At 48.0% G+C, this 144,179-nt stretch overlaps 1 protein-coding gene across 1 annotated transcript; it reads left to right on the top strand.

Annotated features, from left to right (window-relative positions):
• Positions 1-7,205: 7,205 nt before the first annotated feature.
• Positions 7,206-108,126, top strand: LOC144108718 (cholinesterase-like). The gene is made up of 6 exons (XM_077641887.1): positions 7,206-7,321; positions 39,888-40,254; positions 69,943-70,232; positions 92,228-92,500; positions 95,234-95,511; positions 108,003-108,126. Exons 1-6 carry the CDS (start codon positions 7,208-7,210, stop codon positions 108,124-108,126), a joined length of 1,446 nt encoding a protein of 481 aa, XP_077498013.1. The 5' UTR covers positions 7,206-7,207.
• The last annotated feature ends 36,053 nt before the right edge of the window (positions 108,127-144,179 follow it).

The raw sequence follows: 144,179 nt of genomic DNA on the forward strand, positions 1-144,179 counted from the left end.
GAAGACTCCGAAGGTTTTTTGGGCGTTTATTCCAGAAAACAAACATTTTTTTGGGGGGGAGAATAGTTTTTTGACGCAAAAATTATCGTTTTTCTGGTGAAATATTGGGTCAAAGGTGACTTATTGTGCCTTGGCCTTCAATTCTACGACGAAAAGTTAATGTAGCATTAATTGACAGATTAATATTAGTATTTAGAGCAATTGTTGCAGAAGGAAATCGTGCAATCAGAGCGAAAAGCAAAAATGTCAAAGTTGAATAATCTGGTCGTGAGTCAAAAACGAAACAAACAGGAAGTTTAGTTCGAAAACATTGCCTTAACTGGGCGACGACACAGTTAAAAGGGACCCTGAGGAGAACGCTATCAATTTTTTTGTTAGCAAAATCTGATAGTTCAGCATTTCATGGCTTTGTTGCCGCTTGCCCGGGGGCGAAAGATGGATTTATTTCAAAGAAATTTGGATTCGAAGTTGAAAAAGTTTTTCCCGCCGCTCTTATTCAAACTCAGGAAACTCTTATGACGTCACGGCAACTCTTATGACGTCACAGAACGGAGTGACGTGAAACGTGACGTAAACGCAGACTCCATGATTTCTGACGGCTAGCGGTGCGGTGCGCAACCTTCCTTTTCCAGCCTCAGAGATTCGTGGCTTCCATGAAGTAAGGAAATTCCTCCAAGGTGGCGCCTCTTGTCCTAGGAAGTCATCACGCTTGTACTTGCGAGATTGGCCTGTGGCGCCGATACCTGTATTTTGGTTCTTGCTATTTTCTACATTACAAGAGCTTTGTTTTCAGGAAAAGTGGCGTTTTTGTGATGAGGGGCTGCTATTCTATCGATACAAGCCAACTTCCGGCGCCGCTCTGGCTGCACTGCTGACACAGGCTTCTCGCCCGGAGGCCGGCACAACTGAGTTGTGTTAACGGCGAGGCCGGCGAGCATGACCGCGACGAGTCTTCCTATTTATGTCGTATAGAATCTAAGCCCGGCCAAGCTCTGCTGCCCCCGGGTTCCCTCTAGCATTTATATATTTTGTATCCTTACCTTGAGAGGATTAATAAAGGGGAATAAAGTGGCAGCTGATGCGACAGCCGCGCACAGTGGTTTTTGGGGTTCGCTATTTTATCTCTCTGGCCTCCCGCAGTTGCAGTCCTGCCTGCGCCCCTCTCACCGAGCACTTCACTTCCGAGATGCAGCCTCATGTAGCGGGAGAGAGAAACACATAACCGCATAGATGCTTACCCGGCCGATGACCTTCGCGGCTCTGATGGCGAGCGCTGGTCGGCATCGCTGCGCTTATTTCTCTTTAAGATGTGTTTGTCGGCAACAGTGTCCCTCCATATTCACCCCCTACTTCTTCCCTTCTTTCTCCCATCGTCATCACTACATTCGTTATCTCGTCTTTCTCTCCTGGCCTCTTTGGTCAGTGAGCTTGTGCGGTCTTCATGACCCGTAAGAAGTATAGGAATACACTGTCGCTTGTATGGAAATCTACAAAAAATGCTTTTACCAAGTGCAACTAGTACAAGCAAGTAGCAACTCAAGAACGGAATGGAATATTTTGAACCAATTTCTATGCAGAATCCCGGGCAGGGAAACAATAACTGAACTTCAGCATGATGGAATCACTTTAACCAGCCTCACTTACGAGTTACGAGTCCCGGTCCCGATAAAATTCATGCCGTGTACATTAAAGTCATTGCTGGTGTTATTATGAGTTTTCATATATCTTAAACGTAATATTCAGTTCAGGCATCTTTCCAAGGAATAAAACAATGTCGAAAAATTCCTGCCTTAAAAAAAATGACCAAACCTGCAGACCCATACTTATAATTCACCTTTTCTCAAGGTTGTTCAAAAAATCTAATCGAAATTGCCATCGGAAATCTTTAGGCAAGTACGATTTACTATCACGGCGATGGTTCGGTGTCCGGTGCGGCTGTTCGACTAACTTTGTCCTCATTGCGCTCATAGATGAAGTAAAGAATCAAATCGATAAGGAAAAACTGGTAGGCTCATTATTCATTGACTTCATGGAAGCATTTTACTCCCTTCTGATGGAAATAATCGGGAACTATTGCAGTTGTTTCGTGGTTACTTAATCGCCAACAAGCAGTTTGCGCATCAGGCATATTTTCCGATACTAAAACAGTTAAAATAGGCGTCCCTCGGGGTTGCATTCTCGGGCCACTGCTATTTTTAACATATATTCATGGCCTCGCATTTTGTCTTCCACAGATTACAGTGCTTTACGCTGACGGCGCAACAATCTCCATGTCTCATGAGCTGACATGTGAATTAGTCACATAACTGAACCATGGTCTATAAAATATAAACGAGTGGTATCGTTGTGAACAGATTGCTTATCACTACATCCAAAACTAAATTTATGATCTATAGTTCACCAACCAAACACCGCTCAATTGGTCCTTCTTTATACCTCTATTTCAAGTCCATTCTGTTAACAGAGAGTTGCACGTTTTTCGGTATTGAGCACGACCCTTTTCTTAAATTTAACTACCATATACAAACTATGAAAAAGAAATCGGCCTTCGGCGTCAGAGCGCTTTTGAAAGCCCGCAATTATTTGCAACCATCCATACTTAACACGTTTTACTGTTCTTTAATTCACAGACATGTATCCTACAGAAACAACTAATTAGACCTATAACAAATAGTGCATACAACGCTCACACGATCCCACTCTATCGTTCCCTAAATATCATGCCCATGAATATGTTCATAATACAGCATTGGCATACCAGCGTACCGACTCGTCAACAACCCTAGTCTTCTCTTCATTAACTTAGGATACCATCTAAGCAACTGAAATATAATATGATTTTGCAGTGCAAATAATGTTTCACTTCTTACTATTCATACCAATTTTGGTGGACTATCAGTTTCATGATGATTAAAATATGAAACGAACTTCCTTTCTGCATTAAATCACCGCGCTCTCTGCCATTATTCTGTATATCTTTCAGCAATACATTTTCAGTCATCCCATAATGGTATAGTAACGTATAATAGCATTGTTTAATGCATGTTTTTGTGTATAGTCCTCCTGCGAAAACTTCCCCCGTTCCCTCCTTTACTCGTATATTGCGTGCTTGAACCTTGTCGTCAATATTTGTCTCCTGTAGCTTAAAGAATATATATATATACACACACACACACACACACACACACACACACACACACACACACACACACACACACACACACACACACACACATATATATATATATATATATATATATATATATATATATATATATATATATATATATATATATATATATATATATATATATATATATATATATATATGAAGGGAGCCAACAGTCACCGAAACCAAGGTGCATAGGGGAACGTTATTTTTATTTTTTTATTTTTTTAAATGTGTTACTCTTATCAGTTGGATAATAATACTTAGGTTAATAAATCGCTTAAAGAAAATTACTTATAAAGCAGCAGAAAAAACAACCATGCCGCCGGTGGGACCCGAACCCACGACCTCCGAATATCGCGTCCGGTGCTCTTACCAACTGAGCTACGGCGACGGCTGTCCAATCTGCTGCTCTCGTGGGTATTTATGTTTACTGGGTGTACGCGAGCCTTGAGAGTGTTCACCAGTGCCACCCTCGACCATAGCGGCGGACGTAGCACGTCCTGTAATACCGCGAGCGTGACGTAGAACGTCATCTAACGGCGAGGGCGGAAACTGTGCGAGAGCCCTCTTATGCTACCTATGGCATCAAGACTGCCAGAACCGAGACCCTCGTTAAGCTATTAGCAGACAAGTTAAAGGAAATGAGGGGCCCGTTTGACAAATTTATGAAGGGAGCCAACAGTCACCGAAACCAAGGTGCATAGGGGAACGTTATTATTATTTTTTTATTTTTTTTAATGTGTTACTCTTATCAGTTGGATAATAATACTTAGGTTAATAAATCGCTTAAAGAAAATTACTTATAAAGCAGCAGAAAAAAACAACCATGCCGCCGGAGGGATCCGAACCCACGACCTCCGAATATCGCGTCCGGTGCTCTTACCAACTGAGCTACGGCGACGGCTGTCCAATCTGCTGCTCTCGTGGGTATTTATGTTTACTGGGTGTACGCGAGCCTTGAGAGTGTTCATCAGCGCCACCCTCGACCATAGCGGCGGACGTAGCACGTCCTGTAATACCGCGAGCGTGACGTAGAACGTCATCTAACGGCGAGGGCGGAAACTGTGCGAGAGCCCTCTTATGCTACCTATGGCATCAAGACTGCCAGAACCGAGACCCTCGTTAAGCTATTAGCAGACAAGTTAAAGGAAATGAGGGGCCCGTTTGACAGATTTATGAAGGGAGCCAACAGTCACCGAAACCAAGGTGCATAGGGGAACGTTATTTTTATTTTTTTTATTATTTTTTTAATGTGTTACTCTTATCAGTTGGATAATAATACTTAGGTTAATAAATCGCTTAAAGAAAATTACTTATAAAGCAGCAGAAAAAACAACCATGCCGCCGGTGGGATCCGAACCCACGACCTCCGAATATCGCGTCCGGTGCTCTTACCAACTGAGCTACGGCGACGGCTGTCCAATCTGCTGCTCTCGTGGGTATTTATGTTTACTGGGTGTACGCGAGCCTTGAGAGTGTTCACCAGCGCCACCCTCGACCATAGTGGCGGACGTAGCACGTCCTGTAATACCGCGAGCGTGACGTAGAACGTCATCTAACGGCGAGGGCGGAAACTGTGCGAGAGCCCTCTTATGCTACCTATGGCATCAAGACTGCCAGAACCGAGACCCTCGTTAAGCTATTAGCAAACAAGTTAAAGGAAATGAGGGGCCCGTTTGACAAATTTATGAAGGGAGCCAACAGTCACCGAAACCAAGGTGCATAGGGGAACGTTATTTTTATTTTTTTTTAATGTGTTACTCTTATCAGTTGGATAATAATACTTAGGTTAATAAATCGCTTAAAGAAAATTACTTATAAAGCAGCAGAAAAAACAACTTGTCTGCTAATAGCTTAACGAGGGTCTCGGTTCTGGCAGTCTTGATGCCATAGGTAGCATAAGAGGGCTCTCGCACAGTTTCCGCCCTCGCCGTTAGATGACGTTCTACGTCACGCTCGCGGTATTACAGGACGTGCTACGTCCGCCGCTATGGTCGAGGGTGGCGCTGGTGAACACTCTCAAGGCTCGCGTACACCCAGTAAACATAAATACCCACGAGAGCAGCAGATTGGACAGCCGTCGCCGTAGCTCAGTTGGTAAGAGCACCGGACGCGATATTCGGAGGTCGTGGGTTCGGATCCCACCGGCGGCATGGTTGTTTTTTCTGCTGCTTTATAAGTAATTTTCTTTAAGCGATTTATTAACCTATGTATTATTATCCAACTGATAAGAGTAACACATTAAAAAAAAAATAAAAAAAATAAAAATAACGTTCCCCTATGCACCTTGGTTTCGGTGACTGTTGGCTCCCTTCATAAATTTGTCAAACGGGCCCCTCATTTCCTTTAACTTGTCTGCTAATAGCTTAACGAGGGTCTCGGTTCTGGCAGTCTTGATGCCATAGGTAGCATAAGAGGGCTCTCGCACAGTTTCCGCCCTCGCCGTTAGATGACGTTCTACGTCACGCTCGCGGTATTACAGGACGTGCTACGTCCGCCGCTATGGTCGAGGGTGGCGCTGGTGAACACTCTCAAGGCTCGCGTACACCCAGTAAACATAAATACCCACGAGAGCAGCAGATTGGACAGCCGTCGCCGTAGCTCAGTTGGTAAGAGCACCGGACGCGATATTCGGAGGTCGTGGGTTCGGATCCCACCGGCGGCATGGTTGTTTTTTCTGCTGCTTTATAAGTAATTTTCTTTAAGCGATTTATTAACCTAAGTATTATTATCCAACTGATAAGAGTAACACATTAAAAAAAATAAAAATAACGTTCCCCTATGCACCTTGGTTTCGGTGACTGTTGGCTCCCTTCATAAATTTGTCAAACGGGCCCCTCATTTCCTTTAACTTGTCTGCTTATATATATATATATATATATATATATATATATATATATTTGTTACGATACTTTTCCCTCGTCCTTATAAATGGTTTTTTCCTTGTTGACATTGAGTTAGAGTTATTTTTATGCTTGTTTACTGGGAAATCCTTTTGCTTCCATTTTACTTTTCCTATGCATTAGTGGTAAGAGGTCCTTACACAGTATTGACTTCGGGACCTCTTTGTGTGTAATATTGCTTCATTCTCTGTACGACCATGAGTGATAAGCTTCAACCTTACCCTCAACTTCAGCCACGTGGCGGCTATGGGTGGACTCAAAATAACGGCGCACGCTCGAAGACTTGGTTGTCACGTTCTGGTTGCGCACTGCGCTGAACTAAAGGATCACATATCTCGTGTTCCGCCTGCTGTACGCAGCAGTGGAGTTGCCGCTTAACCATCGGCGCACCCAGAACCCGACAATTTAGTGCCGTTTGTGAGTGGTTTCGAGTTGATGGTTGCTTGTTACGGTTCCAAAAGTTGTCAGTGTCTTCATATGCAGTGGAGAGATCTACTTACACAAGAGAAAGCCTTAAGCCGGTGATAAGCTGAGCACATGGCGCTATCTCTTGCCGTCAACGCATAGCTTGGAGGTGAAGCCTACCTATTTGCAACGTGCAACGGTTGTGGATCAATGCTTCAAATTCGTAAGTACGGTAGTAAATTTCAGATTCCATTTTCTCACCGCGTAACAACGGAGATATTTAGTTGTGAGTCATCCGTGTATCTCTCTGTTCCCTGCGGCCTGTCTCAGGAGCTCATTTCTTTTAACTGTTCAACATGTACCAACTAGCTCAAGAAAGTACCCTTCTGCGATACACTGCTCTTTCCACGACAAAGGCGCAAAACCTGGCATGCAGCTATCTCGAAGATATAGTGACACCGAATGGGTTTCTTTAGATGGACTTCATGCACAGCCAAGGCTGTGACCGGTAGAATCGCTCCAAAGTTATGGTGAACATGTCGAAATATACGCACGATTTTAGTGCGGGTTTATTGTGAACACGAATAAAGCTCCATTGCGGAACATAAAGGTAAGGACGACAGCTGAGTGATTCACTAGAAAATGCATTATTCGTAGCAGTCATTAAGATGCATGGTCCTCTCTCATGCGCAGCGTCCTGCTCGTGTCCATCGCGGCCTGCATTGTCATGGTGATGGGCATGGCACTGGCGATTGCGGGCATCATCATGGGACTGCTGCTGCCTGGACCAAAGGGGGGCTGCCCGCCCCTGGACAAACCGCTCCAGGATGGCACAGTCATGGTGCGCGCCGCCTTTTACACATGGCGCGAGCGCTTTGGCTACGCTCTGCCTGCGAGCCGGAAGGTCGAAGTGTACAGCCCTTGTAAAGAACCCAAAAGGCCCTATAAGGCTAAGCCGTCTTATAGGGCTGCTGTAGCATCTGAGGAAGTACTGTCTTTTGGAAGCTTGAGCGCGATACTTCCTCTACGATGAAGAGATATACTATAACTCGAGCATTGCATGACAAGCTACAGAACATGATCCAGAAGAAAACCTCTTGGGCACTTTTCATAAAGGCTGCGTACTGCCTGCATCAACCTCGTGACGAGCTCTCGAGCAACACTTGAGTAGGCGATGCAAAGAAAGCTACATCTGGCCGCAGCTGCTGCGTTCCCGGAACAAACCCCGTAAGACCAGCAAGCTGTGCGAGCAAAAACAAAAAAATGCGAGATGCTCTATAATTTCAGTGTCCATTTTGTCTTGACCCACTGGTCCGGCGCTCTGGAAAAAGGGTTGTAGAATGAATGCTCTTATATGCAGAATCAGGGACACCCTGTGGAGGTGCCGGCTTCTGCTGCCGGTACATGTGAAGCTGTTGCTCAGACTCGTTGCGAGGAAAGCACGGCAGGCAAGGCAACACGTTTAGGAGAAAAAAACTCGGCCGACGTCCTTGTACTCGTGAAGCCACCTCCAGAGGCGACGAGTATACATGTTACTACTGCGCATGGCTTGGCGGCGTGGTGGAGTTGGCAGCCGCCATCGGCATGTGATGCGGTCATATAATGGCAGAAATTTGGTTCCATTTGTGTGATCAGTCGAATTGTTGTCGTCGAAGTGAACGGTATAATTAAGCCTGCGTCTTTTATTTTTAACTAACAGCGCCAAGGATGGCATAAGCAAGCCGTTTTGACCGCAAACCTAGGAAAGCTGTCGGGGTTATGCCTGAAAACCGGCACCGCTGACGTCTACATAGAAATGTTCACTTGTTAATAATAATAATAATTGGTTTTTTGAGGGGGAAAGGAAATGGGGCAGTATCTTTCTCATATATCGTTGGACACCTGAACCGCGCCGTAAGGGAAGGGATAAAGGAGGGAGTGAATGAAGAAAGGAAGAAGAGGTGCCGTAGTGGAGGGCTCCGGAAGAATTTCGACCACATGGGGATCTTTAACGTGCACTGACATCGCACAGCACACGGGCGCCATAGCGTTTTTCCTCCATAAAAACGCAGCCGCCGCGGTCGGGTTCGAACCCGGGTACTCCGGATCAGTAGTCGAGCGCCGTAACCACTGAGCCACCGCGGCGGATTCACTTGTTTGCTGCAGAAAGTGGAAAAGCAGGAAGAAGGGGTCAGTCTTTCTAATTGCCCAAGGACAGCCGACCTACCGGACGCTACGTAGTTTGCTCTCGTCGAAGAAGTCCGCCGAAACGAACTACGAAGATGCCGCGAAACCACTGCGACAACAGTACGCTCCGACATGGTCATTGGTAACTGAGCGACGCCGGTTGTACCGATGCAGCCAGGGGAGAAATGAAATCATAAATGAGTTCAACGTCGAACTCAAAATTCTGGCGGCGACATGTTTTGAAAGCCTACAAGAAAAAGCTCTGCTAGACCCGTTTATTGTGGCTTTATGAACGGACTCCATTCGCTACCGCCTTCTTGAACTACCAGACGGCGAGGTCATTGGGGAAAAGTTTGAAAAATCGCATGTTCCAGTGAAACGGTGCAGAGGGACACGATAAACGTGCTAACCAGCAACACCAATGCTGCCTTCACGGACATGCGCTGGCAATATAGATCCGTCAAGCGGACGACGGAATGGACTGCTAAGACAAAGCCATCCAAAAGCTAGAGCACACCTTCAGGGAAGGCACCGTCTATGAACTGCGAACAAAGGATCTCTGCACGTGTCACATATGCGACGGAGAGCATAATCCTCTGGTATGTCAATTTTTAAAAAGCAGTTGCTGCAGGCCAGGACATGTCGCAGAACTGTGCAGGATAAAGGGCGTACACAGCATTGAAGAGCAAATAGCAGAACAAGATTTGCTGAAGATTTTGCCGAATGAGCAAATCAAGAGCAGGGAGCCAGCCATTCATTGTGCATGGCCATAAGGATGCTAAATGGCAAATGAGCACCCATTGTATTGGACACAAGGGCCGTACTTACAACTTCATCTGAAAAAGACTTCGGTGTAAACTTCTCCAGCTTGACTAAGGGTATTCAGAAGCTGCTGGCAATGAGTATAACGGAGATACCATTTGTTCAAAGGGGTTGCGCATGCACGTGTGAATCATGGAAATCAAAGATATAACTTTCCGCTAGTCATTGCCAAACAGGAGAAAGGTGCGCGCATGCTGATGCTTTTTCGGCGGGATAAGCTCGATAGGATTAAAGTCAATAAGCATGATCATCATCAACACCCACTACAGGGCAAAGGCCTCTCCCATGTCTATCAAATTAACCGTCCTTTGCCAGCTCCGCCCCCCCTATGCCTGCGAAATTCTTTATCTCATCCATCCACCTATCCTTCGGCCGGCGAATGTTACGCTTGCCTTCTCTTGGAACCCACACCGTTACCCTTATGGACCAGTGCTTATCTTGTCTTTCCATCACATGCCCTTCCCAAGCCCATTTCTTACTCTTTATTTCGACTAGGAGGCCATTAACCCGCGTTTGTTGCCTCACCCACTCTGCCTGTTTCCGGTCTCTCAACGTCAAACCTATCACTTTTCTTTCCATGGCTCGCTGCACTGTCCTTAAACTAAGCTGAACCCTTTTCGTCAGCCTCCACGTTTCCGCACCGTAGGTGAGTACCGGTAAGATACAGCTGTTGTACACATTTCTCTTGAGGGAGATTGGTAAACTGCCATTCATGATCTGAGGAACCTGCCATATGCGCTCCGCCCATTCTTATCCTTCTAGTTATTTCCCTCCCATGATCAGAATCAGCAGTCACTACCTGCCCTAAGTAGACCTTACCACATCTAGGGCCTCACTGCCAATTGTTAACTGCTGTTCCCTTGCTAGACTGTTGAACATTACCTTCGTTTTCTGAATGTCAATTTTTAGACCCACCGTTCTGCTCTTCCTTTCTAACTCATTGATCATGCTTTGCAATTCATCTCCTGAGTGACTCAGCAAGGCAATGTCATCAGCGATTGCACTTATTTAGGTATTCCCTAGTAACTCTTATCCCCAACTGTTTCCAATTCAGCCTCGGAATACCTCCTGTAAACAGGCGGTGAATAGCTTTCGCGAGATCGTATCTCGCAGCTTGACGCCCTTTCTTAATGAAATTTCATTTGTGACTTTATGGAGGACTATGGTAGCTTTGAAGTTGCTATCTATATCTTCCAGTATTTTGACATAAGGCTCTTTAACACCCTGATTCCGCAATGCCTGTATGACTGCTGAGGTTTCCACTGAGTCGAGTGATTTCTCGTAATCAGTGAAGGTTATATATAGGGGTTGGTTATATTGTGCGCATTTCTCTATCGCCTGATTGATAGTGTGAATGTGATCTATTGTGGAATATCCTTCACAAAACCCTGCCTGATCATTTGGTTGATTAAGGCTGCCCTGACTCTATTAGTGATTACCTTAGTAAATACCTTCTAGGAAACGGACAGTAAGCTGATCGGTCTGTAATCTTTTAAGTTCTTGCCGCCTCCTTTCTTATGAATTAAGAGAATGTTAGCGTTATTTTAAGCTTTGGTGCGGTCGAGGTCATAAGGCATTGCGTATGCAGGGTGGCTAGTTGTTCTCGCAAAATTTCCCCTCCGTCCTTCATTAGATCTGCTGTTACCTGATCCTCACCAGCTGCTTTTCCCTTTTGCATTGCTCCTAAGAATTTCTTTACTTCTTTTTTCGTTACCGGCGGGATGACGTATTGCTGTGCGCTACTGTCTCTTTCATTAACGCTCTGATTAATTGGCTACTGTATAGATTTGTGTAGAACTCTTCGGCAACTTTAAATATCATTTCTATATTGCTAATTACATTTCCCTCCTTGTCTCTCTGGTTTTTGCCTAGTTTCCTCTTCACCGCTTTCAGGCTACTTCCGTTCTTTAGAACATGCTAGATTCTCTCCATACTGAACTCCCCTATATCGGCTACCTTGTGCTTATTTATTAACTTTAATAGCTCTGTTTGTGCTATCCGGTTTTAAGGGTTAGACGCCCTCATGCTTTGGCGTTTATTAATCAGATCTTTCGTCTCCTTAGATAGCTTGCCGGTATCCTGTCGAACAGTCCTGCCGCCTGCTTCTACTGCGGACTCTGTAATGATAGCGGGCAGATTGTAGTTCATTATATGGACATTAAACTCGTCTTCCTCAAGTAAGGCTCTCTTTTCTGCAGCGATATCCTGATTTCCTCTATTTTCCCTCTTATCGCTAACTCGTTCATGGACTTCCTCTTCACTAGCTTCTTCCGTTCCCTCTTCAAGTTTTAGCTAATTCAAGAACTTACCATTCTGTGGTCGCTACAGCGCACCTTTCCGAGGACATCCACATCCTAAGCGATGCCAGGTTAAGAGCATAGTATTAAGTCAATTTCATTTTCAGTCTCACCATTGGGGCTCTTCTAGGTCCACTTCCTGTTCTCTCGTTTGCAGAAGAAGGTATTCATGATCCGTAAATTATTTCTATCTGCGAACTCGACAAATAACTCTTCCCTGCTATTCCTAGAACCTACCCCATAGTCGCCTACCGCCTGGTCGCCAGCCTGCTTCTTGCCCACCTTCGCATTGAAGTCTCCCATCAGTACAGTGTACTGTGATTTTACCTCTTTCATTACTGATTCCACGTCTTCATAGAGGCTTTCAACGGTCTGGTCATCATGGCTGGATGTGGGCGCGTAGGCCTGCACCACCTTCAGCTTGTACCTCCTATTGAGCCTAAGTACGATAGCTGCCACCCCTTCGGTAATACTATAGAACTCCTCTACGTTCCCAGCTATATCCTGATGAATGAGGAATCCCACGCCTAGTTCTCCTCTATCCGCTAATCTTCGACAGCACAGTTTGTGCCCATCCTTTAGTACTGTATACGGCTCACCTGTGCTCCTAACTTCACTGAGCCCTATGACAAATCATTTAATGCCCGCTAGTTCCTCGAACAGCACTGCTAGCCTAGCCTCACTAGATAAGGTTCTAGCTTTGAACGTTGCCAGGTTAAGATTCCAATGGCGGCCTGTCCGGAGCCAGAGATTCTTAGCACCATCCGCTGCGTCACAGGTCTGACCGCCGCCTTGGTGAGTTGCTCCGCAACCGCTGGAGACTGAGGCTTGGGACTGACCTGGGGACTGGGGACTGAGGGCCGAGGGATAATTGGTTTGTTCATTGAAGGTTGTGGTAAAGTGCTGCACCAGGGTGGCCAAATCTTGTTCTGGTGAGGGAGAGTGTTGCCGGTTCTGGTCACCGAGTTCAGGCAGCACCCCAGGTCTGGCTGTGCAATTGCATCGACACAAGGAGTTTTTTCCTTTTTTTTCAAACCTGGTGGAGAATTGTGCAGCCTGGGATTCTAGCCCTGGTACTCTTGTACGTGAGGTGGATGCTCTACCTCTACACCATCGCTGCTGTACAATGTGGATGACACAATGTGCTGCCAATGTGCATGGCGCGGCAGCAAATTTGCCTGAAGCGGTGCTGAACATCCCAGGCATGGCGCTGCCATAAAAGGCGCTACACGCTACAAAAAAAGTTGAAAGAACCGCACAGTGAGGTTTCCGCGCCCGAGTACGGAGCCATCAAAGGATTCTTAAGAAGCATCTGTATGAAAGAGAACACCGTGTTTTCTGCAGTGCGAGACCGGTACCATACGCCTTCCGCGAGCAAGAGAGAAACATGTAACTGAACCAGGGAAAGCTTATATACCTGTCTAGACATCGCACATGGGCCACGCTGCTCGTCATCGTAAAGAAAAATGCACAAAAAATAAGGATACATGGCGACTCCAGAGTTACTGTCAATAGATGCGTTCAAGTGCGCCGCTATTGTTTACCTCTTCTTGAGTACATATTGCGAATTTTCTAAGCGGAACACTGTCCATCGTTGTTCTGTACCTTTCTAAGACTTACCTCCGGCTTGGGGAGGAAGAGCATTGTGAAGAGCTGCTCACAGCGAACACGCATTAGAGCCCATTTGGGTTCCGGAGGTTACCATATAGCGGAGGAATCGCAGCAGCCAAATTCCAGGCCGTAATGGATCAAGCGTTCCAGGGAATTACTGGTGCCGGCTGTTGCTTAGACGATGTGCTAATTGCTGGCAAAGACAAAGCAGAATGCGACATCCGTTCAGAGCAAGTGCTAGGCGCACGAAGACGACACCGTTATCCTAGTAAATGAAGTAAAGTGGGTCTGAAAGCGGAATGACAAACGGCAGGGGCCTATTGGTTTACATTCTTTTTCTGGCTGCCCCACCATACTTTTTGTCAACCTATAGATGGCAATGCATCCACAGCCTCATCTCCCGTCGATCTCGCCTGACTCAACCGCGCATGGCACAACACCGGAACGTCATCGACACGGACCCGACGGGACATAAGTGCGACGCACCGGCCAATCCTCTTCAGTGGGTCTGGCAGCGGCATGGCAAATGGTTCTTGGAAACATGTGTCCTTCATTTTGTAGGTAGGCCACAATTACGCTTTTAAATGTTATAGGAGCGAAAACCGTTTCTTAATGCTGCTGCCAGACCCTCAGCACTTTGTGTGTATTTTTTCTTGTTTACTGCATTCCTAAAGAATTTTGTTGCAACTGTCCGGCGATGTCGAGACTAATCCAGGCCCAATGTAAGAGGAAATGCTAACGGAACTGTTAGCCGGACAAGCACGAATCAGCGCAGAGCTTACCGCGCTTCACTCTAGAATGGCTTCTTTTGAACAGGGTATTACGCACATAGAGGTGTTGGCTTCAACTGCATTCGACGCTCTTTAGCGCGTTCATGATCTTGAGAAAACTGTTGAGAACCTTAAAGATGTCATCACCAAATGACCGCAAAAACGATGACCTGGAAAACCGATCCCGTAGGAATAATTTAATCATCTACAGCTTGAAGGAGCAGTAGAATTTCAAAGGTCGCTTGTTTCTTCGAGGAAGGTTTACGAACCCTTCCTCTAGTGTCGTTCGGCTTGGAAGATGGAGAAAGGAGGCGATCTTGTAGATGATGACAGCAGAGCATATATTTACAGCATACAAATACACAGAGTTAAACTGGAAGAAGCAGAACTGAATTTACAAAAGAACAAACTTTGCGCTACTTTACTCATCGACCCGGCAGGTTAGAGCCTAAGTAGCATCACGTTACATGCTAAGCATGGAGCCCCAGCACAGACTGGACTGGTCTGCATCCGTTAATGATTGTTTTTTTTTTTGGGGGGGGGGGGGAAGGAAATGGCGCAGTATCTGTCTCATATATATTTGGACACCTGAACCGCGCCGTAAGGAAAGGGATAAAGGAGAGAGGGAAAGAAGAAAGGAAGAAGAGGTGCCGTAGTGAAGGGCTCCGGACACATGCGCTTTTAAGCACTTAACAAAGGACTAAGGGCGGTCATTTTCAGTGGCCCGCCCTAAGCATCAATTCTCCAATCAACAATAACATGCGAGGTAGGGACTACCCCGTGGGTTGGGCTTAGCCTCGAACCCTGGGCCTAGTTAACAACACAAACCAAATCAAAAACAAATACGCCATTACTCTCTCTCAAGTAAGAGTATCCACACGCTCTCCCTTCGGAGCTAATCCGACTTGCCTCAGGCACACCGCCACGCATCATCGGCCCGCGTCGCCCGTCAGCAACAGAAGAGGGAGCGAAAGCGCCACGAAGCTGCCACCCTACCTACGGCGGGACACAACTAATAAGCATGAAGGGGCTTGTCTGCCGCTTCGGGAAACCAGATAAGGATCGTCCCTGTTTTCCAACGGTTCGGTTGAGTACGGTGTGGCCGTCAAGACTGGTGCCTGTCACTGCCCTCCTGGAAATACTCTTTTGTTCACGAAGCACGGCGAGACGCTGCGGGTGCCTTTCTGATGCTAGCCTACGTCGTTAGGGGGGCGGGGGGGGTCTGTGCGTCAAGCGACCATTTTCGTTCCCCGTATGCACTCGGGGGTTCTCGCTTGTATTGTACTGGGGAGCGGCTTCTGTGTGTGCCGGCGTCCTGCTTCCTGCAAAGGTACGCAGCTGTAAAAGAGCGGCGGCCTTACACGCCCCCCCCCCCCCCCTCTCCTAAGAGTATAAACCGAGCTTGCTATCTGCTCGTTAATGCTTGCTAACAACGAGGTCGCAACACTTTCACTTATGTCAGCCCTCCCGGGGAACAGTTTCTCCTGGGTACTCGACACTTCGAGAACCAATCAAAGCAACAATCAATAAAAAAAACTAAAGCACAACATTGGGGCATGGTGCTGTACAGTTCACTGAACAATCAGCAACATCATGCACTGCGCAGAGTCCACATTCGAAGCACACACGAAGCCGCATTGTTCATCACTGTTCACAGGTCTGCGCACAACACTCACGGGCACCGGCTCCATGCAGACGCCATGCAGAAGTCTCTTCGTAAGTGCCCGACTTCAACACACGGGATCCCGCTCACCGAGCGACGGTTGAGTGGGAACATTCACGCCTTGTTTGGGCTGGCATGGTTGCGCCACTTGACCTGCCACAAAAGCTTACCGTTAGGCTCTCGCTGCAACGACATCGGGCCATGGAAGAGTAACTTCCATGCCGGCTTAGGAGGCGGAGATGGCACAAAGGCTATTCGATCCAGCTTGGCGGTGATTGGCAGACTGCCCTCTTTGATCCGCAAGTGATCCTGATTACCTCCGAAAAACGCGCCACGACTGCAGGATTTCTGCGTGCCGCATTTCAGCATTTGTGCTGATACACTGTGTTACAAACCCTGTCGCCGAATCGGCCCACTCTTCAAGGTCATTGCGTCAGACTGTGGAATCGCTACCACTGTACATCGGAACAAACGCCCCATTGGCGGGCAATAAGTGACCCAAGCTCTCTATTAGGGCATCTTCAGCACACCTGGTCTCACTCGTTTGGTGAACATTTTCTGTCCACAGTACCAGCTCAAAATTCGCTTTGTCCGGAAAAAACTGCTGCGACTGTGTTTTTGGCCGCTCTGAAAGTGCGCTACATGTACCCTTCGTGTTTTCGCAACTTTTCTCTCTCATTTTACTCTCAGTACCCTTCAATAGATCAATCTCGAGCGCTGCTTTCCCTGTATGTTGTTTTCCAATCTGAATTGACAGAGCCTCTGAGGCTTCTGCTATCTTGATCTCAGTGATCTCTTTGTCATTCTGGCCTAGTGCCTCTTTCACACTTTCAGGGAAATCGTTGCGAACCTCTCCAGTGCTCTGAGCATCAGGGCCTAGGTCTGCATGGTCTCTTGTCCTTTAACTCGGACGTAGTGCCATCCTGCCCGCCGCCCATATACCTCAGCTCATGATTTCTTAGCTCTTCTTTTTCATTCCACTCAATCTGTTGCATTCGGTCCCGAAAATAACTTCAAGACGACGAATAGTATCCCGCCCTGCATCTGATACGGTAACACCTCGAAGAGTTTTCCATTCGGGGACAAATTCATTACGTCCGTTCAAAGCAGATGGTATTTCCTGCGCCTGTGAATCCGTTCCTTTTCCTTCTTTCTGGCTCTCTGCTTCCGCCAAATTTTTAGGCGGCTCGCTATTAACCGCACCAACACTCTGAGCTTCAGCGCCTAGGTCTGCATGGTCTCTGAGCTTTCCAGCGGACGCATTGCCATGCCGCCCGCCGCCCGCATAAATCAGCTCGAGCATTTTTAGCTGTTCCTGCTCCTCCCTTTCTATCTGTCTCATCCGCTCCTGAAATTTCAACTCAAGGCGGCGAATAGTCGTTTGTCCTGCCTCTGAGAGAACACCTTGAGGCGTTTTAAATTCTAGGCCGAATTTAGAACTGAAGGAGTTCTCAAGACTGAATTTTTTCTCCATGCTGGTCACATGTTCCACACCTGTACCCTAAGCCTTCAGAGTAGCAACCATGCAAACCTTGACAAAACGCTAGAAATCCCACTCACCCGGCGCAGGTCTTCTGATGTCTGGCACCCAGAGCCCGGATGATGCGTCTGCTCTACCAGCTTCGGTAGCAGCCGAGGTGGAGTCGTCCCTTGACAGCTCCTCGCTGCTCCGTGTCGGATGGCCTGTGGTTGTCACCGCTATACCTGCCCTTGGTGATGAGACGTGCCGAAGCCTGTCGTGCTGCGCCAGTAGAATTTAAAAGGTCGTTCGTTTCTTCGAGGAAGGTTTACGAACCCTTCCTCTAGTGTCGTTCGGCTTGGAAGATGGACAGGAGGCGAGCTTGTAGATGATTACAGCAGAGCATATATTTACAGCATACACATACAGAAAGTTAAACTGGAAAAAGCAGAACTGAATGTACAAAAGAACAAACTTTGCGCTACTTTACTCATCGCCCCGGCAGGTTAGAGCCTAACTAGCATGACGTTATATGCTAAGCATGGAGCCTCAGCTCAGGCTGGACTGGACTGCATCCGTTCACATGCGCTTTTAAACAGTTAACAAAGGACTAAGGGCGGTCATTTTCAGTGGCCCGCCCTAAGCATCAATTCTCCAATCAACAATAACATGCGAGATAGGGACTACCCCGTGGGTTAGGCTTAGCCTCGAACCCAGGGTCTCGTTAACAACACAAACCAAATCAAGAACAAATACGCCATCACTCTCTCTCAAGTGAGAGTATCTACACGCTCTCCCTTCGGAGCTAATCCTACTTGCCTCAGGCACACCGCCACCCATCATGGGTCCGCGTCGCCGGTCAGCAACAGAAGAGGGAGCGAAAGGGCCACGAAGCTGCCGCTCTACCGACGGCGGGACACATCTAATAAGCATGAAGTGGTTTTTTGGTTTTAATAACGCGCTACACACAGTGTGTAGCGCGTTATTCAAACCAAAATGTACAACCAACTAGCCCACATTGCTGCCTTGCTTATGAAGTGGTTTGTCTGCCACTCCGGGAAACCAGATAAGGATTGTCCCTGTTTTCCCCTCGTTTGGCTGAGTACGGCGTGGCCGTTGCCTGTCACTGCCCTCCTGGAAATACGCTTTTGTTCACGAGGCACGGCGGGACGCTGCGGGTGCCTTTCTGATGCTAGCCTACGTCGTTAGGGGGCTGGGGGGGTCTGTGCGTCAAGCGACCATTTCGTTTCCCGTATGCACTCGGGGGCTCTCGCTTGTACTGGGGAGCGGCTTCCGCGTGTGTGGGCGTCCTGCTTCCTGCAAAGGTACACAGCTGGAAAAGAGCGGCGGCCTTACAGGAGCCATTAACAGAAACTTCTGAGGAGCTATTAGCTTCTGTATCGGAGTTGCTGTCTTCCGAACATGGAATCCAATGTGGAGTTATTGAACGCTGTCATAGGTGTGGCACGCAAAGAAATGAAAAGACGAGACCTGTAATTTTTAAAATACTGTAGTCTTTAGAACCAAGCTTTCCATCCTTAAAAACGCCAGAAAACTAAAAGGGTCTGATACGTATATTAGTGAAGACTTTTCTGCGCGTGTACGGCAAATTCGAAAGACTCTCTGGGACAATTCGGTTGATATCCGCAAAGAAGCAGATACGTATAGATTTCAGTACGATTCTCTGATAGTTGACAATGCTCGTTACACTTGGGATGATGCTTGCAAAAGGCTTGTTAAGGCTCCACGAGCCTTAACATTTCCGGCAGTGCGTCGAACCTTGCTGTGCACTGCCGGAAGTGTAAAGATTGTTTCCCTCATTTTGACAGGACAAATGTTTTGTTTAGTCACCCAGATCAGACCTGCAGGGAGCTAGTTGAGGCGTTTCTGATAAGACAGGAGTCAGAAACATGTCACTTCGCTTTCTATCAATCTCGTGGAAAAAGAGATTCACGCTCTTGAGGAATGTGTGGCGACAGGTTGATAGCAGGTGCATGTCATTTGTTAAGATTGCTGGTGTGCTTTGTTAAAATGAGGCGATTAACCTCCTGTTTTACGGACTATCGCGATTTTATGATTTTGGTTTTTGTGTTTTTTCCGTTATTGCTTTTGGTGCCTTTATAACTAATCCTTCTAGGAATAGAAGTTCAGTTGTTAGATAACACTCGTTTCGTCTCGTGTTTCTTCCACTACGTCATGTGTTTCGCGCTGCTTAAGATGAACACATATAGATTGCTTTAATTTTTTTTCCCGCTAACTGTTGAAATTTGAAATCGATTGGACGGCTTACTTCACGCATTGCCAATTGAATAGTTCGTTGTTCAGTTGCGTAAGAATTTGACCTGTTTATCTGTTTTTAATACTTCTGTGTTATCTATTCTATGCTACCCATGTTATTTGTACTTACTAATGTATGTACCCACTCCTGCTATGTCTCCCCGCCGAGACAGCAGTATTTGTAAATGAATAAATAATAAAAAGCATTTTTTGAAGAAAAAGTGCCGTACCTAGGACACGAAGCAGACAGGCATGGTCTGCATCCAAATGCTGACAAAGTGAAGATGACTCGTGGAGCGCCGAGGCTAAGCTGAAGTCATTTTTGGGCCTAGTACATTTTTGTGAGAAATTTTTACACAGCGTAGCAAACTTACTAGCACCGCTACGCCACTTCTTCGCAAGAGCTCGGTATGGAAATGCTCGCGTCAGTGTTACTACTTTTTTGCAGAACAAGCAGCTACGAAATCAAGATAGCGTCTTGGAGCTATATGACCTAAGAAAAGAAATCGAAATGACTTGCGACGCTTCTGGGTATGCCTCAGGTTGCGCTGTTAGAGCATATGATTGACTGCGAGGAGAGTAAGTTTGCGTTTGCGTCTAGGTCAATGACCCCAGCTTGGGAAACTACGCGCACATCGAGAAGGAAGCGCTAGCCATTAAGAAGTTTCATAGGTACCGGAACGGGCGTAGTTTCAATATTTTGATAGACCATCATTCAGTCATGATGATCTAAAACAGCATGCAAATCCTGTAGCTGCAGCTCGAATTCGTTTATGGGGCATTTTTCTTGCCAATTACCGCCTTCTTGTTGTGCACAAGTGAGGCGCAAATATAGGTGACGCTGAATGCCTGCCACGTACGCCTGCCTCTTTCTGAAGCAACTGACTTCGATGAGGAAATTTTAAATGGGAAAGCATTGCTAGTACCACTGCGAGAAGAGCCGGTGGCGTGTATGCACTCGCAGATAAGGCAGAAAATCCCAGCGATGGCAAGCAAAAAGGGTGACGTCATCAAGCGGCCGTATGACGCACACAGCAAGCCGAGAAAAACCACTTGATACTTTCGTTTCGTTTCCATTTCGTTTTATTGCCTTAAAGATTCCTTTTGCGGTATTACATAAGGGGTGGGTAACATATTATATGTGAAGATTACAATTTTTGAATGTGAGGAGGAACACGCGTCGCAAACGTCGATGGGCAGGTGATAGCAGCAATGACGTGGCCAAGGCAGTTCCAGATGATAGCTATTCGTGGAAAAAATGAGCCAGCAAACGTGGCGGTTATAATGAGTGGTCGAGCTACATGAAATGGATGCAAAGTGCGGTGGGATATGCGTGATGGTGATGCTAGGTATGGGGGATGATTAAGCGAACTGTGAAATATCTTGCAATCCTATGCATGTCTCTAGTCTCTATATACTCGTCACTGGCCGACCTCCATGTGGCGCCAGTTTTCCAGACATTCATAACCAAATTGTGACGCCTTTGTCGTACAGCGTTCCGGGTGGCGCGATACGATTTCCTGTTACATATAGTTCACATGTGCTAGTCAATGTGGAAGATAGCATGGAAGAGGGATTTGAACCAACCACATATACACCATCAATTACATGCCTTCCCATACTTTGTTATCAAAACTCTGTTGCAACCGCTCGACGCACAGCGTTCCGGGTGGTGTCATGCGCTGGTATGTGTTTGGGCACTGTGTTTCAGGGTGGATGTCATTGCACCCAGGGACAGTAATACTTTTGCATTAACACATGAGAGCAGCTTTAGGTTTCTCAAATTTTTTTACATCTCTACTGCCAAGGACATGTCAATAAACGCAAAAGATATCGAGCGCAAAACATAAAAAAATATAGTCCTGTGCGCAGCACATGAAATGATCTAAGAGAACCTTGGTGTGGGCTAGTTAGTTCATACTGCTACGACACAGACTGCCAAAGCGCAACGGAACTAGAACGAGTAGAAGAAACACGAAACACAGGACAGGCGATACTACCAACTTTTATTGCGTCATAAAAAACCAGCACAATTTATACCATTCACATGGACCACGTGATACACTGTCAGCCAGTGGAAATTGCGAAGGAAAACGCCTCCCAACGCTGGCGATCATTACGTAGTGAAAAAGCACTCAAGACACGTGCAATCAGTAACACGCAAAGACACTACTAATCTAAAGATGACCGGATAACAGAGACATTAGAGTTGCGCTTCTGCCCCTGCCATACACATCGGTGGTGCCAGGAGCAGTAACGAGTAGAAGAAGCGCGGCGAAGGAAATAACAAGGGACAGGCGATGAAAGGGATGTGTACAATCAGCTGGAGTATGAATAAAAATGATGACAACTTGCTATGCAAAAAGGCACCGTCAGCAAAATAAAAGTTACACTAAAACGTAACCGTCAGCATAATAAAAGTTACAATAAAAGTAAAATAAAAAGAGAAAAGATCCGCTTAAAGCCAACAGTCAACACGGCAAAAAAAAATAAGATAAAAAATAAAAACACAAACAAACAGGTAAGGTGCGAGGGAAAACCTTTTGTCAGGATGCCTAGATGTGGTTAACATGCAGGAACCGCGCCCGTTCTAAGAAGGACCTTTCTTCCTCCAGTAGACAGACAGACGGGCTGCTGATGCACTTGTCCCCAGCCTTTTCAATCAAAAATCCCTCAATAACTTCCCTTTCTATTTTACTCCTTGCTGTCGCCAGAAACATAGTGGCTGATAACATGGGCCGACATTCGTGGCAGGGTTGATTGCAATGAACTGCCATGTGGCTCCCAGACTTGTTTTTTACGTTGAGGAGGTGTTCGCTTGCTCTGTCATTGAAACAGCGTCCGGTCTGGCCGATGTATATTTTGCAACACGTGAGGGGAATCTGATAAACCACTCCGGAGCAACATTAGGCGTACTGATTCGAGTGGTTAACTGTGCAGGTCGCTTGTTTTTTCCGGTTCACCATCGGGCATATATTAGCCGACTTACACGGGGCAGAAAAAACAACGTTAACATCATACCTGGCTGCCACCTTTTTGACATTGTGCGAGAGTTTGTGGATGTATGGAATGACAGCCAAACGTTTCTTTCCCTTGGGCTACTTCCCTGTTTCGCCTAGCTTCACTTTCTGGAGTAAGGCTTCGCACAGGCCTGATAAAAGGAAAGGTGAGTAGCCAGCCGAAAGAAGGCGTTGAACCTGGTTGTCGAAGCTATAATCAGTCATGTGTTCACAACTCTTTGTTAGTGACACATTAAGTGCACCAGTTACGACTGCCCGCTTAACAAGTTTAGAATGCACACTGTCGAAGGGGAGCAAACATTTCTTCGACCTAACGTTACATGACCAACACACCCGCTCGTCGGTAAAAACCAGCATCAGATCTAAAAATTGGATCCTGTTCTCTTTTGGCATTTACCACGTAAAGTTCATTCCACCAGACGAGGCCTTGAACACCCCGACGATGTCCTTTACTGCTTCAAGCATGTCGATGGCCGCTTCACTGTCTAACACAATTAGGAAATCATCCACATAACGGTATATCTTGACGATGTGCTTGTCATGCAGATGTTCTTGAACTCTCCTAGACATGGCGGACAAGTAAATGTCTGAGAGCACTGGGGTGACGGACGAACCAATACAGATTCCCGATTTTTGTATTAAAAATTGCTCATTGTAGGACACTAGTGTTGACTGCAGGTAAAACTCAAGTAGGCTGATGAACCTGTCTTGGTTTAGTCCGGTTGCATTCTGAAAGTAGTGTCCTACAATGAGCAATTTTTAATACAAAAATCAGGAATCTGTATTGGTTCGTCCGTCGCCCCAGTGCTCTCAGACATTTACTTGTCCGCCATAGATAGGAGAGATCAAGAACATCTGCAAGATATACCGTTATGTGGATGATTTCCTAATTGTGTTAGACAGTGAAGCGGCCATCGACATGTTTGAAGCAGTAAAGGACATCGTCGGGGTGTTCAAGGCCTCGTCTGGTGGAATGAACTTTACGTGGGAAATGCCAAAAGAGAACAGGATCCAATTTTTAGATCTGATGCTGGTTTTTACCGACGAGCGGGTGTTTTGGTCATATAACGTTAGGTGGAAGAAAGGTTTGCTCCCCTTCGACAGTGCACATTCTAAACTTGTTAAGCGGGCAGTCGTAACTGGTGCACTTAATGCGTCACTAACAAAGAGTTGTGAACACATGACTGATTATAGCTTCGACAACCAGGTTCAACGCTTTCTTTCGGCTGGCTACTCATCTTTCCTTTTATCAGGCCTGTGCGAAGCCTTACTCCAGAAAGTGAAGCTAGGCCAAACAGGGAAGGAGCCCAAGGAAAAGAAACGTTTGGCTGTCATTCCACACATCCACAAACTCTCGCACAATGTCAAAAAGGTGGCAGCCAGGTATGATGTTAACGTTGTTTTTTCGGAAATAACGTTCCAGTGGCTTCCAAGTCACTGCGGGATTATCGGCAATTAACGGGCGGATCACGCTGCCCGCTCAGCCCATACTGAGTAGCGCCACGCGCCAAATCTTCTTTCTAGAACTGACGCGGCACGGAAGCTCCGCCTACTTGCTCGGCAGTGCACCGAGTCACAATGGAATGAGCCACATTTAAGAAATACGCGACTGTACTCACTTGATTCAATATTAAGTCTTCGAGCGCCATCACAGCTTCGCCGTAGAGACGCCACGCTTTTATATCGGCTTTGGTTCGGTGTTGCTTTTACTAAAGCCTATGCCTTCCGCATAGGGATGACCGACACCCCAACCTGTGACCACTGTGGCCATGAAGAATCAATTGGCCATATATTGTGCTCCTGCCAGCAGTACAGTCCACAGAGGGCATGCCTTAGCCACGAACTTGACCAACTGGACGACCAACCGCTATCCGAAAAAAGAATTCTACAACATCGAAAGGACCTACCGTCGCAGAAGAAGGCCGTGCAAGCGCTTTTGCGCTTCTTACAATCTACCGGCCTGTGTGAAAGACTAACTGGAACGCCTTGTGTGTGTGTGTGTGTGTGTGTGTGTCTCCATGTGTACACGTTCCTTTTTTTTTTGCGTTTTCCTCTCTGTCATATTTCTAACCCCTATCCCCCATCCCCAGTGTAGGGTAGCAAACCGGAGACTCACATCTGGTTAACCTCCCTGCGTTTACTTTTCATTCTCTCTCTCTCTCTGCCCGTGTAAGTTGGCTAATATATGCCCGATGGTGAACCGGAAAAAACAGGCGACCTGCACAGTTAACCACCCGAATCAGTACACCGAATGTCGCTCCGGAGTGGTTTATCAGATTCTCCTCACGTGTGGCAAAATATACAACGGCCAGACCGGACGCTGTTTCAATGACAGAGCAAGCGAACACCTCCTCAACGTAAAAAACAAGTCTGGGAGCCACATGGCAGTTCATTGTAATCAACCCTGCCACGAATGTCGGCCCATGTTATCAGCCACTAAGTTTCTGGCGTCAGCAAGGAGTAAAATAGAGAGGGAAGTTATTGAGGGATTTTTGATTGAAAAGGCTGGGGACAAGTGCATCAGCAGCCCGTCTGTCTGTCTACTGGAGGAAGAAAGGTCCTTCTTAGAACGGGCGCGGTTCCTGCATGTTAACCACATCTAGGCATCCTGACAAAAGGTTTTCCCTCGCACCTTACCTGTTTGTTTGTGTTTTTATTTTTTGATCTTAGTTTTTTTTTGCCGTGTTGACTGTTGGCCTTAAGCGGATCTTTTCTCTTTTTATTTTACTTTTATTGTAACTTTTATTTTGCTGACGGTTACTTTTTATTGTAACTTTTATTTTGCTGACGGTGCCTTTTGGCATAGCAAGTTGTCATCCTTTATATTCATACTCCAGCTGATTGTACACATCCCTTTCATCGCCTGTCCCTTGTTATTTGCTTCGCCGCGCTTCTTCTACTCGTTACTGCTCCTGGCACCACCGATGTGTATGGCAGAGGCACAAGCGCAACTCTAATGTCTCTGTTATCCGGTCATCTTTAGATTAGTAGTGTCTTTGCGTCTTACTGATTGCACGTGTCTTGAGTGCTTTTTCACTACGTAATGATCGCCAGCGTTGGGAGGCGTTTTCCTTCGCAATTTCCACTGGCTGACAGTGTATCACGTGGTTCATGTGAATGGTATAAATTGTGCTGGTTTTTTATGACGCAATAAAAGTTGGTAGTATCGCCTGTCCTGTGTTTCGTGTTTCTTCTACTCGTCCTAGTTCCGTTGCGCTTTGTCAGTCTGTGATGTGAAACGAAAAGGCATGGTTACCCAAGAATGGTAGGTGACAAATTTCTTCCATTCTTTCTACGGCGTTATGAACTTTCAGTGGACAATGGCTGTTTGTTTTGTGGAAAAAATAATAATATTGAGCTTCATTTCTCCGGAGAAACACGGAGGAGGCCGTGAGTAAAATCTGCAAGAAAGCTTGACCAGAGCCCACAGTCCCCTCAGCGAGGCGATAAAATAGCATATATGAGCATCCTGAAATTTGCAGAAAAAGTCAACGCAAAACTCGTTTTTTTGCAGTACAAATGAGTAAGAAAGAAAACCTCAAAATTATTTACATTTATTTATTTATTTATTTATTTACCCTAATCACCCAGTAGAGGGCATTACATAGGGGGGAATGATGAAAAGAAAGCACACATAACAAATCAACTCATAACAAATGATGGTAAATATACAGAGGGCAGAGTTTGGGTAACATTTGGTTAAGTGCAGTATAACATATTGAAACCACAAAATTCAACACGTTCAAACAAGTGAGTAATAATTAGGGCAAAATAAGTAACTAAAGATACAATGGCACATAAAAGAGGCTATGGAGCTGTTCAGCACACAAGAAATGGCAAAGCAAGAAAGGACCGCCAAAAAGTCACGGACACGGTAAATCATTCAGCACTCTATGACGCATTTTCCGTGTTCAGAAATGTTAGTAAAGCTGTTTGAAAAGATGATAATTCAGTATGGCCGACAATGCTGGGTGGCAATGAGTTCCATTCTTTTATTGACAAAACCAGCGGTGTCTTCTGATATTTTAGTGTGCGAGCGAAAATCGGACGTACCTTATGCGCATGATCCAGGCGAGCTGAACAATGAGGTGCAGGAAAGATATGATTTCGGGAGAATGGCGTATCGCTATAGTATAAGGTGCGAAATAATGACAACCGGGCGAACTTTCTACGTGTAGCAAGAGGTTGAAGATTCATGGCTTGCTTCATTGCTGATACGCTTTGATGACGTGAGTAGGATGACAGTATGAATCTGACGGCTTTATTTTGTACTGCTTCTAGAGCATTTGTAAGAATCGCATGGGAGGGTTTTCATATAACAGAAGCGTATTCAACAGATGATCTGAGAAGCGTTGTATAAGCGCTGTGCCGTGTTTCAGCGTTCGCAAGGGGTGAACGGCGTTTCAAGAGACCAATTTTATTGAAGGCTTTATTAGTTATGTATTCAATGTGAGCATCCCAGGTTAAGTTCTGACTGAAAAACACTCCCAGATATTTTATACACGACACGGAGTCAATACCACTTTTATTTAACCGGTAATTATTCTGTGATGTTTCTGCTACGCTAGAGAATCTTACATGCTTAGTTTTACTGACATTATATCCATCTGCCACGTTGAACACCATTCAGTTAGTTCTGTTAGATATGATTGGAGAGCTAGTGCATCAGTCGGGGTGGTTATCTGCCTGTATATTACGCAGTCGTCTGCGAAAAGCCGTATTGATGAAGTAATATTAGAGGCTATGTCGTTTATATAAATTAGAAAAAGTAGTGGCCCTAATACTGAGCCCTGTGGGACACCGGATAATACGCGAGTGGGTTTAGAAATGAGGTTCTCAATTTTGACCGACTGGTAACGATCGGTTAGGAATTGCTCGATCCATGTAGTTGTTTTGTCGTCGAGCTGTAAATTTCGGGTCTTTAGCAGTAAGCGTTTGTGGGCAACACGGTCAAAAGCTTTTGTAAAGTCAATGAAAATGGCGTCTGTGAGATGAGACATGTGTAGGGATTGATGAAGGTCAGTTGCGACTGGCATGATCGGTTTTGCCGGAATCCGTGCTGGTTCTCGAGAAGTAAGTTATTTAGGTTCAGATGGTTCATGATGTGGGAAAAGAAGATATGCTCTAGTAGTTTGCAGCAGATACAAGTAAGTGAGATAGGCCTGAAGTTGTTTGGATCGGTGTTACTTCCTGATTTGTGTACGGGAATGATGTGTGCTTGTTTCCAGTCGTCCGGGAGCTGTCCTGTATCCAGAGATTGTTGAAATATCAGCGCGAGCAAACCAGATGATTCGTGACATGTTAGTTTCAGAATCTTTGTACTGATCCCATCGGGTCCTGGGGCCTTTTTTAGTTCTAGCTTGTCGATTGCGCGTGCGACGCCATTTGTTGTGATAGTAATAGGTGCAAATTGAAACCGTATGTATGTTGGAAAAATGGGCGGTAAATTATCAGTGGGGAGTTCATTTCTGAACATGTCACTAAAAGATTTGTTGAAGACTTCGGCGCACTCGTCTAACGGTAAGGGCGAGCCCTCTCCTGTAGTTAGTGCTAGTAAAATGTTGCTGCTTTTAGGATTTACAGTGCGCCAGAACTTTTTGGGATCACTTTTTAATAGTTTCGGAAGTGTGTCGTTATAGTATTTTTGTTTCTCTTCTTCGAGTTTTCTTTCAGTAAGCGCAGCAATTTCCTTATATTTCATCCAGTCGAGTGGTGCATTGGTTCTTGAAGCTCTTCTGTATACCCTCTTTTTTCTGTTTAAGTACCTTTTGCATTCGTTAGTGAACCAGGGATCATTTATTCGGTTTGAGATTGTGAATTTGGGAACGCATATCTTCTCAAGTTCTTTTAATTTATCACGAAATAAGCACCAGTTTTCATTCGTAGTACGTGTAGTGAAGTCGTGGCGGAAATCAGCTGCAAAGCTCGTTAGAATGCTATTCATTTTAGGTATATCTGCACGTGCGTAATCCAGTATCTCTTTGCTGATCCTTGCGTTATCAGGGTGAGGCAAGCTGAAGCGGCAATGAATAATCTTGTGGTCGCTGATTTCCTCCAGCACAGAAGCAGACGCATGGTCAGGATGGTTGGTGAAAACTAGATCTAAGGTATTATCGCCGCGTGTGGGTTCACGAACCAGCTGAGTTAGTTGATAAAGTTGCAACAGATTGAGAAAGCAAATACATTCGGCTCGGTTATTATAATGGCTGACAGAATAATCCAACCAGTTGATAGAAGGATAGTTGAAATCTCCGCACAGGACAAGAATTGATTTGGGATGTTTAAGTGTTATATGCTCTAAGGCTTCATTCAGGGAATCAGTAAAATCAGATGCAGAGTCAGGAGGTCTGTAAAGAACTCCTAAGATAATTTTTCTAGTTCCAACATGTGCCGAGACCCAAATTATTTCCAGTCCTGTGTCAATAGGTACAACGGTCGGGCGGAATTCCTTTTTTATTGTTATGATTACTCCTCCCCCTCGAGAACCGATCCTATCTTTACGAAAAATTTGAAACGAACGCGGAAATGACAATTCAGAGTCGGGGATGTCGTCCGAAAGCAAGGTTTCAGTGCCGACAATGACATCCGCGGAACATGTGTAGATGAATGAATTGAGAACATGAAGTTTCGGTAGTATACTGCGGAAGTTTGCCAAGAGAACCGAAACGTTATTGGTGTCCATGTGTTTGCTATAGCCGGGCGGGGGAAGTCAGTCTGAAATTTTGTTTGGTTGTTCTTCGCTTGGCTGAGAGTTGGTTTGGCTGGTTTCGGCCGAGGCTAGTTCGTCTCGTTCTGTGCTCGGCCTATTTTGGCGTATTTCTACGACACTGCTAGTAGCTGCATCATACATAAAGGTGCTCCCCCTAAAATGCAATTTGTTGAAGCGTATGCGGAAACGTTCCTTTTCGTCCCGATTTGCCTTGACGAAGTCTCGCAACTTCTTGCGCGCTAGCTGAATCTTGGGAGAGAAATCCTCCTCCAGCCATACTGTCATTGATTCCAAGTCCTTCAGTTTGTGAGCGTTGCTCAAAGCCTCTGTTTTTGTTTTAAAGTTGAGAAATTTCACAATTAATGGCCTGTTAATTCCTGAGCGGCGCTGTCCTATACGATGAGCCCGTTCGATGTCAGTGACGTTTAAATCGAGGTGGGCGGAGAAGAAATTCTTCACAATACGTTTAGATTCGGCAAAACCCTCCTGTTCTTTTTCGGGGAGGCCTTTGATGAGCATATTGTGTCGTCTCATGCGGTTATTCATGTCGTCTACTACATCTGCCAGCTTTTCCTTTGTTTTTGCAATGCCCAACTTCACCGCCTCGACATTTTTCCCAATTTCGGGGACACTTCCGATGTTCTGTTCAATGTTTTTAACCCGCGTTTTTATGCTGATTGTGTCTTTTTTGATTGCAGCTAGGGTGGCTGTGGTTTCACTATGGCATTCACTGATGAGAGCTAAAACGTCGTCCATCTTTGGACCAGGGTTTGCCTCGACATCCCCAGAACAAAGCAGTAACAGTGAAAAAAGAGTCAGCAGCACCACAGACGGTCTTGGGCAAAGCACGCGGATTAGTCCGGGTGCCCCTCTCCAGCCATAATCATGAGTGTGATCACGACGCTGGTGAGCGAAAAAGATGCCAATGCGCGCTCGGTACGTACACACATCGATCACCATTAAATAAAAAAGCAGGGAACCAAGGGAAAGCAAATCACAGAATCACGAGTCAGATGGGGATCAATGGCCACAAACTTATAGAGCAAAAAGACGGAATGAATAGGGAAAATTCCTACCTACGACAGCAAAAAGCACGTCTTAGTTGGTGAACAGCGTGGCCACGATTCCCGAGGCGGCGAAGGCGATCATCCCTTTTTGTAGTAGAGTGGCGTTGTCTTCGATGTTACGTCACAGCTTTTATCATGCATGCGTTGTCGTTGCGTGATGTGTCGAGGGCCGGGCGGCTGCTCCTTCGACGACCAGGGTCAATCAGCAGATGGGCAGCACGGCGCGAAGCGATCCTACGGCAGCAAAAAGCACGTCTTAGTTGGTGAACAGCGTGGCCACGATTCGTGCAGTACAAAAGTGGCGTAGTATACGCACCGTAGTGCGACCTAACTAAATTCCACATGTATTTAGTTTATTAAAAAACGTAAGAAATACAGTGCTTCTATGCAGTAATTGTCACGAGGAGTGACCACCTTCCAGGATTCAGTGTGGCCTGTGGTATGAGATGTTGCTTTTGGTTCCAGGCCAGCTAGTTGTGAAAAAAGTTGCGGTTCTCTTTTATATTCACGCTTAAATGCGACACTTAATTTATAGCTGTTGAATTTCCAGACCGATAGCATGCGTTCTTGAAAGAACACATCATGAGTATGAGAACGGTAATGGACCTCAAAAAGAAGAATAATAATAATAATAATAATAATAATAATAATAATAATAATAATAATAATAATAATAATAATAATAATAATAATAATAATAATAATAATAATAATAATAATAATAATAATAATAATTGGTTTTGGGGGAAAAGAAATGGCGCAGTATCTGTCTCATATATCGTTGGACACCTGAACCGCGCCGTAAGGGAAGGGATAAAGGAGGGAGTGAAAGAAGAAAGGAAGAAGAGGTGCCGTAGTGGAGGACTCCGGAATAATTTTCGACCACCTGGGGATCTTTAACGTGCACTGACATCGCACAGCATACGGGCGCCTTAGCGTTTTTCCTCCATAAAAACGCAGGCGCCGCGGTCGGGTTCGAACTCGGGAACTCCGGATCAGTAGTCGAGCGCCCTAACCACTGAGCCACCGCGGCGGGGCCTCAAAAAGAAGCCGAACCATCTTTTTCTGCACTAGTAACATATCTTTTCGAAGTTCGTTAATTTTCTAGAGCTCCATGCTAAAGAAGAATAACACAGATAAGAGCAAAAGAGAAATACAAGCTTTTTTTTTTGCGGTAAATGGCAGTATTGTTTTGCATCGCTATAGCCCCAACACTCGACATTTTAGAGCAAACAGAGTCAATATGAATATCCCATAGCATATTTTGCCAAAAGTAACCCCCATACTTACTGCCTCTAGTTTTCTACTGCCGTAAATAAGACCTACGTTTAAATAAGACCTAAGCCATCGCCCTAGCCCTTGCACTTTCGGACGCCCAATACATCTTCAGCGACTCCAAAATCCCAATACTTACTGCCTCTAGTTTCCTACTGCCGTAAATAAGACCTACGTTTAAATAAGACCTACGCCATCGCCCTAGCCCTTGCACATTCGCACGCCCAATACATCTTCAGCGACTCCAAAACGGCTCTGTCCAACTTTGCCAGGGGCAGGATTCACGCCCCTGCCTGGCAATTGTTGAACACCCCTACCCAAAATTTACCGCGCAGGGTAGAGCTTCAGTGGGTGCCGGCTCACTCTGGGAACCCTGGAAACGGGGCTGCCGATAAATTGGCCCGAGGTCTGATTTGCCGGGCTCAGGACAGTCTCGATCCAGGATTCTCGAGGGAGCGGGCGCACACCTTTGCGGAGCTCACGCAAATACCCCGTTTGGACCGCCGGACTTACCCCCCTCCCCACCCCTCTCTTACGCACTCCCATCAGATCCTCTTCAGACGCCTCCAGACCCGCTCTCTGTCATACCCTCAGCTTTTATCCCACTATTGCGGCACATCCCCTGCATGCTCCCTATGTGGTGACCCCCACGCCACACTCTCCCATATCCTTTTCGGCTGCCCTGCTGACCCTCCCCCGCGGGGACAGCACGCCATCTCGAGCTGGGAGGACTGGGAGGTCCTGCTTATGTCTGCAGACCCGACATCGCAGCTTGCTGCGGTGACTCGGGCTGCCGACGTCATGTCCCGGCATGACGTACTTGATGCAGTGCGGGACCGCGCAGTGGCCCAGGGACCCAGCTGGGTCTAAAACTCACATGCTGAATGAAGTTTTTCTGTCTGTCTACGTTTAAACTGACGTGTTATGATCTCGGTCTAAACTGTACAACTTAAGCTTTATTGTTTTATTGGTGTTTAGTCCTAAGTGATTTGCAGTGAATCATTCCCCAAGTTTTTTGAGAGAGAAGTTAGCTAAGTTGCACTTCTGGTTGCAGTCTGATGCAGAAATAAACATGCTACCATCATCGGCGAATAATATATATCTGGTACGCGGATAGGTACGCGAATGCTGCCTTGAGGTAGATCCTTTGCAATCGGTTTCGGGTGGCAGCTGTGCTCACCTATTTAGAGATCTGCTGTCATGATAGAGAACGATTTTATCAGGTTCAAGCAGTGACCACGTACCTCATACATTTAAAAAATTTTAGCAAAATAGAATGCTCAATACAGTGAAAAGCTTTTGTGAATTCAACATACGGGACACGTACAAGCATTTTACTTGCAAACTGTAATAAGCTCTTTTTGTTCCATTGAAGCTAGTTCTGTACATCTGTGTTGTATAAATCGAAATTGAGCTGAAGTGAGAAGGGAATGCTTGTCAACAAAATCTGAAAGGCGGTCATGAGTAATTTTTTGTAAACACTTATAAAATGTAGGTAACGCTGAAATTGTACAATAGTTCTTGATGTCATTTGGATCACCTTTCTTGTTCCACAGACGGCGACATATTACTAGCGTTAAAATACAAAGGGCAAAGAGCAGAAACACACAGGACAGGCGCTTGACTTCAACAGTTGTTGAAGTCTAGCGTCTGTCCTGTGTTGTCGTTTGTATTTTAACGCTAGTAATATGTCGCAGTCTCTGGATCAAAAGCACAAACTAGCCCAACTTAATTCTTTAACCTTTCTTGTATAACACTAACATTAGCAACCTGCAATCTTTCTAGGAAAATGGCACTACTAAGAAATTAAGAAACGATGTGAATAACATATTTAAAGGGTCTAATTGGCATACGATCAACATCACGACTAGAGCTGCCTCGAAGCGACAAAAAGACAGACCGAACTTGGTTTTCGCTTACTGCTTCATGAAAACAAGCCTATTGATTACCGGGCGGCATAAACCTTAAAAATTGAGAAACGGATAAATGATCCCAACTTTGCACAAAATATTTATTGAACACACTATCAAGGGGACGTCTGATGCTTTTACACCACTTACTTTTTTTCTCTTGTCCGGGAGAATTTTCCGCGATTGAAAACGGTGTTCAGCTTATCCCACAAAAGAAGAAGTTTACGACAGCAGCCGTCAATTTCAGCACAATAGTTCTCTTCGGAGTTTCATTTGTTCATTTAATTTCATTCTGGACGTCATAAACGGCTTTAATTTTTCGGAATCTAGTTGATATGAATTGGTGGTCGTTCCTTTTTCAGATTAATTTTTAAGCTGCTCAGACGTGGTACATGGCATACGTATTTTCCTACCAGGTTTCCTAAGTGGAAAGTGGCGTTTGTATAGTTAAGAAATGTGATCCTGGAACGCATTATACGACTCATCGTAGTTTTATATCGCAAGGAGATATTTCAGGTCGGAATTAAGCACAAGATTCCTGGAGGCATTCAGGCGAGTATAATTAATTACTTGAGCTGTAATGAATTGCTATTCTCATGTTAATTATGTTTATTTAATACTGTGAAGATAGGAAGGTGGTGACTCTGGTCACATGATATCACACGTGCAGTATTGTTTCCACCCAAATAATTAGCAATAATTAAGTGTAACGATATTTATCTATGCTCTGATTTGAACACCTGTAGAGGCGCTCGTATTGCCAGCGGTGCTGATGACGAAGATGAAGTTGGGAGCTCAACGTGCCTCGCGCAGTACAGAACGCTTTCGGCAGCCAGCCTGGCCAGTAACAACAGACAGCTCCGCCGGCCACCAGCCGCGGCTACTGGGATCTGCAACATATGTGGAAGCTAATCCACATTTATTAGATGTCCCGGTAGCCGCGGCTGGTGAGCCGGCGTATCGGGCAGTCGATGTTGCTGGCCAGGCCGGTTGCCAAAAGCGTTCTGTATTGCGCGAGGCAGATTGAGCTCCCAACTTCATTTTCGTCATCAGCACCGATGGCGATACCAGCGCCGCTACATACCCATCTGAAGTAATGGCTTTATTCATAGTGGTGTTTGCTGCAGATTGTCCTAGGAGATCAATATTGAGGTAATCTGCTGAAAAAAAAGTGGACATCATAAGAAATGAATGTTAAAAGCCTTCGTAAAACGAAAAAAAAATGTTTCAAGATTCGGATCTGATGGCTGATAACAGACGGAGAAGACTGAATTATTTACTTTCTCGGTCCACACTTCGTAATCACTGCAGAAAACAAAGAAAGGAGAAAGGAGTTTACATTTTATCCATTTAATAAATAGTAGCATTATGACAGCCGCACGCGGATTTGAGCTATCCAGGGAGAAAGCCTGATAAGAAGTACTATTTGATGAAATAATGAATTACAAGTCAACCTGACGTGATCACGGTCATTTTCTCCTTTCTGCTTAGTCGCTTTGCAGCAGGGACATATCCACTTTTGCTTGGAAGATGCACTCCGATATTTGTATTGTTTTTCTGTGAAACCAGCACAGTTTCCAAAATGGTAAGTACCGGCACATTCAACAAAAGACAGAGGCCTCCTGAGGGTCAACAGCCCCATTACAGGAAAGGCAAATGTTGCTTCCCACCACTACACGGACAGTATTTCAAGAACCAGTAACAACAACGAAATGCACAGAACTCGCAATCAGCAGCAGGGTAAAGCCGGCTAAAGCAGCGACCCGAAGAGCGTAGAAAAAACAAACGAGCTGCGAAAAGATGTGTTGCTTTTAGCGACGGGTCCGCATGCTGCTACTGCCGCCAGATGTTGGGTGATTGACCGAAAAAATGAAAACGAAATGAAAATTGACCCACCGTGGTGCCTCAGGGGTTAAAGCACTCGTCTACTGATCCAGAGTACCCGGGTTCGAACCCGACCGAGGCGGCCGCGTTTGGTTAGAGGCGAGACGCAAAGGGCGCACGTGTGCTGTGCGATGTGAGAGCATGTTTAAGATCTCCAGGGAGTCGAGAATATTGCGGTGACCTCCACTATGGCACCTCTTTCTTATTTTCTTATTTCACTCCCTCCTTCATCCCTTCCCTTACGGCGGGGTTCGGGTGTCCACCAAGACAAATGAGACAGTTACTGCGTCATTTACCAGTGTTTTATCTTTGCAGCCGGATGCTTGCAGCGCCGCGCGTACTTGAAATTCGCCTGTAGATTACGCAAACACATGCCCACTGCTAGGATGACTGGAGCCCACGTAGTCGAATGGTAGGCCAGGCAGCAAGATTGCGAGAAACACGAAGCTGTAGAAAGCAGTGTTGCGTTCAGCGACGCGTCCGCATGCTGCCACTGTCGCCAACAGTGGTGCTTCAGAAAGAAGAGCTGTCGTTGTTGCTTGAAGAGCACTGAGAATAAGAAAAAGGAAATCTGTGGCAACGTCACTGATATATCGAGACAAATGTGACCGTCCAGTTGAAATAAATAATTCTTTTTTTGGGGAAAGGAAATGGCGCAGTATCTGTCTCATATATCGTTGGACACCTGAACCGCGCCGTAAGGGAAGGAATAAAGGAGGTACTGAAAGAAGAAAGGAATAGGTGCCGTAGTGGAGGGTAGGTAGGTAAACTCTTTTATTGCGCCCAAAAACAGGGGACCAGTCAAAGGACCGGTTGCGCTGACTTAGAGGAGGTCGGCGGGGATCCTTTGGGATGCCGCGGCCTCCACCGCGCGCTGGATAAGCCAGCGTTGGTCTGCTGGCTTGGAAGTACACAGGAGAGACTCCCAAGTCTCTGGGGTGTTTGCGTTGTCTGTGTTGTAATGTGTACAAGTCCACACCATGTGTATGAGTGTGGCCGGAGTTGAGCAGTGTTTACACATGGGGGCTATCTGTTCCGGAAAGATCCTGCTGTATAAGAGGGGGTGTGGGAAGCTGCCAGTTTGTAGTTTGCGCCATTGGACGGCCTCGCGTTTTGTTAGATCGCGGTGTGCGGGAGGATATGTGCATCACCTGCATCACAGCATTTATGCTGACGACCTCACACTTTGGATCACGCGCGGCAGTGACGGCCAGATTGAAGAGACTTTACAGACCGCGATCGAACGGATCGGAGATTATCTAAGTACAGTTGGCCTCACGTGCTCGGCGACAAAGTCCGAGTATATCATCATTCCTTCCCCGGGACGACGCCCTTCAAAGATACTTCCGGACATCAACCTCCAGGTGCAAGGAAACCCGATTCCTCGAACAGACAACATCAGGATCCTGGGCTTGCATCTACAGGCCAACGGCAGCAACATCACGATCCAACGCATCGACCAGTCGGTTGTGCAGATCGGACGCCTCCTTAAGCGAATCTCCAACAAGCATCATGGCATGCGAGAGTCCAACCTCCTGCGCCTCGTTCAAGCTTTCGTCTGCTCCCGCATCACCTACTCTGGACCCTACTTACGTCTCACTCGTGCCGAAAGCGAACGGCTAGACGCGTCACTTCGAAAAGCATACAAGACGGCCCTAGGTCTTCCCATGTCCACAGCTACCCATAAGCTCATGGCTCTCGGAATCTCCAATACCGTGAGCGAACTGATCGAAGCAACCCTCATCGCCCAGTATGAGCGGCTCTCACTCACACACGCTGGCCGAGCGGTACTGCAGCAAGTTGGGATCTCCCCGCCGAGATCGGCCCCAAGTTACGCTGAACTTACATCGGAATATCGCCTAAATCTCCGCATTCCTCCCATTCCCACACGGATGCACCCGGAACACCACGCCGAGAGACGGGCCGACCGGGCTCGTCAGTTCGAGAAACGCTTCAGCGGACGCCCGGACGTCACGTATACGGACGCCTCTTACCATCCATCGAGGCCAGCGATGGTGGCGGTAACTCTCGACCCTCACCGCAGCTGGTACACAGCCTGCAGCATTCGCAATGCAGAAACAGTCACCGCAGCTGAGGAGGTTGCCATTGCGCTCGCGCTAGCCGACCCTAATACCAAAGTCGTCATCAGTGACTCTCAACAGGCTATTCGCAATTACGATGCTGGCCGTATCTCTTGCCAGGCGTTACACATTCTACGTTCTACAGCACCCTCTTCCACATCTCGCTTACTTCTTTGGGCTCCAGCCCACGAGTCGCTCAGCGGAAACGCCCAGGCACACTCGCTCGAGATCTCAGCTGCCGAGCCGAGAGTATGATCAGCCACCCTGCTTCCGCTGACACTAATATCCCACGCGCTTCTCTACTCACCACTTACACGGACATACTCCAGCACTACCGTAGTGGAGGGCTCCGGAATAATTTCGACCACCTGGGGATCTTTAACGTGCACTGACATCGCACAGCACACGGGCAGTTCAGAGCGTAATTTTATTCGCGGTCTCTAATCTCTCTTGGTTTTGAGGAAAGAAAAGGCGCATAACTGGCTCACTTTGCAGTGGCTTACTTTGCAGATGGACACCTGGACCGCACAGTCATGAAACAGCTGGCAGCTCAAGCTTTTAACCAGCGTTTGAGTTTGTTTTAAGAGCGTTAGCTCTTGCTACTAACATTTGTCAAGGACTCGTCTGTCTGCAATGAAGGTCAAATTGACCAAAAGTTACCACGCTGACCCCACTATATCACATAGCAATAGTGGGAGCAAAGCGACTCAACTAATACCTATAGTTTCGATCTGTTATATATGTGTCATAATAGCGGCCATCGAAGTCCCACCAGGACTACCATTTTCATAAAATTTGAGGCCACCCGTTTGACGCAGAATGCTCAAATGGTGTCAAATGACTTGGCATGTTTCTGAGGGTAAATTACTAATAGAGATGAAGCCCAAGATATGTGTGGGATTCGCAACGGCGACCTTTCTGCTCCCAAACTGCCCATTCCGAGTGCCTTCAGACTGCCATTACAGCCGAACCATTCGTCGCAGGGGGCACCGGATGGTGTCAAACGATTCGTTATGCTGTGGTGCTTACGTTTATAAAATTTTTTGAGTGATATAACGAGAAAATATACCGGATACAGCGAAGGGGGGCCTTAAGCCACGGTAGTAGTGCAAAACGCATGGGGTATATGGCGCTGCTTGTGCCTTTGAAGAGATGTTTCCGGAAAGTAAACATCCGCGGACGTTTGGATTTGGTCTTCTCTAGGTTTGCTGAGCACACCGATGTAAACACTTGAAGCTCCTGTAGCTGACGCTCTTAAGCCGAACACTGAGGCAGTGTTGGCGGAGAATTTTATACGACAGATCCGCTCGAGGTGCCCACCGATAAAGTGATCCAGAATATACGCCTTACTTTTTGTGAAGAACTAAAGGGGTGGCTAAGTGATTATCGCGCCCGGGTACTGAGGCGGAGTTCTCTTGTTCGAACCCTGCCGCGGCGGCCGCGTTTGAATGTAGGCGAAACGCAAAAGGTGCCCGTGTGCTGTGCGACGTCAGGGCAGGTTAGAGATGTCCAGGTGGGCGAATTTATTCCGGAGCCCTCCACTACGGCACCTCTTTCTCTCTTTCTTTTATCACTTTCCTCCCTTCCCTTACGGCTTGGTTGTGGTGTTCACCGAGATGTGAGACATTTACAGCGGCATTTCCTTTCCTCAAAAACCAATTTCAATTTGAATTTCAATCTTGACGGCGCATAAGTTTGGGACTGGGAACTAGAATGTCTTATGTGCTTTGTGCAAATTGGCCGAGGTATAAGTCCTGTGCTTATATGTAGTGAGGTATACGCCGTGTGGTCTACACTAAGGCTTGAGTGTAGAGCCGTATCTGCCTTTTGCCTTCCAGTTGTGTTCCGTCTAAATGTGGCACTGCAAAACCATGACGCGGTATCTACTAGACAAAATTTCCGCACTCTAAGACTTCAGTCCCAAGCACAGCCGATTTGAGGCCGTGTATGCAGGGGTGACCTGTTAGCCATTACATCATTCAGGCATTGATAAACGCTATGCCTGAATAGTAGGCATAGGTAGGCAGGTAAACTAAATTATTAAAATCAGAGGAATGTTTCTCGAGGATGGTGGTTGGGGTCCTCATTCCAGTGCTCCACTGGCTTTGAGCTGCGCCTGCTTAGTACAGTGCAAGACAGAGCAATAACCTTTGCAAAAAACTGGACCATGATTTGTGTCGACAAAACAAAGCGCGGCAGTAACAGCTCAACCTTTGATTCGTTGAGTGATACCTATGCACGCTTAGTTTTTCTCCGGTGCCTGAGTACGCGACGAGTACCGGGCTGTGTTCACTACCCGGCCAGTGAGTTCTGTGGCTCATTCAGTCGAGGGGGTTAGAATGAGGAAGAAAGTTTTTGCGAATTGCGTCGATGGTCAGAAACGGGTGGCGGCGCAGGTGGCCACCGGTGCGGGCCGTCTCATTGGGCGCACGATAACCGTGGACGGCGCGAGGCTGTCGCGTTTCCTGGGCGTGTCGTTCGCCGAGAGCACGGCCGGGGAACGCCGCTTCGCGTTGCCCGTGCCTTTGGCGGTCAGCAGCCCGTGTCATCTGCGAGACTGCCTCGAGCCCCGGGATCCGTGCGCCCAGATGGGGCCCAACGACAGCTTGGTGGGCTCCGAGGACTGCCTGCACGCCAACGTGTGGGCGCCCGAAGCACCGCCTTCTGCGGCCTCATCCCGCGCACTGGTGGTGGCTCTGGATGGCGACATGTTCCAAACCGGCTCCAACGACCATCCGGACTGGCCGCAGCTGGCCGCCAAGGGTGAGCTTCTTTTTTTTTTATTGGTTTTTTGGGGGAAAGGAAATGGCGCAGTATCTGTCTCATATATCGTTGGACACCTGAACCGCGCCGTAAGAGAAGGGATAAGGAAGGGAGTGAAAGAAGAAAGGAAGAAGGAGGTGCCGTAGTGGAGGGCTCCGGAATAATTTCGAGCACCTGGGGATCTTTAACGTGCACTGACATCGCGCAGCACACGGGCGCCTTAGCGTTTTTCCTCCATAAAAACGCAGCCGCCGCGGTCGGGTTCGAACCCGGGAACTCCGGATCAGTAGTCGAGCGCCCTAACCACTGAGGCACTGCGGCGGGGCTGAGCTTCTTGCGCTGGTCTCGTTCTCAGGACCGGCCATCTCGCCATCATTGTGCTCACCAGCGATAAAATATGTGGGAAAACTGCACGAGTAAGGCCACTTTGAAATAAAGACCCTTAAATAAATAAATAAATAAATAAATAAATAAATAAATAAATAAAAATAAAATGAAAAAGTAAACTAATAGAAAATATTAATAAATAATAAAAGAACCGTTAACTTCGAAATACATAAATAAACTAGAAATGAATAATAAATAGATAAATAAAATATATAAAGTGCCTAGAATAAAGAAACAGAAAAGGCACGCAGCTTTCTACTCTATCTAGGGCGGTGCGAATAGATTAGAGGAAGTGGAGTGAAATCGACACGCCGAAAATTGCGCCTAGATGCAGTGGTTGTGTTATCAAAGTACAACTTCACTGATTCACTGACGACACTCATGAAGATGGATTAATTGAGTGGATCAGATTAGTTTTCTTATTCTTTTTAGCATGTCAGCACCTATGTTATGTTAATTTTGCGCGCAAAGTACAGCGCACACGAAGCTGCACAATAAAGGGCCCATGACAGCCTATTTTCACGCTTACCCTGCTTATCGCCTTTAATTCCCAACAGGTTAAATTACAATTCCCCCAATTTTAAGCTGACTCGGCGCGGTAAAAAATTTTAAAACGTATTTTTTTCGTTTCTTTTGCGAACTGCTTGCTGGTCTGGCAACCTCTCATCGCTGACGTCACGAGTGCATACACGCCACGCGTCGTCTGCTGCGAGCTGTTGAGATGCTTGCATGCACACCGTAGACGGCGGTCACTCGAAAAGTTTCTTTCTTATAGCCTAGCGAAATAAAACGCATTTTCCGTGTTCTTTTTTGGGAAGCCCTCAACTTAGTACGCGAGCTGAGTGATCCTTGGGAAAGCGGACTTGCTCGTGGCGCCCACTTTCCCGTTGCAGAGGAAACAGAAATCGTTGCACCCCTGCTTCATTATTTACGCTTAGAAGCAAGCTGTTCGTATGTTATGAGTGCGGACTCTTTTGAGCCGTCAAGTGCTCCCGTATGCGAAAAGCGGCACGTGCCGTGCATGCCTTCTGCCATGCAAGCCGCAGCATTTTGTAGCAAGCTACCAAATTCTTGTACCAAGCTCGATAATGAAACTCAAATGATCAAAAGGTGCACTACAGTAACCTTGAGGCACGAAAGGAGCAGAGAAATGTGCCGAGTGCGATGACTTCCGCGCTGCGCATGTAAACGTTGGTAAGTCGAAAATACATTTCCTTCGACTCATAGAGCCTTTTTGCAGAAACCAAGCCGCTTGCAAAACCCTACGTGACTCGAATGCTTTCACTGTCCGCACCGATGAATTGTCTCCGCCGTCTAATGAGTGCTTCGAAATAATAGTACAGCATTTTGCTGTGCGTGCGCATTGTTCCCCAGAAGTGCGACGATTAGGACAACTGCAGCCCCGCGCTGAGGTTGTTTACATGGCTGTGCGCAAACAGTACTGCTCGTTTGCATGGCATAAAACGCCAGGTGGGTTATCCTTATCTTAAATATTACGTACTATTGCTCACAAATTGCAGTTTTACTCATCTACACACCATAATAACACTTCCATAAGCGCCGATGATGCTATATCGCCTGCTTGGGAAACGCTTCGCGTAAGATACCGGCACTTTCCGCTTATTGTATCTGCTCTCTCTTATGTTACCAAAACTTAATTTTAAAACGCTTTAGCTAAAAACACGTTCGGGCATTACTTGAATTAATGAAAACAACCATATTTGCTGTCCACAGTAGACGCCGACGGCTGCTGCGCCGGCTGCCTTCTGCACATGCTATGTAGGCCGGGGCACATATATCGGCACTTCCCCCTTATTGTACTCGCGTCCTGCGATATAAGCAGTCGTCGCTTTAAGGACACTGTAGCCAAAACTACGCTCGAAAGCTATTTGCAGGCGCTAAAACTGGCGAATTCGCTTTGCGGAATCGCCGAAATCGCACACACGAATCCTGCGTACTCTCTAAGCCTCGTCACGAAAGGGGCCGGCGGTCCACCGTCTCCGAAATTCAAGAATATGGCAAAAGTTCCTCACTGATTAGTAACAAAGTGTGAAGATATGATATGTAGCCGCTTGTTTCGCTTTTTTCGATACGGATAAGGTACACAAGCGCAGTTTTTTCCGGTCGTCGCCTCACCGGGCGTGAAGCTTTCGCTCGGCCGCACAAGACAAGGCGACGGCGGCGAGCAGCACCATCGTGCGGCATTTCTGCCCGTGTCGCTTGCCTCGCTGATCGGTTCTATGCGCAGGCACCAACTGAAAGCACATCTTCGCTGGTGCACGCACATCGTGTATGTCGCCGCGGAATTATATCAAGGGGTTCAATAAGTTTTAAAATTCTTACGTTTAGTCAGGCAGCAAGCCAGTCAGTTTTTATCACACTATATAATCACTATATCACTACATAGAATGTCATCCCAGCTAGTCTCCTACCACTCTCTTCTGGTTCCCACTAAGCTGACTCTTTAACATTACTACGATACGAGATCGTTCATCGTGCTGGCGTCGTCGTCGGTCTAGCGTGACAGACCAGTGCGTCAGCGATGGCATTTGCGTACCGATCAGCCCACCGACCGTCGATCGCCGTCGCATCGGCCTATAGTGTGACCGGACCCTACCTATACCGAAGGAAAACTGCGTCACTGTTATTATCGCTCTTGCGGTACCAGTCGTTCATATATGGGGGACGACTGCTACTTCGATCGCCTCCGAAAGTACGGGGGGCAATGAGACCTCGCTGCGCATATTGCAGCAATGAGAGCAGACGACGTTGCTCCGTGCATGTGCTAGTGATGCCACGACAGCTTTCTATATGGCGGTTGCTGCAGGGTGGAGGAGTCTCCAGGTCTCAATTTCGATCGTATTTTTTGGAAAATACAGCGCGTCCAGGGCAGCCAAATTTCGGAGATTGAATCATGAGCTCTTTCATTAGTTACTGAAGCAGAAAACTGCAATATGAAGAGCGACCATGTCATGGCCCCTTTAAGCCAAACATGCAGCAACACCTATCGACAACATTCCGAAAAATTCCGCTCCGGTAGTATTCAGCAGAAAAGAAAACTTCCCCATAGGACAGAGCAGAGTGGGGTTCTAACAAGTGCCGGAGAGAACGCATATTTTTTTCCCGGTACCTTAGAATACACTGGCATCGCCGCCGCCTATCGTACTGTGTGTTGCTATAGTGTAGACACTGACACGTTTTGTCATTTAATTTTAAAGGCCTTCATATTTGTCACCACTTCGAGCACTTTTGCGTGCACTCCCAGACACCCTTGGAGCGTGTGGAGATAGCGGTCTCGGTCACTACGGAGATGACCTCGACTCGGCGTGGCAAGCTCAGCCGGAGACCAGCTACCAAGTGACAAGGGGGGTGGTCGTTTGGTGCCCAGCTTTCGGCGGTCGCAAGCCAGAGAATGGGCCGGAGCCAAAGGTTCACAAACAAAATAAAATTTACACAGCAAAGAGACGATACAGATGACTTCACAATCACCCGTACGAGCACATACAAAGTGATTTGCAAATACAATGCAACTCGTGCAAAGTAACAATCGAGAGAGATTACAATTCAACAGAGTCTTTGCACCTAAAGTGCACTGACACAGAGGGAGACAAACACACACAAATTGTTCACTGGGCACTGCGACAGTCCGACGACCTGAGGAGCACGACGGGGCCGATCCGCAAACTGGCGCATGTTGCCTCGCTGGTCCGTGGCTGGGCGGTAGTGTTCTCCCTGGAATCGAGCGGGCGCGCTTTTCTGAAGCTTAAACGGCGGCTCGGGCTGACAGACAGCGGTTGAAGCCCTCATTTATACGCGGACAACCTTCTACCTTCTGGTACGCCTTTGGACCCCGACCCTGCCTACCACTCTGGGGTTGCCCTCTCGCTGAAGCCACCGGTGGTTCTGGAGTCGCGGAAAGCCACCCGCTTAGAGTTGGGCACGGACGCCGACGCCATGAAAGTTCATGAGGAGATTGTCACTGCGATTTTGGACAAGGAGAACTAGATAGGTCCTGCAGCCCGGGGTGTTCTTCTGCCTCTCGTCTGTGACTTACACCGCCAAACAGCACATTTCTTTGCTTGTGCGGTTGCCGAGACAAACTATTCACGGACGCTCCGGACCTCTTTGGACGCGCGAGAACGCGAACTGCAAATCCTGAGAACACAGCTCACAGAGATGTCTGCCAAAGTCACTGTGTTTGAGGCGGAACATCGCCATGTGAGGCAGGAGGCACTGGTCCCGCAGACTTTTGCTGGCGCTCTGCGTGGTGCTCCGGCTGTTCTACAGAGTGATGACTCAAATGCAGCCTTGGATGTGTCCTCTGGTCCTCCAGGGACTTCTCCTGGGGGAGGCTCTCGACCGGATCAACTGCCGCATAAGTTGTTCTAACGTCTGTCGTGGCCTCGGCGGACGTCGGCCGTGAGTTGGCGGCTTTGATTAAAATAAACATCGACTCCCAGGTCGACGGAATCGGAACTGTTACCCTCCAATTTTCTCGTCGTGCCCTCATGGTTGCCTCCAAGGACCCTGCGGACCTGGGCCATCTCAAGATCGCTATAACCAGGATCGAGGCCACTTGTACTTCGATCAATGTCCGTGTCCGCCAGCAGAGGAACCCGCACATTCGTCTTGCTGGGGTCGACCCCGACGTGCGACCGCAGGACCTCGTCATGACACTTAACCGTAACCGCCGGAACCCCAATCTCCATCTGGACTAATTCCCCTGCAAGGTTAGGTTATCTTTTGCCCAGAAATCTGGACAATTTGTGCATATACTCCAGGTTGACCCCCCTGCCTTCGCTCGTCTATGTGCGGCACGTCGCGTAACTATTGGATGGACTTCTGTCGAGGTTCGCGAAGATTTGCATGTCCCACTCTGCACTTACTGTGCTCAATATCGCCACGCTTTGAAGGCATGTAAGCTGCAAAATGATCCTTCGAAGGCTTGCTGCGCCCGCTGTGCGGGTTCGCACGCTTTGGCGGCTTGCCCGATCAGTGTCCGGGACCTTAGAAGCAAGTGTGCACCTCGCGCCTGCTGGTCGCCCGTCCGGTCATCCTGCGGGGCATGTGTCGTGTTCACTTTTGCGTGAACGTGCGGCTAGGATCCGCGCCCGCGCTCATTATGGGCCTTAGTCCTCGTGTTACCCCTCGTCCCTGGCCCGATCACATTTTGTTTCTTCAAGTTAATTTAGATCACACCCGTTGCGCGCTTTCCCCGGTGGTTAAATTTATTCAGGACAAGAATATTACAATAACGGCTGTGAGCGACCCATACATCTCCACCAATAATGAATTTGTAGGACTTCCCTCTACTTTTCACACTTTTCACAAAGTCTGCGCTCCTCAAGACCCTAGGTGTGTCATATTGACCCATTATCCTACTTTTGATACCTTTCCAACTTTTATTCCTCCTGAAGTTGTTGCTATCTTATGTTCCACACCGAAAGAGCATTTTATTTTTATTGGAGTATACATTCCGTCTCGTGCACATATTGAAGTGGCTCTTGCTTTGCTTACTACTTGTATACAAACTTCGCCCACTGATAAAATAATAATTTGCGAAGATTTTAATGCAAAAAACGTTTTAAGGGGCGGAAAGATCACTGACACTAGAGGAATTCATGTTCAAGCTTTTGCGGCCTCCAATGCCCTGGTCGTTCTTAATAATCCGGACTCTTTACCAACCTACGAAACTCCGTATGCTTCAAGTTGGATTGACCTTAGCTTCGCGTCAGCAAATTTGCTAACACAGGGCTATTCATGGCAAGTCAGTGCTGTTCCATCACTTTCCGAGCACAGATTTATTACATATTCGTTCTCCTCACAACTTGTGTCTCCGTTCAAGCGGCTCACCAGAGCCTGCTTGGGTCGTTTAATTTTCCAGTTAACTTCTTTGCCTTGGTTTCAATATTTATATAATCATCAGTTCCATTCAGCTTCCGCTCTTGATCGTGTTCTAGCTCAATTTAACGACACTTTTATGACACTATGTAGGAAATACTTGCGTTTAGTAAAACCCAAATTTCCCGAGGGTTCCATTTGGTGGACGGCTGATATGAGCATGGAGCGGTCCCGTGTGCGCGCTCTTCGCCGCCGTTTCCAGCGCATTTCAGACCCTCAGTTAAGAATTTTCCACCGCTGTTTATTATAGGGCTCTTGCAACGTATTGAAATATTATTCGAAACACCCATGATAATTATTTGAAGGAGATCTGCTTCACTGCTACGCGCAAATTCCAGTTTGGCAAGCTATTACAAACATGCCTTTTGCAAGCTCAGGTGCCCTTCTGAAATTCCTCCCCTTCAGTACTCTGATGGCACGTATACTGAAACGCTTCCTGAGACTGTAAAGTTGCTACTTCGTACTCTCATCACTACAGATACTTTTTCCCACGATCTTGCATACCATACTCACGTTCGTGACGTTATAGCACAGCCTTACAATAAGTTCAAGATTTACCCTTCACTGCTGCGGAGATTGAAGCTGTAATCAATTCGCTCGCTGTGACGTTTTCTCCTGGCCCTGATCTAATCTCTCCTCGTGTTGTTCGTGCCTTGTGTAATGCTCATACCTTGTTTTTCCTCTCTATTTTTTTATTCTGCTTTGCATTTGGGTTACTTTCCTCAGACTTGGAGAGTTGACAGGATTATTTTTATTCCCAAACCGAATAGACCAGCGTACCATCCCAATTCTTACCGGCCTATCTGCATTAATTCGTCTTTCGGAAAAGTGCTCGAATATTTTTTGTAGGGTAGGCTGTACTATTTCCTGTTCCAGAATAATCTACTGCACAAAAATCAGTATGGTTTCACGCACGGCCGTCGTTCTGTTCAGGCTCTCTATCGTTTGCGGGAGTTATTATTTACGTATCACCAACAAAAGCCTCCTGTGGTTCTCATCTCGCTGGACTTCAGAGGTGCATTTGATAGTATTTGGCACCTTTTGGTTTTAAATTTTTTAAGCCAACATCGTTGTCCAGGAAATGTATATTCCCTTTTGGCTTCTTTTCTAGATAACCGATATTTGACCTATCAATCTCCTTCTTGTACTATTTCTGTGCCTTATTCTGTCGGTAGTCCGCAAGGTTCGCCTCTGTCACCTTTACTTTGTAACATTTTAATTTATGACCTCTTAAATTTCCCTGTCCCCTCACCTATCCACATTCAGGCATATGCTGTCGACACTATTATCCTTGTCCATGGGAAGACTAGCCGCGAGTTGTCAACATTGGGTTCAAATGTTTTAACATTAATCCAAAACTGGTTTGGCAAGTATCGTGTTCAGTTAAACCCTCAAAAGTGTTCTTATGTTTTATTTTTTAATGGAGTCCCGGCGTTGCGCAAACGTAAGCCAACTATACGCCTAGACAATTACAGTCTCAAGTGTGAACCCAATATTAAATTATTAGGATTTGTTTTTGAATCCAAGCTAAGCTTTTTTCCTCATGTTAATCATTTGCAAGAGAAAATTATTGCATCTACGACCAAGTTCCTTAACTGGTTCTCTTTCCATTTTCGTGTTTCTCCATCGCATTTGTGTGTAATGTATAATCAGGTTATTCTTCCTAAAATCACCTATGCCGCCCCAGCTTGGTGGTTCCATTGTCCGCCTTCCAGACTTAGAGTTCGTGTCTTATCGCTGCAACGCATTCCGCTTCTTGCTCTTACTGGTGCTTACAGTACTACGAGAACTGTAGCTGTCCTTGCCAATGTTCTTCCATTGCCTATTTATCTGGACCAATTATGTGCAGAGTTTATGCTTTTTACATTACGGCAACCCGTTGTCTACATCAAAACATTTTATAACCCGTTTGAAATTCAGCCAGTACTTAATATCTGGTTTGACCATTCCTCATTGAAATATATATTTTATTTTGCTCAACTTAGTTATTAGGAAGCCTTGGCTTTTTCCTGTCAACGCGCATTGCATATATACAAAGACGGGTCATTCACTCATCACAGTGCAGGTGCTGCTTTTGTCGTTCTTAGCTCCACACAAAATATTTTATACGTTCATCGCATATCCTGAGAACCACCTTCAAGTGCCTATGCCGCCGAGCTTGTAGCATTCCACTCTGCTGTTCAGTTTGCTATTAATAACCCTCCTTCTATGTGCGTTCATTTCTACACTGATTCTCTATCTCTGCTTTCTGCCCTGTCTTCAGTTACTTCATTTAACCGGACAATTATTTCCATTCAGAAAGATCTCTATCGTTTGTCTTCCCTTGCCTCGTTTCTTTTATTTCATATCCGTGGTCACTCCGGAATTTTTGGAAATGAGTTAGCCGACCAGGCTGCTGGTAGTGCTGGGCGATATGGCCATTTACACACTTCTACCCATTCACGCCGTTGCGTGCGTTCCCGTTTACACCATTCTTCACTTCTTTTATGGCGAACTTATTGGCAAGAAAATAATGGCGGTACAGAATTATTTAACTGGATCTCCGATACGCTCAATATTCCTTCCATCCGTCTACTTAGGCGTCCTCTTATTACTTTACTCTCTGGGCATGGTCGATTCCCTTTCTACTTTAAACAAATTGGCTTATCTCCTTCTTCAATTTGCTCATGCGAAGATGTCTGTCATTACTTCCGGAATTGCTCCATTACTGCTCCTTTAGTTTCCCGTTTAAAGTCTCTCTGCTCATCTGACAGTACACTGTCTACTTACCCCTCTGTTTTGAATAACCCTGCTGCTTGTACGGTTCTGATTCAAATGGTTCATCTCATCAGCAGCACAATTCCTACACATTCCCGATGAGCACCTTGGTCACTATCATTTTTCCTGCATACGCTCTGTACAGAGCAGTGCTCTGTACAGGTTCCTTTGCTGGACAACGATGTATCTCTTTGTGGTCTGACACTGTGTTTGAACCAACTGTGCCTGTGACTGTATCTGTGCTGACATTTTTTGTGACTTAATCTGTTCTTCTGACTTTCTGTGGTGTCTGGACCAACTGTGCCTATGACTTTATCTGTCATTATCTGTGCCTTTATCTGTGCTTCTTACTGTCTGTGGTGTCTGGACCAACTGTGCCTGTGACTTCATCTGTGCTGACATTCTCTGGGACGTTATCTGTACTTCTGTCTGTTCTGCGCCTTTGGGTTTTTCTTTTTTGTTTGTTTGTTATTTCTACTTTCTTGCTTTTTTCTTTAAATTGAGTTTTTTTAGCGTTTAGTTCCTTTTCTTCTTTTTATTGGCTTTAAGCCCGGTAAAGCGTTGCTGGTCCGGGCTTCCTCTCTCTTTCATTTATGTTTTTTGTATTTTTTTTCTGAGAGGACCAATGAAATGGATTCCTTCTCGGCTGTTTTTTTAGTTTACTGCGCGCCAGCGCGATTTCTTACCCTCAGCGCCATTTTTTTCGAATATGCGCCGAATTTTGTGACACTGCTCCTTCCTTTCAATATTCACAAAACTTAAAATTCCTGCGCACATGGTTGCGCTCACAAACTTATTGGCGAATGCCAAAATACACACATCATTACAATGATCTCCCCGCATATTACACTTGAAATGCTGCTAAATACATGCGCAACTCGGCAACACATTAACACAACATAAACGGGGAGCACTCAAGTTCAAGGCATGCTTGCGCCTATACTTCCAGATTGGGCCAACACAGTGGGCTCGGAACAGGACTGCTTCCTTCAAGTTTCCGGTCGCGCTTTTGATTCTCTTTCGGACGCGACTCTGGCCCTTCTTCCTGTTGCGAGCTCTGCTCTTCTTACGCCTTCTGCTGAGGCTTCTCTTCCACACGCGGCATGGTCTCCGCTTTCCTCTCATACTCTTCTGTATGTTTATGCTCAGACTTTGAGCTCTTCTTTTCCTGTGGCAAGCGGGTCAGTTGTGAACAAATGCAACGCCCGTTCGCTCATGACGGCTCCGCTTCTCGTGTGTTTCTTCATCTCGGCTTGCACTCTCCTGTTTGCGCTTACGCTTCCACACTGAATACTTTATCAAACTTGGGCTCGTTCTTCTCAGCTTCATTTTAACTTCGCTGCGATGTTCGTGCAGCTTGCTTGCACCCGGCTCAGCTGTTTTCAGCTTGGTCCTGTTCCATTCTGGTTTCTTGCTGACCTTTCTCTGAGGTCTGTCCTGTTCGACTGCACCTGTATCGGCGGTGCACGATTCACTTCTCTTTCGTTTTACTTTCTTCCGCATTCTTCTACGGGGCTCGCCGGTTCATTTTCACTTGCATCATTCGAGTCGGGGTCCCGCGATAAAACCGCTGGTTCACCTCCTTTTAGTTTTTTCAGCACTGAACTTTCTTCCTGAGTTCCTCTCTTGAGCTTGTCACTTTCAGTGCACTCGTGCTTCATTCCTTGCACTGCACTTTCGCCTTTCTCACAGGCCAAATTTTCATGACCTTCCTCATCGGGAAACTCCTTCTCGCTGGTCAAGGGCTCACTCGGTACAGATTGTGGTTCTTCACTGAGGGTGCCCTCCTCAACTGCAAGTGTGTCGGAGCTTTCGCACTCTTTGACATTTGACCATTCTTCCTTATGGTTCCGACAGACACTCTCAGGCGATCCGCACTCTGACTTCAGGTTGGAGCTCCACCTTTTTTCCTCACCTACCGGCGACTTCATTAAGGTGCCCTCTGACAGAAGCGTCAGGCTGGCCTTCTTTTCAGTGCCTACTACCTCGGTGGCAGCTGCACTTCCACTTCTCTGAGGAAGTCTGATCCTCCCTCTCTTCAATCACCGTTGTAGGAACCCGCTGTTCCACAACCACACTCTCACTAGTGGAGCTAGTTGCAACCTCTTCCGTGGTTGCCAGCAAATCAGACTCCTTGGTCTTCCACCCGGCCTCTCCGGGAATAAGCTCTGCTGGCTCCCTGACGTTGTTCAAGCGCCGAACTTTAGCAAGCTTCCTCGCAAGGATTGCATGCTCTCTGAAATTCTCGTTATTGCTCCAGGGCGAGCTTCGCTGCTTCTTTTCGTCTCCTCTGCCATTCTCTCTTTCTTCTTTTTCCCTTCGCCTCTCTTTCTCAGCGGCTTCTCTAGCGCACTGCCTTTCTCGCTCTCTTTCTTCTGGAACCTCTTTCCATTTTTGATCCACCCACTGAACCAGTCTAGCTCCCTTCAGAACCTTCTGAAGGCATAGCTCGACTATCTCCTTGAGACTTTTGTGTACAAATGTTAGCGCAAAAATAAGAGACAATCACAAGAAATGTGGACAAGACAATCTTGTGATTGTCTCTTATTTTTGCGCTAAAATTTGTACATAGAACTATGCACCAACTAGCCCCGCAACAAGCGTTACTTTAGCTCCTTGAGATTCATTCTGAGCCTGAACTTTTCAGATGCAGCGCATAACCTCTGCTCTGTGAACCTCTCCAACCAATTCAGCGCGGCACCTCACAATATCGCTCTGCTGCTAAACACTCGTTTACGACCTCATCATAAACCCCTTCCCACTCTTTCTCTGTTCTCTGTGCTCACAAAGCACCAAACGTCCTGTCGCAGACGCCAGGATATGTCCCCACTTCGCGCACTTTTGGGTACACTCCCATACACCCTTATAGCGTGTGGGGATGGAAGTCTGGGTCAATAAGGAGATGCCCTCGATTCGGCGTGGCAAGCTCAGCTGGAGACCAGCTACCAAGTGACAAGGGGGGTGGCCGTTTGCTGTCCAGCTTTCGCCGGTTGCAAGCCAGAGAATGGGCCGGAGTCAAAGGTTCACCAACAAAACAAAGTTTATACAGCAAAGAGACGATACAGAGGACTTCACAATCACCCGTACGAACACATACATCATCATCATCATCAGCCTTACTGCACTCACTGCAGGGCAAAGGCCTCTCACATGTCTCTCCAATAAACCCTGTCCTTTGCCAGCTGCATCAACCCTTTGACTGCAAACTTCTTAATCTCATCCACCCACCAAAGCTTCTGTCGCCCCCTGCTATGCTTACTTTCCATTGGAATCCACTCCGTTACCCTTAAGGATCAGCGGTTATCTTGCGTTCACATAACATGCCCTGCCCAAGCCCATTTCTTCCTCTTGATTTCGACTAGGATGTCCTTAACCCGCGCTTGTTCCCTCACCCACTCTGCCCGCTTCCGGCCTCTAAACGTTACACCTATCGTTTTTCTTTCCATGGCTCGCTGCGTTGTCCTTAATTTCAGCTGAACTCTTTTCGTTAGCCTCCACGTTTCTGCCCCGTAGGTGAGTACCGGTAAGATACAGCTGTTGTAGGCTTTTCTCGTGAGGGAAATTGGTAAACGGCCACTCATGATCTGAGAGAACTTGCCATATGCGCTCCACGCCACTCTTATCCTTCTAGTTATCTCTCTCTCATGATCCGGACCAGCAGTCACTACCTGCCCTAAGTAGACGTATTCATTTACAACATCCAGGCTCTCACTGCCAATTGTGATGTACTGTTCCCTTGCTACTGTTGAATATTACTTTGGGTTTCTGCATGTTATTTTTAAGACCGAGCCTTCTGCTCTGCCTGTCTAACTCATTGATCATGATTTGCGGTTCACCTCCTGAGTGATTCAGCAAGGCAATGTCATCAACGAATCGCCGATTATTTAGGTATTCTCCATTTGCTCTTATTCCCAACTGTTCCCAATTCATGGCTCGGAATACCTCCTGTAAACAGACGGTGAATACCATTGGCGAGATCGTGTCTCCTTGCCTGACGCCCTTCCTTATTGGAATTTTTATTGCTGACTTTATGGAGGACTATAGTAGCTGTGCAAATGCTATATATATCTTCCAGTATTTTGACATAAGGCTCTCTACTCCCTGGTTACGCAATGCCTTGTTGGTTATATTCTGCGCATTTCTCTATAACCTGATTGATAGTGTGAATATGGTCTATTGTGGAATATCCTTTACGGAAGCCTGCCTGATCATTTGGTTGATTAAAGTCTAAGGTTGCCCTGACTCTATTAGCGATTTCCTTAGTAAATACTTTGTAGGCAACGGATAGTAAGCTGACCGGTCTGTAATTTTTCAAGCCCTTGGCGCCTCCCTTTTTATGAATTAAGATAATGTTTGCGTTTTTCCAAGCTTCTGGTATAGTCGAGGTCGTAAGGCATAGCGTATACAGGGTGGCTAGTTTATTTAGCGCGATGTCCCCTCCAACCTTCAACAGATCTGCTGTTACCTGATCCTCCCCAGCTGCTTTTCCCGTTTCCATTGCTCGTAAGGTTTTCTTTACTTCATCTTTCGTTACTGGCGGGATGACACATTGCTGTGCACTCCTGTCTTTCTCATTAACGCTCTAATTACATTGGCTACAGTGCAGGTCTGTGTACAACTCTTCGGGTACGTTAACTATCTTATCCATATTGCTAATGACATCGCCCTACTTGTCTGTTAACGCATACATCTGGTTTTTACCTATGCCTAGTTTCCTCTTCACCGCGTTTAGGCTACCTCCGCTCTTTAGGGCATGCTTTATTCTCTCCATATTAAACTTCCTTATGTCGGCTACCTTGCGCTTATATATTAACTTCGATAACTCTGTCAGTTCTATTCTGGCGGTAGGGTTAGACGCCCTCACGCTTTGGCGCTTTTTAATTAGATCTTTCGTCACCTGAGATAGCTTTCCGGTATCCTGTCGTACTGTCCTACCGCCTACTTCTACTGCGCACTCCGTAATGATGGCTGTGAGATTATCGTTCAGTGTATGAACATCCAGATCGTCTTCCTCAGTTAAAGCCATATATCTGTTCGGCAGCGCTATCCTGAAGTCCTGCACTTTCCCCCTTACGGCTAACTCTTTAATGGACTTCCCCTTTACTAGCTTCTTCCGTTCCCTCTTCAAGTCTAAGCTAATTCGAAACCTTACCATTCTGTGGTCGCTACAGCGTGCCTTTCCTAGGGCGGCCACATTCTGAACGATACCAGGTTTAGCGCATTGTATGAAGTCGATTTCATTTTTAGTCTCACCATTGGGGCTCTTCTAGGTCCACTTCCTGTTTTCACATGTGCGGAAGAAGGTATTCATGATCCGTAAATTATTTCTTTCTGCAAATTCGACTAATAACTCTTCCCTGCTATTTCTAGAGCCTGTCCCATAGTCACCTACCGCGTGGTCGTCAGCCTGCTTCTTGCCCACCTTCGCATTGAAGTCGCCCATCAGTATAGTGTACTGTGGTTTTACTTTATTGATTGCCGATTCTACGTGCTCATAGAAACTTTCAACGGACGGGTCATCATGGCTGGATATGGGAGCGTAGGCCTGGACCACTTTCAGCTTGTGCCTCCTATTCAGCGTAATTACTATAGCTGCTACCCTCTCGTTAATACTATAGAGCTCCTCTACGTTGCCAGCTATATCCTGATTAATAGGGAATCCCACACCTAGTTCTCGTCTATCCGCTTATCCGTGATAGCACAGTATGTGTCCGTCCTTTTGTACTGTAATCGCCTCACCTGTTCTCCGAACTGCGATAAGCCCTATCACATTACATTTAATTCCCGCTAGTTCCTTGAACAGCACTGCTAGGCTAGCCTCACAAGATAATGTTATAGCGTTAAACGTTGCCAGGTTCAGATTCCAATAGCGGCCTGTCCGGAACCAGAAATTCTTAGCACCCTCCGCTGCGTCACAGGTCTGGCCGTCGCTGTGGTCACTTGCTCCGCATCCGCTTGGGACGGAGGGCTGAAGGTTAATTGGTTCGTTCATAGAAGGTTGCGGCCAAGTGCTACACCAGGGGTGCCAAGTCCTGTTCTGGTGAGGTAGTGCTGGTCACCGAGATCAGGCCGCACCCCAGGCCGGGTTATGCATTTCCATCGACACGCGTTTTTTTTTAAACCCGTTGGAGGATTGCGCGGCACCAGGATTTGAACCCCGGTCCTCTTGCACGCGAGGCGGCCGCTCTACCTCTACGCCATCGCTGCTCTCTAAATCACATACAAAGTGATTTACAAATGCAATGCAACTCGTACAAAGTAACAATCTAGAGAGATTACAATTCAAGAGAATCTTTGCACCTAAAGTGCACTAACACAGAGAAAGACAAAGAAACACTATTGTTCACCGGGCACTGCGACAGTCCGATGACCTGAGGAGCACGACGGGGCCGATCCGCTGACTTTCGCACGTTGCCTCGCTGGTCCGTGGCTGGTCGAGTGGTGTTCTCTCGGGAGTCGCGCGGGCGCGCTTCTCACAAGCTTGAATGGCGGCTCGGGCTGAGAGACAACGGTTAAAGCCCTCATTTATAGGCGCGGTCCGCGTCTCTTCGATCTTTGCCCCAAGGTAGGCGCGCACATACACGCATTATCAACTGCACTAGCTCCTCCTCCTCGCACCGGACGCCCGACCCCATTGGCCAAGCTCGGAGACCGGGTTCTAGAAGCATCAAGGGCTCTCTCGTCTTGCGCCGTCGACGACGCGAGGGTAAAAGGGAGACGGCACCTCTTTGCATGGTCGAGGCAACGCCCTCTCCATAGAGAATGAGTGAAACTACTCGGACCTTCTGGAACAATCGACGGCGCGCGCGGCCATGTCTCCGTTGGCGCCGCGCCGGCGAGCAAAACGGAAAAGGCAGCAGCACACGCAAAGCTACGCGCTCTCCGGGGTTCCTTCTGACCTGTTTTTTTTGTTTTATTTTAGTGCGCACGGGCGCGATTGCTTATGCGCAGCCCGATTTTTTCGAATATGCACCGAATTTTGTGACAATTTCCTCAGAGTCAGTATCGTTGCCACTGTCGCCGTGCAGCGGAGCGGGAAGATAAAAATATTCGCCTATGTCTGGTGTCCTGCTTATACTACAAAAACGAGTCATACGATTAATAGAAAACTCTCCATATAGAGCCCCCTCAGCCCCACTTTTCGAAAAACATCAGATATTAACTATCACGAATATCATGAACAAAAGAGTAGCTTTGAAAATATATGATCAAATAAAAATGGACCCGGCTGGGTTCTCGCAAACTTTCTTCTTTAGAGACCACGACCATAACCTTCGGCATATGACCTGTAGAAAAGAACTAGTGCGTACGAACTACGGTACACAAACGCTAAAATATCGAATCGCTGATCTTCTAAATAAGTACCCGGGTATTATAGAAACCATTCACAACAGTCGTTCCACGAAAGCATTTAGCAAAAAGTTAACCCATTTCTTTTTGTGACATAGCAATGGCTTACTTTTTCTGCACATATCTGCCCTATATTAAAAAAAAAGAAAAATCCATGTTTTTATTAGAAAAGAAAACCTTACTTTGGCCGGCATAGTTAAGCTCTTCTTTCCTTTTGTTATATTCAGTCACACCGATATTTGTATTTTATGTGCAATTTTGTGTAACAATGTTGACTCGCGAATATACTTTTTACAGCATTTCTTAATTGTGTACCTTAAATGAATATGTGCTGTTTTTTTTATGTTTTCGTGTATAATGTTATATGCAATGTCTCTTTGGTGTTATGATCTGTTTTTCTTTGGTTAAACCTGCCCACTGCTCAGTTGTAGAGTGTAAAGGGGGCGGACGCTTCGTCAGGCAACTTTTGATTGCCTTTTTGTTCGCCTCCTCGGCAACCAAGTGTTTGTTGAAATAAATCTGAATCTGAATCTGAGTCCTTCGGCTGGCGAGCGCCTGAATATGGTGAAACAACTAGTTACAAAGGCCTAGGCCTTTGATGCCTTAGTCGCTGAGGGGGCCAGTTCAGAGGATGTCGTCGACGCGACGGCCTCCGTTGGTATTAATGAAGTATACTGAGTTCAGCACTTCGATAACAAGTCACCGTCAAGAGTTAAGCTGCCTTTGCTAGAATCGTCGACTCGTAATTGAAGTTGAAAATTGTTTTTTTTTGAGGAAAAGAAATTACTCAGTAACAGTCTCACCCGAAACGCGCCGTAAGGGAAGAGATAAAGGAGGGAATGTAAGAAGAAAGGAAGAAAGAGAGTGCCGCACTAGAGGCCTCGGGAGTAATTTCGACCCCCTGGTGATCTTTAATGTGAACTGACACCGCACGGCACATGGACGGCTCTTGCGTTTAGCCTCCATCGAAACGCGGCCGCCGCGGTCGGCTCCTGCCTCACCATCGGCAACGAACGCGTCTCCATCGTCCCGCTGAGCCCGCAAGTGACTCAGGTGACCGTCACAATAACGGCCTGTGGGGCGAGTTGGTGCATGGTGAAATGAACGGCGGCGCAAGAAAGGACACTCTTTCTTGTTAGTGTCCTTGTTTGCTCCGCCGTTCATTTCATGAAGTTACCGTCCTTATCCTGCCGTCCCGTGTACCCAGTCACGCCCTAGCCAATGTACTGTTGCCATAGGGCAAGGCTCATCACATCAGCCGTGGCCTCATGGCGTCGCGTCCCACCGTAACCGCCGGGACACGGTACGTGAACATTGAGATGAAGCCGGAGTCACCTCTTCCTAACCACCTCAAGGTAGCTGGACACTGCATCGCCTCTGATTATAAGTGTGTCGGCGTTGCGGCTCCTTTGTGCACTTCAGGGCGCAGTGCATGGCCCCGTTCTGCGCAAGGTGTGGCATCTTCGGTCGTCCTGGCCTCGGGCGCGCTCTCCCGTGTCTCTGTTGTCGGGACCCCAATGTAACGGTGGCCTGTTCAGTTAAGTCGTCGTAATACGATGCGGCATCGAGGCCTGCTCTCCCGCAGACCACTGTGGCTGCAGTTCCGAAGCCACCGCAGAAAGGTGAGCACGGCAGCGGCGATGACCGCGAGGCCATCTCGCTCTCTGTTCAAAAGGCCCCTACTGCTGCTTCAACCGAACAATGCAGTGTGGAAGAACCAGTCCCAGCTTCTGAGACGTCAATAAAAGCGTCAAACGTGCAGCAGGAAGGCGTCAACAATCCTGAGCTTTGCCGCAGATAAGTCAGGGCACCTCAAACATTACGTCCTCGGACAATCGCCATCTGGAGATGGTCACTTCGAGTGCAAGCTTAAAACAGCCTCATGCTCAACTGCTTACTCGGACTCATCAGCTGGTCGGTGTAGGAAGCCTCGTGCCTCCTCGAGTTCGACACTTCGAATAAAGTGAGATAGTCTTGCGCCGTTCGCGGCGCGCTTTGATTTGGGCTAACATTGCGTCTTTGATTTCCATTTTGAAATGGATACCGTCCGCATAATTACTTTAAACGTGTGTGGATTTCGTGCCGTTTTCAAGTAGGCAGAGGTGGTCGCGTTCGCCAGTTGCGATATCCTCGCCCCAGCAAGCAAGGGGGTATCACTTTAACACCCCGATAGGTAGAAGGATGCTTGAGATCGATAACAGAGAACAGCTCACAATATTAATCGACCCGCTGCAACCCAGCAGAGCAGACAATGGCGCCAGCAGAGACACCTGTCCATATATCACGTTTGTGAAAAACTGCCCGCAGGCCACCTGGTCTAACACTAGCGAGTCCCCGAGCAGCGATCACTTCATCGTCTCCTGCTCTGTTCAGGGAGTTAAATGCCAGAAACTATTTGGAAACGCTAAACTTACGAAATGGGACAAGTGGAGAGTTTAAATCGCATGTCTTCCGGACGAAGATATCCCTCATATTGCGGCATGGACAGCGCTACAGATGGAAACCGTCGCCAGGCACTCAGCGACACTAGACACCACGGAGGTAACTCCGGCGGTAAGGCCGCAGCTGTTACATCGGTGGGAAGCCAGGAGGTCTTTGAGAGGGTTGTAAAAGAGGCAAAATTTAGATCGCAAGCTGGAGATCAAGGCAGCAGAACCCACCAAAGAAGCGGATGCCTACGCACATAACCTCGCTAACCAAAACAGCCTCAAGCTGTGTGTTGAGCTCAACAGTAGAATGGGAACGGCTAAAGCATGGGGACTCCTCAGATCCTTTATCGAGCCGAACTCAAACCGTAAAGAGCAGACAGACACACTCTGTAAGGAACTGCACAGCTATCAAGCGGACAACGAAGCCCTCATTGAAGAACTCGCACGGAAATCCCTCGACCAGGAATCCTGCTACCCCCTCCCTGCGCATACCGGCGCACCCAATGGAGTGATGGACGTAGACGTAACGGTTGTGGAACTGAGGGCGGAGCTTGAGGTCATGCGTAAGAACACCGGCCCTGGACCCGATCACATTAACACCAAGATTCTTTTTAACATGGACGACACCTCCTTAGGACCAGTGAAATACTTCAACACGCAGTGCTTAAACATGGGTCAGATCCCCGACTCCTGGAATATAGTATGGTTTATTCCCAAACGAAAAAAGCCATGCGATATTGTTCATTTGCGACGGATCTCCCTCACGTCGTGTGTGGGTAAACTGTTCGAGAGGGTCGTGAACACCCGACTGAGGCTCCTGAGAAATATTGGTATTTTTCTGGACACGCTGTACGGGTTTAAGGAAAAAGCTATCTACACAAAATATTCTCCTTCATATAAGGGAGGAGATTCTGGACAACCCCGGCAGATGTCAGGTCAAGGCCATCGTTGCGTATTGATTTAAATGAGCATTTGACAATGTCACCATCCAGGGAATATTGCAGGAGCTTAACAGAGTCAATTGTGGCGACCATACATATAATTACGTGAAGGGCGTTGTCTCCAATAGGAAAGCGTCAGTGAGTTTCGGTGCTCGGAGCTCCTCTTCGTTCAATCTAGGTTCCAAGGGCACTGCGCAGGGAGCGGTCTTGTCTCCGCTTCTCTTCAACCTGGCCATGCGCGAGCTACCAGAGAAGCTAGACCGCATACAAGGCATTGGCACGCTATATAAGCCGACGACAGTACGATCTGTTGTTGCAGCAGTAATGAAGGGGAAATTCAAGACTGGCTTCAGGAAGCAGCGAACGATGCGTGCCGGCATGCGGCGAGGTACGGTTTAATGTTCTCTCCCGAGAAATCCGAGTTACTCCTTATCGACCGTGGCAAGAAACAGAATCAGGCACATTTACCTTCCACCTCTCCTGTCGCTATTACTGTCCAGGTTATAAGCGTATAAGCATTCCAACGAAGAAAGAAATATATATCGTGGGAGCCATCATACCCAGCCGCAACACTAACACCACAACAATCAGGCAGCTCCAAGCCTATTCCGATCAAGTCTATAGAATTCTACGCCAGGTAATCAAGAACAGAAATGGGCTAAGACAGAAGTAGGCCCTAAGATTAGTTCAGGCTTTCATTCTCTCCAAGGTAAGGTACGCCAACCTGTACTTGCGGCTAAGCAAAAAGGAGAAAGACCCACTGGATGTTATTATATGAAAAACAATTAAAACGGCTCTGGCACTTCCTTTACGCGCATCCATGGAGCGCCTACCACAGCTGGGGATCCACACCATCGAGGAACTAAGAGGCCCACCTTGTGAACCAAATTATCAGGGTCTCAACATCAAGTCTCACAGGAAATTATTACAGTAGCTGAGAAACAGTCTACCCCATGAAGTCGCCGACAAGGTCGACAAGCCCAAGCAGATGAGATCACACGTAATGACTCACCCCGTACCCAAGCGCATGGATGAGGAACACAACAGGGGATGCAGACTAGCCAGAGCTAGACACCTCTCTAAGCGTTGGGATGGAAGCAACGACACGGTCTACGTCGACATGGCTGGACCCGTTAATGGGGTCACGGAAATTGCAGCAGCTTCACACCGGGGGGATGTAATCGCGGGCTGCTGAAGAAGCAGCGATCACAGTACCGGTATCTAAGAATAGCGAGGCAACGATTATGTCCGACTCACAAGCAGCGGTACGCAATTACCTCAGGGATTGCGTTGGCACTCCGTGTTGGGAAGTTTTGGAAACGTCTAACCCTTCGATCGTCCAGATCTTTCTGACGCCAGGAACCTCTCAACGACGGGCAATGAGGCTGCCAACACAGCTGCTTGAGATCTCTTCCTCCAAGCATCTGGCACGCAGGCCCTCTCTGACACAGTTAACAACCCCTCACCCTTTCTAAGCTACGCAGAAATTACGGAGTACTATAAGATCATAAGAATGAAATATCCTCTTCATCACAAAAACCTTAGCAAATTTGGAGAGCACATACTATAGCGACTACAAACTATTACTCTGCCCAATCGCCACTTAATCAGTATATGTCATCCAGGCACATACAATTCGTCCTTCCCCTTCTTTGGAGCAGATGACACCCTATTTTCATAGTTTGGGAATGTCTCATAAGCGTTGGTTGAGAGTGGCTGGATTATGATGGCGACCAATGGGTTCTCCTACTGAACCCACCCAGTATTTATGCTTTTAATAAATGTTTTTTCTCTTCATCCTCTGCTTGGAGGAAAAAAACTTCAATCTTACTGATGTATTGGTCTCAAGCGCCGTTTTGATGTGCATGCCGTCTTTTAGTACGCCAGCACGCGTACTTCTTCTGGCTCTCATGTTTATGCGCAATCATCACATGCTGTTCGATACGTTTGGGCACGTGCTGGCGTTCGACTGCACGTTTAACTCACTTCACTTCGAATTCTTTGTATCTATGCTCCTGCCCGGTCTAATTCGCTCAATGCCTTTTTTAACGGTCTGGATGTACATTTTCTGGGAGGATGACATGTGAGCGGTGTTGGGCAATTTCAACTGCGTGCTCGGCATGGTTGTAGATGCGCAGGGCCCCGGCAGGGATGGGCCAGTTTGGAATGCAAGCGAGTTTCACCGCCTTCTCAACTAGTTCTCACTCATTGACGTCCATGAGCTAATTCATGGCGGCGTATATGCATGGACATGGCGGCATGGTGCATCATCAAGGCGCCTGGACGGAGCCTATGTTCCGCCGATCCTGGTGAATAGGGTTTGTGCTGCTCACGATCTTACGCTCCCCGCCTCGCCGGTGTTCATTTCTGACGACGGATTCTTTGCTCTGACACTCGTGGTCGTTGTCGTAGTCGTTGTGCCTCCTCGCAGGCCGTGGCGCTTGAATGCCGCATCCTTCACGACGGTGACACGAGGGAGGGGCTTTCATGGCCTCTGAGGCATTCAGTGATTGGTGCCCAGCCTCTTGACTGGGACCGTTTGAAGGAACAGCGGCGTCACCACTGTACCGCGTACTGTAGCGCCCTGAGGGCACATGTGTAAGATGAGGTCCGCCTGGCGGCGACAAAGCTTCACATTGCTTAGTGTTCCTATATATGCTCCCGCAGGATGTAGAGTTGCGCGTGTTTTGCCTTGCTGCTCCGAACGCCGTTCACCGAGAGGCGATCACACAATTTTCGTGACGTCAAGTGTTCAATACTCTTACGGGGAAGCTGACTTTACAGGCGCAGTGCGGAGTGACCTCTCGTCAGCTCGACGCCATATGTGAGCCCTCGCTGTCGGCTACATTTTACACATTTTCCGTGCGCACCTGCGGTGTCAGGTTTGGTGTTCTGCATTGGTAGTGATGAAATCAGTCGTCAGCTATGACCGGGAGCAGTACGCCAAACTGCAGAAACCGCACTGGAAACGGCGAAGCGTTTTAAGCACCGCCAAGTAGAAGGTCGGCGGCTGAAGTGCGTCGGCGGCTGAAGTGGCTTTTGAGAAGTGGTCGTAATAAGCGCGCCCTGAACGGAACCCGATATGCGTGATAAAGATTTCGTTTTATTTACTCGGAATGTAACATTTGTGTTCATGTTCTGTTAAGCGACTGTGTTGAATAACTGTCCCGCTACGCATTGGTATACAGAGAGGTGAGCAGACTTGTCGAGCGCTAACGAAGTGTGGTTAACGAGATATCTTATAGCAGCCACCTTGTTGCGGGCACTACGCTTGCGTTTTGATCGTTTGTGTAGGTATGAAGCGGCGCATGGGCTCAAGCATTGCATGTCAAATCTCCTGCCTGCGTTATAATATCACTGTGCTGTGTATGCCCCAGCTCGAGCGCTTGCTGCTCACAGTGTATACACGTCAATTAGCCCGCGCATGTCCACGTCTTCGGACTTTACAGGGAGAAGAGACAAGCGCTGACTTACTACTCATTTTTATTTCGCACATGGCTTCTTATAACTTCTTCACATCCTCAAAACACATGCGCCACAACTATATTGTTGAAACGTTCTAAAATGACAACTTAAGATTTCTAATAACATTTGTGACAAGTCCAGTTCTTTGTTTGTTAATGCAACAGACGGCGTGCGTAGAGCCTCGCTATTTAAGCGGCCTTGATTATTTCGCGGACTAACTCCTCTTTTTGATTAGCTAGTGACCTACATTGGCCGAACTCGGGTGCACAAGTTCTTGAGGGGCAGTCTCTGCAGTGAATTCCTAGGTTTCTGCAAGCTTGTGCTCAAGTAGTCGTGCATTCATGCACCTACCAGTCTGTCCCATGTATTATTGTTTCCCACATGTCACTGGCAACGAATAAAGGATGCCTTCGGTACACTCCACAAAGCGGGTTGGGTGCTTCATCGCGCATCCCTGTTTCTTTTTGATTTGGTTGGCATTGACTCGTCTGCACAGGCTTTTCAGTTTATTAGGGGCAGTCATCACGACATTCACGCCAGGTTTTAGACCAATGCCTTTCAGGCGATGGGAAACGTTGTGAATATACGATATTGCTACCACCGGCCGCCTTTTTTTCGTTTTCCTTGCCTTATCTTGCTACTTGGGCCATGCCTGCATCAGGTGCTTTTTCATCTGCTTGGCAACAGATACCAACAAATGCGAGGGGTAAGCCGGGCTGCCATGCCGGCCTTTCTGGCGAAGAAAGCTCAGTTCCATTTTGTGAACACAGGACTTCCTCAAACCATTTGTCAGACACAAGTTCACAATAGCCCTCTTGGTCAGGTTTGAGTGAGCCGATTGGTATGGCATTGGCGCTTTCTCCCCTCTGGGCTCATAGGCCCAGCAGTCATGCCCTCTAGTGAACTCATGTAGCAGGTACAAAAATCTCACGAACCCTTCAGCAGGAAGATCGTGCGGGAAAATAAGTGGCTGCAAAGCTTGCGCAAAGCGACACACCTCCTCCATTACTGTTTCTAGCGTATTCGGGCTTTGGCCGTTACAAAGAACAAGGTTGTCATCAACTTACCTGAATACTTTTTTAACACTTGTACCAGCGAGAGTTACGTTAAAGAACTTGTATTTTCGAGCCGAATACAAATCACTCAGCAGAGGCGCGATGCATGAACTAATGCACACACCGCGTTTCTGAAGATACACGTTTTCCTCCCAGAGGACGTACGTCGACCTCAGGTACTTTGCGAAAAGCTCCAAGAACCTCCGAGTAGACATTCCGCATGCGTTTTGATATGCAACGGCACCGTGCGTATCTATGCATTCTTCAACAGACACAATCAGCTCGTCATGCGGTGTGGAATAGTATAAATCTTTTACATCAACCGAGCACAACGCAAAATCACTGCTAAAATTTTCATTCAAAGACCTAGTTATATCGTCCGAGAATTCTACCCGAATTAGGTCGTCAATTGTTAGCAGTTTTAATTTTGCTTGCAAGAAAACACCGATAATCTTTTGCCAAGTACCTCCCTCAGAAATTGTTACACTCAACGGCCAGTCCGGTTTGAGTTTTTACAATGAAAAACGCGTCCAAGTTAGACTTGCAAGTTTTTATGCCTTGAAGGAGGCAGTCAAGTTTAAGTTCTTTGCAGCGCTTCATAGAAGCTAACATTGCCTTCTTAACAGCTGATGTTTTGTGCTCGTCAAAAACAGAGCTGATGGTATCTAACGCCTTATTTTTGTACAGGTCCTTGGAAATCACAGCAAATCCCCCTCTTTGTCATATGTCAGCAACGCAAGAGAATTGTCTTTCAAGCACCATACTAATCAAATCAAATCAAATCAATTTATTCAAACATCCTGAGATGCTTAGGGGCACGGAGAAAAAGCCAAAGGTGGCTTGACGAGGTCCGTGCCCCTTACAAGGCATACAGTGGAATACGCGGAAAGTTTAAAATACAGGCAGTGAAATCAGCAGAAAACGGAGAAAACGCAGCTGCCCACAAGGCAGAAAGGCGTACAAAATAAAAAAAAACGGAAAATGCAGATAACGAAAGGCAAACAGAGACTTGAGGTGTACGGATCATGAAAAATGTAGTGCACAAAAGTGGCTAAGAACAAAAAAATGCACGGCACGAAAGTGAAGTGAAGAAAAAAACGAGAACAAAATAACACACATCTCTGTAACTGGGCTTATTTCACAAACAAAACAAAGAAACTCATAAAATTGCCACGTACATTTCTTTGGTTAGAGATACATGCTGCGCAGATCCCTGAACGACCTGTTGATGACATCTCGGTTACCTTCACCGGACAGTTCGTTCAGGATAGTTGGCAGACGATATTTCAACATTTGTTTCCCGTAATTTGTGCGGCATACATAAACTTTCCATTTTTCCGGATTTCGTGTACAATACACAGGATAATTCGTAGCAAGTGCGGCTAGCACTGCTAAAGAATTGTCGTGTTTAATTATTTCTGACTTGTAGTGACGGATTAGTCTGTAGGAATATAAAGATTCTATACCGATTATGTTAAATTTCTTAAATAATTCGGCTGTGTGTGAATAACGAGGGACTTTTGCAATAATGCGGATAGCACGTTTCTGTAAACGCAGCAGTTTATTAGTATTATTAAGCGTTGTGGTTCCCTAGACAAGCGCGCCATAATTCATTACCGAGGAAAAAAGGGAATTGTATAATAATACGTTAACTGATATAGAAAAAGATGAACCGTAGCGACGCAAATAGCCAGTCGTACGCGAGCGCTTCCCGGAGAGGTAGGTAATGTGGTCGTCCCACGACATATTTTCTGAAAAAACTGACCCCTAGTGTTTTAAAATGGCGAACCACTTCAAATGTAGTGTTGTTTATTGCAAGGGATGGAATACAAATATCTTTTTGACGGGGATGAAAGATCACTGCTTTTGTCTTTGCAACGTTGATCTTTAAGTCATTCTCTGTTGCCCAAGTATTTATATGTCGTAGTGTCCTGTTTGCTCGATCGGCTAAATTGATGCTCGATTGTCCAGAAAAAAAACACACTTGTGTCATCGGCGTATATAATATAGTCAGCAGATTTGTCGATATTAACAATATCATTGACATAAATTAAAAACAGGAAGGGACCTAAAATACTCCCCTGAGGGACAGCCGAAACTACTGGTTTAATAGCTGAGCGTTGTCTTTGAATGTCGACAAATTGTGTGCGATGCTGTAAAGGCGCGCTCACACTAGCGGGAAGCTTCCCGCACCGGCACAGCGTCAACGTCGACGCTGCTTCGCAGCTCCTCAGAATGACGCTCACACTGCGCGCGTTTTCTCGCTGCGGTTGTCTTGGAATGTGGAGAGAGGAGGCGCTGAGGGAGGACCCGAACGAGCAGAAAGAGAAGGGGATAGTCACGTGACACCAGAGAAGACTGGAAAGCGCACCCTTTTCTCGCGTCGTCGTCTTGATCGTCTGCTAGCTCCCCTCCCGTCGCCCTTTTTGTCTCGAGGATGGCTGGTTCGAGCGATAAGCTGTTGGCTACGGTAAACGTACTTATACTTGTTTGTTCGCTGCTTCTGCACCGTCGCTTGTGCACCGTCTCAAGTCGCGTGTTCATGCTGGCAAAGAAGCCGCCGAGTGCCCGGCCGGCCAGCCGGCCGGCCGGACGCGCGCAGCCTCCGCCTCCGCCGTCGGCGTCACTGAACTGGGACCGACGTCACGGTTCACGGTCGGCGCCCATTGGCTGTTCTCGTCAGCGGCACGGGAAAAATAGTTACCGGACCCATCGCTCTGCGGGACGGCACAGCAGGCTGTCCGCGGGAGAAAAACCGGCTTGTGCGGGAAGCGGCACGCGGAAAACGTCCTGCGTTGCGCGTTTTCCCGCTAATGTGAGCGCGCCTTAAGTAAGAAGATATTAAAGAGAGAACTTTGCCGCGAAAACCGTAGTATTCCATCTTCTTAAGCAGGATGTGGTGATTGATGAGATCAAAGGCTTTCGTGAAATCTAAAAGAGGCCTAACATATTTTTATTTTCAAAATTCTGTAATATCAGCTCCTTTTGAGCAAGAAATGCTAACTCGGTTGAATAATTTTTTTGGAAGCCGTACTGAGCCGGTGTTAAAATGTTATGTTTGTCTGAAAAAGCCATCAAGCGTTGTAGAATTAATTTTTCGAATCCTTTGGAAATGCCAGGAAGAATAGAAATAGGACGATAATCTGATAATTCATCTTGGTTTCCTTTTTTATAGATCACGGTAACCCTTGCGGATTGCCTGCCACGCGGGAACAGACCGAACGACAGGCAGGCGTTAAAAATGTGCATCAAATAGGGTGCTATTACATCAATAACATATTTAACTGGTGTGATTTGAAGACCAAGAGCATCTTCTGACTTACTATTCCTAAGCGATACAAACGCTGCAATAACTTCATCAATAGTGACGGGCTTCAAAAACATACTGTGGCCGGTACTTTGTTCTATGTAGCTGTAATTAGCAGTGGTGTTTCGTGCCTGTGCAACAGAGAGGAAGAAATCGTTGAAGGCATTGGCTAGGTAAACCCCGGTTAATTCTACATTATCTAACGTTACTTTCGAGACTGTTTCGGGTGACTCTCTGGTCAAAAGACTCAATATCCTCCATATGTCCTCTGATCGGCCAGTCGAGGAGTTGAAAAGATTTTCATGATAATTCCTTTTAGCTGTACGTAGTTCTTTGTTGACAAAATTTCGGTACTCTTTATAAAGTTTTAATGTGTCAAGGTTCCTGGCTTGCAGAAACTTAGCATACAGTAGATCTCGTTTTCTAATAAGCTTTAGCATGTCGGTGGTAACCCATGGCTTACGAGCCTTTTTAGGTCGTTTTAGCGTAACAAGTGTAAAGCAGTCGCAATAGGCATCAGTAATTTTTTCCATTAATTTATCGTAAGCTTCTTCAGGGTTTCTCAACTCAAGTACACCCAATTAAAGCCGGTTAAGCGGGTGCGAAAGGATGACAGCTTTTCTGGGTTCATTACACGGTACTGGAAAGGTTGTCTTGAGTGTCTGTTGGTGTTAACAATATGCTCAATAGACATAAAGATTGGAAGATGATCTCTGAGCGCGTAATTTATGACTCCACCTTTCACACGAGATATATCAATATTTGTGATGAAGAGATCTAACACAGACTGTGAAGTTACTGTTATTCTTGTGGGTGACGCTATTACATTCTTGCATAGGTGAATGTTTAACAGGGTTTCGAAGGTTTCTTTTACGCTGGTTTCACCAAGCCTTTCAAGTACCCTCCCACTAGCAGATTTCTTTCGCAGAGCTGGTAGCGGCCAACGAGAACGGCTCCATCCGAAATACACGTTGCACTTTCCGATTCAGGGCCTGCCTTGGCGACGCCGTTATGAGACCTAGGAAGTCGCCCTGCCTTACGTCGTCTTCGCCTACAACACCGCAGTGCAGGAGACAACTCAGATTACGCCTTTTAGGCTCGTCCATGGCAGGGAGGCCACGACCACGCTAGACGCCATGCTGCCCAACGTTACAGAAGAAGAGAACGTCAACGTTGCCGCCTACCTTCAACGCGCAGAAGAAGCTCGAAGGCTTGCCCGATTACGGATCAAAGATCAGCAGCGGACCGATTCCAGACGCTACAACATACGAAGACGCAACGCGGAATACAAGCCAGGAATTTGGGTTTGGACGCCCATTCGCCTCCGTGGATTGAGTGAAAAGCTTTTGCGCCGCTCTTACGGCCCTTACAAGGTTCTTCGTCGGCTAGGTGAACTGGATTATGATGTAATGACTGGCGCAATGACTGCATCCCAGCGACTCCGCGTACGACCAGAAATCGTCCAAGTCGTCCGTCTAAAGCCCTATTATGCGCGCTAAAAGACGCTGTGTTTTCACACTCTGTGTTTATTTTCACACGACCCGTTTTATTCGTTGCTAGTCGCTTTATTTGTTTTAACGCGTTGGGTCGATGTCTCTTTGAGAGGGGAGTATTGCCTGCGAGACGAAAGACTGCAAAGCTACTTTTTTCTTTCACACACGCTTTCATTAACAGCAGTTATGATCAGGTGCCGCTAAGGCACTGTTAGCTATGTAGTTCGCTTCATCACCTTTCGTGCTAATAGCGGCCTCACTTTGAGGAAAACCGTGCGAAAGATTTATATATTTGATGCGAGACTTGCGCCTCTGAAATAGCTGAGCACGATGGCTTCACGCTATCCGAATGGACGGTTTGCAAAGCGGTTTGACGCTTCGTCTTCCTATGGTGATGACACTTGTCAGTCGTCGCCGGGTAAGAATTCACCTGACCAGGTGCAGCCCCAGGAGTCTTCTGCTTTTATCTCTAGCGTAGGAGAATAATTGTGGTGGTGAAAGCTTTGCTGGCTTATTGGCGCTATAGCTTCACAGTCCGTGGAGAGTTCTCCTTCAGTGATGCTTTGAAGTGGAGGCATTTCCCTTCACCCGACGTGTTCGCAGGCGACGTGGTGGTGGTGGCGCCTAACCACAGGCTAGGCGTGCTGGGCTTTCTGCACCCACCCGACGCCAGCGGGGACAAGGACGTCGCCTTGGACGACCTAATGACCGCGCTGCACTGGGCGCGCGACAACGCGGCCGCCTTCCACGCCGACCCAAACCACCTCGTGGTGGTAGGTCGGGGTTCGGGCGCGTACCTGCTCTCGGCGGCCCTCCGCCTATTGCCCAACGACACGGCGCGCCGCGCTCTCTACCACGGGCTCGTCTTCGGCTCCCTGCTGCCCCTGGAACCGGTGGGTACCCCTCTTGATGCGCTCTCGAAACTATCGTAGCGGTGCACGTCTGCGTGGTAAATGATGGGAGATACGCATCTCGGGGATACACGCTGCTCCGGCGCGCTAGAGGCGCTTGATACACTTGGGCATCAGCTGTAAGGGTCCGGAGAAACTGGCAAGACTTCCGGTCTCGCAGGGAGATTGATTATCGTTACTTTTCTGATAAAAGTGGTATGGCTTCAAGCTGCTTAAACCCATTAGACGTGCGAAATCATGTATTTAGCCTATTTGGTGCATGGTTTTGCTTTTCTGGCGACGATTAGTATCATTACACTCAGGTTAAGCGCTGATCGAGGACAGGTTGATAGAGGTTAAGCTGAACGCGCCAGTCGGAAGAATAAACCATAAAGGTAGTGAGCTGTCGGGGAAAGCACTTACTGACCATTTCAAGAGTCATTTCAGGAATTTTGGAATACCTGTGAATCAGATATCGAATTCAGAAACGCCTATAGACACATTCGCCGAAATTCTTTTCCTTGAGCCTACCCACGAATTAGAGGTTTAAAGGACATTCATGAAATTAAACAATAGTAAGCCCTTAGACACATATAACCTTCAAATAAAAGCATTTAAGTATGTCATAGAATTCTTAGCTCCTGTGATTGCTCATATTTTAAACTGATGATAGAAACAATCGTATATCGTGTAGTAATGAAGAAAAGTAGGATGAGCGTTATATTCATGGGCGGTGACATAAACGGCACAAGCAATTATAGGCCAGTCACTGTCATTCCTATCTTTTGCAAATGATTAGAAAAAATATTTACTCGTATGTAGAAATTTTTTCATTGTAAGAATATTATTTGTGTGTCGCGAATTTGTAGCGCGTCCCCGGCTTTCCGAAGGGGAACGCCATCGCGTGCAGGTTCGAACAAGAGATAAAGAGACCAAATAAAGCAAAACGAAGACGCGTATTTATAATTTAAAGGAAGATGGGCCAGTAGAATTTCAACGGTCCCTCTTCGAGGAAGGTTTACGAACCCTTCCTCTAGTGTCGGTCGGCTTGGAAGATGGACAGGAGGCGAGCTTGTAGATGATGACAGCAGAGCATATATTTACAACATACACATAGAGAGAGTTAAACTATAAGAAGCAGAACTGAATTTACAAAAGAACAAACTTTGCGCTACTTTACTCATCGACCCGGCGGGTTAGAGCCTAAGTAGCATCACGTTACATGCTAAGCATGGAGCCCCAGCTCAGACTTGACTGCATCCGTTCACATGCGCTTTTGAGCACTTAATTAACAAAGGACTGAGGACGGTCATTTTCAGTGGCCCGCCCTAAGCATCAATTCTCCAATCAACATAACATTCGAGAAAGGGGCTACGCCGTGCGTTGGGCTTAGCCTTGAACCCAGGGTCTCACTAACAACACAAACCAAATCAGAAACAAATACGCCATCACTCTCTCTCAAGTGAGAGTATCCACACGCTCTCCCTTCGGAGCTAATTCTACTTGCCTCAGGCACACCGCCATCCATCATCGGTCCGCGTCGCCCGTCAGCAACAGAAGAGGGAGCGAAAGGGCCACGAAGCTGCCGCACTACCGACGGCGGGACACAGCTAATAAGCATGAAGGGGTTTGTCTGCCGCTCCGGGAAACCAGATAAGGAGCGTCCCTGTTTTTCCGTGGTCTTGGTGAGTACTGCCTGGCCGCCATGACGGGTGTCCGTCACGGCCCTCCTGGAAATACGTTTTTGTTCACGAGGCACGGCGGGACGCTGCGGGTGCCTCTCCGACGATAGCCCACGTCGTTAAGGGGGGAGGGAGGTCGGTGCGTCAAGTGACCATTTTCGTTCCCCGTATGCACTCGGGGGCTCTCGCTTATACTGGGGAGCGGATTCTGCGTGAGCCGGCGTCCACCTTCCTGCAAAGGTACGCAGCTGGAAAAAAGCGGCGGCCTTACAGGGCCAATAAGAAACGGAAACGAAAATAAGAAAAACACACACTAAACACGCGTACAGCACTACAGAATAAAAGGAAAGAGTTCACCAGGTACTAAGCGTCCCAGATGAAGCGGGGATGCCTTGCAGACAGGGCGGACGCGGGTGGTTGTAGTGCGACGCGTCGCTGGCCCTGTGTCGAAGGAAGTGACGGAAGGGAGCCGGGTGGTATTAGGAGCGGAGAGGAACACAAGGAGACACCGGTGGTCTTCCGTCAAGAGCCCGAAGTACTTGGCAGCAGCAGGATAATCCTAGCCAGATCCCGTCGACGGTGGCCCGAAACGTCAGAGGCTTAAAGCAGGCTATTCAAGAGTGCCTTTAAGCAGCACGGACCCTCAGTCCATCGGATGCCACCTCCACGCCTGCAAGGAACGCAGTATATAGGCTTGTGTCCCTGATCCAAAGGAGGTCACGCCAGCACGGACTCAACGTCCGACGGCTGCCACCTCCACGCTTCAATGACACGACCTCCGCTGCGCTGTCTCCCTTCACACCTCTGTTTTCTGGAACGTCAGATCTCCGCTCCTCGTGCTCGCCACGGTCTTTGTCGCCATCGCCTCGCACACACCATTCGCACGCGCACAAGCGCAACTCTGGGCTGGCACGTGCAGCGCTCCGCTGTCCGATGCACCACTGTCGACGCACCGTGTTCGAAAATCTTCGTTGTAGACCTCACATGTGCCCTCCCTTCGGAAATGTTTTTTCACAGAAAAAACTGCCGTCGGTGCACACAACACAAATGGTCTCGTGGTAAACTCTCAAGCCAGACGTCATATAAGTCATCGGAGGCACTGTGAACAGTGACACATGAAGGCACATAGAGACGCGCACAAAGAAAACATGTGTCGAAACATTTTACATCACACCAACGGGAAACTGAAGACCACAGTAGACATCAGACACAAACTTCAGAAACGTACGTGTCATGGACGTGAATGTGTACACACTGAACAACCCACAACCGGAGAACGAAAGAAGAAGAAATAAAAGCAACCCACAAACACAACACTGCATTTGCACAGGTAACCATTGCAAACACCGGATAGTAGCACTGTACATTGCATCACCCTCCGGATGTTTACAAGCGACTCATTCAATCGGCGCCTACGTTTTCGGAGCCCTTGATGTACTCTACACACAAGGTATACTCTTGTAATGTTAAGTTTCAACTCAGTACCCTGCTGTTCAAGTGCTTTGCCTTTGTTAAATATTGCAAGGGTTGGTGGTCAGTCTGAATGATGAATAACGTCCCGTACAAGATGTGGAATTTCTCAAGAGCCCAGACTATCGCTAAACACTCGCGTTCAGTCGCTGAGTAGCGAGAGTCGCGAGGTAATAACTGTCTGCTCGCATACGATTCCGGGTGGAGGACTCCATCATGCTCCTGCTGGAGAACGGCGCCTATGCTGACCTCGGAAGAATCTGTGCGAAGCACAAACTGTTTACTGAGAATTGGAGCTCTTAAAACGGGCCTGGAAGTTAACGCGTTCTTGTGCTCGTCAAATGTGGCCTGCCACTGTGGTGACCAAGAGAAAAGGTTGCATTCATTTTTGCGTGTGAACTCCACGAGCGGTTGAACTTTGTCGGCATAGCCAGGGATGAAATCACGGTAGCATCCCGCAAACCCTAAGAAGGAACACACTTGCTTCTTCGTCTTTGGAAGCGGTACGTTGGCTTTTCCGCCACTGTTTCCAACGGTCGGATGGTCTGTACTCCAAGCTGGTGTCGAAGAAATGAGATGTTGGTAGCTTCGATTTCACTCTTCTACGGGTTGACCGAGAGGCCGGCCTCGCGCACACTGCTAAATAGCCTGTTTAAAGTCCAAAGATGTTCTTCCCAAGTATAGTTGGCTACGAGAACATCGTCGATGTAATGAACGACATTGCCTGTGCCTTGTAACAAAATGCGCGTCAGGCGCGTAAAAATAGCCGATGGCGCCTTAATGCCGGAAGGCATATAGACAAACAGATAGTGACCGAATTGGGTAGCGACCGCTTTTTCGATCTCGAAGCTTTCTCCAAGGGTACTTGCCAGTAGCCTTGAGCAAGGTGAAATTTTGAAAAGTACACCTTGGTTCCAATCTCGGCAAATATTACATCTGCAGGGAATTTGCTCTGCATCAGACACAAGAACATCATTGATGCGTCGAAAGTCGATGAAAGTCCGATAGGTGCTGTCTTTCTTTTTAATCAGAACGAGAGGGGAGTTGTATGGAGATTTGGAACGATCAGTGACCCCTAATTTCATCATCTCGTCTATCTCGTTCTCGACCACGCCCTTCCTGGCAAAAGGCAACGGATATTGCGAGGTATTCGCAACCTCAGAAGTCGAAAGCCTTAGTTGACAGTCCACTATATTAATCTTCCTGGAAATCTCAGAAAAGGTGTCAGCATACGTGTGAAGTAAGCTCGGAATCTCCTGCTGTTTGTCGTCATCGAACTTGGTGGAGATCTGCATGGCTTCAATTGCTTTACCGTGGTCCGTGCTAAGCATAGGCAGTTGCTCTTCGGAGTCACCTTCTTCGACCACGACAAAGGATGACGCCTGCACGGTTTCTTGGGACGCACACTCTTCGTACCGTTTCAGCATACTGATGTGGAATAGCTTCTTACTGTGGCTCAAGTCGATCCAATAATCAATGTCGTTCTTTTTGCCAACAACCACGAAGGGACCTTTCCACTGCATCAGGAGTTTATTGTATTACACGGCAAAATAATGAGGGCTCGATCTTCAACCCTTAACTGCCGCTTCTTGCTGTTCCTGTCATGATATCTCTTCTGAGACTGTTGGGCACGAAAAGATTTTGATGTGCCGCTCTCACAGTTTGCTCGAGACGTTCCCTTAGATCGAGAACGTAAACATAGGTCATGTTCCTGTCTTCTCCCAGCTCTTTCCTTGTCCAAAGCTCTCTGAAGACTGCAAGCGGTCTTCGCACGTGTCATCGAAATATCAACTCAAATCGAGCAAACCCCAGGCTCGCCTACGGTACCTCTCTGTAGGTGAGCAGAAGCGGAGTGATATAATGATCCCATGTTTTGGGCTGCTCCTGATTGAGCTTACGCAGCATCTGCTTGAGAGTGCCGTTAAATTTATCCACCACCTCATTGCACATTCGATGCTAATTGTCGTGCTGAGATGTGTCAACGCCAAGAGATCATTAAGCTCTCTCATCATTTCGGAAGTGAAACAGGAGCCCTGGTCACAAAGGATCTCCCTCGGAAAACCTATACGTGAAAACGTCGTCACAAAACCTGCCACGATCGCAATATCTATCTTTGGCAGAAACACGGCGTCGGGATACCGCGTGGCATAGTCGACGAGAGTGAGAATATATCTTTTCCCTTTCACCGATGTGGGCGACAGCGGACCAACAATATCGACAGCGACCCGATCAAGCAGAATGTCGATAAGAGTCATGCGTCCCAACGGAGCTTTCCCTACTTTGCCTTTCGTACACGTCCTTTTGGCACGAGTCGCACGACCAGACATACCTCTTAATCTCCTCCTGCACTCCCGGCCAGTAGAATTTTTACAGATCTCAATCTGTAGTCTTCTTAATGCTGATGCACCGCTAACTGTCTATCTTGGGCAAGGCTTAACACCTGTGATCTACAAGACTTTGGAAGCACAACCTGTCGTACCTTTCTGCCAGAGGCGAGATGATAGAAGCGATACAGCAAACCCTTTTTGACACAATATAAGTGCGAAGTGGGCTGCTTGCCATGGAACACCTTTCCTACTTTCACTAAACACGGCTTCAATGACTCATCGGCTCTTTGCTCTGTTTCTAGCATTTCCTTGGTGAGCGTCATGGGATCAACACCTAAAGCAGTACTTTCCTTCCCTCGTCCAGAAATTTCTTTCCAGCCAGCAACACTTTTGGGTCCTCGCCCTCGCCATTTTCACTGGCAACCTCGTCATTGCCAGAACACAATTTAGCAACGTCCTCTGATTTTTTTTCTAATTGACATCTGTATTTGATGGCTCACAGGCCTCTGGTATATTTCCAATTATGACATCGTACAGTGGTGTCTGCATGCATTTTACCGGGGCCGTGCCAGTGAAATAAGGGGAAACGATATAGACTTCTGCCTCTGGAACTTCCAGACTACTCCCATCAACAAGGAACACCGTAGATCTCGAGCCGGTGAGAGCTGAGTTAGGAACTAGGGCTCTCCGCACAACCGCTGCATTGCTCCCCGTGTCCTGTAAAACTCGTACGGGCAGGCAGTGGAGCTCTCCCTCCAGGACAGGTATGTGTTGTGCGTCTGCAGGCTTTTTCCAGACAAGTCCGACCACCACTTTGTCCTCAGCTGGTTCAAGCCTATCGGCTTTTGTGGACACCGTTTCAGGCGCAACACTCTCTGGCTGAACACAAGAAGACGATTGCTTCTGGTTTGTGTGCTTCTTCGAGCCGGAACTTACATCATGCCCTGTTTTTCGGCAATAGACGCAGTTAAGTTGTTTTGGCTTAGAGCGACAATATGCAGCCTTATGTCCAGGTCGGTTACAAATGAGGCACCTTTCTTACTGTCTACTTGACGGAGCATCCTTCTCTCTCGGAATGCCCATCTCTAACGATTCTTTGAAAGAAGACAAGTTTCTTTGTCGCTGGGCCGGTAGAAAGTTGTCTGCTGCCTCAGCCATTTTGTCCAGCGTCTTGCACTTTCTTTCTGGAAGGAAAATCGCCCGACGACTATGACAGCTCCTCATGAACTGTTCGGCCACCATCAAGCCACGTAAATTATGTACGTTGTGGCCGTTCCTGACATCTCGACCCATCGATCAAAAATACTGAGCAAACGTGCTGCGTATTGCTTGCCTGTTTCTTTATTAAGCGGCTTACTTCACGAAACCTTTCGCGATAACCTTCTGCTGTAAACCGAAAATGTTGGAGAATGGCTAGTTTTGCCTCATAGTAATACAATGAATCAGTTACAGACAGTCGACCGAACACACGGAGAGCCTCCCGAGTCAAAGATATACTGAGTGCTGTAGCCCATTTTTCCTTGTGCCAGCTGCGTCCTTCTGCGATACGCTCGAAATGTTTCAGGTATGCATCTAAGACGTCTCTGCGATCGTCGAAAGGCGGGCTAAACTTGTGTGGGCTAACCACTACTGAGGGCCCCGGTGTGGGTTCTCGATTACCCCCACCAGCTTATGAGAGCCTTAATTGGAGCTTCAACCTACAGTTGAGTTGAGTTGAAATGTTGAATGCTACAGGTGGGGTTAGCCTTGCTTTATCGGCCGGCAAGTGCTCCTCCGTAGCGTCCCTTCTATATTAATAATGCCCTAAAGCCTGTCGCATCTACCCCGCTATGCGCAGTCACTTATAATAGCACACATTTTCTCCCGCAGTCAATATCTATGCACACAATCAATCCACACAGTTCACATCACAGTCCACTCCAGAAGTCACATCTATCAGCTTATTCAGTCACAGTAGAGCATAGGCCATTGCAGTGCCACAATCCATACACACATTCACTCACAGTATAACGTAGTTCACTCCGGAAGATACCATCTACGCACACATTCAATCCCAAAAGGCCATATAGTCTGTTCCTGCTGTCACCATTTAGAAACAAGATCCGAATCCTGCAGAAATGTTAAAAGAAGGCGTGCAGCCTTCCTTCTGCATGTCTGATTTCTACTCGGGTAGAGAATGTCCTGAACTGTACTGTGACGGGTTCCTGTCTTCTTGAAGGAAGCGAACATCCTGCAACCTACACTCTTCAGCTTCTGCTAGTGAATTCGCATGCTGGCGTTCAGCTTGCGCTTTACACTCTTCAGCCTCTGCTTGCGCCTTGGCATGCTCGCGTTCGGCAGCACGTGCTGCGCGTTCCCTCTCTTGCTCGGCAGCCAACCACGTGCGCAGCTCGGCGTCTTTCAACCGCACGCGTTCGCCCAACTTGAACAAATCCTTCAGTGTTGCCATCGCTTCTATTTACGGGCCCACGAAGGAGGAAAAAAAAACACGGCTTCGTCCTGTCGTGAACGCCAATTCCCGCGAATTGGCAGCGCGTCCCCGACTTTCCGAAGGGGAACGCTATTGCGTGCAGGTTCGAAGAAGAGAACAAGAGAGCAAAGAGATAAAAAAAACAAAACGAAGCCGTATTTTTAATTTGTAGGAAAAGCTCCAATAAGAAACGGAAACGAAAACAAAAAAAAAACACCAGGGACAAAAGAGCACAAGGAAAAAAACAGCATGGCAACATAACAGCACAGGGAAAAACAGCACGACGACAAAACGGCACATCGGAGTGCGGTGCAGCGCTACTGGAGGAGTGAACATTCATAGCCATAAACGAACGGTAAATCAAAACACATACGGCAGTGACCTTTGCAGTTAGCGAGTGCTCGTTTCACATACTAAGTCAGTAACAGGGTAGGGAAATATTCTTGGTCTCAAATATGCACTTTTCTGGTGGGTAATCGAATGAATAACACTGAAGAAGTGGTCCTTGGATCATCTATTCTGAGGGTTGACAATCATGATGCTGAGTTTGGACAAATATGCCCGATACAGGGCTCTGTATGCACAAAAAGTTCTCATTCTTCAAAACTTTTGCTGTCGGCAATCGAATGCTCAGAAATATTAATGGGGCGAGGTACAAAGCCTTTATACACTGAATATATCCAGTATGTGAGCCTTACTTTTGGCGACGGAAGAACTGCCCGAACCGAGATTTTCAGGTTGTTTGGTATTTAACCAGGACGCTGCACGGTGGTTGTCTGGGGCTGACCGGCAGTTATTGCACTTTGCGAAACGGCCAACCAAACTGACCTGAAAATTCATGCACCAGCGTGCATTTGTTGAATGCATTTTTATATGGAAGCTGTTTTTTTTTCACTCCAAAGGGAATTATCTTGAAGCATTAGTTTTCGCGGCATTTGAGCAAAGTAAAGTTTTTCGCTTGGAAGAAAATTTCTTCAAAACACGAATTTTCGACAAATTTCACCCTTTTGCTCAGGAACCAAGAGAAACGCCTAACTTAACCTAACCTAAGTAACACAGGTGGGGGTGAATTGAAGCAGAGTTCTAGAAAGAATGCAGGAAATTTCAAACAAGCAAGGACTATACATAACCACCAGTTCTGCCAATGTACCGTTCAAGAAACGCTGTTCCTGAATCAATGAGCCAGACCTGTTTCTTAATGAACCCGCGAAACGAGCACTCGCTAACTGTAAATGTCGCTGCCGCAGGTGTTTCGATTTGCCGTTTGCGGTTATGGCTGTGATAGTTCACCCCTCCAGCAGCACTGCACCGCACTCTGATGTGCTGTTTTTCCCTGCGCTCGTTTGTCGTCGTGCTGTTTTGTCACTGTGCTATTTTGTCGCTGTGCCGTTTTGTCCGGCGCGCTGTTTTGACTCGTGCTGTTTTTTCCCTATGCTGTTTTTGCGCCATCCCGTTTTTTTCCCTGTGCTGTTTCGTCGCTGCGCTGTTTTTTGTGCGCTGTTTTGACGCATGCTGTTTTCTCGTGTGCCGTTCTTTCGTGTCCCCGAGAAACACACACAACACGCGTGAAACACTACAGAATAAAAGGAAAGAGTTCACCAGGTACTGAGCGTTCCAAGTGAAGCAGGGATGCCTTGCAGACAGGGCGGACGCGGGTGGTTGAAGTGCGACGCGTCGCTGGCGCTGCGTCGAAGGAAGCGACGGAAGAGAGCCGGGTGGTATTAGGGGCGGAGAGGAACACAGTGTTTTATGATGGGGCTCGGAGTCGCACTCGACGGAACCACGGTCAAGACGACACCTGCTCCGACCGCCACCACCACCAGAACACGACTGCCGACGAGTTAAATGAGTTGGGCATTGGAGAGAGAAGGTTACGGTAGGATTTATTTAGATTTTTACAGTCTGAGATAAAAAGTGAGCTTCTCTCCGAAGAGAAGCTCTTAAGGTAAGATCATAATGGAGGATGCAAAAGGAGGAGGATCTTCACTGCAATCGCTGAGGAGTTTTATACAGTTCTTCGTCCCTAGATTCCCCAGGTTGAGGACGCCCACGCCAGGGTAGGAGTGGCCTCAAACTTGCATTCTCGAGCACAAACTCGCCCCACCACACATAGGGACACGCCCCCGTCACATGTCGAACCAGGGAGAGAGGAGCACGCCGTCGTGTCCACGTCGACTGCGGAGGGGGTGTTTTCTGGCCAGCCGAAAGTTCCCACGCGGTGCTGACACCTGTTCCCGGAATCCATCCGAGCGACGCTGACTGTGGTATTCGGGGGGGGGGGGGGGGCGTGGGAGCGATCCTTTCGCGAGGTTGTGCAATTAGCGAGGCCGGCGAAGGTAGTGTGGACGAGCGACTGTGGCGGCATCGGGGACTCCAAAAAAAATAATGTTCTTAGAATCCTGCTCTCCGCTTTTCGGGTCCCACGCCACTGCCGGGCGAAGCTCGGTAATGGCACCACGCTGACACATGGGTCCACCCAGTGCAGCAGCACTCAGTGCGGCCTGGGAGCGATCGTCGCCAAGCTGCTCGGCGCTCTCTGCGGTGGCGTTCCTCGGGCCTTCATTTCGCTTACTAGGTTCCCGGAATCCATCCGGATGACGCTCATCGGGATACTCGGGGGATGGGGGGGGGGGGGGGGGGGTGAGCGTGGGATCGGAACAATCGAGGTGATTGGAACAATCCCGAAGAAGCTTAGTGTTGGCTTCCAGCAGGTGAGAGTTTCTGTCTCCGTTGCTAATGATGAGACCCGCTGTCGCCAATCTTAACAGCTCCTCCGTGGCCCGGAAAATCTCGCCTGGCCAGCGTTCCCGACCACTGGGCATGCAGAGATGGGCTTGCGTCCACGTTGATTTCCTGGCTTGCAATATGAACTCCAAAGACAAAACCGGAAGCACCAAACCACCAACAAAGGAAAGCATAGATGGGACGTTCCGAACAACAAAGCACTGCCCCAGGCGCAAGCGCCCGGTATTCACTCAAGACCTACCAGGCTTTTTTCTAACGCAAAAAAATCCTGCTCGAGACTATTGATCCCCCAATTTTACCGAATTTAGGATCAAAGCGCGCATTCGCGTGCGTCACATCTGAGGTCATCAAGGACAGACAGCCACGTTGTACGATAAGCGGAGGTGTGTCAAAGCCTTAAAATTTAGAATATAAACTTAATCCCTTATCATACCAAGCTCTGAACCCCCTAAACCACCCGAATATCGAACGTCTGCTAAAAATTTGGCCCACGCTCAGTTTAATCTACGGGTTCTTCTCTGTGAATCAGTGATCCAATTCAACTCTTAAAGATGCGACTGCGCATCACAGACCTTACTCACTCTCATACTTGCGAGATGCTTCTTATAAACTCAATGTGTCAATGCGGCACCTCGTCACCATCATCTACACGCAGAGCTCCTACAGCTGTTGTCCACAAAATTCTGCAGCCTCACTTCCTTCGGTTACTCTCCGAATAACGCAATCGGCTAGCCAATCGCGCGTCTCTATACGAACGTATTCAAATGGGCACAAATACCCGTGCTTTCTTTGCATCTGCAATGCATTAGTTACACTGTCGTGAATGCGACAAACGTTAGGTACCTAAACTATGGCCCCCCAAGCAATCTTGTCCTCTGATATCTGCTAAAGATACAAAAAGAAACGTGTACTCAATATTCAAACACAGAGAATTTAGCTTGCTCTGAACGCCAACCTAAGCAAATAGCACATCGTATACTCGAGAGTCTTCCTTGCATTCTTGTGAGTGTCGTTATCATTCGATAGCACGGCACTTTTACACTCATTTCTAACTCAATGGGACAGTAACCTTTGTCCAAGTTTAGAGAAAGTACATCTATATCCGCTCAACTCAAAACATTAACCCCCAAACAACCTAGCCTTTCCCTCCCCTATTTCACGTACCCAAGAAAAGAGGGATAAAAAAGAAAGGGCTACTTCGAATGGCTACACGGGAGCGAAGGCTGACTCATCTCCCCCAATTTGAAAGGATTAGTCTTTCAGACGCGCCCGCCGGGGTACCGCTCTGAGAGATTATACTGCAGTCAACCCGTGACAAAAGGCAACCGAAAAAAATCCTCCCTGATTGCCACTGTCATCTCCACAGCCCCTCGACAAGCTCAAAAGGCCCTGATAGCCCATGCAATGCCGATGACCGACTTCTGGCGATGAACCGCGTCCAGCTCGAGAAGCTGCCCTTTGTTCTCGTCCCAAGTAAGCTCGACTACGCTTTCGCTCTGCGCGCTTCCCAGAATCTCGTGCGGAAATTGAAAGACCCATCCTTCTCAAGTGCATGCGCTGAACCCGCCTGCATAAGTAGTCTCTGTTTCTCGAAGCCCGCGCTCGCCTCCCCCGAATGCCACGCAACTTAGCACCTACCGACCTTTCGGACCACTTTGCTTCTTTTTTTCCTAGCGCCTTTCTGTCAGGTCGATGTGGTCTCGGTCTTCCCGCAGGCAGGCCGATGCCCCTTGAAAAACGCCGCTCTTGTTCTGCTTGCAAGATGCGGTCTTCCTTCTCTGTTCCTGCGGTCAGATTTAAAGCCACCTGCGCGTCCCGCCTGACCAGTAACCTTAGGCGCAAATTTGCAATGTTCAATGCGGGAAAGTTTTGATTTTCCTTCAACCGCATTCTTTTCTTTGCTAACATTAGCAGCGGTCCGCGGAACTGAATTTAGGGCTTCACGTTTGAATCGTTTTATCATGGTTCTTGCCCTTTTCCTTTTTTTCTTCCTAGGCTGTGCCGTGCGCGTCTCATCATCAAAACTAGCTTCTTCTAGTTTTTCTATCGCTCCTCGGAAACCTCCATCCAAGTCTAAACTGGCCTCGTCGTCTTCGCAGGAGAGTGTAAGCTCTACACAGCTGACAGGCGTACCTTTTACTGCCACCAAGGTGGGCCCATCCAAGTTTAAACTGGCCTCTTCGCAGCGCGTTGTCAGCTCCACACAGCTGACAGATGGACCTTCCTCTGCCCCCGAGTTGAGCAGTTCACTTCATTGAAAGTAGTCCTCCACCGCCTGCTTATCGCGCTCAGTCCTTTGCTCAAAACGCACTGCTCATCTGTAGTTGGGCTGTCGTCCTCTGCCTCAGAGTGGCTCTCAGTACTGCATTTTAACCCATCTGCAGCTCCACACACCTCATACGCCAGCTTCACAGAGTTAGCCACAACTCTGCCTTGCTCACTGACGCTGGAGTGACTCCACAACTCGAAGTTGCCCCAATTTATCATGCCAAAAAGGTGCCACTCTGTTTCCCTTCCGGTACTTTTACAGAGCCGCCTGTTCTCAGCCTAGGTTTCGACCTGCTCTATCTCCGCTGCTAGTTTCTGCATAGCCTCTTTTAGAAATTTTTTTCGCTCCTGCAGCTGTGCCTCTTGTTTTTGCATCTCGGTTTCCTCAGCTGTTTTACGCTCATGTTTTTTTACTCACCTTTGCGTGTTTTACCAAGCAATTTCTAAATCTTCTAAATCTGTTTCAAAACTTTTGATTGTCTGGATAATGTCCGAATCATTTGCCTTTTCCTCCACATACACTCCTAACTCATCGCACACAAAAAAAAACAATTCTGTCGTCCACGACCTCGCCATGTCCACGGTCGCTGGCTTTAAATATTGGCTTTGCTCGCTCATGGTGATTCTGAGCTCTACCCCTGTGCTACAGACATACACCCGATCAACCAGCAGTTCAAAGTATTAACCCAGAATTTGAAGCCTGGAGGATCCAAGGCAAAAACCAAGCACTCACCCGCAGATGCAGCACCATGTCACCCGGTTCATTGCACAGCTGCCAACCAGTTATTGGATGATGGGGCTCGGGAGTGCTCTCGACGGAATCACGGTCAGGACGACTCTCGCTCCAAACACCACCACCACCCGGCCAGGACTGCCGACGAGTTAAATGAGTTGGATGATGGGAGAAAGGTTACGAGAGGGTTTATTTAAGTTTTTAGAGAGTCTGAGATCAAAAGTGAGCTCCTCTCCGAAGAGAGAATCTTAAGGTAGGATCATAATGGAGGATGCAAAAGGAGAAGCATCTTCCCTGCACTCGCTTACGAGTTTTATACATTTCTTCGTTCCTAGATTCCCTAGGTTGAGGACGCTCCCACGCCAGGGTGGGAGTGGCCTCAAACATGCATTCTCGCGCACAAACCGCACCACCGCACATAGGGACACGCCCCCGTGACATGTCGAGCCAGGGAGAGAGGAGGATGCCGTAAAGCCCACGTCGACTCCTGAGGGAATGATTTCTGGCCAGCCGGGAGTTCCTACGCCTTTATGACAGCTGTTTCTTCACGCGAAGAATCCGACGTGCAAGGCCGGAGCCCCAGGTCGGCCTACTTGAAGCCAAAGTGGTTGTGCCATTAGTGTGGCCGGCGAAGGTAGTATGGACGAGCGGCTGTGGCGGCGTCGGGTTCTTCAGAAAGGGATGTTCTCTAAAGCCTGCTCCCCGCTTTTCGGGTCCCACGCCACTGCAGGGCGAAGCTCGGTAATGGCACCACGCTGACACATGGTCCACCCAGTGCAGCAGCACTCAGTGCGGCCTGGGAGCGATCGTCCTCAGGCTGCTCGGCGCTCGCTGCGGCGGTGTTCCTCGGGCCTTCGCTCCGCTTACTAGGTTCCCGGAATCCATCCGGACGACGCTCATCGGGATACTGGTGGGGAGCGTGGGTGGGAGCGATCGTTATCGCGGGGATCGGAACCATCCTAGAAGCTTAGTGTTGGCTCGCAGGTGGTGAGTTGCTGTCTCCTTTGCTAATGATGAGTCCCGCTTTCGCCGATCTTAACAACATGGAGACGCTTGTGGTCTCCCGTCAAGAGCCCGAAGAACTTGGCAGCAGCAGGAGAATCGTAGCCAGATCCCGTCGACCTCAGTCCGAAACGCCGGAGGCTTAAAGCAGGCTATCCAAGAGTGCCGTTGGGCAGCACGGCCCTCAATACATCGTCTGCCACCTCCACGCTTGCAAGGAACGCAGTAGGCTTGCGTCGGTGATCCAAAGGAGGTCATGGCCGCACCGACCCAACGTCCGATGGCTCCCACCTCCACGCTTCAATGACACGACCTCGGCTCCGCTGTCTCCCTTGACACCTCGGTTTTCTGACACGTCAGCTCTCCGCTCCTCGTCCTCACCACGCTCTCTGTCGTTGTCGCCTAGCGCACACCATTCGCACGCGCACACGCGCAACGCTGGGCTGGCACGCGCAGCGCTCCGCTGTCCGACGCACCACTGTCGACGCACCGTGTTCTTAAATCTTCGTTTTGCACCCCACAATGTGACGCCAAATTCGGCTTTCGGAAAGGGCGATGAACAGAAAACGCCCTGGTAACCCTTAACAAAATCATTGTGCAAAATATTGAAGACAACCTTTTGACGGTCGGCCTGTTTAGCGATTGTAGTAAGGCGTCTGACTGTCTAGATCATAATATTTTAATTTGCAAGCTTTCACTTAGGGGAACCCGCGGAACAGCTCTCGCTCTAATAAAGTTCTACTTAGAAAACAAGAAGCAGGCAGTATATATAGATAACCAACAATCCTGGTTTCTACCAGTGCAAAACGGTGTACCACAAGGCAGTGTGCTAGGGCCTTTGCTTTTTAATATCTATATAAACGATATCGTGAGCGTTGATTCAACCGTAAAATTTATCATATATGCATAAGACAGCAGCATAGTAATTTCGGGTCCTTATGCAGGTGATTTAATTATCAAATGTATTCAAATGCTTGACAAATTTCTTCTCTTGTTCAACTTAAATTGCATTAGCGTAAATCCTAACAAGGCGAAAGTAGTAATATTTAGAGCTAAAAATAAGATAGTCAAATCAAGTCATGCTTTCAGATGGCAGGGCCAAGAAGTACAAGTAGTGAATGATCATAAAATTCTCGGGGTCACGTTTTCGCCAAACTTAAGTTGGGATAAACACATAGCAGATGTACGTGGAAAACTAGCCGCAGTGGCGGGAATCTTATCTCGCTGCTACATCTTCTTCCAACACAGGCCAAAATGCAAATTTATCATGCACTGTTTGCTTCACGCATTAACTACTGTGGTCTAGTAGGGGCTACAACGACAAAAGGAAACGTTGCAAAGATAGTTTTACTTCAAAAGAGGATCATGCGACATATTGCTAACCTTGATTACCTGTCTCCCACACGAAGTGCTTTTATAAGCTACAACATAATTAGTGCTGAATACTTGTATCCGTATCGCCTGCTCCGTTCTTTTTAATCTTCCACTGTAGCTTTCCAAGATTTTTTAATGAATCCAGTATCTCTAAGAAGAAGACGTGTGGATGTTACACTATCCACACGTAATAATGATGTTTGGCTCCGCCCGAAATTTCGAAATAATTATAAAGTTCAGTCATTACAGCATAATCTGCTATTTATTCTATATGAGCGTAAATGTGGGATCAATTACGGCGTAAATGAAGTGAGAATTATTTTCTATCCAAACAATGAATGACTGTGTGTGTTGGCGTTTTCTTTTCAAGTGATGTTTTGTCATGAACATGTATGTATTCTATTTTTCTTTATAGTCTGTCTGCTTACGTTCTTTTGTTGGATTCTGGTGTGTTCACAACTATAGGTACAATTATTGTACACGCATTTTGAAATCATATGTTGTTTATTTAACAATTTAATTGCACTTCTGCTAGTGTGCAACTCATTATTCTTCCATATTTGAACAGCGCAATAAAACAACGGGACACAACGAAGAAAGGACACCACAAGCGCTGACTCGCAACTAGATTTTTAATTCACGTCCAAGCATCTTAAATACTAAGAACGCCAAACAAACGTTCAAATGGTGTGTGGTTTTTTGGAGCCGTCAAGAGGACACACCAGGCGAATTTGCAATATCATGAAGTCCGCATTGTGGCGTCAAGCACGGTTCTTCAAAGACCATCTACGGGTTATTTGTGGCAGGACCGATCGGCAGCAAGGGTTCTCGGAGTGGTGTGGGACGATGGATTTTATTACAGAACTCAGTCCGGACAGGCTTGCCGAGAAAGAAGAAGGACGCTGCGGAGCAAGGAAAGGTTGTTGTCCTGGGCGAATGCGACGTGCCGGAAGAACACCTAGCAACTCTCAGGTTGGGACCGAAGTTTGCATATGAGCCACGGTTGAAAGCTACCGAGAAACTTGCCTTGTCAAAGAAAATATCCCGGTTGGCAGGCAAAGATAGTCAGTTTCAATGCATCTCGGAATGTGTCGAAGTTTTCGAAAGAACAAAAGAGAAACTACGGAATTGCCACCGCATGAAAAAGCTCGTTGACTTTGCTGCATCTAGTGGTCTCAGGATAATGGTCGCCGACAAGGAAGGGTGCTTCGTCGTTCTCCCTGCTGGCACCTTTTAAGAAAAAGCGCATCAAGTCTTAACGAAGAACTTCAAGTCCGTAACTTTCAGAGCTAACAAAGTCAAGGCAAGTGCCCTTCGTCTTTTGGAAGAGAACAACTTGCAACGCCTCGCGGCTTCTGTTAAGAGCGCAAAAGGATCGCACCTTCAGGTTTTCTTTTCTGCAAAGACGCATAAGGACAATGTTTCCTTCAGATCTATCGTGTCTCAGCACGGCACTTGACAGTTCTTCGTGTCTAGCTATCTTCAAAAGCATTTGTCGTGTTTGATAATTGAGGATCCCTTTCACATCTCTAATTCCGGTACTATGGTTGACTTCCTAAAATCCAATAACCCGGGAAGGTGTGATGCTTTCAGCATTGATGTGCAAGACCTATATTATTCTCTACCTCATGATGACCTCATGTAAAGTGTGAAAATGTGCATCACTGATTACAACAATGAAACTGATTTTATTGCTAGATGTGGTGTGTCCCTTGAGAGCTTCTTAGAGATTCTGTCTTTTTACCTCCGTTCAACTGTCATAGAATGGAAAGGGAAATCGTTTGCGCAGAATGATGGAGTGTGAATAGGATCTAAAGTAGCACCTGTGTTAGCCAATATCTTCCTTGCCAGGGTAGACAGATCCATAGACAGGAGATGTGACGGGTTGGTTCTGAGGATTTTTCGGTATGTCGATGATTATATTGTTTTTGTTAAGAAGGGTTACTTGACGCGTAGCGTGGTAGATGTACTGAAGGTTTTCAGAGAATGCGCGATGGGACTAACTTTCACGACTGAACTTCCTAAACAAGATGTACTTCAATTTCTGGACTTAAGACTGTTGTTGGAAGAGCGTTATGTGTGTTGGGAATATTTCCCTCACTCTACCAAATCTTTTCTAAATTACCAATCAAGCCACACAAAACTGGTAAAAAATGGCATTGTTTTTTCTAGCCTGAAATCTGCCATGAACAAGTCATGTCTTGAAAGAATCAATGAAAGTATTTTGCGTCAAGTTGGCCGATTAAAATCTAGCGGTTACCCTTCTCATGTGATTTCCAGGGAATGCGATAAGCTTCTTAGATGGATCAAGAGCGGGGATAAGCCAAAAAGGGAAAAAAAAGAAGTTTGTGGTGGTGCCTTACACGCATGGTTGGTGTGGGACATGGTTTGAAGAATGTTGCGGCGAGATATGATGTTGATGTGGTCTTTTCAGCGCCTAAAAACTTAGAGGTGTTTGCAGGCAGGTGGAAGAGAAGGCTAAGGCAACAACCGCGAAGAAAAAGACTGGGGGTTGTCAGACCAACCATAAGAGCCCTTTTGTGCCCTGTAATGGGGGTGTTGTCTACAGGATTCCGTGCACTTGCGGGTTGAGTTATATTGGCCAGACAGGACGTTGCGTCAACGCTCGTCTTAGTGAGCACCACAGGTCCCGAGATAATGGGTCTTCTTGTAACCTTGCCCGCCACTGGAGAGAAGGTACTTGCACCCCTCTGTTGTCTAACACCGTCATCCTAGGAAAACATAATGACAGCCTAACGCGGGAAATTTTGGAGGCTTTTCACATCCACTTGGAACCTGATAGCTGCATTAGTGATCCTTCTGTCACACTAACTGATAAAGAGATGATGTTTTTATCCGGCCAAGATGTGTAGTCTCGCGCTCGTGCTGATTGTCACCTTTGTGGGCATGATTAGCAGCTTTGTGTCGTTTTTTTTTGGTTTTTCCCTCTTGTTTGTGCTTGGCGTTCTTAGTATTTAAGATGCTTGGACGTGAATTAAAAATCTAGTTGCGAGTCAGCGCTTGTGGTGTCCTTTCTTCGTTGTGTCCCGTTGTTTTATTGCGCTGTTCAAATATGAATCAATACCAACTCGCCCAGTTCGCAGCTTTAATCATTATTTTTCGCATTTATTGATGTCAATAATATGGACACTACCTGTTGCTGCAAACCACTACTGCCTTGTAGAAGGGGTCATGGCTCAGTCAAGCTGTTGAGACAGCTTTTAGCTCTTGACCTTTTCCAGGATGCATAATTTCTGGAAATATAAAGAATTGAATTGATCTGTTCGTCTGATGAAGTGATCTGTCTGATGAAAGTTTATGAAGACGACGTATTACACAACGCGAGAGTGTGTTGCAGTTTAACCCGAGGCGTAATTGGCTGCTGTGGTAGTATAGTGCTCTCGTGCTTTAGCGAGTGAAGCTGATCTGGACACCCAGTCGCGACAATATTTATGTTTATTTTATTTCTGCATAGCTAAGGCGTGTGGCCAAGGTCACCTTCTCGGTCAATGTTCACACAAACACGCTGAGCCTGTTAGGCATCCTGAATTAGTGGTGTCGCATTAAAACTGCTTACGATACGCCACCAACTTCCTTCCACGCCGACTGTTGGTGTCGCATTTTATTCGGCCACGTCGGAAAATAAAATAAATGGTCAATTGGGAAGTCTGATGCGAGGAAGCGGCGTTAAGAGTAGGATTAAACCTGTAGGATTACCTTGGTGCTCTTATTTTATGAATTCTGTTCTAGGTGTGTGGAAGTGCATAAGGAGGGGGGTCCAGTGTGGTGGCGGATGCTGCTTATGGAGGGAAACCAGCTTTCCTACTGCCACGTTGAATTCTATTTCGCCGTCGCTTTCATTGTGGTAGGATTAGTAGGGCCATTAACGCGAAACTGTGCGACGTAGACGGCGGGGGGCGTGTGTGCACTGTGCACCTGCCACACACAGCAGGTGGCAGGTGCTGGTTGGGGGATTTTCCTCTCCCTACCTAACATCTGGTGGAGAGAGGGAAATCCTCTTCTCTCATCGAAGATATCTTTCTTTCTATTTTGTGATCGTGACGATTACTGAGGGGCCCTGGTGGTATCACATATTAGGAGATGAAATCGACTTTACACATTCCTTCATATTACATGGGCCTTGCTTTACCGTGATTCCATGCGCTGTCTAATGCGGAATTTTCCAGTTGGGTAGGCGTTATTGGCTCTGTTCTGGACTCGATACGCCGCTCCTTTGCCATTGCGGGGCAACCCTGCGGCAGACTGTCTGTGGACACCTTCGCACTCACGTATACTATAGCTGGAGGAATTAAAGCCAGACAGCAAATGCAGTGTTGAGCGGAAAAGCAGTTGGAGCGGTCGGTTGTGCTATGCGCCCACCAGGTCAGAAAATCGCTCTCTGCCAAAGAGAAAGAAACTGCGAAAAAGCTCGCGGTCGCAATGTAACCACAACTGCACGTCTTCCAACGGTTGCTAAGCGAATGAATAGATCTCGATTTATTTTTTTGCTACAAGCTTTTCGTATGCGCCAGGGTTCACACGAGGCGATGTTTCATTCTCAAATTAGTTAAAATCACCTGTAATGAAGTATGCTGCATTTCTCCGTGGAACGAAAATTGAAGAAGCGCGAAAGACAGAATACGTTAGGACTACCAGGAGTATTGCAATTAACCTAAATAACGTTATCGTCAACCTTTAATGCAAGAATTTTAGCCACATCCAACCAATTAAACTGAAGGTATTAGCTTTGCTTGAAGTTTGACTTTCTCTCTGATGGTGGTTTAGCGGCCCCTCGAACGCTGATTTAAGTAAAAAGCGATGATTCATACACAACCCAAATTTGAATGTAGGGTATCACATGAATGTTGTATTTAAAGCTCTGAAAAGAAAGGTAGATTATTGAACTTTGTAACGGTCGAACGCATAGTTGTATGGCCGAAAAGCCAGATATTATTTACAGTCAGGCTATTAATTGATGTACAAGCAGCAGCTCACAGTACCGCATCTATGAAAAAAAAACCTTTCTCTTACTTCGCGCCAATATTTCTTGCCAGTGTAGAGAACGCTACAAAGCCTAAACGCGTCCTCTTCGCCTCATCAAAGTAACACAGCCACCGGTTGCAATTAATAGTTTTCGTTAAGCATAGTAGATATAAAGGCATATTTCTAACATGACTGCTATTTTTTAATGTTGATCGAAGCCCAAGGGACTAATCTTGGACGACGCTTCACCTGCACTTAGGTTGTGGTGGTTGTGCGGCATGTTTATAAAAACGGCTTTTTGTTAAGCGCTTCACAGGTCCTGGGCCTTAATGAAAAGGGCGCGTTTTGTGGATCAAGTCCCGGAGGCAAACCAGATGAGCCAAGCGGGGGAACTATAAGCGGAGTCTGGAAGGCTTTGTGTCATTTTGTAAGGTAGTGTTCTTTATCGGCGTCTGTGTGTGAGCTGTTTGAGCAGTGAGGTGAACAAGTGCAGCGGTAAAAATAAAGTTTGGCTGGCGTACGAAGAGGATTAAATTGTTTTCGGCGAACGATGCTAGCTTCATGAATCGATAAGGCTGGTTTTGGCGATGGCAAATCAGTTCAGTCCGGTTTTTGCTCCGTGTGGTAATCGTGGACGGTGAGTTTGTAAACCCTGGCTTTGTCAACACACTGTGCAGAAGACAGGCCTGTTTCACCTGCCCCGTCAGGTGGTTGTTTCAAACACAGCCGCCGGTGGAACTTGCTAGACGCAGGTGGCTCTTCCCGAGCTCCCGTAAGGCTTATGTTTGCTAAGATAGTACTTCGGAAGGCTGTCTATCTCTCCACCAGTGAGCGCTCGTGTGTGTCTGTCCTATTATGTTTTGCGCTGTGTTCCTTCATAACAGAAATCTGGTGATTCGATGATCCCTGTGATTCCTGTGCGCGATGTTCTTCCGTGCAAGCAGGCGGACCGCGCGGAGCCCTTCCGTCAGCTGGCCGATGCGCTGCATTGCAACTCGACGGAGAAAAGCGCATGGTTGCCCTGCTTCCGCGCCGCTCCCGTGGAGCAGCTGCTGGCGGCATCACGCGCTTCGCGGCTGCCCCTGCGCTTCGCACCTCGGCTCGACCTCGACACGCTGCTGAAGCCCGCCGCTGCGTGGCCTCACACCGTGCTGGCAGGATCGGACTCGGCAGACGTGAGGACGCTCTTCACTGAAACCATCCTGCCGCTGGCGAAGGTGGGTAACTGTACGGCCCAGCAGGTAGTGAATAGGAAAGAAGACGACAGCTGGGGTGATTTGAAGGGCCAATGTGCTCCACAAGCATCATGAAGCGTGCTGTGGAACCGGAGTCACGAAGCGACGACGAAGTATTGCCTTGCGTTTTCCGTCCATCGCTGCGTGCTCGCTGTCGCACTATACGATTGATGATGCTTACGAAACCAAGGAAGCATGCGAAATGAAAATTTTCGTAACGAGTGGTGCTTATTAGGGAGGAAGAATTTGCTAGTATTTTACCGCCAGTTTCTAACCATAATTTCGCTCCCACTTTTCCTCCTAATTTCCATCTGATTTACTACCAATGATATTGATCTGCGTCACCTTTAGGACAGCGAGTTTTACTCGGGACATGTTACGAGCTTCCGAATAAGTCGTCGGATTTTTACAGTGGAAGCTGTAATAGCTTAGCTAAAGTCAAAATCACGTTGGAGGGGCACAACGACAGCCGTGTAACGCATCGGGATAACAAGTGTACCGCGGGTAGCCACTGGTAGCTGCGGAAGGAGTCCAAGGCATACAACATTAGCAGGTATAACGGCAACCGTGCAAGCCATCAGCATCAACACGAAGAGCTTGTGGCGGGGCGACAGCACCTAAATATTGTGTTTCTCACGCGCAAGTTAATCGCAATTTGTACTTATGGCACTCCAATTACCCATGTGCGGTGGACAGCGCCTGACTAATCAGTAGTTGTCACCTGACAGCCCATCACCACCACCACAATAGACTGGACTTCATCTCTTACCCTCTGGGTCTGTCTACAAGTGCAGCGCCCCGCTTAGCGACAGCCACTTGGCAGCAACAGAACCCAAATACTGTGCTCCGTCTGCGCAGGCTCGTTCTACTATTGCTATAATTTCATTACGACAATGTCCCGCCACAGCTTGTATCGTAGTGCAACCTGTATGCGCAAGATATTGCTGTGCCATCACACTGACTTGAGAGTTGTGTTCCCTCCATCCTAACGCTCTTGCCACTCTTGCCTTTAAATACGCTCGTTCAATAAACAGCACCATTCATTGTTTCCTTGGCACTTGCATACGTCACATCAGTCGGTTACGAGACGAAACCGGGCGTCAGAAGTGGGATCCGAACGCGCTCCTACAAATGTGGGCCAGAAATTGAGTGCGCTCGGCGCTGACGTTAGACATAGTGATGAATCCAGTGGTGACAGCGTTTCAGCCCAGGGAGAGTCGTAGACCCCCCCACCGGCACCAGCGAATTCAGTAATGCAAAGCAGAGTAACCAGCCTGACCCCCATCTACCCCGGCAGGTCGCCGCTCTTTATAAATATAAACCGACCGCGGGAAGATCTTGCAGTGCAAACGACAACATTTATAGGCAACGAAGGAGCAGTTCGATGCTGGCCTCTGGAATAGTGATAAATCCTTTGAAGACATGACAGGCCCTAGCCCAAAGAGAGTTCTCCACCCTCCCACTGACACCATCGAATTCATTTATGACGACCAGAGTAACCAGCCTGACGCTGCTACTACCCCGGCATGTCCGCGCTCCAAATACATATAAACCGACCGGGGGAAGATCTTGCAGCGCAAAAAAACATGTAGTGGCTATGAAGGATGAATTCGGTGCTGAACTCTGGAATGGCGATGAATCCTGTCAGAACAGCCTTTATCCCAGGCAGACTCTTCGACCCTCCCACTGACACCGGTGAATTCAGTTATGCCGAGCTGAGTAACCAGCCTAACGTCCGAGCTAACCTGCCAGGTCCCCGCTCGTAATACATATATACCGACAGCGGGAAGATCTTGCGGCGAAAACGACATTTACTGGCAACGAAGGAGCCGATTGTCACGCCCCACGCAGCCACCGCGTTTGAAGAGAACGAAGCACGCTGGCACCGTCTGAAAGGTGCACGAAGGTGAAGACGCTCGAAGGTCGTTCGCTTGGCGGGCTGTTTCCTCTAGTCTGCCCAGCCTTCACCTGTAAATAAACTTACTCCGACCACAGCAATAAGCTCGGTCTTAATGAAAATTGTTTGCTTGTCCGGGTCTTGAAGCCGGGACCACGCTTTCTCAGTGCCAAATTCTCATAATCCGATTCCTGTGGGCCGTTTAACCAATTGGATGTTGTACTCTTGTAGTGCGGAATTTACCAGTTTTTGATATTTAACTATTTGCAGCGGTTGATTTTATTCGCATCAGCAAGCTCCATTTCTATCCAACCATTTCACCCGTGGTAACTTCTCGCACACCCACCAGTGCCCGAGTGCCCTGTATTTAGCATAATGCCTAGGGACATGACAAGAGTTCCAGAGAAGGCGGTGACCTGGTCGGCGACGAGCTCACGTTAACGAGTGTGGCGTACACACGTAGAGGCGCTTCCCATGTACGGCACCCATGATGTTGTAAGAGCCCATTTTTGCCGCTTCCAACATGCAGGCAATGAGAGCAATATGGAAACCTAAAGAAGAGATCCGTCGTGTTTTGTTGGTGCTTGTTGTATGCTTGCGGCTATGAGTGAACGATAAAGAGCACGTTGTCATCGTTTCCTCTCGCGGCGTGTTTTGTAGCCTACGGTACTTGCTACAGGGCAGAACGAGATATATCTTTGATCCAGTTCACACGATACCTTCACAGTGGTGCGCACGTTTGTTATTTCAGTTTGTTGTGCCTGCCAATTCTTGCTGGGAGAACGGTAGGATGGGAATAAACACACTCCCCTTCGCAGGAGGCCAACGCATTGACAGCTGAGGCGGTGCTAGAGTTTGCGATGGGCGTGTTCAACATCCCGGCCCTCGCAAAGCCCATAGTGCGCAGCAAGCTGCAGAGCCCTTCCATCGAGGAGATGGCGCGTAGGCTGCCGCACCTGGTGGCGCTGTGCCCGACTCTTCACGCAGCGCAGGCGGTGCCCGAGGGATTTCACTACCACTACGACTCGGTAGCCGCCAGCGCCTCCTTCCGGCCGCCCCTGGGGGTCGGGCAGGTGGCCCAGTTCGCCGCTAAAGGGTGCGTCTGCCGTTCGAGCGCGGGTGACAACGGCTGAAGAGTGTGTGGCTCCGATGGCAATGGCGTTCGTCTATCGCTGAGGCCTCACACATACAAAAATGTCCTATGGCCGGCTATACGATTTTGTCCTAAATGGCTATAAACCTTTCCTATTTCTATCTATAGCTGTCTATACAGGTTGATATATTTTTCTATAGAGAGCTTAAGAGAGTTGTATGGTTCCAAAGCTATAAGCTTTAGTGGCATAGATTTTTCAATAGCTTTCAATAAGCACCTCTGTGGGTGCTTATAGACGTTCATAAAGGCCATAGACGGACATAGCTTTTTCCACAGACGCCCATAGGACGTTTTTGTCCAACTAACACGACTTGGACCTTTGACCTTGAATTTTGACCATTGACCTTTGATATTGACTTTCGGTCAAGCGGGAAAGCGTCTGCTGGTGTCGCATATGCGCATGTCATGAAAGTGAGTTCTCCATAAAACGCCGATGCATTTCGATGGGTTCAGCGGAACGGTAGGTGTGATCGATGCGACGCTTGCGTGGAGAGCGGAGGTAGTTGGCCTCAAGTTTGACTTTGAATGCTGCTACAGGTCAAACAAGGAAATGACACCTCTCTCACATATCTCGGAGGACACCGGAACCACACTCGTAAGGGGAGGAAAATCGCGGAGTTTCTAAATATTATCCAGAGGGAAAGCTGGCGCCTCCGTCTATGCAAGTTTCCGAAGGAGCCAGGAAAGAGCCCTTCATCCACCGTTGGAATGCCGGGAAGACAACAAGGCGCACTTGGCTTGGCCCTAAAACATGACTACGACTGCAAAAATACAAATTGTCGCAAATTATATGTTGCAACAAAAAGTTTTGTAATTAGTATGACCTATTGTAAAATATGGTAACTGTATATTGCAATAAATAGGCAGAAAAGCAGACAAGCACCGAATTTGCCCATGGCGAGAGAGGGCTTTCTCTTCATGCCGCCAAACTTAGCAAACCATGGAAGATAATTTTTTGATGAAGTGAAGATCCGCTAGCTTTCCCTCTAGGGTTTACTAGGAACTCTACAATGAAAATAAAATGAAAATCGGTTTTAAGGAAAGGAAATGGCGCCTGTCTCACATTGCGCCATTTCTTTCCAAAAAAAGTCTTTTTAAAAGTTTTGCTTTCTGAAATTATACGCAGTATTTGCGCGTCGTTTGGAACTGGATTTGCTTCCATATCTCCGCATACAACATGCAATAATACAGTTGTAAATATTACCGAAGCTATATTAAATATATACTGTCTTGTTTGAGCGCCTTTAATGTAGTTTCGAACGAAATGAGATGTTTAACAAATAAAAAAATGTCTACTACTGTGTCTGAGTCAGTATGGCTTCCCCAGTGCGGAAACTGCCAGTCGCTCGACAACAAATGTAGCCGCAGCTTTTCTCTCTCGAGCACTGTTAACCAGAGTCAAAACACTAGCAATGTTTTTTACAGCCAATCTGTATACCTCTACCGTCCAAGGAAATATCCGTTTCGTCGTCGTCATGAGAAAAACACTTAAGCTCAAGTACATTTCACTTGTAGAATGTTCTTGCGGTCTAGTTGGTTCATTGCAGAACGAACTAGTGTTGCAGTGTTGTCGTGTTTGTTCCTGTTCTCCTGTCGTGTCTAATTCGCGCAGTACTAAACTTTTTTCTGCATTTTACTTGTCTCTGCTTTCATTCTTCCTAGAGCCACGTGTGTGAATCTCCAAGTGACCTCTCAATGGGTGATTCGGTGTCGTTTTAAAGCTTCGCTGCCCAACCACCTTCACAACGTGGATTGGAGGCACAATTATGCCTTTCCCGTCCATCCAAACACGGCCGCCTAGGTCTGGTTCGAATCCGGGACAATGTCTCAGCAGACGAGCGCCTTAGCTACTGAGCCAGCGCGGCGGGTGCGAAATTATTTCGACCACCTGGGGGTCTTTAACTTGTACTGACATCGCGCAGCACACGGGCGGCTTTTGCGTTTCCCCTCAATCGAAACGCGGCCTCCGCGAAAATTTTCGAGCCCAGAAACTCCTGCTCTGGTACAAATCGGCCAAGGTAAAATTTCAGAGGTAGCGCAGGCCAAAATTTTGGCAATTATCCCGACCATCCTTGGAGGTCACCATCGTGTTAGGTATGGTCAAACTTGGATTTGGCCGTGCTAAATTAGAGGTAACTGTGTTTTTATACGCATTTTCACTTATCGTGTCGTTGCTGTTGCTAGGAAACAGTACAAGTACGAACGTACGTACGGTGGTGCCAGGATATTTTGCACAAATAAGATCAACCTTACACTTCAACCCAGCAAACGGCCAGGCTGTGTTTCGGAAAAGCTAAATGAGAATCGACCATATTCACACCATCACTCGAATAATAGAGGAGAGCGTATAGTCTAGCAACCATGCATACACAGTCTTCGTAAATTACGGCGAATAATGATTGGAAACCACATCAGTCACGCTGCCACTGAGTATCCGGTGTTTAGAAGGTCCGTAAGCAAAGGTTCTGAAATAAAAAAAAATTAGGCGCGGTTTAACTACTGTTGAACCTGGTCAGAGAGCGAAAGCTATAGTGTATCGGGCAACTAGACGCTGCTTGTGTCTTGAGTTCGTTCCGGACACTGGGTAGGCAGCGCGCCCATCACGGTGGCTCAATGATTAGGCTGCTGGGCTACTGATCCGGAGTACCCGTGTTAGAACGCGACCGCGGCGGCCGCGTTTCTTCCTTTCTTAGTACCTCCTTTATACCTTCCCTTACGGCGCGGTTCAGGTGCACGCCGATATGTGAGACTGATACTGCGCCATCCCCAAAAATCAATTTTCATTTTTATTTGACCAACTGAAACACCTCTTCACCATGAAAGGCGCTGGCCTGGCAGATAGAGCGCGCGTAGGCACTTTCTGCGTCAGAGTAGTGTCGTTCGTTTCTGAACAGGTCTGATGGAACCGCAGCCGTCTACGAGTGCCAGTGTGGAGCAGCATCTGTGTTTTGATAGGTCTACTAGGTGGTGGTGGCGAAAAATTTATATAGTGAAGAGGATTAGCAGTTCAAAAATGACCCTTTACGTAGACGGAGCCCTTAGTCAGGGACTCACTGGACAAGGCCGCTACTCGCACCCGTTGGAATAGAGCCCTTTTTGAGACTCCAGCCCCAAACAGTTGAGCAGGGCTGCTTCCCATGCCTCTCGGGAACGGGAAGGGTTTAGGAGAACGTAAGGATTCTTCTGACAATCCCCAACCATGTGGAAGGTACCGAACATCTTTCCACAGTAAGCGCAGCGCCCATCAATTTTGGGGTCAAAATGGTTTGGTATTGCAGGACACAGCAAAGTTTTGCTCTGCAGGCGCCTGAGAGTTCGCTCATCGGCTTTGCTCTGGCCCTTATCGGGGATCGGGAAAAGCCGACGCCATTCGGAGTAGAATTGAAGAATTTCCTGAAGCGCAGAAGCTGTTGCATAACCTCTGAGCCAGAGGAGCTTGGATGAGGTGCCTGGTGGATATGCGCACGGGCGGCCACGTCCGCAACCTCGTCACCTTTAAGACCCTGATGGCCCGCAGCCCAACCTATGCGTTTGGGTGAAGGGTCCGATTTCCTTGCTACCAGCTGTAGAATATGGTAGGCGAAAGGTGAAACGTCACCAACCAGGTAGTGTTCACAGGCTCGATGCGAATCTGTAATGACTGCGTTCAAATTAGGGTCCGAGGCGGCAAGCACACTGGCTACCTGCTCGGCTTGCGCTGAATTTGGAGGCCGATGAATCAGAGGCAGTTAGCTTGTTGGTCCTAGTGAGCTGCTACGGCCGTGAAGAATCCAATGGGTGACGGCACTGCCACCTCAACGTTGGATCCGTATTGCTGTTCGGGGCACGAGCCCCGAACTTGATCAGTTGGATCCGTATTGCTATTCGGGCACGAGCCTTTCGTCTGCCTTCTTGTGTCCGCGTGTCCATGTTGCGCGGGAGTGGAAGGACCCAGAGCTTTTGACGCCATAGTTCCGGAATCAGACATGTATCCTCTGGAGTGCACTCGTGTTGGATGTGCAGGCGTTCTAGCAGGCGGCGCCCGGATGCCGTCTGCGAGAGTCCAGTATACTAGTTCACAAGGTGGGCCTTGGGTAACTCCTTGTAGGAGTCGAGCACCCCCAACGCAGACAACCTAGCGTTGGGCCTGACCACTTGGAAATCCAGTGCTCGCATTGTAACCTTTCTACTGATGCCGCCGATTCGTGCCACGCTTTGTTTCGTTGTGCGAAGGTAGGGAAAGGAATAGATGGTGGTGATGAAAAACTTTTTAATGCTCAAGAAGAGAGTTTGGTAGTCAGAATACGGCAGGTGTCTTCAGTCCGTGACGCCCCACGACGAGGCCCCGTCTTGCGCCCGCTTAACCAGAGCCTTTTGGGACTCCAGTGTGGAGCAGTTGAGGAGAGCAGTCTCCCATGCCTCCCGGGTTGGGGTGGGGAAAGGGGGAAAGTGAGGATTCTGAGTACATCCCTACACCATGTGAAATATATAGCAGATCTCTCCACAGTGCGTGCCACGCCCATCTATGTTGGAATCAAAGTGTTTTACTACGGCAGGACAGAGAAGAGTTCCTTTCTGCAGGCACCGTAGAGTTTGCTCCTCCGCCTTACTCAACCCCTTGCCAGGGGGCAGGTAGAGGCGGTGGTTGTCGCAATAGTGAAATAAAATTTCGTGAAACTGCAAAAGCGGTTGATGAGCTTCTGAGCCACGAGACCTAGGATAAGGATCCCGGTGTGTAAGCGCTCGTGTGACCGCATCAGCAACGTCATTGCCTCATAGACCCTGGTGGCAAGGAGCCCAGAGTATGTTTGTCTGAGTTGGATTGGCGGCAGCCCGTCTAGGAATTGGGAGGCAAGAGGTTATATTTCCCCTGTTAGATAGCGTTCACAAGCACGGCGAGAATCTGTAATGGCTGTTCTTGATTTTGGGTCCGCGGCAGCTAGAGCTAGAGCAACTTCCTCCGCTCGCGTTTAATTTGGAGCCTGAAAGGATAGCCCATCGATATTCATTCCCCGGTGGACTACGGCAGCCGTTTAGAATCCCGTGGATGCCGGTCCTATGATGTCTGCGTAGTAGACGCTCTTTCTAGGTCCATATTGCCTCTTAAGCATGCGACCCCACGCTTGACGTCTGCCTCCATGTGAAGTTGTGCCCATGTTAGGCGGGAGCGGAGCCACCCAGAGCATATGGCGCCACAGCCCCGGGATGTTATCCGTCCCCTCTGGTATGCCTGTGTGTTGGATGTGTAAGTTGTCTAGAAGGCGGCGCCCAGGAGCCGTCCGTGAGGGCCCCGTATATAGGTTCACGAGGTGGGCTTCCCGTAATTCCTGATAGGAGCAACCCGCCGTGTTTGTTAGAAACGCGATGGATCATACCTGCGACCTGTTTGCCTACGCGCTTGAGTTTGGCAGTAATGGGTTCCTGGCTGAGCGTGTTATGGATGAACAGACCCAGTATGCGGACTCCTCGACCTCTGAAAGGACATCCAGTCAGAGAGATTCGCAGGAGGAGGATGAGGATAAACTTTATTTTCGTCGACCAAGGTAGCAGTTGCTGTGGGGTTATAGCCCCATCAAGTGGACTCGCAAACTCTTGTCTTTTGGATTGGCTCTGATGTGCAGAAGTTCTGAATTCGCGGGGGCGCATTGGAGACCGGAGCCGACTATGGCGCGGACCGCTGGAGGCAGTCCTCTATTTCCCCAAGGTTTCCTTCCGTAGTCCAAATCGTTATATCATCCGCCTAGAGTGAGTGCTGGATGCCTTCCACGCGGGCCAATTGGTAGGGAAGCCGCATCATCGCAATGTTGAAGAGAAGCGATGACAAGACCACTCCTTGGGGTGTGCCCTGTGTACCCATTGTGTATCACCCCTATTCGTCGTCCTCGTTCTTGAGGAGGGCCTGACGCTTCGAGAGGAAGTCTCATGCATAGGCGAATGCCTTGTGCCCACAATCGGTGGCACTCAATTTGGCCAGGATTCTGCTGTGACGGACGTTGTTAAAGGTTCCCTTAAGGACGAGGGCAAGAATGGCCTTGTTGTTGTGGCGCATGGCAGTGGGCGCATGGCAGCCTCACGCGCTAACCACTCAGCCACCACGGCGGGTGCGTCCACTGACTCAGGGAGCCTCTTATGATACCTTCCTTTTCTCAAAATCATCGGAGTCAAGAACGTTGCCACCGCCAATGAATACTGAACGCCAAAGTCCTATATAAACACAGGCGAGCGCTCCCTTTCGGTGAAGGCAACGGCTGAGTGACGTCATAGCTGCTACGTGGTTTCTCCTCGGTTCAAGGTCAAATGCGTGCACACGGCGGCGAAGCTGTGGAGGGGAGTTGTGAAGCTTCGCTTTAAAAACGCTCGGCGGTTTAGCATGTCTAAGCTCGAAATATTTCGCTAAAGCGCATTTTAGGCGAACGCCTTTATAGGCTCATGACTGGCTAGTGGGGATGTTCACAGAAAAGTGTCACACTGTCGCCATGAATCAATCTGGTGACGTCATCAAAATAAACAATATAAAAGCAAAAAACAGTAAAAATGAATGAAAAGAAATGTGCGGAAAAACAATAAGAAGAAAACAGAAACAAAGGGAAATAAAAACGCAAATAAAATGAAGAAAATAAAAATTATGAAAATAAGATTAGAAAATAAAAATATTGACAAAAAACTTAAAAAGTAAAACACGTACTGCTGTCATGAAAAAAATCCGTGTTCAAGAAAGTTCTATGATTTTGCATTCTTCCACAAAAGCAGACTTAATTGCAGAAATTTTTTTTGCGAATAGAGACCACCGCCGCCTACCTATAAGCGCGACTGAGGTGTCCTCCAACCCAGGTATACAGTTAAGCGCCTTTCGGATCCTCATGTAGTTGCAGAATCTTTTATTGACAATTGAAAATAAAGACGAAGTCTTCTGGTTCGGGCGTTGGCCTTATTTCAGAGCTCCATTGGCCATGGCTGTTGTTCTTCGATGAGAACTGGACAGAGCGGCTCCCAACTACTCCTTCGTGTAGTGTGTTTTTAGGTTGTCTTATAAGTCGCTCCTGCAGCCCCACGTGATGTGGTATTCTCTGGGCCTCTCGTCGCACCACGGGCACGCGTAACTGGTGTGTTCAGGGATTATTATGGTGTATTTATGTAAATTTCGCAAAAATGTTGGTTTAAAGTTGCCTCCAGTCCCGAGTCTCCTGTGCCCCCAGCCCCTTGTGTGGTGGGGATTGGAGTTGGCGCATTGAGCGAAAGTATTGCAATTTGGTGTACGTGGGCTGTAGACATTGATGTGTTGTCTAGTTCGGCGGCGTGATTCTGTGTGCAGCCTCCTGGGTATGTGTGTCCTCGAGCTATGCCATCCACGATCTCGGTACCTTCGAGTCCTGAGTGCGCAGGTATCCAGGTGATTTGGTGTTTGAGCAAAGGGTAACAAGAGCTCATGCAGTTTGATTTGTGGAGACACCTTGTGTATTGGTCCTGCTAAAAGGGGCCAGTATGTTGCCTGCAAGTCAGTGAATATGTTAGATGTCGGTTTGTGGTATCCCCGTGCCGAATGGCTAGTGCAGTCGCTGCGGTTTCGGCCTCGGTGACTGCGCATTCCGTGAGTTATCATGCTCGTGATTCCTTGGAGATTAGCGTTCACTACTTCCCCGACTGCTGTAGGCCTTCACTTGTTTGGGTGCATAGCTGTGTCTACGTAGAGTGCCTTAGCCTGTAGCAGCAGCGGCATTACGCAGCAGGAGCAGCACCAGCCGCCGAAGATAATGACGCCAAAGTGCAGCCGAATTGAGCTCCCTCCTTGTGCCGGCGTCATGCGCCGTTCGGCTGCACGCCATCATACGTTCCAGCACTTCATCGAGTTATCATTTCCTTCATCGCGCCGGCATCATACTGATTGGTACGGCAAACTGGTTACTCCGGACATCCGCTGGAACACCAGCTCCCACCATGGCCAACGCCGACGGCAACGCCTCCGCCATGCCCGGTGGCGGACCCTCCACCGCAGTCTCTGCGCTGTCCCTTCACCTTCCCCGGTTCTCGACTGCCGATCCTAAACGCTGACTCGCTCAGGTTAACAGCCAGTTCACTATCTGCCGCATCACCACCCAGGCACAGAAGTTTCATGAAGTCGCTGAGTCGCTTCAATCTGAGATTGCCGCCGTCCGCCCGCCGCGGCCCCGTTTGACATGTTGGCTGCGGAGCTCATCAAGCGAACAGCCGTCTCGGAACGTCGCCGCCTGCAGCAGCTCATCTCCTCCGAAGAACTGGGGGACCAAAAACCTACACAGTTGGTGCGGCCGCTCCAGCAGCACCTGAGAGAAGGCTGCCACCTTCGACCAAGCCTTCCTCCGTGAGATTTTCCTTCAGCGCTTGTCGTCGTGGGTCCGCGTGGTGCTTGTGCCCGCCCAGGGGTTGTCTTTGGAGAAGCTCGCTGAGCTGGCGGACTCCGTCATGAACGTTCCTACTCCACAATTTTTTCTCGGCGCAGACTCGCAGCCTTCCACCACACCACCATCTCTTTCCTCCCGCGTGGACCTTCAGAGCCTCCGTGACGACTTCCATGCATCTCTCCAACCAAATCACCGCACTGTCGACCTCCCACTCTTTCTCGCTTTCCCGTCGCCAGACCTCACCTTGCCGACGTAGTGCTACCCCACCTCTTCAAACCAGCGAGTGCTGGTATCACCCCACCTTTGGTGAAGCAGCGCGTCGGTGTACCACTCGCTGTCGCTTCCAGGGAAACTTTCCACGACACCACTAGAAGCGGCAAGTGGTGTCACCCCGGAGAACAGCCGCTTATTCTTCATTCGCGGCCACATATCGGGCCTCCGCTTTCTCATCTACACCGGAGCAGAGGTGAGCGCCCCCGCCTCAAGTGTTACATCATCACTTTCTCTCCGCACTGGCCTCTCGGTACAAGCCGCAAACCTCATCCCCATCGCTACGTACGGCGAACATGCTCTCACACTCAATTTGGGCCTCCGACGTGTCTTCCAATGGGTTTTCCTCGTCGTGGAAGTACGTTACCCAATCCTCGGAGCTGATTCCCTGCGCCACTACAATCTGCCGGTCAACATACACAGCAAGTGTCTCGTGGACGCCGAGACGAACCTCCCTGTTCAGGGCCTCCATCTTCGAGAACCGCTTGCAAGTATACCCAGCCCACTTCAGTCTGCCTACGAGATCCTCCTGGATGAATACCCTTCTCTGCTCCGTCCTTCCAAGTTCTTATTGCCCGAAAAACACCAGTCACGCATCATATTTTGACCACTGGCCCGCCCACACATGCTGGAGCCCGTCGCCTTGCTCCAGACCGTTTACAGATCGCCCTCAACGAGTTAGAATAAATGCTGGAGCTCGGCATTATCCGACCTTCATCTAGCGCATGGTACCGAAGAAATCCCCAGGGGACTGGCGGCCCTGGGGTGATTACCGCGCCCTTAACAACGCTACTGTTCCGGACCGTTATCCCCTACCTCACATCGCGGATTTTACCTCCGCGCTGCATGGCGCCACAATTTTCTCTAAAATCGATCTCCTCATGACCTACCACCAAATTCCTGTAGAACCATCCAATGTACCCAAAACTGCAATCATTACAAAATGTGGCTTCTTCGAATACCTCCACATGCCATTTGGCTTCCGTAACTCTGGCCATACACTTAAACGCTTCGTGAGCACAGTTACACGGGGTCTACCTTTCTGCATGGCCTACATCGATGACCTCCTCGTAATTAGTTGCGATACGGAGCAGCACTTTCAACACCTCCGGCTGCTTTTTCAACGTCTCTCTGACAACGGCCTGATGATCAACAGAGCAAAATGTGAATTCGTGATGTCAGAGCTCGACTTCCTTAGTCACCGTGTCAATCGATGCGGCATCCGGCCTCTCCCATCAAAAGTCCAGGCCTTTTAATACTTTCCGCAGCCCGCCTCAATCCGCAAGCTCCGTGAATTTCTCGGCCCTTATCAATTTTTATTGCCGTTTCATCTCTTATTGTTTTGCAGGCCTCACACCATTGACGGACATCATTCAAGGCAAGAAAACAAACTCTGTACAATTGACATGGTCTTCAGCTGCTCTGCAATCTTTCCAGACTACCAAACCGAAATTATCCGACCTCGCTCTCCTTGCCCATTCGCGCCCTGATGTACCCCTACGACTCATGACCGACGCCTACGCCAGCTACACTAGCTCGTGCTATATCAGCTCGTGGATGGTTCTTGGAGACCTCTATCCTTTTTCTCCCGCAAGCTTTCCGCTGCCGAGAGCCGTTACTGTACTTTCGGCCTTGCACTTCTTGCCATGTACATGTCCGTGTGGCATTTCAAGCACCTCCTAGAAGGTCAGCAGTTCCACATCGCCACCGACCAAAAACCACTCATTTTTGCCATGAAATCGGGAACCGGTAAATTCTCGCCCCGTGAAATTCGTCACCTTTCGTACGTGGTAGAATTCACGACCGACATCGGACATGTGCAAGGTCTTGACAATGCCCCGGCGGATGCTTTGTCACGTGTTATTGCTTCCTTCGCCTCTGCTGCTCCATCACCGAACGTCGCCTTTGCCGCCCTCTCGAAAGCGCAGCAACATGACTCGGAAGTTCTCGACCTTCGCAAGGACCCCGGCTCGCTGGTTCTCCGTGAAATTCTCCTCCCTTCGTGCCCTGTCCCGATCATCTGCGACACTTTGGCAGGCACACCTCGCCCTTTGGTCCTCTCTGCCTTTCATCGCCTTGTCTTTGACGCCCTCCACGGCCTTTCCCAACCCCGAATTCGCGCCTCGCAGCATCTCCTCAAAAAACGTTACGTCTGGCCCTGCATTAACAAGGACGTGCGTGCCTGGGCCTGTGTCTGCCTTGCTTGCTGTCTTAAACTCAGCGAATCACGACCTCTCCCTTCAGCTTGTTTTCCCCGCCGTCAGCTCGTTTTGACAACGTCCACATCGATATCTTGGGTCCCTGGCCACCTGCCGCTGTACAGTCATAAATTCTTACTTGCATCGATCGATTTACTCGCTGGACCGAAGTGTCCCCTTTGCCTGACGCCACCAGTGACACCATCGCCAGAACCTTCGTCGCCGGCTGGGTCCCCCGGAACGGTGTTCCCTCGACCATCTCCATTCACCGTGGCGCCCAGTTTGAGTCTTCGCTTTTTAGTAACCTTATGACTTCACTTGGAACTGCCCGAATTAGAACTACTGCTTACCATCCCATCGCCAACGGCATGATCGCACGCTCCCATCATTCGCTAAAAACATCCCTCAAAGCACAACTCGACACCACCGACTGGACTGCCTGCCTACGACTCGTTCTGCTCAGCCTCCGTGCAACTCTTAAACAAGACCTTCGTTGCACGCCGAGAGAACTTGTCTTCGGCTTACCCCCGCTCATTCCTGGTGAAATCCTCGAGTCTACATAGTCGTCTACAAGTCCCGACACTACAGATTACGTGACGTAGCTCCACTATTTTTGCCGTCATCTCTGAGCGCCACGTCTCCGACGCCAGTCTCGACCACCCCCACATGTTCCATCCGAATTAGCGACTTGCACGCACGTTTGTGTTCGCCAAGACTGCGCAAGCCGCTTCAGCGCCCCTATGACGGCCTCTTCCATGTACTGGAAAAAACATCGAAGTTCTTCATCGTCGACATTCATGGGCGAACTGACACCACTTCAATCGACCGCTTGAAGCCAGCCTTCATAGAGGACGCCCCGCCCACTGGACCCTCACGTGTGCTTTCAATGCCCAACAGGCCGGCTAGCCCCCTCCGCCATCTTTCTCTGTAACTCCTCAGAAGCGGAAAGTATCGTTCCGGCTCCCAGCTTAACCGGACTCCTTCACTAGCGAGGGGGCCTACTGTAGCAGCAGCAGCAGCTGCCTTACGCAGCTGGAGCAGCACCAGCCGCCGAAGATGATGACGTCGAAGTGCAGCCGAATTAAGCTCCCACCTCGTTCCTGCATCACGCGCCGTTCGGCTGCACACCATCATGCGTTCTAGCACTTCAGACAGTAAATAAATCATTTCCTTAATCGTGCCGGCCTCATACTGATTGGTGCGACAAGCACTCCATCCCACTGTTTGGCGGATGTAGTCTCTCCGGGCTTTTCTTCTGCCTTCACTTTTGTGGGCTGACGTATTCTTCGGTATTGCCCTGTATTCTCAAGATAGATTCGTTGTGGATTAGATCCGCTGTTGAAGTCAACGTAGTCTTTACCTTCTCCTGGTCTTGAGAAAAGAAAGGCGCATAACTGCCAGAATTTTTTAATGTGGACGCCACCGCATACTCGCAGCGCGAATGAGGTATCCATTGTCCCAGTGAGCCTTTAGCAGTTGCTAATCAGAGACTTTACACATTGCTAAAATCTGGGAAGTGCGGCTAGAGGTGTTTTCGCAGTAAAAAGATATCGGCATCGCCGGTCTGCCTCGTCCTTTGTTTTCTTATTTATTTTTTTGATGTCCGCAGCACAGTGCCCCCGCTGGGGTACGGCAGCCCGTGGCCACCCCTCAGAACCGCGCCGAAGACTCGAGTCATCGAGGAAAACAACCGCGAGAACTTCACCAGCTTGGATGCCGGGTGCAAGTTGTAATTTGAAAGTGGAACTTTTATTCTTTACGCAATAAAACTTGAAAACTCAGCTATCTATGTCTGCAGCACATGCACTGCGGCATTTCACGAGGGGACGCAGCATTTAATTAGAGTCCTGCGCGTCTTATGCTCTTAGTTTTGGTTTTTGCGCGGAAAAAAGCACTTTAGATAACGGCTATTTCTGCGCTTCAAAAACTGGTACGATATCAAATTGTCCAGGATATTCGGACTCACTATTGGCATAATTAAGAACTTAAAAGTGAATTATTGGTAATGATGTAATAAGGATGGTCTTTGTAGTGACTGGTGTCCATCGTGGCTGTGAATTTGTTTCTCAAGAAATGTTTTTTGCGTTTAAAACTCTGGTTTGCTAGCATTAATAATGCAGTAAATAATTTAACGTCAACATTTAACCTATTTTTGCGAGTCAGTTATTGCACCGATGCTCTTGAAAACAAAATTCCCGCGAAAAGGTATAGGTCATTCGGAGTGCCAACCCGGGGGCGCGCTGAGGCAGAGCCACCTAGAAACTTTCAAGGTCTGTGCGCTCCGTCCGTGACGTCACGTATCGTTCTCTAGCCTGCCTGCTGCTTCCTCCGGCTGCTTGAGTAGCTCGGCGCTTTGGAGGTTGAAGTTACCTTAGAGCGTCCGAGAATATTCCGCTCACAAATTTGAATAGCAGGTCAAAATACTAAAGGGATTGCGTTGGATGTGCTAGGTTCTTGACAGTGTGTCATAATTTACCACACAATTCTGTCAAATTTTGTTGCCGTATGGAATGGTGAGAAGTGTAATCATTAAAAACTGTCTCTCCATTTAAAGATACCATGTGCCTAGTATTTAGTAATTTATTTGTTGAAAGAGCATGATACCCCTTTTAGATGTCCATGGTTGAGACTACTATTCAACACCACAAGGCTGCTCAGGCTCTCGTGCACTAAAGTAACAAGAGTGGGCGACAAGTGACACATTAACAATTTATTTTCCCAGCATTCAAATAAGAGAACATACTAATACACCGACATATGTAATTCCACAAAAAACAACGATACACTGACATGTTTAATTTCCAAAGCATACTGAAAAATACACATACAAATGCGAATATCAGGACATTTTATTGTTCAATACATAATGCAACCCTTTTATGGGGCTAGTACCGGAATGGGTTGAACAAATGTATAGGAAGCTTGATAGAAGGCAATAAATAGATAAAAAACTGACAAGAAATAGGGCAGAACACTAAGATAGTAACACAGAATAACATAATAGGAACACAATGACGCAGTACAAAAAAATAAATGCAGCAATACACCAACATAAACAAGCAAAACAAAATGAGGTGGAATGAATTTCTAACGAAAAGGTGTTTGATGGCAGTAACCTAATTGTTTTATGGTTTATGGGGGTTTAACGTCCCAAAGCGACTCAGGCTATGAGAGACGTCGTAGTGAAGGGCTCCGGAATTTTCGACCACCTGGGGTTCTTTAACGTTGATATGCTTGGGTATCGGGACCGAGGTCTTCACCGCATGACGATGAACTCTGCAGACGACGGAGGGAAGCCTTCAGGAGGGTTGGTAAACTTGAAGGTTTATTTACATATTGTGACGAAGAAGACGACGAACTGTGCAGTGGCGCGGGCAGGAGCGCTCGCGCTAGGCCGGCAGCCATTAAATCATCTCATTGCCATCGATCATCGTGTCTATTTCTTCGGCTGGCCGCCACGTAACATTTGGTGGAAATGCTGGGTACCGTCAACATCCTGGTCCAAGGAGCTTCGGCGTCCTGCGTCAGCCGTGGTCGTTGGCCGTGAGTTCTTGGTGTGCGTCGCTCGGTCGTGCCCCAGCCTTTGAGACCCGAACCGACCTCGCCGTTGTTGCCCCCCCCCCCCCCGCCCCGACCCCCGCCCTGACCACTCAACACGGCGAACTGAACGCGACGCAAGGACCTGACCTACCGACCCCACCGACCAGAGACCGCGCTTACATCTGAGACATCGTTCCCCTGCCCAGGCCGTTCGGCGTGCCCTGGTGCCTCGACCGTCGGCTCTTGGCGACCTGCGGACCGGAAGCTTCAAGACCAGGAATCATTCAGACATCTCATTCATCGTGGCGTCCAGCACCTCACCACTTTCTCGTTCCTGTCCATCCATCATCCATGCTCTTTAGCCCGTAACCACTTCGCGCGACTCTGTCGCCGATCGGGACGATCGCTCGGTGGCCCCGAGTAGTGTGACGAAGAAGACGACGAACTGTGCAGTGCCGCGGGCAGGAGCGCTCGCGCTAGGCCGGCAGCAATTAAATCATCTCATTGCCATCGATCATCGTGTCTCTTTCTTCGGCTGGCCGCCACGTAACAATATTTACAAGAGAAGCAGGGAGACCAAAAGTCAGAGATGAAGTGCCGTGAAACCAGCCAAATCGCGGCTTAAATTCAGTGGATATTCCCTAGGCACCTAGCTAGGGAAACCGGTGGCTGATCAAGCGTCCAATGGGCAGACACACTCTTCATAGCCTCTTCCCTAACCCCGTGACCGCTCCGCCCCCACAAACACGTGCACAGGCGATAAGGAATCCTGGCGCCTTGAGGTCCTGGAATGCTGTTTCCGACCGGTTGACCAGGTGCATAAGGTCGTTGGCTTAGCAGGCGGTGATCCCCTCCGTGGGAAAGAGGCGTCCTGGAATGTGGTTTCCGACGGGTTGACCATGTGCATAAGGTCGTTGGCTTTGTAGGCGGTGATCCCCTCCGTGGAAAGATGCGTCCTGACGGTCCCGGGATTCCAGAGGGTAAGATGAATCAGCCGTGTCCGCCCCCGCTTTGTCTGGCCGCGCAGGTGCAAGCGAGCGAGGCGGGTCCGGCGCCTTTGTTCGGGTCTTTCTGCCGGTCCACGTGAGGGCGCAGTTCGGGAGAAATGCCGCATTCCATACTCCGGACGAAGGGATGAGAGGTCTTTCGTCACAGCTCACCGTCGCCAGGAGCCGTTCCTAATCCTCTTCTCAGGACGACAGCACCTTTTGTCAAACATAGTTCGATGGCTGCCTGCCGGGCTCGTCTGTTCCCGCTGTCGGCGCCTCCGATCACAACAATCCGTCCGCCACCAAGAAGACGCCACGAAGTGGTTGCAGCTGGTCGTTGCACCACGAATGGGCGTCAGAGCCCCAGTCGGCCTCGTAGTAGTCAGTCCACTTGACCTGCACAGCTGGCAAGGGTCCCCAACGGAGCATTAGTGATCAGATCTGAGCTCAGCCCCTACCTCCGGCTAGGCAGCACGCGGCCAGCCTCAGAACATTGCCAGGTCTTTAATACAGTGCAATATGGCTGCAAATTTTGGATGACTTAACCCTCGCCAACAGCTCACGTCCGGAAGTCGGCTGAACCAAACTAGTTCCTCTTTTTGTTTTTCCTTTGTTCGCAAAGACATGCGTCGAAATCTCGGGTGGCTCCTGGGAACTTTACAGTGCAAGGGTGTTGGACAGGGCCGCTTCCTCCTCTCTCTCTCTTTCTTGCATGTTGTGTCCCCCTCCGACCGCCGCGCGTTCTGTGTCGCCTTTTTGTGTGGCAGCTGCGCGCCCTTCTGCGCAGCACGCCGCACACGTAACCTGTCTCGCGACAACTCCTGTCATGGTCCCATAATGGAACAGGTGGCTTTCGCCCTGCACACTTAGTTGGTTGGTATGGCACGCGACGCCTTTCTGATTTCCTGTGCCGCGGCGAAGATGTCGGGCCGTTACACTGCTGATTAGTTTTCACACTTCCGGTGCTTTTGACCCGCACATCTTTCTTTGCCTGGAGCCGCCTTCGGGAAACTACCATTGTTGATTTTCCCTTTCTGTCATCAGTTCTCGCGGTGCCGTCGCGTGTTGTTAAGCTGCCGGCCTTCGCCTCAACACCAGCAGCCGACGTAGCATGTGGCAAATGCTTGTCGCGTTCTCTGTTTTTCTCGCGCAGCGAAGCCACTCGCGCTTTGCTCTCAGTACCAGGTGACGGTTTCCCTGACGAGCCGGCCGCTGCTCTTTCTTCTAAACAAGGTAGCTCATTTTCTTGCGGTCGGTCACTAGCCGCTGTGATTTCCTCATCACTGAGCTTCGCTTTGTTTCGATGCAGCCCTGAGCCGCATTCTGCGCTTACAACCGAACTGTCAGCGGGCGCTATCCGTGGGCCACTACCCGCCGGCAACTCAAAACATTCTGCCAGCATTTGCATCTCCGCAGAAAGTAACACTTCGCTGTCCATAATTCTGGATATCGGAGCAGCGTCATTGCCATTCCGGGTTACAGTGACATTGCACTTTTCAACTAACGCTGCGCTCTGTCTGGGCGCTTCAACGCTGCTGTCAAGTGACTGCGTTACGCTCTTCGACGGAAAGCTCTATCTCCGTGCGGTGACATACAAGTTCGCCGCAGTCTTTCTGGCGCGGAATCTGTGCCTCATTTGCCATAGCGGCATCTGTATCAGTGCTAGAACCGGCCCTTTCTCTGCTCTTCCGAGCAACAATTGTGTCCCTAGCTGACCAAGCGGGGTTCGTGGGCTGGTCGCTGACACCCTGATTGGAGCGTCGCCCGCTGCCATCACTACGATCTTTAGAGTGCGCCTCTGTATGTATGCCGAACAAGTGGAAGAGGGCTCTTTTTGCCATTTCGTAGTTGTCGGCATCCTCGTGGGACAGCCGCGCTAATACGGCGCTGACATCACAAGGGAGGATGGCCGTCAACATCCGTGGCCAGTCGCCCTGGTCTACCTGCTCATCTGCGCAGAGGTTTTCAAAATTTGCGAGAAAATTTTGGAAATTTTCTCCTCTTCTAAACATTCTCAGACGCGCTCTCGCTCTTTGCCATCTGAGCAATTTAATTTTATGCCTGAGCTCTTCCAATTCTCGTTCGCGTTGCTTCTCTATCTCTGCCTGGCTTGCCACTGTGTTCGGCACCTCTAGCCTAGTGCGTTCTGATGGCGCACTTCATGATGGCGCACTTCAAAAGTCACGGTAATAAATATACGTACCACGATTTGTCTCATTGATCTAATAGTTCCTCACACACTTAACCAAATGAACAGGGTCCACAACGTATAATAGGGGCCTGGCTTTGTCAGCAGGGTGAGGGTATAAAATATCAAACTTTTTATTCGGCGTGAACAAGGCATCAGTTATCTCTTTATTGCATTGCTGTCTGTTATGACGACAATGAGAGTCAGCCCTGTCTTCTGAAGCTACAGGATGACATTCTCGACGACATTGTGCAACTTACCTGCTTCAATACAAAAACAGGTGAGATGTGTGCCACATCTTTGTGCCCTGATAGCTTACTCAGAGTCATGAAAAAAAGGTCGATTTTTGCTGTATCAGAACAATTTGCTGCTGTCCCAGTCAATTAATTTCGTGCACCCTCACAATAATAAAACTTTCAAGTTATTTTAAATTTCTGTCCATTTTAATGTACCTTATGAAGTGTTCATCTGCCACCTAATTTGCAGGACTATACTATACTCGGAACAAGCTCTCATCACTGTAAATGAGTGTGGCAAAGTTATTTTGCATGTACTGAGCACGAACCTGCAGGCATGTGGGGAAGTAGTCCAAAGAATGCTGGAAAATGTTGATACCTGCCCTTGTGGAAGAAGAAGAAAAAGCGCCTGCATCCGTGGAGAAAGAAGATGTTTTCTCTCCCGCTCGCGCGCTCGGACCGCTTAGGGACCGCCACAATTTTACGTCTCGTCTCCGGAGGTTCTCCTTCGAATTGCTAGTAACATTTGGTGAAGCAGTGCTGGGTAACGCTTCCCGACTACCGCACTCCGCACAGCATCACAACGGACCTCACACCTGTCCACCAGCGACCCAGCCGCCGTATCCGCGGACCGTCTCCTGAATTTGGGCCCCTTCCCCCACCTAAAAGAACGACGCAGCCTCAACCACCGAGCCTAACTGACATGGCCACTGACACCGGGTCCCCGGCGCCGACCCAGCCTAGCCCGGTGAGTCCAACTGCCATGGCCACTGACCCCCGGCTCCTGGCGCCGATCTTTTGCCACCCACCGCGAACACCGCCATCCGTTCACGGTGACGTTTTCGGAAGACGCCGAGGATTGGCTGGAGACCTTCTTGCGGGTCGCCTGCTACAACGGCTGGAGCGACGAGCGCAAGCTCCACAACGTATATTTTGCTCTGGAAGAATCTGTCTGGACGTGGTTTGAAAACCACGAGACAACCCTTCCCACCTGGGAGACGTTTTGCCAGAGTCTCTTGGCTACATTCCCCAACGCCGACCGCCGGGAGAAGGCTGAAACTGCTCTGCACTCTCCACACCAGAGCACGAATGAAAGTGTGCGCATGTACATCGAGGACATGGCCCGTCTATACAAGCGGTGCCTATCCCAACATGACTGAGGAGAAGGAGCTTCACCATCTGATGTGAGAAGTTAAGCAGGAGCTCTTCGCAGGCCTCGTACGCAGCCCACCCCGCACTGTAGCGGAATTTCTCACCGAGGCGACCACCATGGAGACGACGCTCCAGCAACGGGCCCTCCAGTACAATCGGGGCATCAACAGCATTGTGCCTGAAACCTTTTCGTCGTGCCTAGGCGGCAGTACAGACACATTGCGCGAACTAATTCGGTCAGTTGTCCGGGAGGAACTCCAACGGTTCCGTCCGCCCCCGGTTGCGCTTGGGCCCCTGGCAGCGCTGACAGAAGTCGTCAGGGACGAAGTGTGGCAGGTTGCGCAGGCGCCTCCTGTTCCCGAAGAGCCGCCCCAGTTCGATGCCCGACCCACATATGCATCCGTTGTACGTCGCTCGGCTGGCTACGGTCCCGCTCCTCCGATACCTGTCATGAGCAGCATTGGCACATGTCACGCAACCGCATCTGGTTCCGCTGTTCCCTCGACGTCTTCTGTCAGTAGCACCACCCCATATTATGCAACTGCCCCTGCTACAGCTCAGCCACGTCCTCGGAGGTGAGATTTGTGGCCTACATCGGACCGTAGGCCTCTGTGCTACCACTGTGGGGAGCCCGGTCATCTCTACCGAGCCTGTCCGTACCGCCAAGTGGGTCTTCGCAGTTTCCGTCCTGACGCACCTTGTCCTCAGAACGGTGAACGACCGCCTGAGATTGCGGAGCATCTCTGGGCGCGCCAGATCCGTGTTTAATCTGGAAGGGGCCAGTCCCGTTCCCCTTCGCCTCTCCGCTATCGTGCGCCCAGCCCGGCCGCCAGAGTAGTTCCGCTGGCCGTCGCTCGTCCAGTCCTCGTCGGGAAAACTAACACCAGTGACGTCTGCTGGCAAGGCCGCTGACGTCGAGATTTGTCAAGATCCTGCATCGCGGAACCATCTAGCCGACGATACCTTGACAGAGAGAGGCAGCGACAGTACCCGATACGCTGCATCCGATTTGCGCGTGACAATTGATTGCACTGAGGTTACCGCGCTGCTCGATACCGGTGTTGATTATTCCGTTATGAACCGTGCCTTTGCTGGAGACCTTAAAACGTTTTTACACCGTGGACGGGGACCCCCATGCGCACCGGTGGTGGCCACTTAATTTCCCCTGTTGGCAAGTGCACGGCTAGGGTTGGAATTTGTTGTTTCACGTACGTTGGTGAATTTGTCGTGCTCTCTGAGTGTTCCAGAGACTTTACTCTGGGACTCGACTTTCTGCAGGCGAACGGTGCTGTGATTGACTTTACGGACGCACGTGTCACGCTCTCGGCCAAACAGGCTGTGGCCCGCTTTGACTCCCGAGATCCTTGCAGCAACGCCTCTGCGCATTGTCCAGAATGACGTCACGGTGCCGCCGCGGTGCAGTGTCCTGGTGCTCGTGCGGAACGACCTATTCCACGACTACGAGGGCCTGGCAGATGGCCATACTCCACTGCTGCTTGAGCGGGGCCTTGTTGTTGCCCGAGGTCTCGTCCAACTCCGTGACAGCCGTATACCAACGTCCTCCTGACCAACTTTTCCAACGAATATCAGCACTTCGTCAGAGGCACGGCTTTTGTCTTCCTTCACGACGTTGCTGAGGTCCCATGTTTGTGCACCGTGGGAGGACCCACTCCAGAGAATGCTGGCCCACACCACGCCCTTCAGTAAGTCATGATAAATCCGGCCTTGCCATCTGTTCAGAAGGATCTTCTGTCGGACCTCTTGGCAGACTTTGCGGACTGTTTCGCTACGTGTTCGAAGGTCGGCCGCACTCCACTCGCCAGGCACCGTATCATCACTGACGCGGCTACGCGACCCGTCTGCCAGCACCCCTACCGTGTTTCGCCGATGGAGCGAGAAGCCAATCAAAATCAAATTGCCGAAATGCTTGCGGACGATGTCATTCAGCCGTCCACCAGCCCATGGGCATCGCCTGTGGTTCTGGTACAAAAAAAAAGACAACACTGCGTTTCTGTGTTGACTATCGAAAACTTAATAACGTGACCAAAAAGGACGTTTATCCACTGCGCAGGATAGACGACGCGCTCGACCGATTGCGGGACGCCCGATACTTCTCGTCCTTAGATTTTAAAGTGTGTACTGGCAGATCGAAGTGGACGAAAGAGACCGGGAGAAGACAGATTTCGTGACGCCCGACGACCTCTGAGTTTAAGGTGTTCCCATTTGATCTGTGCTCAGCACCGGCCACGTTCCAACGCATGATGGGCACCGTTCTCTCCGGCTTGAAGTGGAAGTCCTGCCTGGTGTACCTAGACGATGTCGTTATATTTTTGACCACGTTTGACCAACACTTGGAGTGGTTGCGCATTGTGCTACAAGCACTCAAATCCGCACAACGCACCATCAAGCCGAGAAATGCAATTTTACCTTTGAAGAACTTTGCTTTCTTGGTCACGTTGTCAGCGCACAAGGTGTTCACCCGGACCCTGACAAGACCGCTGCCATCTCAGATTTTCCGCGCCCAAGTGACAAAATAGCCGTTCGCCGGTTTGTTGGTCTGTGCTCGTATCATCGGCGCTTTGTTCAAGATTTCTCGCGAATCGCTGAACCGTTAAACTCACTGACTACAGACGACACGCCCTTTGTGTGGGGAAGCGACCAAAAGACTGCATTTGTCGAGCTTCGCAACCGTCTACAACGTACTCCGATACTCGCCCATTTCGATGAACACGCTGCCACGGATATCCACACTGATGCCAGCAATTTCGGCCTTGGTGCGGTACTGATCCAGTGGAAAGACGGTGCAGAACGGGTCATCAGTTATGCCAGCCGGACACTTACGCGCGCCGAGACCAATTATTCTACGACTGATAAAGAGTGCCTTGCAGTGATATGGGACATCAGCAAGTTCCGGCCGTACTTCCACGGACGACGCTTCCGTGTGGTATGCGACCACCACTCCTTATGCTGGCTGGCGAGCCTCAAAGACCCCTCAGGACGCTTGGCTAGATGAAGCTTACGCTTGCAAGAATATGACTTAACAGTCGTCTACAAGTCGGGCCGTAAGCATCAGGATGCGGATTGTTTGTCACGTGCGCCTATCACAATCGGTCCCGAGGAAACCGCCGATGATTATCTTTTCCTGGGCGCTATTAGTACCACCCAAATGGCACAGCTTCAGCGGGCAGACTCGGAGTTCGCGCCGCTCATCGATTACCTCGAAGGCGTCGACGCTCGCATCCCGCATGTTTTTCGTTGCGGGCTCCACACCTTCACTTTACAATCTGGTGTTGTGTCCAAGCGCAACTTTTCGAGCAACAGAGAAGCGTTCCTGCTTGTCGTACCATCACAGCTGCGGCCAGAAATTTTGAGTGCCTGTCATGATGTACCCTCGGCCAGCCATCTCGGAGTAAGTCGTACACTCGCGCGCATTAAGCAAAAGTATTATTGGCCGAGGTTACTCCCATCAGTGCAGGCCTACGTAAAAACATGCCGTGACTGCCAACGTTGTAAGCCTCCTCCGTTGAAACCAGCCGGATTTCTTCACCCCGTCAAACCACTGAACCTAGCGGGCATGGACCTTCTTGGCCCTTTTCTGAAGTCTTCATCTGGAAAGCGTTGGATCGTCGTTGCCACCGACTACCTGAGACGATACGCTGAGACCACGTCTCTTATCAAAGGCACTGCTGCTGAAGTGGCGCAGTTCTTCGTACACAACATTGTCCTGCGTAATGAAGCCCCCGCCGTTGTTGTTACTGACCGGGGAACTGCTTTCACTACCCGCTTAACCCAGTCCGTGATGACTCTGCCGCACACCAGCCATCGACGTGCTACGGCCTATCACCCACAGACAAACGGATTGGTAGAGCGACTCAACCGCACTCTAGCCGATATGCTTTCTATGTATGTTGACGTCGAGCATCGAACTTGGGATGCCATTCTTCCGTACGTAACGCTTGCTTACAACACCGCCCTGCAGGAGACAACCCGACTGACCCCCTTTCAGCTTGTCTTCGGTCGGCAAGTGACAACTCCGTTGGATGCTATGTTGCCCGTTGACCCCTACTGCGACTCTGACGCTGACCTCGACGCAGACACCTTTGTTCAGCGTGCTGAGGAAGCGCGGCAATTGGCATGGCTGCGAATTAACCGCCAACAGGAGACTGGCACCGCTAGGTACAACCTCAGACGCCGCTTCGTCAGTTAGGCGCCTGGCGACTTGGTGCGAGTATGGACACCTGTTCGTCGCCGTGGCCTTTCTGAAAAGTTGCTGCGCAGATACTTCGGCCCTTACGAAGTAGTGCGCCACATCAGTGATGTGACGTATGCAGTTACTCCCGTCCAAGCGGCTTGCTCATCGCGCCGGTCGCACCGTACTGAAGTCGTGCACATTGTTCGCATGCAGCCTTACCACGACAGACTCCCTGACTGAACAGCGGTTCACTGCAGCTGTATTTTGCTGATATTTCCCTCCTAGCCGCATCGCGCCAATGATGCAGAAGAGGCAGCGATACGAGCCACTGTGGAAGAAGAAGAAAAAGCGCCTGCATCCGTGGAGAAAGAAGATGTTTTCTCTCCAGCTCGCGCGCTCGGACCACTTAGAAACCGCCATAGTTTTACGTCTCATCTCCGGAGGTTCTCCTACGAATTGCACGTAACAATATCATCAGCTCTGCTAAATACCCAAAAAATCTTTTAAGCTTAAGATGCAAGAGCAACTTTTCAGTTAAAATTCACTAGTTTCCATTTTTTCTCACGGAGAAGGTCATCGTTGGTAATGACATAGAGAAGTGAATACTCTAGCTGAAAAGAGCCCTTCAGTTTTCCTGTGCATGGCATACAGGTGGTGCTTTGAACATCTTTAGTCTTCGAAAGAGATTCAAGAGTGCGCAGTTCAGCTAGCCTTACAGGTAGAGTCACATTATTAGAGCAGAGCTTTGCCTTCCTCCAGAAGGCAGTAACCTTCATATATAAGGTCACTGATCATAACAGAGCGTTCGAGCTCAGGTTGCCCTGAATCTGCCCCAGTATCTACAAAAACACTGGCATTTCAACGTTACTCAGCATTTAAAATGTCACACGCCTGAACTTCTGGAAGGCGTGAAAGTAGGTTATCATATTTTGGGAATTTGTTCCTTCGCTTTTCTTCAGCATGGGCTGACAGTGACAACTGTACTGCTTCTTCCAGATGGGAAGTTTCACGGCTCCTTCGTTTTTCTTCTGGTGCATTCCGCACTGGTGCGCAGTCGGGTAGGCTGTCTGGGAACATTGTGGGAACAGCATCTTCTGTCGGACGCATAAGTCCTATCTGTGCCTTTAATGTCGTTCTATTGGAAGATGTTTACGGCGATGTGGTCCTGAGGTATTCTGGTTAGAAATGATGCTCGCAAACCTGAACAGCTAACCGCGTCATTGCTGAAGAACTTGGTTGTCCACTATCCCCACCTTGATTATATATATATATATATATATATATATATATATATATATATATATATATATATATATATATATATTGATACGCGAATAAAAGAAGAGGCGGAGAGCGAGCGCGAGCGGCGAGCGCGCGGCTCTAGCACGAGGGAGATAGAACGAAAAAGCTTGGCCGCCGCCGGTCGTGCTTCGCCGGCTCTCCTCCGTACTGCTGCTATATTTCTCTGGGCGGGCCCGTGGCCATCCCGTGGCATCCCACACCGTAACATTTTGGTGGCAGCGGTGGGATCATGCCGCTCACCCGCTCCCAGAATCAAGCACCCGACGTGCCAGACGACAGGAGTCCACCACCAGCCGATAGCGCCGACGACGCGGCGGCCGGCGCCGCTAGACCTAGGCGCTCGGAGAGGCTCGGCTCTTCGCAGCAGCCGGACGCCGGTGTTGAGCGCCTCCTGGATACAGTCACCCAACGGATGGACGCATGGGAGGCCCGTCTGACTGCCCAGGCTGGGGAGATGGAAGCTCTCCGGCGCGAACTCCGTCGCCTGGTGCCAGCCGAGCCGAGCACAGGTCAGGTGCCTTTGGGCGTCCCCGCCGCCGCTGTTTACGGCTCTGCCGTCGCTGGGCCTGCGGTCGTGGCCGCCAATGGCGTGCTCGGCGTGGGTGCGTCCTCGCCGCAGTGTTCGTTGGACGTTGTGGAATTGCCCACATTTGACGGCACCATCTCGTGGGATGCTTACCGCATCCAGCTGGACGGTATTGCGGCGGCGAGAGGCTGGGACGAGCAAATGAAGGCATGGATGCTCATTGCAAAACTGAGGGGCCGCGCCACCGAGCTGCTGCAGAACGTGCCGCCCGACCAGCTGGACTCTTACACTGTTCTGGCGGGCCTCCTCGCCGATCACTATGGTGCCTCAGGTCAACCCCGTGTGCAGTACCACCGCCTGCGAGCCCGCCGTCAAGAGCCCGGGGAGACGTACTAGGACCTCGCCGCCGCCATTGAGCGCCTGGCTCTGCAGTCGCTGCCGGGAGCGCCTCAGAACGCCGTGGCCCTGGTCGGCACCGAGGCGTTTGTCGACGCCATCCGACTCCCCGAGGTGCAGCGCTTGGTCCGCTCTGGCCGTCCTGATTCCGTCCGCGCCGCCATGGCGCTCGCCATCGAGGCGGAATTGACTTTGCTGGCCACGCGGGGGTCGCCACCGTCTGCCGAGCGCAGCGTCCGGGTGCAGGCTCCTCGGTCCGCAGCCCCAACTGCGGCCTCTATCCGACGCCTGCGTAACGACGTCCGCATGACCTGCTTCCGCTGCGGCCTGCAGGGACACTACGCGAGGAACTGTGCCGGCCCTCCAACGCCGGGAAACGATTTGGCGGAACTCCGGGGGCACCGTTCCGCCGAAAAGTCCATCCCCACACTCCTTCGTTCTCCGCGTCCCCTCCTTTCGTCGGCCCCGATTACCACTGATGCTCCTTACGTGCTCGTCGACGTCGCCCTGCTTGACCGGCACGTAAAAGCCTTTGTTGACACTGGAGCGGCTGTCAATGTACTGCACAAATCGTTTGTTGCTAACGCGCCCCACCTGCTTCTGCCAGCCGCCAAAACCCGGCTCTTAGCTTTTAACGGCACCCCTGTGGAGCAAGTCGGACGTGTCGTCGTCAACCTGACAGCACTCGGAAATACCATCTCCACCGAGTTTGTTGTCGCAGACAGCCCTATTTGGCCAGTGGTCCTCGGGTTCGGGTGGTGCCAGCAAGCCGGAGTCGTCCTTAATTTTACTAGAACCAAACTACGGGCGAGCTGAACTCTCTGTGGGCCGGGCTGGCTTAGCCGGGTTTCCAGCCTCGGTGTCGCCCTGTGGCAGTCCCTGGTGTCGGCAACCAAGCGTGCCTCAGCATCTCTGCGTGACCTCGCGACGAAGTGGCCGTGTCGAGTCAAGCCGTTCGACGTCACTACCGTGACTGTGGCGTCCGCCGTGACCCTGCTACCGGGTGCGGCAACGTGGGTGTATGCCAAGCTTGACAGTCCGGTCACAGCAGACGTGCTGTTTATTTATTCATTTTTATTCAAGGTACCTACAGCGCCTTGAGAGGCATTATTGTAGGGGGGGGGGTAAGTACATTAACAGTAAAATTCAATACAGCACAAGAGAACAAAACAGAAATAAAAGTTACAGAAAAATGATAAGAACTTCCAAAAAGATGAAAGCATTCTGATTGCACCCGAGACACAGAACCAACACTGACAGCAGCATAATCAGAATATTGCAAGGTCACCACCGAACCCATCCGGTGTTCAGCTCCAGCCCGTCAGATGACCTCCCCTCGAAGCCTTCTGCCTGTGCTCAAAGGAGAGGCCCACGTATTTATACTCAACATCAGCAGCGTACCTCTCGCGCTGACTCCCGGCACGCAATTGGGCACAGCCTCAGTTTTGGACCCCGGGTCACCAGTGGCGTCTCTGCAACCTGAAGCCCCGCCTCGCCACCCTCCAGCGCCGGCGATCCTATCATGGGAAGAATTTAACTTTGGACCCAGCCTGACCTGCGCGGAGCTCGCCTCTCTGAAGACCTTGCTGCTCGAGCATCGCAGTTGCCTTGCTCTCAGCGCCGGTGAACTCGGGTGCACTTCCTGGACTCAACACCGGATCAACACCGAAAACCGCGGGCCCGTTCATCACCAACCTCGCCGTGTAGCGCCAGCCGAACGGAGAGTCATCCAGCAGCACGTGTGCGACATGCTTGACCAGGGAATCATTGCCCCTTCTTGTAGCCCTTGGTCCTCCCCTGTCGTCCTTGTGCGCAAGAAGGATGGAACACTCCGCTTCTGCGTTGACTATCGGAAGCTAAATGCTATTACTAATTGCGACGTGTACCCGCTGCCTCGCCTCGACGATGCGCTTGACCGCCTGAAGGGGGCCCGTTATTTTTCCACGCTAGATCTGCTCTCGGGCTACTGGCAGGTGCCTGTTCACCCCGATGATGCAGAAAAGACGGCTTTCGTGACTCCCGACGGCCTTTACCAGTTCAACTGTATGCCCTTCGGTCTCTCGAACGCTCCAGCCACCTTCCAGCGCCTCATGGACCGAGTCTTAGGCCATTTGAAGTGGACTATGGCGTTGGTCTACCTGGATGACGTAATTGTCTACGCGGCTACATTTGAAGAACACCAGAGACGCCTCAAACTCGTCCTCGAAGCCCTTACCTCTGCTGGGCTTCGCTTAAAACCAAAAAAATGTTTCTTCGGTTTCGCGGAGGTGACGTACTTGGGTCACGTTGTGAGCCGGCATGGCATCCGTCCCGACCCTGAAAAGCTAAAAGCGCTTACAGCTTACGAAGCTCCCACCACCGCCAAGGAGCTCAAAAGTTTCCTTGGATTTGCTTCGTATTTCCGTCGTTTCATTCCGGACTTTGCCAAGCGCAGCGCTCCATTGACCGCCCTGCTGAAGAAGAATGCACCGTGGAGTTGGACGCAGGCCCAACAGCTCGCGTTTCTTGACGTCAAGCACGCCCTCCTCGAGCCTCCTACATTGGCCCATTACGACGAATTGGCCCCCATCGTCCTCCACACGGATGCCAGCCAAGATGGGCTCGGCGCTGTCCTCCTGCAAGAAGACGAGTCTGGTGACCACAAAGTCCTAGCTTATGCCAGCCGCCAGCTTTCCGACGTTGAGCGCCGCCGCCACTCTTCAGAACTCGAGTGCATCGCCGTTGTCTGGGCCGTCGAGAAGTTCCGTCCCTACCTGTACGGCCGTCACTTCACCATAGTCACGGACAACAGCGCTCTCACTTGGCTGCAGTCCGCCAAACATTTGAATGCCAAGATTGCACGCTGGTCCCTGCAACTTAAAGAGTACAATTTCACAATAGTGCATCGGCGCGGCTCTGCCCATCAAGATGCCGATTTCCTTTCTCGCCACCCTTGTTCCGTGACAGCTTTGACGGACCTGAGGACTGCACAAACGCAAGATCCCGCCATTGCTGCCATAATCCACTCCCTTGGCACCGCCGCCGGCGCAGGCCTCCGCCAACTACGCCGGGTCTATCGAATGAAGGACGACCTCTTGTGTCATGTGAAGCGGCTCCGTGGTCGACCACCCGTCTGGTTACCAGTTTTGCCGGCAACACTGCGGTCGCAAATCTTGCGCGGCTTACACGACGCTCCCACGGCTGGTCACCTTGGTCGCGGCAAGACCTACGCACGAGTGTCGGAGCGGTTTTGGTGGCCTAATATGTCCAGAGATGTCAAGGACCACGTGGCGTCCTGCCAGACATGCCAGTACAGAAAACCGTCCACAGGTGTAACCAAGCCACCCCCGCAGGCTTTTTCGCCACCAAGTTCACCTTTCGAGCTGGTTGGACTGGATCATTTGGGCCCGTTTCCGAAGACGCGTGCCGCCAACCGGTATGTTCTGGTTGCGATCGACTACTTCTCCAAGTGGGTCGAAGCACTGCCCGTTCCAGACACGTCGTCCGCTCATGCCGTCGCGTTTGTGGAACAGCATCTCGTTCTTCGGCACGGTGTTCCCCGGCGCCTCATCACGGACCGTGGGAGCTGCTTTATGTCCCATGAATTCGAGCGAGCCCTCCACTCCTTCAGCATTGCGCATTCCACTACATCCGTCAATCATCCGCAGTGCAATGGCCTCGTGGAGCGTGTTAACCGTACCCTCACGGATATACTCGCATCCTACGTCGCTCCGTCCCACACAAACTGGGATCGTTTTGTTTCTGCTGCAGCTTTTGCAGTCAACACTGCAGCGCAAGAAACAACGCATGTGACGCCGTTCTCAGTCGTCTATGGCAGAACGCCCTGCATCCCTCTCGACGCGCAGTTGGGCCTTCCCCATCCTACTGCGTCACCAACTGAATCTGCTCAACGACTTCATTCCGCCCGCCTCGACGCCCAGCGCAACCTCCTCACGGCTCACGCGCGTGTGCAAGCGGCCAACGCGGCAGCACCACCACATTCCCCCTTCCGGCCCGGTGACTTGGTCCTCGTTCGCCGCACCATCCGTGCGACTGGCCGTGCCGCAAAGCTCTTGCCCCGATATCGCGGCCCTTACCGTGTTGTTGCCCGACTCGGCCCCGTGACATACCGCCTCGAAGACCTGCCAGAGCATCGACCATGCGGTGTGCACCACATTTTCCCAGAGCATGTTTCAAACATGAAGCGATATGTCTACGGCGCCTGCGGTGACTCCGACTTAGCTACCGGGTCCTCATCAGTGCCGTCGTCGCCTGCTGGCTCCATGCCTTCCCCACGCAATGCAGTCCCATAAACGGATCGCCGCTCAATATGCATAAAACTCCCTGAAGTTAGCCTAACCGGTGTGGGACCTTCTTCGGCGACTGCAGACACCTTCGCCCAGCTCACACACTTCGAATTCAACGAAGAGTGTGACCGTTTCCTATCTGCGAGCCCACATTGCATCGCCCCAGGAAACCCTGCATCAAAGCACGGCCTGACTTCTCCCCCCCCCCCCCCCCCCCCCGGTGGAAAGGTGATACGGGAATAAAAGAAGAGGCGGAGAGCGAGCGCGAGCGGCGAGCGCGCGGCTCTAGCACGAGGGAGATAGAACGAAAAAGCTTGGCCGCCGCCGGTCGTGCTTCGCCGGCTCTCCTCCGTACTGCTGCTATATTTCTCTGGGCGGGCCCGTGGCCATCCCGTGGCATCCCACACCGTAACAATATATATATATATATATATATATATATATATATATATATATATATATATATATATATATATATATATATATATATATATATATATATATATATATATATATATATATATATATATATATATATATATATATATATATATATATATATATATATATATATATATATATATATATATATATATATATATATATATATATATATATATATATATATATATATACCAGCTGTTCAGGGAAGGTGATCACTCGGGTTAAAAAATAGGGTTTTTCAGTTAAACAAGTTTTTTCCGGCAATATAATTCTAGCGTTGGCGCACGCCAAACACAGGCGCATCAGCTTAACTAGCTGGCGGACTCCAAAAAAAGGCGAATCCTCTTCAGTAGCTAAGTGATGAACTAAATTCTAATAGTTACCGTTTTAACTATTACCAATAGGCACCTGATAGTAATTAGAGATTTGTAGCCGGCCGTTAATATTAGCCACGTAAGTTTTCAAAATTCCATAACGCGATTACTTTCGCCGCTGTGGCACGACGAAATTTGGCGACACCGTGCTAAACAACACGCAATTTCGTAAAGTATACCGGTAAAGCAACACCTCTAGTGGTCGTAGCTAGTGGAAATAGCCAGATTTTGTCGTGCCACCGCGGCGAGAGTAATGGCGTTTTCGAACTTCTAAAAACCGATATGGCTATTACTAACGGCCGGCTACAAATCTCATTACATTCAGGTGCCTATTGATAATAGCTAAAAATTTAACTATTAGAATTCAGATAATCACTTATCTAGTTAAGATGATCCGCCTTCTTTGTGAAGTTCGCCAACACTCATATTAGTATGCCACAAATTGCTGCTCGTTTCCTCCAAAACCTTATATTTAAAAACTATTGACCTTTATATATATATATATATTTATATATATATATGCAAAGTTGAGAAACGCTTCATTTAGCCATAGATTTATTTTCAGTCGACGTTTCGAACAGAACCTGTCCTTTCTCAAGACTGAAGTTACAGCGATCTTAAGTTGGTGGCACACAATGTGTATATATATATATATATATATATATATATATATATATATATATATATATATATATATATATATATATATATATATATATATATATATATATAATATAAAATCACCAAAAATTGAAGAAACATAACAGGATTTAATTCACGACGTTTCGGCTGGAGGACAAGCCTTTCTCTCGAAAAAGACTGGTCCTCCAGGGAGGGCACGCTAGGCGCGCGGTTGATGTGTTGAAAGTGTTTAAAGAGAACGCAAGTGGTCTAAATTTCACGTTAGAAATGCTGGAAAAAGATGAACTTCAGTTCCTAGATCTAAGACTGATGTTCAAGGAGGGCCACACTTGTTGGGTTAATAAACCGCGCTCCAAAAAGCCGATATTAAACTTTTGCTCAGGGCACACAAAACTGGTGAAAATCGGCATAGCCCTCTCCTGCCTAAGATCTGCTCTAGAAAAATCTTGTGTGCACTCCGTCGCAGATGGTGTTTCCTTGCAAGTACAACGACTGAGCGCAGCAGGTTTCCCCCTCTCTGTGATATCACGAACATGCGAAAAACTAATTGGCAATTTCAGAGGTCTCCGGACCACGAACAGAGGTGAAAGAACGGGAGCCAAAAAGAAAGCAGTGGCCGTTCCCTACGTGCATAGATTGGCGCACAATCTGAAGAATGTTGCTCGTCGTTTTAATGACGACGTGGTCTGTACAGCACCCCAAAAGCTTCTACGCCTTTCCGATGACTGGGACTGATGTCCAAGAATGGAAGAAAAAAATGCACCCCTTTAGGTGTTCGGTGCGGCACAGATCAAGATTTGTGGATTGTGCTCGTTCGGTGGTCTACCAGATTCCTTTCACTTGCCAAAAGGTGTATATCGGACAAACCGGGCGCTGGTTAAATATCCGACTAAAAGAGCACGAAAACGCATCGTCAGATGTTTCTAAACATTGCGCTCAGTGCGAAGATAAAGACAACTGTAAGGCAATATTTCAGAAAACCGAGGTACTGTACCGGCACCGCGACCAACGTACTAGAGAGATCATGGAAGCGTTTTTTATAAAGAAGAAGATTAACACGTGCATCAGTCAACCCTCTATCACACTATGTGATGCGGAGATACGGTTCTTGTGCAACACCTGATTTGCATGGGTCATAGAAGAAAAAAGGGCGCCCTGCGCTATCTGGTCTGTTTTTTTTAGTTTGTTCCAAGTGTTGATTGCCTCATGTGATTGCTGACTTTGCCGTTTTTTCGGACGCTTTTTGATATGTGTTTTCCTCTTGAATAACATTTTAGTTGCGAGACAGCGCTCGTGTTGTGCACCTCTTCTTCGTCCGTCGTCTATGTTCGCGCTGTATTTTTTCCTTAAAAATGTACGTAACCCAACTAGGCCAACTTTCCATCCTATATATATATATATATATATATATATATATATATATATATATATATATATATATATATATATATATATACAGAAAGTGATTTCTGGCAGCTGATTTGGTCAATATAATATAAAATAACCAAAAATTGAAGAAACATAACAGGTTTTAATTCACGACGTTTCGGCTGGAGGACCAGCCTTTTTCGAAAAAAGCTCGAAAAAGGCTGGTCCTCCAGCCGGAACGTCGTGAATTAAATCCTGTTATGTTTCTTCAATTTTTGGTGATTATATATATATATATATATATATATATATATATATATATATATATATATATATATATATATATTTATTTATTTATTACAATACCTTCAGGGCCCCAGTGGGGCGTTACAGAAGGGAGTGGATAAAAAGTAAAAACAATGCAGCAAAATGAAAACAAAAAGTAAATGGAAAATATAATGTAATACAGTAAGGAATGAAAAAAACGTAAGCTTGAACAAAATACAAATCAGATTACATAAGAAAACAGCCTAGTCAAACACATAGTTTTCCGCGGCATTTTTGAATAAATAGGTGTCAGAAATGTCGGCAACCAAGGTGGGCAGGTGGTTCCAATCGCTCGCCGTCTTGGGTATAAACGAGTTAAAATATGCATTTCTTCGGCAGTATGGAATGCGTACCTTGTGGCGATGATCCGTGCGAGGTGATATGAACGATGGTTCAAATAGAAGATCCCGTTTTAGCTGATGATTGTGGTAGTAAATCTTGTGAAAAGTTAGTATTCGCGCGAGTTTCCTACGAAGGGAAAGGCTAGGAAGGTTCAATGTATTTTTCATTTGTAGTTACACTAGCAGTGCGGGAAAAATTAGACAAAATAAATCGGGCGCTACGATTCTGTACTGACTCTAACTGATTAGTAAGAGTTTCAAGTCCCGGGTCCCACACAGAGCACGCATATTCTAATTTCGATCTAACTAAGGTTTTATAGAGTAGCAGTTTTAAAGAAGATGGAGCCATGGAAAAATTACGACGCAAGTAGCCAAGCACGCGGTTAGCATTGTTAACAATATAATCAACATGTGCCTGCTATGAAAGGTTAGCAGTTATATGAACCCCTAAATATTTGTATGTGGTAACTTGCTCAAGGAGAGAACCTGAAATATTGTAGGGAATAAGATTTTCGTTAGCAGACCGGTGTGAAATACGCATGACCTTACACTTGTTAATATTCAGTCTTATGAGCCAAATATTACACCAACTAGATACCTTATTTAGGTCACTTTGAAGTAAGGATGAGTCTGAAGCGGATTTGATTACTCGATAAATAACGCAATCATCTGCGAAAAGCCTAATTGTGGAGTTAATAGAAATTGGTAGACCGTTAATGTATATTAGAAACAATAGCGGCGCGAGCACGGAACCTTGAGGCACGCCGGAGGTAACAGAGCATGGTGAGGAATCAGCGTTATTTGCAGTGACGAATTGAGTTCTGTTACGCAAAAAACTCTCGATCCATGAAAGAATGTTTGGGTCGATGTTTAGTTTGCCGAGCTTAAAACAAAGTAGTTGGTGATTAACAAGATCGAAAGCTTTCTGAAATTCTAAAAATACACAGTCAATGAAAAATCCCTTGTCTAATGCATCAAATAAATCATGGGTAAAGTAAATGAGTTGCGTTTCACATGAAAATGATTGACGAAAGCCATGCTGATGAGGGAAAAAAAACGAATGACTTTCTAGAAATTTAACCAGATTAGAATAAATAACATGTTCAAACAGTTTACACGGGACACTCGTTAATGATATGGGTCTGTAATTAAGAGCACAATGAGCATCACCAGACTTGAATATTGGTACCACTTTACCCACCTTCCAGTCCCCGGGTAGATTTCCTGAATTCAAAGATTGCGAAAACAGTGCACACAAGTAAATGGAAGAATAAACACTTGTATTCTTTAAAAATTTAGAATTTATGTCGTCGATTCCCGAAGACGAAGAAATTTTGAGATTATTAATTAGACTTTCTATACCAAGACTGTCAAACACAATTGGGTCCATTAATGGATTCTGCACAGGCTGAAAAGAGGGCAGAGAAACAGATGATTGCTGTAAAAAAGTATTTGAGAAGGCGTCGTTTAGCACTTGAGGGCATTCTGATGAAGGAATGGCTGCGCCGCTTCTATCGTTCAGAGCTATTGCTTTATGCTTGGGACCAGAAATGATGTTCCAAAATTTTTTGGCATTATCAATCAACAAAAACGGAAGCGTACTCTGGAAGAAAACCTGCTTGGCGTTTCTTAAGGCTTTTCGATACTCAGATGTTATGGCACGATACACATCCCAGTGATCAGGGCAACCGGTGGTTTTCGCTCTACGATAAACTCGTTTTTTTTTTTTACTTAAAAGGCGTTTTAATGCGGCAGTGAACCACGGGGAACGTTGCTTGCCTGATATGACGCGTAAAGGTATGTGTTTTTGGACGAGAAAATGAACTTTTTCTTTAAAAAGACGCCAGTTCGTTTCCACAGTACGGTTATAAAAGTTTGGCATGCACTCTCCTAAGAAGATTTCGAGTTCAGCGTTAATCGACGGAAAATTTGCCTTTGAATAAACTCTGATATATTTGGGATTGGGTCGCACACGTGTGCTAGTATCTTTAAGGTCAAACTGGATGAAGGAGTGGTCACTGAGGCCTGGTAGAAATGCCAATGAATGAACTAGCTCAGTAAGTGTAGTTAGAACAAGATCAAGAATGTTAGCGCTAGTAGTGGTGATACGGGTTGGCTGGGTAATGAGCTGAGAAAAATTGAAGTCAGTGCACAGATTTATGAAGCCAATCATGTCAGGTGACGAATCTGAGTGGAAGGGAATGCGCCAGACCAAATTATTTTTGGCATGTTGAAATCGCCAAGTAAAAAGATTGGCGAAGAAGGAAACCTAACTAAAATGCGATTGAGCACGTCATGAAGTTCACTACAGAAAGACGATGGAGCATTTGGAGGGCGATAGCATGCGCAGAAGATTACGTCTCGATGATTAATGCGTATAGAGGCGCATACAATTTCTAGTGAAGAAACAAGTGACACGTGTGAAGAATGCAGATGATCAGCGACCGCTATCAGAACACCACCTCCTATTCTGTCTCCACGGTCACATCGATAAGTAATGAAATCCTTTTCGCAGTTCAGTATTTCATCATTAGAAATATTTGAATTCAGCCAGGTTTTGGTGAGGACCAGAATGTCTGCATCGCACGTGTCGATGATAGTACACAGATCATCACGCTTGTTAACAACACTACGAATATTAGAGAACAAAACACATATGTCATTTGGAAGCTCATGACCACGAGCAGGTAGCTACGCGGTAGAAAGATTGGCAGGCAAGGCACTACTAACAGGGCTGCGTGGGGATGCTTGGTTATTGATATGATATTCACCGATGCTATCTGATGCCGAAATGTAGATGTAACACTTCTTCTTTATGAACAATTTGTTCTGACGAATAGCGTACTTCTCTCCACTTGCTTGTCCAAAGTCAAAAAGTTTTTTACGTGCGTTGCGAGTTGACAAGCAGAAATCTTCCGTAACCTTTAGCCCAGCATTTTTCATTTTGCTTCGGTCAGTAAACACGGCTTCTCGGATCTTAAAATTCGTAAACTTGACTATGACAGCACGGCATTTGTCATTCGAAAATTTACCCAGCCGATGTGCGCGTGCTATGGCCTCGCTGGGTAGCTCAAGGTCCATTTCAGAAAAGAGCTTTTCACGCACGAGCTTTTCAGATTCATCCCATGTTTCGTTTTGCGTGTCAGGGAGGCCGTGAAAAAGTAGATTATCGCGTCGTGACCTGTCTTCGAGGTCGTCGAGTCGTTTATGAAACGCCTCTGCTTCATTCTGTACAGCCTCAGACACTTCCTGGGTAATGTCAAAGGCGCTGGAGGCTTGCGAGGCAGCTACTTTTTCTTCGACGGCAACAAGCCTATCGTTCATACTGGCCATCTGACGCTCAAGCTTTGTTTGTGTTTGCCGAACTTCATTGAGCTGGGAGAGTATTTCGCTATGGTTCTTGTCAATTTTTTCGTTTAAAGATTTTAACAGAGTGACTACGTCATCATTGGACTGGCTAGAATCTTTTTTAGGGGCCCTGGGTTCTGTTCAATGTCGCCACCTAAGAGCAATAATTTCAGCACATATACACATTCGCAGACAATGCACATGAATACGCTTGGGCAAGGCACAAGCAGCAGGTTGACATTACTTGTGCGTTTACAGTGCAAAGAAGGACATGAACTCACCTGCACCAAGAAACAGAAGAACATTGGTCGTTGCTGCATTGCTGCTGCTGTTCCATGCCCACTGAAGGCGCTCGGCGATTGCCAGTGCTTAAATGGGCGCGATACACTTGATGACTGTGACGATGGGGCTTGCGCGGCCAAAGGTGCAGACCACTTGAAGGCGATGGCTTCTTCCGGAGGCGTCGGGCAACATTCGCTCATTCGTAGCGAGTCGGGCTTGAACTGTACAGGCAGCCGAAGAGGCGATACGGGGCGCTCAGTCGATGTCAGGCAGGGAACGTGCTGCCGGTCGTTCGAGTCATGACTAAGGCCGCTCCAAGATAGCATCTGCACCAAGAAACAGAAGAACATTGGTCGTTGCTGCATTGCTGCTGCTGTTCCATATATATATATATATATATGGCAGGAAAGGTTTTATTGGCTAAGTGGCAATACGATTGAAAAAAAAAAAACGGCCTTCTGGTGGACGCCGTTCCACGGCCGAAACGTCAAATTACATTGTTTCAAACGCTGATCTCTGTTTATTCACTACCACTGACCGTCTTTTTCTCTAAACTATATATATATATATATATATATATATATATATATATATATATATATATATATATATATATATATATATATATATATATATAGATTTAAGAGAAGTGGGCACTTCTACAAAGACACTTTTATTTATCAACGTTTCGACCGCGGTGCGGTCTTCTTCAGGACTGTAGTGGTCTCGCGTCAGATCGACGTTTTAAGTTTGTGAGCTCAAGAGGAGGGAGAAAGGAGTGTAACATGCAAATAGCAACAACGGTTCAAAAAACTGAAAAAAAAAAAGAAAAAAAAGATGGGGGTGCGGGGAGCAGACCGGGAAAATATTGGGGGAGGAAGCAAAAAAATAGAAATAAAAGAAAAAAAAAGGGGGGGGGGAACTAGTATAGTAAGGAAGGGTGGGGTACAAAAGGAGATGGCGAAACGAGAGAAAGGGAGAGGAAGACGGTGCGGGGGACATGGGCAGCACGGAAACAAAACACACAAACAAAATGCACAAACACAAAGGGCGCCGCTGCAGATGCGTGGCCAAAGGGGAGCCGCTGCGCAAATGACACTGGCAGTGACGAACAGGCCAAACCAGGCGCCTTTTTGGGGGTATTCCCGGCGAGGTCGGTTCAACGACCTACCCACGGAGAGGGGTGCACCGTTCAGTGAAACCCAGACCCCGTGAGTAGGTTCTTAGACATGTGCTCGTTAACGTAGCCCACTCCTTCCTTGACGTTCTAGCCCTCGGCTCACCGGAAATTAGTGAGACCCCCAAAAAGGCGCCTGGTTTGGCCTGTTCGTCACTGCCAGTGTCATTTGCGCAGCGGCTCCCCTTTGGCCACGCATCTGCAGCGGCGCCCTTTGTGTTTGTGCATTTTGTTTGTGTGTTTTGTTTCCGTGCTGCCCATGTCCCCCGCACCGTCTTCCTCTCCCTTTCTCTCGTTTCGCCATCTCCTTTTGTACCCCACCCTTCCTTACTATACTAGTTTCCCCCCCCCCCCTTTTTTTTTCTTTTATTTCTATTTTTTTGCTTCCTCCCCCAATATTTTCCCGGTCTGCTCCCCGCACCCCCATCTTTTTTTTCTTTTTTTTTTCAGTTTTTTGAACCGTTGTTGCTATTTGCATGTTACACTCCTTTCTCCCTCCTCTTGAGCTCACAAACTTAAAACGTCGATCTGACGCGAGACCACTACAGTCCTGAAGAAGACCGCACCGCGGTCGAAACGTTGATAAATAAAAGTGTCTTTGTAGAAGTGCCCACTTCTCTTAAATCTTTATTCTGCGGAGCCAACGCAACCTACGTTCGTAACATATATATATATATATATATATATATATATATATATAGTTTAGAGAAAAAGACGGTCAGTGGTAGTGAATATATATATATATATATATATACGTGTATATATATGCGCGAGGTAGAAAAACGTTTCATTTAGGTAGACTTATTTTGAGTCGACGTTTCGGACCGAGCCTGTCCTTTCTCAAGACTGAAGTTACAGCGATCTTCATCCTCTAAGAGGTCTTGAGGGGTAGGCATTGGCACAGATGTCCGCCATGTGAACGAAAGAACAAGCAAACGGATGCGGGAAAGAAGATAGGCTCAGAAGAAAAAAAGGCGAGAGAAGGGGCGAAAGAGAGAAAGAAAGAAAAAAAACGCCCTGCAGGCGCGGGGAGCTGAGAAAAAAAAAATCAAGGAGCGGTAGAGCAGAATAGGCACCGCACACGGCAACAACATGGCGGCGGCGAGTAAGGTGCACGTAACTATAGACGCGTGTAATGTGCATGAGCACACACACACACACATGTATCAGCAGAGCGAACACAAAACAGAAAGGAGGAGGAGATAGGAACTAGCACGACAGATGGGGTTATTCATAGAGACACAAACTAGAAGAAAAAATGCGACAACACATCGGGGTTTGGGAAAGTGTCCTATGGGGGCCACTGTGAATGGCGGGAGCATTTAAGCGAGGGTTCTTTAATTGCACCGTGCTTGGCAAGGTGGTCGAACTGGAAAGATAGGGGTGAGGCGGGGGATGAAGCGGATGGGCGAGGCCTGAAAAAGATGCGGCTGGCGAGAAACGACTGAGGTATGTCAAGCCCGGACTCGGAAGGTCAGCACTGGCTCTGCAAGAGACGGGTGGAAAACAGTACACCCGGGCTTTCGTTAATGCCGCGGGAAATCGTCCCAAACCTGTAAATAAATTAGGACTCGCATTGCTCGCTTCACCGGGAGTTGTTGAACCCGTCGTATAAGACTGTTAACTTAAATGCGTTAAATGAGTGATTTTTTTCATATAAGTGTTTTGACAAGAGAAGGCTGGGTAGGGATAGGATATCAGCGCGGTGCTTATTAAAGAGAATTCGTAGAGGGTTAACTGTCTGCCGAATATACTGCATACTGCAGACACTGCATTCTGGGAGGAATCACAGTCAAAGTTGCCTTGAGTTTTCCATTTGAAGCCTGAAGCTTTGCTTATGCACTGCTTGAAGTTTGTATGTGTTTGAAGACCTGGCATCTACTTTTTCCACACGGTCGGCGCCCCATCCCGGCTGGTTAATTGTTTTTGAGAGTACTAGAATGTTTCGAAAGTTTTTGGTTTGCGTGTAGAATACGTGAGGGTAAAAAAAGAAGATTTTGGCAAGGCGCTTGCTTTGTTTGAGATTGTTGAAATGTTTTGGGGGATTTTGTTTACGTTAGGGGGTTACTTTTCAAGGTAAACACGAGGTTTGCCCGGCGATCTATCTCTTCGCTGTGTTTAGATGCCCTTTGAATGACATCGTAAACAATGGGGGTGGAGGTGGGCTATCGTTGATCAATGAAGACTTCACGCATGTCTTTGGAATTCTTTACGAAGTCTTGATGGTGCGAACACATTCTTTTAAATCGATGAGCCTGAGAGTATGGAATGTTACTTCAGAGTGACGAGGATGGAAGTTTTGGAAGTGTAAGTATTGTTGACGGTCCACCAGTTTTCTATAAACAGTGGTGGTAGGTGAGCCTTCGTTCACCGAGATCTCAACATCTAGGAAATTAATGGTGGTGTGGGAGTACATGTAAGTGAAAGATATGTTAGTTGTGAACCACGTTGAAGGGTTAAACAAGATGCGTGAGTTCTTGCTGTGTGTCAGTCCACATTAAAAGGATGTCATTCAAGTAGAGTTTGCATAGGGTGGGCTTAATGGGACAAGAAATACTTTAGTTTCGGCTATTTGGTGCATGGCTTCTAGATGATGTCAGGACGGCGCGAAAATAACAAGGACAAAAGAGGCACACGAACACAACAGGACAGGCGCCAACTTGCAACTAAGATTTATTCGCCCAAACCCTTAATTTTATGAAGCACCCAAGCCGTATCGCTGAAGCCCATTACACAAGAATGAGAGATTGCAAACAAAAATCAGAATTCAGGAAGTAGGTGCTACTCCTAACAGACCGTAAGATACATTCCTGCATTCAGCACTACACTCCTGATAAAGGCAAACTAGGTCCCAAGATTATCCGTGCGCAAAACCAACAGGAAATCAATTCATCCTCATAGCAAAGACCCACGCTTGTCCAAGGCAGACAGATCGCAATATCAAAATTCTTGCTTTAATACATCATGTGATAATGAGTGAATGACCAACAACAAACTCGGATAAAAATGATGGACATGAAAATTTAAAACCTTCAAGGTATCCTGTCAGCGTCAAAGTACTGCAACAAGTGTGAAAACTTAAAACCTTCGGGAGATCCTCTTAGCGTCAAAGAAATAAAAGTATTGGATTCTACACAATTCTCGTTTGGCTGTTAAAACACATCCAGGAACAACAAACTATGCAGAGAAAGCTACAACACATAAAAACCTAAGACGCCCTTCGAGAAAAGCCACCTCAGCGGCACTGATTGAAATGGACGGTTTACTAACGCATGCGCTTCCCGCTTTCTTAATAAAATATGCCTCTACTACTACTCGCTCAAACTTGTCTTTTCCGCTCTTCAAGAAAATTGTTTTGTCTAGTTCCGGTCGACACTATTAGCAGGTTTTGCAGTGGTTTGCATAGGAGCTTTTGTGTTGGCTGCGCACATTCCGCAAGTGCTCACTGGCACGTTCATTGAAACATCGACCGGTTTGCCCTATGTAAACGAGACCATAGCTTAGAGGAATCTGATACACAACTTGTGACCTGCATTTGGTGAACTGTTTCTGATGTTTAATAGGGCAAACCGGTCGTTTCTTTTCCAGTTTAGTCATAGTACAGATCTTTGACAGCTTTGATTGGTCCGAAAACACAACTTGCACCTGATGTTTGCTTGCGACTTTTTTTATGCCATGGGAAACTCAGTGAATGTAAGGAATGACAGAAACAGGTTTCTTTCTTGCTTCCGGAAGTCTCTTATCATTAGGCCGCTTCAACTTCTGGATTAACATTTCGAAGACAGCCGAAATCAAAAGGGGCGGGTAACCGGCTTCTCACAACCTCTGAATTTGGTCGCCAAATCTCACCGGCATCATGTGATGGCACGACTTTTCCAAGGCATTCTGAATGGAATTAGCGATTAATGCTCTTTGGACGAGTTTGGAATGAGCGCTGTCAAACGGAACACCCCTTTATTTGATCTTGGATTGTACGCCCAGCATAGGTGATTCGTCATAAATACCAATTTTATGTCTAAAGACTGAAGTTCGCGATTCACTGGTAACTCCCATGGAAATGTGAGGCCCTGGCTGTTATTGGTGAAGACCGATAACACACTTTTTGCCGCCGCAGCAACATCGGACTCGGGAACATTCTTCAGAATTACCAAAAAAGCGTTCAAGTATCTAAAAATGAATACAAGATGTGGGTCACTAAGTTGACTTTTGATTTCATTACCGACGGCTGGCAAGAAAATATCACAGAGTACAGGCGCCACTGAAGACCCTATGCAAACACCCTTTTTCTGAACAAAGAATCTTCCTTCAAATGATATGGCTGGCGAGCCCAAGCAGAATTCCAACGAAGCTACAAAACTATCGCTGCTAATCCCTGCAGCATTTTGAAATTGAACTTCACCTGGGGTGATGATCTTTTCTCTGACAGCAATTAGGAGTCCGTGATGAGCAACAGTGTAGTACAAATCTTCAATATCGATAGAGAATCCTATGTACTCGAGGGAGGGCAAGGCGTCCAGTTGCAGCATAACGTAGGAGGAGCTACGAACAAGGAAAGGATTATCTTCCACCAAAGAACCAAGGTGCTTATGAAGGTAGCAACTGACAACGCATTGTCAAGTCCCTTTTTCCGACAAGATGGATCGTAGTGGCTTTGCAGGCTTGTGGGTTTTGCCGTAAACAATATTTCAAGGAAGCCCCTCTTTTCATCTGTTACTCGCTTCTTGATGGCATCCAGGTGAAGTCATCCAAGATTTGGAGTGCTTGTCGTTTTCTAGTGCATGCGTTGAACTTTATAGGTTTGAAGTTTTTGTTGATAGCCGAAAACACCTTTTCTCGGAGCAAAGCCATGGGCAGGACAGCAAAACCACCATCCATGTCTGCTTGGAGGGCGAGGAGACCATTTTCTTTGAGGGCATTGGACACCTTTTCACGAGGCGGGTTTCTCGGGGGGTTATCCCCGACGCACCTCGTCACGCAGGCGACGCCGTCATCTATGACCCTCTCTCTCCCACGCTCCGTCTCATGGCCGGCCACCCTTCTAACCATGGCCAGCAACTCCTGCCGCTTGGCATACACTGGGAATCAGAACTTTGGGCCTTTCACCAACACTTTTTTCAGTTTTTCTGTAAGAACAGCCTCCCCAAGAACGACAAGCTTGCTGCAGCGATCACCAGAAGGCTCCTTAGGCAGGAAAATTAGGATCGTCAACGCACGTTGCCAGACGAACTCGGTAGTTCTTGCCGCCAGCCTTTTCATTTCATCTAACCGCCTGTGCTATTACGTCTGATCTATTCCAAGCAACAGAAGGGCACGTTCCCAATCATAGAACATGCGGACCTGCCTCCAGTACTCTGACTTGAGTATATTGCAAATGCGCCTGATGTGGCCCGAAGTTGGCTAAAGAACGCCGATGAGGGCTTGCACCTAAATAGGGAACAATTTTCCGCTTCAAGCAGTAGGAAACCACTCGTGACTGGTAGATGGATACGACAACAAGGTTGGAAAATGCAATGAGAGGGTCGGTGCGGAAACTTGTTTGAAGGAAAGGGCACAATTCAGAAGAAATATGCTCAAGAAGTACTTTGGTTTGGGATAGTTGGTGCAGAGCTTTTAGATGATGTCAGGACGGTGCGAAAACAACAAGGAGAAAAGAGGCGCACGAACACAACAGGACAGGCGCCAACTTGCAAATGAGGTTTATTTGCCCTAACCCTTACATTTTATGAAGCACCCGAGCCGTATCGCAGAACCCTATCACACAAAAATAAGACATTGTAAACAATAATCAGAATTCAGGAAGTAAATGCTACTTCTAACAGACCGTAATATAGGTGCCAGTGAGCAGTTGCGGAATGTGTGAAACCAACACTGAAGCTTCCTTGCAGACCACTCAAAACCTGCAAGGAGGGTCGTCCGGAACTAGACAAAACAATTTTTTGAAGAGCGGAAAAGACAAGTTTCAGCGAGAAGTAGTAGAGGCATATCTTATTAAGAAAGCGGGAAGCGCATGCGTTAATAAACCGTCCATTTCAATCCGTGACGCTGAGGTGGCTTTTCTCGAAGGGTGTCTTTATGTTTTATGTGTTTTAGTTTTTTCTGCACAGTTTGTTGTTTCCGGATGTGTTTTGACAGCTAAACGAGAATTGCGTAGAGTCCAATACATTTAGTTCTTTGAGGCTGAGCGGATGTCTCGAAGGTTTTAAGTTTTGACACTTGTTTTAGTACTTTGACGCTGAGAGGACTTCTCGAAGGTATTAAGTTTTCATGTCCATCTTTTTTTTCCGAGTTTGTTGTTGGTCATTCATTCATTATCGCACGATGTATTAACGCAAGAATTTTGATATTGCGATCTGTTTGCCATAGCCATGCATCGGACTTTGCTGTGAGACCGAATTGCTTTCCTGTTGGTTTTGCGCTCGGATAATCTTGGGACCTAGTTTGCTTTTATCATGAGTGTAGTGCTCAATGCAGGAATGTATCTTACGGTCTATTAGAAGTAGCACCTACTTCCTGAATTCTGATTATTGTTTAAAATCTCTTATTCTTTTGTGATAGGCTTCTGCGATACGGCTCGGGTGCTTCATAAAATTTAAGGGTTTGGGCGAATAAACATTAGTTGCAAGTTGGCACCTGCCCTGTTGTGTTCGTGTGCCTCTTTTGTGCTTGTGGTTTTCGCGCCATCCTGACATCATCTAGAAGCTCTGCACCAACCAGCCAAAACTAAAGTACTTCTAGAGCATATTTCTTCTGCATTGGGCCCTTTCCTCCAAGCAGGTTTCCACACCGACTCTGTAATTGCATGTTCCAACCTTATTGCCGTGTCCATCTGCCAGTCACAAGTGGTTTCCTTCTGCTTGAAGCAGAAAAATGTTCCTTTTGAGGTGCAAGCCCCCATCGGCGTTCTGCAGCCATTTTGGGGCCACATCAGGCACATTTGCAAGATGTTCAAGTCAGAGTTGTGAGGCAAGTCCGCATGTTTCATGAATGGGTATGTACTTTTCTGTTGCTTGGAATAGACCCGACGAAAGAGCACAGGTGGTTAGAAGAAATGAAAACGCTGGCGGCAAGAACTACAGAGTTCCTCTGGCGATGCGCGTTGACGAGCCTGATTTCCCGGCCTAAGGAGCCTTCTGGTAATCGCTGCAGCAAGCTTGTCGTTCTTGGGGAGGCGGTTCCTCCAGAAAAAGCGAAAGAAGTTTTGGTGAAAGGCCCAAAGCTCTGATTCCCACCGTATGCCAAGCGGCAGGAGTTGCTGGCCATGGTTATAAGGGTGGCCGGCCATGAGACGGAGCGTGGGAGAAAGAGGGTCATAGATGACGGTGTTACATGCGTGACGAGGTGCGTCCGGGATAACCCCCGAGAAACCTGCTCCTTGAAAAGGTGTCCAATGCCCTCAAAGAAAATGGTCTCCTCGCACTCCAAGCAGACATGGATGGTGGTTTTGCGGTCCTGCCCATGGCTTTGTTCCGAGAAAAGGTGTTTTCGGGCATCAACAAAAACTTCAAACCGATAAAATTCAACACACGCACTAGAAAACGACAAGCACTCCAAATCTTGGATCACTTGCTCCTGGATGCCATCAAGAAGCGAGCAAAAGAAGAAGAGAGGGGGTTCCTTGAAATATTCTTTACGGCAAAAACCCAAAAGCCTGCGAAGCCACTATGATCCATCGTGTTGGAAAAAGGGACTTGGCAATGCGTTGTCTGTTGCTACCTTCATAAGCACCTTGGTTCTTTGGTGGAAGATAATCCTTTCCTGGTTCGTAGCTCCTCCTACGTTGTGCAGCAACTGGACGCTTTGCCCTCCCTCGAGTACATAGGTTTTTCTATCGGTATTGAAGATTTCTACTACTCTATTCCTCGTCACGGACTCCTAATTGCTGTGAGAGAAAAGATCATCACCACAGGTGAAGTTCAATTTCAAAATGCTGCAGAGATTAGCAGCGACAGTTTTGTATTTTTGTTGGAATTCTACTTGGGCTCGACATCCATGTCATTTGAAGGAAGATTCTTTGTTCAGAAAAATGGTGTTTGCATAGGGTCTTCAGTGGCGCCTTTACTCTGTGACATTTTCTTCTCAGCTGTCGGTTATGAAGTCAAAATCAACTTAGTGACCCATATCCTGTATTCCTTTTTAGATACGTGGACGATTTTTTGGTTATTCTGATGAATGTACCCGAGTCTGATGTAGCTGCGGTGGCAAAAAGTGTGTTATCCGTCTACACCAATAACAGCCAGGTTCTCACATTTGCGTGGAAGTTACCAGTGAATCGCGAACTTCGGTTTTTAGATATAAAATTGGTATTTATGACGAATCACCTACGCTGGGCGTACAATCCAACATCAAATTAAGGGGTGTTACTGTTTGACAGCGCTCATGCCAAACTCTTCCAAAGAGCAATAATCGCTAATTCCCTTCAGAATGCATTGGGAAAGTCGTGTCATCACATGATGTCGGTGAGATTTGGCGACCAAATTCAGAGGTTGCGAGAAGCCGGTTACCCGCCCCTTTTGATTTCTTATTATAAACAAAAATGTAGCATATGGACGGGACGAAGAAGGGTGAAGACAGGACGGTTGCTGCACATACAATTGCATAGAATGAAAAGAGATGGTAAACCGCACCCCATCCCAGAGCAACAATACGCATGCGCATGACATAAAACAAGGTAAAAACAAACTTATAATCTTAAAACGTGTGAAAAAAGAGCAAAAAAATAGAAAACAGAAAGAGCGATAGATAATAAAATGTGCTAAGAAAACTCAAGAGCGTCTTAAAAACTTCAATTGCTTCTTCATCAGATACACCGGTGTGGTACTAATGCACGTGCCTTCACTGTATATCGAAATTTCCTGGGCTTCCAAGATTTCCCTAGCCAATTGTTCTTTACCACGCCTTACAAACTTAGTACCATTCAGCTGGGGAAAACAACCATTGCACTTCTTGCAATGCACTGGTACGTGTTCCCCAGTTTGTTGGCGAAGTGAAGAGGCATGTTCACCCAGCCTCATGTTTATACACCTGCCCGTCTGCCCAATGTACACAAACCCACAATGGAGAGGGAACTGATAAACAATATCTGTTGCGCATGAGACGTACGGTTTTCTATGTTTTGTGCCCCAACCTGGTTCTCTTTCCCTCTCTCTATCCGCTAAAACACATAGCATTGCCAGCTTTAGGGGCGTAGAAAACACGACGTACACCCCAAATCTCGCTGCCACTCTCTTCAAGTTGTGGCAGAGCCTGTGTACGTATGGCGTAACCTCAAACTTTTTTTTCTTTTGGTCACCTGGTGTGATATGTCGTAACAGGAGCTCTTGTTTTTCATTTAGCAGTTTCTTTCTGAGAGCCTCTGCCATGGCCACAAGAACATCGGCAGGGAAGCCTGCTTTTTTAAGTCTCTCGACCGGAATGTCAAAACTTTTTCCCACTCTGTGAGGGCGTGATTTAGAAGTGCTGACCTAAAACATGTAGCTGCCATGCCTCGCTTTATGAGCTTCGAATGGGAAGAGTCGTAAGGCGGAAGCGCTTTTTTGCATCGAGGCTCGTAAGCCCAGCGAATTTGCCCACCATTATTAAAATACAGGTGAATATCTAAAACTGAACAGAATCATGAGCCGGTAGTTCAATGGAGAAGTTTAATGAATTCATGATTCCTTTGAAACGAGTTAGGATCGAGTCTGCTACTAAAACCAAGTCAGCTATAGGAGAAAGTTTTAGTACAACAAGAAAATCATCGACATATCTAAATATACGCACAACGTGCTCGTCTCTCAACTGAGACTGAAGCAATCGTCCAAACTTAGCCAGAAAAATTTCGCAAAGCACAGGGGTGACACTTGACCCAATGCAAATGCCACGTTTCTGAGTGTAGAAATGCTGTCTATGGTTAACAATCGTGGAATTTAGGTACAAAGACAGGAGTTCCAAAAAAAGAATCAATACTGACACCACAAGAATTCTGAAAGGACACCGGTCCCGCCTCTTCAATGCACTCCCTCACCGCAATAAACAGCTCATCGTGCGGCATGAGTTAAAACGTTCCCCAATGTCCGCAGAAAAAGCCGAATTAGCACCGCACAAATCACCCCGCAGGATGTCAACTAACACAGCCGAGCTGGTGGCTTTGAAAGGGTCCACAGTAATAAGCCTGCTCAAGTGACCCTGGAGGAACTTGGCTAGTCGAGCTTGCCAGCTGTGCCTCTCTGTGATGATTCTATTTCATTCTATTCATTTGTAAGTGTAGCAGCCGTCCTGTGTTCGCCCACCTTCGTCCCGTCCATATGCTACGTTTTTTTGTATAATATCTCTGACCAACTGGCCCAACAGTATACTCTGTTAAACCTTCTGATTTCAGCTGTCTCCTAAATGCTAATCGTTAAACCTTCTGATTTCAGCTGCCTCCGAAATGTTAATCCAGAAGTTGAAGCGGCCCCATGATAAGAAACTTCCGGAAGCACGAAAGAAATCCGTTCCTGCCATTGCTTACATTCACAAAGTTTCCCATGGCATAAAAAAAGTCGCAAGCAAAAATCATGTGGAAGTTGTGTTTTCGGCTGCCATCAAAGCCGTCAAAGATCTGTACTATGACTAAACTGGACAAGAAACGACCGCCTTGTCCTATTAAACATCCAAAACAGTTCGGGCTTTTTGGGCACAGCAGTGGCAGTGGACGG

Source organism: Amblyomma americanum, chromosome 10 (genome assembly GCF_052857255.1).
Source record: "Amblyomma americanum isolate KBUSLIRL-KWMA chromosome 10, ASM5285725v1, whole genome shotgun sequence".
NCBI classification, from domain to species: domain Eukaryota; kingdom Metazoa; phylum Arthropoda; class Arachnida; order Ixodida; family Ixodidae; genus Amblyomma; species Amblyomma americanum.

Bases quoted from the DNA above. Each gene is read 5' to 3' on its own strand.
- LOC144108718 (XM_077641887.1), top strand. From the start codon at position 7,208: ATGGTGATGGGCATGGCACTGGCGATTGCGGGCATCATCATGGGACTG. The intron at 40,255-69,942 runs GTGAGCTTCTTT...ACGTGTTCGCAG, and splicing joins GCCGCAGCTGGCCGCCAAGG to GCGACGTGGTGGTGGTGGCG. The intron at 92,501-95,233 runs GTGGGTAACTGT...TCCCCTTCGCAG, and splicing joins CCATCCTGCCGCTGGCGAAG to GAGGCCAACGCATTGACAGC.